Source organism: Syzygium oleosum, unplaced genomic scaffold (assembly GCF_021117445.2).
Source record: "Syzygium oleosum isolate NSW1041296 unplaced genomic scaffold, Sole_v2.1 Sole_v2.13, whole genome shotgun sequence".
Classification (NCBI taxonomy): Eukaryota; Viridiplantae; Streptophyta; class Magnoliopsida; order Myrtales; family Myrtaceae; genus Syzygium; species Syzygium oleosum.
Genome location: NW_026607497.1, coordinates 10,642,170 through 10,786,044, shown reverse-complemented (window position 1 = coordinate 10,786,044; position 143,875 = coordinate 10,642,170). Strand labels below are relative to the sequence as shown.

General features: G+C 41.4%; 8 protein-coding genes and 4 pseudogenes across 9 annotated transcripts; 5 read left to right on the top strand and 7 right to left on the bottom strand.

Moving 5' to 3' along the window:
* LOC130139808 (uncharacterized) overlaps positions 1 to 1,012 on the top strand; it is a 1,956-nt pseudogene extending 944 nt beyond the window's left edge.
* Positions 1,013 to 1,446: 434 nt separating this feature from the next.
* On the bottom strand, positions 1,447 to 7,691 carry LOC130139807 (DExH-box ATP-dependent RNA helicase DExH9-like; annotated as a pseudogene).
* Positions 7,692 to 16,292: 8,601 nt separating this feature from the next.
* LOC130139806 (uncharacterized) lies at positions 16,293 to 17,048 on the top strand. Its single transcript, XM_056317507.1, has one exon. The coding sequence runs from the start codon at positions 16,293 to 16,295 to the stop codon at positions 17,046 to 17,048; it is 756 nt and encodes a 251-aa protein (XP_056173482.1).
* A 1,059-nt stretch (positions 17,049 to 18,107) lies between these two features.
* LOC130139805 (cysteine--tRNA ligase 2, cytoplasmic-like) lies at positions 18,108 to 23,940 on the bottom strand (annotated as a pseudogene).
* An 8,841-nt stretch (positions 23,941 to 32,781) lies between these two features.
* LOC130139745 (equilibrative nucleotide transporter 3-like) lies at positions 32,782 to 36,212 on the bottom strand. Its single transcript, XM_056317373.1, has 10 exons — positions 35,922 to 36,212; positions 35,792 to 35,843; positions 35,553 to 35,657; positions 34,865 to 35,020; positions 34,592 to 34,735; positions 34,365 to 34,470; positions 33,856 to 34,019; positions 33,606 to 33,760; positions 33,237 to 33,495; positions 32,782 to 33,147 (listed from the first exon to the last, which is right to left on the bottom strand). Exons 1-10 carry the CDS (start codon positions 35,930 to 35,932, stop codon positions 33,037 to 33,039), a joined length of 1,263 nt encoding a protein of 420 aa, XP_056173348.1. The 5' UTR covers positions 35,933 to 36,212; the 3' UTR covers positions 32,782 to 33,036.
* A 9,713-nt stretch (positions 36,213 to 45,925) lies between these two features.
* On the bottom strand, positions 45,926 to 47,437 carry LOC130139756 (uncharacterized). Its single transcript, XM_056317419.1, has 3 exons — positions 47,322 to 47,437; positions 47,073 to 47,228; positions 45,926 to 46,963 (listed from the first exon to the last, which is right to left on the bottom strand). Exons 1-3 carry the CDS (start codon positions 47,428 to 47,430, stop codon positions 46,818 to 46,820), a joined length of 411 nt encoding a protein of 136 aa, XP_056173394.1. The 5' UTR covers positions 47,431 to 47,437; the 3' UTR covers positions 45,926 to 46,817.
* A 1,051-nt stretch (positions 47,438 to 48,488) lies between these two features.
* LOC130134397 (leucine-rich repeat receptor-like serine/threonine-protein kinase BAM1) lies at positions 48,489 to 53,075 on the bottom strand. The gene is made up of 2 exons (XM_030613727.2): positions 49,835 to 53,075; positions 48,489 to 48,999 (listed from the first exon to the last, which is right to left on the bottom strand). The coding sequence occupies exons 1-2, from the start codon at positions 52,407 to 52,409 to the stop codon at positions 48,605 to 48,607; spliced, it is 2,970 nt and encodes a 989-aa protein (XP_030469587.2). The 5' UTR covers positions 52,410 to 53,075; the 3' UTR covers positions 48,489 to 48,604.
* Positions 53,076 to 57,885: 4,810 nt separating this feature from the next.
* On the top strand, positions 57,886 to 59,912 carry LOC130139722 (uncharacterized). 2 transcript variants are annotated; one of them, XM_056317325.1, is made up of 3 exons: positions 57,886 to 58,243; positions 58,832 to 59,298; positions 59,666 to 59,912. In XM_056317325.1, exons 2-3 carry the CDS (start codon positions 58,987 to 58,989, stop codon positions 59,807 to 59,809), a joined length of 456 nt encoding a protein of 151 aa, XP_056173300.1. In that variant the 5' UTR covers positions 57,886 to 58,243; positions 58,832 to 58,986; the 3' UTR covers positions 59,810 to 59,912. The 2 variants fall into 2 exon arrangements, with proteins under 2 accessions (XP_056173300.1, XP_056173299.1); XM_056317324.1 differs by having other exon boundaries at positions 57,887 to 58,243; positions 58,862 to 59,298.
* An 81-nt stretch (positions 59,913 to 59,993) lies between these two features.
* Positions 59,994 to 105,252, bottom strand: LOC130139804 (leucine-rich repeat receptor-like serine/threonine-protein kinase BAM3; annotated as a pseudogene).
* An 11,242-nt stretch (positions 105,253 to 116,494) lies between these two features.
* On the top strand, positions 116,495 to 118,137 carry LOC130139749 (uncharacterized). The gene is made up of 2 exons (XM_056317385.1): positions 116,495 to 116,825; positions 116,916 to 118,137. The coding sequence occupies exons 1-2, from the start codon at positions 116,648 to 116,650 to the stop codon at positions 117,806 to 117,808; spliced, it is 1,071 nt and encodes a 356-aa protein (XP_056173360.1). The 5' UTR covers positions 116,495 to 116,647; the 3' UTR covers positions 117,809 to 118,137.
* A 2,753-nt stretch (positions 118,138 to 120,890) lies between these two features.
* LOC115687995 (heat shock 70 kDa protein 6, chloroplastic) lies at positions 120,891 to 125,505 on the bottom strand. Its single transcript, XM_030613730.2, has 8 exons — positions 124,644 to 125,505; positions 123,450 to 123,702; positions 123,237 to 123,316; positions 122,986 to 123,128; positions 122,784 to 122,882; positions 122,271 to 122,460; positions 121,770 to 122,168; positions 120,891 to 121,654 (listed from the first exon to the last, which is right to left on the bottom strand). Exons 1-8 carry the CDS (start codon positions 125,199 to 125,201, stop codon positions 121,259 to 121,261), a joined length of 2,118 nt encoding a protein of 705 aa, XP_030469590.2. The 5' UTR covers positions 125,202 to 125,505; the 3' UTR covers positions 120,891 to 121,258.
* A 2,337-nt stretch (positions 125,506 to 127,842) lies between these two features.
* Positions 127,843 to 130,973, top strand: LOC130139591 (uncharacterized). Its single transcript, XM_056316846.1, has 3 exons — positions 127,843 to 128,237; positions 128,593 to 130,108; positions 130,581 to 130,973. The coding sequence occupies exons 1-3, from the start codon at positions 127,902 to 127,904 to the stop codon at positions 130,811 to 130,813; spliced, it is 2,085 nt and encodes a 694-aa protein (XP_056172821.1). The 5' UTR covers positions 127,843 to 127,901; the 3' UTR covers positions 130,814 to 130,973.
* Positions 130,974 to 143,875: the final 12,902 nt, after the last annotated feature.

Here is a 143,875-nt window from a genome sequence, read left to right as displayed (position 1 = left end):
AGTACATTGATAAATTATCAAAAGGTTTTGGACTAAATTTGCTAACTTGAAGAGTTTAAGACTGAACTAACTGCCGTATAATAGATTTGGGACTTTTTGGATAATTTTCCCGATCTTAATGTGTTGTTTGAGACACTAGTTTATTTGTGTATTAGAATTATTCATCAATGGGAAGAATTAATGGATCTTTACTCATTAGGTACCTTTGATGAATCCTTTCAGCTCGAGCCACTACACTAGGTAGAAGAACGTGAGATATGTTCTAACGACATGAAGTCCAATTCACCTGAATATAGCAGAAAGGTCGTTATGTTAGGACTGATGGAACCTCCGAAGTTCACACGATGGTGGAGTTGCACAGAAACTTGATAAAAAGATCGGTTGATTGAGTTACCCGAGAATTCTCAGTGTCCCGAACTCTTGGTATCGTTTCTAAATTGAAATTTGCAAGCTCAGAACCATTAGACCATCTTTCTTTGATTGCTTGCCTGCTCTTGCAATCCTGAATTTACCTCGAAATCCTGAATTTATTTCAAACTCGGATCAAGTCCTTGCCAGAGCCTATTCAAATTAAGCCATCTAAAAAGACTATTCTTAAATCATTGTGAGCTATTAAGGGTGTTATCTCCAAAATTGGAGAACTTCAAAGGAAGTTGCGAAGCAAACAAAGTTCACTTGCTGAGACATTATCTTTTCGTCCACGCAGAAATTGTGGCACAAAATCGGAGAAAGCGAATGCATTGATTCCTCAAAGCACTCTTTCGACCTCATCTTAATTAGAAGGGTTAAATATTGATGTAAATGCAGAGGATGAAACGTGGAGACTATTGTGGAAGCTATTGTTGACGATATTTGTGGCTTTAGGCTGGATACACTTAAATTGTTATCAGCACCAGAAAAACTGAAAGACAACTTACAAAGTGCAAGCTGCAAAAAAATACTACGTAGAAACAGAAACACCCACTGCATATGCGTGCTTATATCTCATCTTCCTCAAAACTATCTCGTTTAGGGTAGTCCCCAACCTATAATCCACATAATGATGAGAAAATTCAAGTTAAAGGACAGTTACAGTTCACCCGTGCAAAGGCAACAGAACCCAACTCTGGTTAACAAGGCCACTTTCTTTTGGAATTTTCTCAAGCATTTCTACCAATCGCTAAAGGAAGAAAACTGGACACTTGGAAGTTGTTGCATCGCACATAAAATACATGTCTCAAAGCGTGAACAATAAATTCGAATGCAACGAATATATTTCAAGAGAGATGTGCAGACATCCATAGGAAATGATGCCTCACTTTTCGCAATTTTTCCAGTTTCACAATTGGCTAATAATTTACACCTAGTAGTAGCAGTAACGCTATGTTTCATGTATCAGATAAGATAACACCATTGAACTATAGTAGTCGCTGCACCTTTACTTTGTCTGGTCTGACCATTGCACCATCAAGTGAAGGACACTTGAAGTAGCGTGTCCCTTTTACCCTACAACGAAATGTCCAGTAAGAATATAAATGCGCAAGGCCAGCCACGGGGAAAAGAACTTACTCATGTTAGTACAAGCAGATGACAGCAGGCACTCACGAAAAAAGTAGATATAACTTTTGCACACACCCAATGTACTTTTACTGAAAATTTCTGTAACCAATCACGTTTACCACTATTTATTTAATGAAGAAGAACCATTGATACCTTGCATTCAAGCAGTACTATGGCAACCCTCCGAGCCGTATCTTGCTTACGAAAAAAGCAAGTCAAGTTCTTCCCTTGCCTTTGTAGCATCCTGAAGTTTCTTCCACCATACAAAACAAGAGAGTAGGGACACCGTTTCTTCCACCTTCACATCCTCTAGAAAACCGTTAAACATTAGCTCTGTCAGGATCAACTCATCTGCACTACTGATCTCGCAGGGAACCTTCCCCTTCAACTCAACTACGTCATCACTTGTTATATATCTACAGTAAGTACAGTCAAGCATTAAATGCTGTAGTAGAGTTTCTGAAGGTGGAAACTAAGTTGAATAAAATCTCAGTAATATTCAATATTGGAAAAGGGCACTGCTAATACAACCAAACACAAATACATAGAGCATTCACACCACCGATCTTTTTCTTCCATTTTCCCACCCCAAACCCAGTCCCCTATAGACAGCTTTACTTAGCATTCTGCTGAATTTCACACCCAGGATTAAGAAAGAAGCTGGTCTCCACTTCATAACAAAGATCCAGCAATGACATAAAGAACTTTGATAGGTACCCATAAATCATCATAAACCAGAAGGCCAACAATGACTGCAAAAACAAACACATGCGCCTATAGGAGATGAGCTGCAAAAAAATAAAAAACAATCGAAGATAAATTTGACATGAATTCAGGAAATAATGGTAGCAATACCATAGGAGAACACCATTGCCCACATCCTGCATTAATCGTGTTTGAGAAGATGGGGGATGGTCTGCTTAAAGTCAAGCTGGCTTTCTGTTCAAGTTATATGATCAATGAAAAGATACTCCGGAAAGTCCTCATGTGCTACGTACAAAGTATGCTCACAGTCATGTCACCAGAGCAATCGCTTGCACATCCGGCTAAATTATGCCAGCAACACCTCTCCACATGTAATGATTCTCAAAGCATCGCATATGGGTACATACGATAAGCAAAATTAAATTTTGAATTAAAGTGTATTGTAAGCAACCTGAAAGCAACAAATTGAAGGCAAACAAACAGAAGAAAGAAAAAGGTTACGTAAACTATCATGAAAGTTTGTCAAGCTCATTTAGAGCCGCTTTTTTAAGGATATGATGGGACCAATAATTAGATGCAACTCAGAATAGAAAATGATTTTCCTTCCTAAATGACTAGGATCCATATAAAATAACTTTTAAGCTTCTAAAGATACTGGACGCCATCACAAAGAGCCAGAAAGACATTTTTACGAAAGGAAAAAAATCAAAACGGCAGCGATGGTAAAAGAATACAAACCCCAGTCTAGGAAGAACCCGCTTTTGCGCTTTAAGTTCACCTTTGAATGCCAATACAGAGGACGAAAGCATGGCTTTCTTAATTGAGCTAATCTTGGCTGTCAGCTCTCGCTTCCTGTTTAACACTCTGAGCTTCTCTTCAATAAGTGGAAACTTTGCAATCTCATGCTTGTCAAATAGGCTTCTAGGGCCTCTATCCTCCAAACCGCCTTTCTATACTGGTCACTCTGGACCTGAAAAAGACAAAGCAAATGCAACATGAAACAAAACAAATAAATGATAAGTAAGCTAATTTGGCAGTGTAAGCTGTCCTTGCAGATGTATATGGCATCTTATGACATAATGAAAGCAACACAACCTCAAGGATGATGACCACAGTAATATTATGATGCATATCATATCCGTCGGGTTCTAAATAACTGCTTTTAGTTGCCTATATATAAAAGGTAGGACTATCTATATCCTATATGGAAAACTGCCAGCAAATAAGGTAAGGGCAGTCATAACCCGTAGACAACCGTACAAGATATAAAGCCCCAAGAAAAAGACACCCACATATGCCAGCACAAACCAAGTCAAAAAAAGGAGTTTCAGGATTCCTCTTCATACAGACCGTGGCAACAAGTTAACTTAAAGAGGGGAAGGAAAGGGCAAGGTCTCCTTAAGAGGAGACGAGAAAGCAGATATTGAGATATGGCAGTTTCTCGTTGGCATTCACTAAAGTAGTATTTGGGATTTTTCTGGTAGTATGGCACAAGTGTCAGGCAAAGAAGACAGCAATCTGCAGATGTTAAAGCCAACATAGATCTCATGTCATGCGATTGTTTTTCTGTACAAGGTCTGCACACCCTACTTTTGTTGACCTACCCAAAATATAGAAGCAAACAGGTTACTAAAGATTTATACCATCATGTCTTCTTCAGGATCTAACAGCGGCATCCCCCTCCTCTGCAAATCTTGAAAGAACTTCTTCAAAGTGTTTTCCTGGACTTCCAATGGCAAAAGATCTTTTGGTATGATCAAACGAACACTACTTAGACGATTAATCTGTTGGTTATGGACATGAAAATGAGCTAACAACAGACATTGCTTGAGAATGGAATGTCAGCTAACAAGATCTCCACAGGCAAAAGGCAATTACAAAAGCAAATCATCATGAGCACCAACAAGCAAAATGAAAACTGAGAGAACAAAATATGGATGCAGATAAGGGCAATGCCTGGGAAAGAGGGACAAAAACAACAGCCGGTTCTCAGGCTCTTTCAGTGGGACAGCATTTATCGAATTTTTGCAACTCCATCTCGGCTCACGACACAACTTGTCAGAATGTCAACTTTATAGTTTGAATCTTCTGGTTTTGTGCTTCCACTATCTGGATAATGCATAACAAATACATAGTGAGATATCTGCAGAAGAAAGCAACACTTTCACAAAAATCCTGTGTTACTCACCCTCTGAAGCGCTTTTCACCCTCTCGAAATTGATTATAACCCCCAGGTCATCTGGTCCTCCGTCGAGAAAGATGAGCCATTTTTATCACTGGTAGTGCACTCAATACTCACCAGTCGACCGGGCTGCAAGAAGGGCAAGCTATACTTTGGAGAGAGCATAATGTCACAGACATCTTTCTTCAAACTCCCGTATTGCTGTAACAGATCATAATAACATTTGAATCCCTCTCTTCTTCAACGTCCTTTCCTTGTTTCTGCAAATACAACATCCCTTCAGCTTCATGCCGCTTTGCATTATCAACTTATCCATATACAAATTGAGATCCAATAATCATTTCAAAAGCAGTCAAGCTTTTCAAAAGAAAAGCTGAGATCATGGGAAAAAACCGTAAATAAACTAAATCCATAAACAAGCAAGAACACAAGCTTTTCAAAAGAAAAGCTGAGATCAATAGCAGAATGTGCACTATATGATTAAAGTTCAAGCTATTTTAAAAAGTTTGTGATAGGTCAGTGCCTAGATAACACCAAATTAGCAGTAGCATTCACATTAAATGGTAGAAACAACCAATTACTTGGACTCCGGTACAGTTTTTATGAATAATAACAGTGTCGTCAAACAAATTGCTCTAGTACATCAGTCCCCAGAATGGTTCCTTCTGCTTGTAGTATCGATTATCAGTTTCAATGCACCTCTCTCTACACTCACTCATGTATCAAGACTTAACTGATCTAGTCTTTGATCCTTGAAAACAGAGTCAAACATTGGGAAAATGCTACTATCAGAACTTCTTGCTATTCTAAACTTAAACATTTGGAAGTAGCACCACATGAAGGAGTTTCCTTTTCCTTTTTCTGATTCTCAGCATGACCTACGAATACTAATGAGGACTAATTCATTCCTTTTTCTCGTTACCAAGATAAACTTTCAGGTTTGGGATCAACTATAACCAGCTACCATGCAAATGTACGAATGGTCCCATGAACAAGGACGTCAAGCATTAAGACCGTCAAATTTCAGACTGATTAGTAAGCAGAACGAACTCGCCAATTCTGACGCTATGTCAATCAAAGATCAACCAAATGAGACATCCATCCTTACCCCCACATGAAAAATAAAACGTATCAGTCCGAAAATTGTTAATATAGGCTGAGCATAACGTGCTACCCACAATTAAATTGAACTAATACGTCCATATAGAGCATAGGTTCCCAAATGACAGTACCACAAGCAAACACCCTAGGGATACTCAACAAATAATAAGAAACATATATACCGAGGCATACTTTACACTAAAAACTCGCCTGAAGATCAGGAATGGCACGGTCTGCTTGAAACTGATAAAATGAATTTTGAAGCAAATTCTCGGTGGGTCACCATCCTCACAATGCATTTGATTTAAAGGGTATTGTAACTTAAATGACACACACTGAAGCACGAGCGAAACATGCGTCAACAGAGATCTCCAGCAGGCGCCAAAAAGACAAGCTTCTGACACCAGGTTAAAAAAAGTACTTGCAGAAACAAATCCTTTCGGTTAAACGCGGCATTATCAGATTGAAAATATCACAGGCACAATAGCCAAACTCTATTCAATGGGAATGAGAGAGCATGTAATAAACAGAATGTGCAATCAATTTTGGAAATAACAATCTACTAGTCATTAGCCACGCGATAGAAAAACACTGAAGCATGAGGGATTTCTGAAACTATTTATACAAACTGTTACATTTACGTTAGCAAACGAGAGTTCCAACACCAAAACTCACGGCAGAATTAAATATACCTGTTCAGACTGTCAGCACTTCCTTTAAGCATCATCTTTGCAGTGGAAGGTTCCAACTTTTCATCTACCAAACGAATGCCGATCCCACCTTTGTCAATACCTCGACGACCAGCTCGGCCGCTCATTTGAATGCGTTCTCCACTACAAGTCCATCTAAACTTATCCCCATCAAACTTTCGAACATTTGTGAACACGACGGTCCTTGCGGGCATATTCAAACCAATGCTAAAGGTCTCGGTGGCAAATGAACACTACAGGGAGCAAAAAAGAAATTAGATATTGAGTGGCTCAGCCACCATAGAGCTTTTTAAAATGAATACCAGGTGTGAATAGATAACAAATTGATATGAAATGAGAAGCCATCTAAGGAGCAGAAAACCAGCTGCACGCAAAGAGCATAAAGTGGAGAGGCAGGTCGAGGTTCATTCATCTTCTTGGCGGGACGGACGCCCACTTGTTTGGGCTTCGGCGTGATAAGCAGCAGGTTCTTGCGGTTCGCGTCATCCGTCGCGGTATCGGAGGAATCGAATCGGGTGATCTGCTCGCGCGCCGATGACGACGGCCGAGTGCCAAGGTGGTGGAGAGGGGCTGGGCGGCTGGCTTCGGGGGGCTTCTTGGAGGAGGTGTTGCTCGAAGATATCTTTATTTCGCATTCGCGTCAACTTCTGGGGAATTGACCAAGTCCAAAGTCACGAAGGAAGGCAGTACCCGAGCTCCTTCCACAGCCTCTTGCCTTCGAAGATCACATATTTCTTTTTAGCCACTCGCAATCGCGCACTTGCAATCTTCTTGGTATTGTCTAAAACAAGCATCAATTTGGATGGAATAATATTAATCAATGATGAACGTTTATCTAACCACCAGTGATTTTAATTGCCAAGATGACTTGATGGGATTAAGTTCGCCGTACCATTTTCCAATCATCTCCGATTCATCATTTAATGTAAGCTCTTAGTTGGCAAAAAGCAGTTACTTAATTGGTGATCCAAATCACCCAATTGCACAAAATTTGATAACTAATGGATATCTTTCAAGGGAGGGAACATCCAAGTGTATCCACTTGAGCTGAAACATCTCGACTCTGTCAACCCATCAAGCTGCATGTACTTCAATTGATTGAAAAGCCGCTCCATGCCCCCTCCTTACCTCCCTCGTCACAAGTGACATTTGTCAACATTTTACAATTTCTTATCCTCAATTACGTGAGTTCTACCAAATTTTTAGCCACTGTCGATGTGAACGTATTTAATGTGAAACATCTAGAATCTTTGGATGTTGAAAGTATCTTGAAAAGTGTAATATTGCGTTTAGCGATAACCCATCTCAACGTGACACACTCTGGGTCATCAAATGTTGAAATTATATTGAAAAGGGGTGATAGATCCCAGGGACAACCACTTCACCTTCCAGTGCTCCGACATGAAGCTCGTGATGAAGAAGCTTGAAGGGATGAACATCGAGTACGTGACCATAGTCGTTGAAGAAGGCAACATCAAAGTCGATCGGTTGTTCTTCCGTGACCCGGATGGTTACGTGATCGAGATTTGCAACTGCGACAACTTGCCGGTTTTTCCCTTGTCCTCTTGCCCTCTCGAACTCCCCAAAACCAGCCGAGACCCATCACCATCCATATAGTATGGCAAGTATGAGAATCGGAGTTTGGACATACAAAGTGCCATAGAAGTTGCGGAATTAGACGGACAACTTGGTGAAGAATATGTTCGACATCTCAATATGAGCCAAATCTAGGATTCGATGTCAAAGCGAATTTTGCCGAGAAATTCGAAGCACCCTTTTGTGTATAGAATTTGCCAAGTCATGCTCTCTCTCAATGCAGGTTGCAAAATGAGTGTAAAGATTCGGCACCAGGACTAAAGTTTCTTGCCTATACCAGTTTATGGTTAGTGACCAAAAACAAAAATACCAGTTTATGGTTTAAAAAATGTACATTTTATGTAAAATCGATGAAAATCTAATCGTGCTTGAATGACAAAATAGGTGGAACCCAAGAGAAAAAAATGACTTGTCAAAACCCGATGATTTAGCATATCTAGTCGATTGGGCTGGCTCGATCTTAGCAAGCCCCATGCCCACGATTATTTCAATTTGATAAGAAATTACAAAAGTTCTTACGGTTGTAATTACCCAAATGGCTTTGCCTTGAAGCCGGCAATTAGCAGAAAACTTTTGTTTTAAATACTTATAACATCGATTGAATCTGTATCAAGGAAACTTCTTGAATGAGAGGGGTAGATTTCACGTCGGGTCTAGAATTTCTTGCCTAGACCAATTCATGATTAAGAAATACATAATTTATGTACGATCGATCAAAGTCTAATCAAATTTAAACAAACCTAATTAAACACATGGAACCTAAGATAAGAATAACGTGTTAAACCCTGTAATTATGCAAATTCAGTCAATCGCGCTAGCTCAATCATAGCGGGCCACCATGCCCATGATTGTTTCAAGAATCGACTTCATAAGCATCCCGACATACCCGTACATCTTTTTCAAACGTTCATGTGAATGTAATCACCAATAATTGCAGCTCTATATTATAAATGAAATCATGTGCAACGCAGCTGCTAACTCTCATCTATTGAAATGGCTTTGGTCAACATATCCAACTTATCTCCAAAGGTCGTCAATAGTTTATATGGAGAATGAAAATTGACGAAAGCAAATTCATAGAAAAACATTAAATATCTTCAAGATCTGATTTTTTATTTGTGGTCGAATTTCGAGATCTGATTCGTCGCCCCCACCACTTATCACAAAAATGACAAAGGAGGACTTCCCTCTTTATCACGTGGCGTTCTTGATAAGCACCGGTGGCTCGTCGGTCCTCTCTCCTAGACCTTACCAGACAAAATTTTGCCGTGAAGTTGAAATCGGGCTCAAAAATGAAAGTAAACACAGATTTTGACCGTTCAAATTTCCATTGGAAGAGGAAATTTTGTTATATATTATCTTTATTTACTTGAACTCGCGAGAGTTTTAAAATATATTTATTTTATATTCAGTTTAATATTTTTTTGGGTCGAAAAAATATTATATTCATTGCTCAAAAGAATACATGAGAAGTACAGTGACTTTCATGACAAAAAAAATAGAAGTAGAGCAAATTCCAGAATACAACAAAACAAAACCAAATCCAAAAAACAATAAGGATCAACAGGGCAAAGTTAAGCATATACTCACTCTTTAAAACGAATCTGTCAAGCAAAATAATCGGCGGCCGATCACTGAATCTCGAATCATCATCAGTGATGAGCACACGCCGGAAAGTCCTTCGCCAATAACTACGGCGTTGCCTATTGGCGGTGCACGCCTAAGTTTGGCTTCCTCTACACCATCGCCGGATGGATACAACCAAAACGGGTTGAAAAAATGCAGATCCAATTTTTGGAAGAGCAAATTTTCTTGGTTCAGAGAGAAGCCAAAGCTCTTGGGATCATCAATGTAACTAGGGGCAGAAGACCTGTATATAGATAGAGCATGGGGGTATCGAATCCCCGAAGACATTATTAAAATCCCAAATCTAAATCGGGAGAGAAAGCTCTCAGATCTAAAACTAAATTAGGAGAATTCAAACTCTCAGATCGAGAATTAGACCGGGAGAAGATAACTCCCAGAGTTAGATTGGGAGAGAAGAAAAAACAAGAAAAAAACAAAAAAAAAAACCTAAATAAAATCAACGGGAGGGGAGGGTGAGACTAGCTCAAACCCTACCCCATGGCAGAAGCTTGAAGAGGACGATGGAGAGACAAGAGAGAGAAAAAAAATTTCGGCTTCTTATTCAGTTTAATGCAACACCCATTTTTCGTTGCATTATTTTTGCAAGTCCTTAACAGATGCTCGGGGCCGCCCATTGCAATCATCCGAAAATTCTTGCATTGCAAAAATCATAAACTATACCCACCGCAATGCAAATATCCTTTTTTTTTTAAGGAAAATTACCAAATCGATCATAAATTTATTGTATGGATATTAGGTCAGTTCTTAACTCTTCAATTTTGCCGATTTAATACTAGATCTTTGCGCAAGATTTCTAATGTAGTCTTTCCGGCCAATTTTTGCCGGAAATCGCCATTTAGCGTGGCACAACGCAACATCGGCAATTCTTTGTGAAAATTGACCGAAAGGACCGCATTGAAATCTCGCATAAAGTTCTAGTATTAAATCGGCAAAATCGAAAAGTTTACAACCAAACTAGCATTTAGATAATATGTTTACGTCTAACTGGACAATTCCCTCCCCCCCCCCCTTGCTTCACCGAAACCCCAAATTTGTACCAACACGACAAAAATTAAGGAATTTCTTGATCATGCTGTTTTGAGGGTTTAGGTGATGGATAAATTCGGATATTGATGTTACGGTGGGCATGATCTAGAGTCTTTTACGGTATTTTTCGAAAAATGAGGAAAAAATAAAAGCCGTTTGAAGTGGAGCTCTATTATGAACAACGTATGGACAGTAGAGGTGTCAAAATAGGTCTTAAACCCATATATGACCCATTTAAAAATAAACGGGTCATATATGTGTCACTTTAATTTTAAAAAGTCAACTTTAAATGGGTTTTAAACTTTAAAGCTTAAAGATAAATGGGTTGAGCTTGGAACCCATTTCCAACCGACCCACTAGACTCATCCACACACTCTCTCCCTCTTTATAAAAATGTTTAACAAAAATTGAAATTTAATTATTTTTATTTTTTTCTCTTTTTCTTTTTTCTTTTCTTTTCTTTCTTTTTCTTTTTTTTTATTTCAGCTGGTGGTCGGCCACGACGACCGACCACTGGGGCGGGACGACCTCGCCAGAGGTCGGCGAAGCTCGAGCTCGCCGGCCTCGGGCGAGGCTCGAGCCTCGCCGATCTGGCGAGACTTGAGCTCGCCGGCCTCAAGCGAGCTCGACCTCGCCAGATCTGGCGATGTGAAGCCTCGCCCGAGGCTGGCCTCCAGCGATCTGGTAAGGCTCGGCTAGCCGGAATCGGGCGAGCTGGAGCCTCGCTTGAGGCCGGCGAGGCGTCGGCCTCACCAGATCGGCGACAACGAGCTTCGCTGGCCTCTGGCAAGCTCGTCCTCGCCTGTGGTCGGTCACCGGCCACGGCGGCCAGCGATCGGCCAAAAATAAAAGAAAAAAAAAACAAAAAAAACAATTAAAAATTTGATTTAAAAAATAAAAAAATATATTAATATTATTAAAATGAATGCACAAAGTAAAATCAAATCAGATTTTATATACCAAATATCGAAAAATATTTTCTAGTTTATTTTCAGGTTTCAGCCAAACATCAGAAATTTTTTTATTTTCTTGGATAATGACTTTATGAAAAATATTTTCTAAAAATGTCGCATTTTTTGCGAAACAAGCAGAACCTCAATTTTAAAAAAAATTATAAGAAACAAGTATTCCTAGATTAGGTTAAATATAAAAGTGTTTTAGTAATATGGGTCGGGTCGGGTCGGGTCGGGTATGGGTCGGGATATTTATACTACGAATAAATGGGTCATAAACGGATTAATGGGTCAATTATGATCCGACCCGATCCATCCGTTTAACAGGTCTAGTGAACAGACAAGGGACGAAGAGTGATCATTATGCCATGTCGGAGTACACTTCTTACCACACTCCCCCCTTTTTCGCTTTATTTTTTTCGACAGAAATAAAAATATTCAGGACTCGGCGGTTTTATTTAATTTAATTTATCCGTACAAGAGTAAAAAGTTTCCAAATTTCAAAACCAATTTTCATTTGGTCCCATCTCAATCGCGCACTTCTCCCGCGCGAGGGAGAGTACCCGAAAAAATTGTACTTTCACCTGCCCTGACCTTGGACCTACCTCTGCTTTTTCTTTGCGGTTGATGGGACAGATGTGGGGGCCCGCGGCCGAGGGGGGTAGAGCCACGTGGCGTCCCCACGCCCCACCCAGTGTTCAGTATGAACGGTCGTGATGGAGGCTGCTCCCGAACCTTGTCGTCGCCCCCATCACTCGAGTTTTTTTTGCCTCGGGAACCTTCGACCCGTCTTCTAATAAGCATAGATTTGGTTCCGTCGTTTATGTTCCTTGTGTTGTTTTCTCAATAAGGTTCTCGAATTTCTTTTTCTCAATTGGCAAGGTTCAACTTTGCTCCCTCTATACTTTTATTCAATTTCACTTGTATAGACCTTCTTTTTTTTGAAAAAAATTACCCAATCAGTACTAAATTCATTATATGGATGTCGATTCGATCCCAAACATTTCAATTTTGCTCAATTAGTCCTACACCTTCCCGCGAAATTCTAATATAATTATTCCAATCAATTTTTGTCAGAAATCGACGGTTCAATCATCACCGGCCATCTTCCGTGGCACGCCGCCCAAATTTGTACTTATTAAGGATGAACTTGCCACCGTAAGATCCAACCCAAGTCCGTCTAACACGATCACCTCTGCCTCGGGCACCAACCCATGCCTTTTAGCGTTGCCTTGCCTTATCCCGAACCTCCGCTTTTTACTCGCGCGAATTGACTGGCCAGATGCGACAGACATATGAGAAACTAGTATTCATTAGTTTGGTTCGATTTCGACATATACAAAAAGGAGGATAAAAACGGAGGGATGTGTGTACGAGCGTGGCCAGACAAATCAACGGCCGAGAATAGAGAGGAAGAGAGCAAAAACATGTGTGTATTCATTAGTCCGCCCAAGGATCACCTCCGCCTCGGGGCACCGCGGCGACTTCCGGATATCTTTCCATGTGACCGCGACAAAATGCTCTATAAATAAATTGTTTTTTTTTTTTTATATGAGCCAGCGATTATTGCTTTTTATTATTATTTTAATTTTTTTTCCGAATATATTTTCGCATTGGGCTGTCGCGTGATGGAGGCGTGTCTCCGATGTTGACTCGGTCCTATCCTGGGTAGGGGTGAGCATGGTCCGGGTGGGCGGTTCCCACCTCGGAATCATGGACCGCCTGCTAAGGACGAGTTCCAAAAAATCGAAACCAGGAACCGCCCGTCGGTTCCATTGGACTGCCCGGGAACTCGACCGCCCATTTAGTCCGGTTCTCGGGCGGTCCAATAGAACCGGTCGAGAAGGAGACAGGGAGGTTTGAGAGGTCTAATAACAAATGAAAAGCTGGGCAGGGTTGCATTTGTAATGGATTTTGCAGTTCGAGCTCTGAGTTGGGACCTCTCTTCGGCATGCGGCTTCTTGCTCGTGCCTTCTCTTCGGCCTTTCGCTGTTCCTTGCTTCTACCGTATGCCATCATTTTCTTTTGCTTGGGTTTTATTTATAGATGAACCGAGTCTGCTCCTTTTTCCCCCTCTTTTTGGTCAACGATTAATGAAGTCCGTTACTGTTGGTTACACTAGAATTATAGTTTTTTCATCTAATCATACCAGAAATACGGTTTGGAGTTTAAAAAATAAATAAATAAAAATAATCGGTCTGACCGGTCCGGTCCGGTCCGGTCCGGTTCCTCCCTTGGAACCGAAAATCGGACCGTCCGAACATCAATTCCGAGCCGGTCCGATCTAGCTCCGGGCGGTTCGGGCGATTTTCGATTTCTTTGCACGCCCCTGATGCTGGGTGCATCCCACGGATCTAATAAGGTACATTGCCCCTGCTTATCACTTATCGAAAGAAGGCCACGTGACAAGGAGAGGGAAGCCCTCTTTTTGTCTTCTTTTGTTGTGATAAGTAATGCCGCTACCTATCACTTAATCCCGAGCGATGGGAAGAAGTCCTTTTCAATGTGTCTTTATATTGAATGGGAAAAACAAAAGAAGAAAGAAGAAAAAACACAGGACCACATGTGGAATTTTTTTCTTGAACGACAACTACCGACACTCGTTAATTATCTAATCAAGGAAAATTTTGTAATTTTTAATGGGATATATATTTTTACAGTAACGTGTGCCCACTGCGTTATATACTTAATTTGGATCTTTATTTGTGATTAATTTGGCTGCTCTTAACCTTTCTTAAGAAAATGGTTCTATTTCAGGTTTAAAAAATAAAAAAATAAAAAAAAATCAAAAATACCATTTGGGCACCTAAAAAAAAATCAAATTTCACTCAAAGTAGGTGGCTAGAGGCATTTTAAGTCATTCTGTGAAGTTTTAAAATTTTTTATTTTTGATTTTTTTTCACCTCCAAAAATTAAAATTTCACTCAAAGTGGGTGCACTGGTATTCAAGCCATTCTGTGAAGTTTTGAAATTTTGAGTTTTTGAATTTTTTAAGCACCTTAAAAATTTAAATTTCACTCAAACTGGGTGGCCACATGTATTCTAAACTATTCTGTGAAGTTTTGAAATTTTTGATTTTTTGATTTTTTTTTGGCACCTAAAAAAATTTAAATTTCACTAAAAGTTGATGGCCACATGTATTTTAAGTTATTCTATGAAGTTTTTTATTTTTTATTTTTTAATTTTTTTTTGAAAAAATTCAACAAATTTCCTATTTTCCCGAAATCTGAATTTTTTTTTATTTTTTGGAAATTGTGATGAATTTTTCTAGAAATTTTCAATTTTTTTGGATTTGTTGAATTTTTTTGATCATTTTTTAAAACTAAATACGAAAAATATACGTATCATCTAATTATAAATCAATTTACACATTTCATCTGTAAAATTGAGTTTTCTGCTAATGAGTTTCAATTTCGATGTAAAGTGTTTGATAAATCACTTTATTGGCTAAATAAAAAAAAGAAACTATCTTTAATTAATTATTATAGTCAATCTAACTAACAAGTTAATATATTTTATTTTCAAAATTTAAAGACGCGATATACTCTTAATGACCCTCGTAATCGATGAACATCTCATTTGATATACCCTTAATACAACTGCCAAACAAGACCCCTAAAAACTTTCCGATTTCCACAGATAATATAAATGTCTCAGCAATTTTGCATGCGTGGCTTGGACATTGCAAGCACACATAGGTGGGTCCCCTCGTCCAAAGTTCCTGCAAAATTGTCCTTTAATTTCAGACGCAATTTGAGAAACAATGTCAAGAAAATGTGAAATACTACTACTACTAATAATAAGATATATACTCATTTGGGATAAATTTTTTTCTATTTATAGTAAAGACTTATTACTTAGACGTTTTCTCTAAGTTCTAAAAATAAATCAGTTGTACAATTCAGTATTTGATGTTGAATATTTTTGAAAATTTCCAAATATTTTGGTGATAAATAAAAGTCAAGATGTCATAAATGGACCAATTGTACGCCGTAGTATTTGATATTTCAACATTTTCAAAACTTTCGAGTATTTTGTGACGACGTTTGACAAAGTTTTATTGTAACAAAGTGCAACAATGAAATTTTTTTAATATTACAGTTATGACAGTATACGAAGAATTTTCAATTTTATGGTGTAAGTGCAAAACTTTCTAAAATGTGAATATCTTTATTTACAATATGTAAATTTCTAACGTTTGACTACGTGATATTAATTTTTTTAATTTTGGACCAATATTGACCGTCTAAAATTGCATGGACTTAGGACTTTTTACTAGCAAGGCCAAACAAAAATACGGGTTATTTCAAATTTTCGATACGGAGGAAATTGTGTCCACAGTTACACCGTATTAAATCTCGGTTGATTTTGTAGAGAACCCATGACATTCGAAAATCGACATTTTAGGTCCCTAAGTTTGTTGTACTTATACGATGCACATAATGCAATAAGTCCGAATTTTATTTGGCAACACCAGAAGTAAAAACAAATTACAATCCCGCAACCATGTCTACAAATAAATCATCACCGCCACGTATTTGCAACATAATTGCTACGAACAGACCCCCATTTTTTTTATTAAAAAAAAAGTAGCTTTGAATTTTCGCACAGATTAAAGGATAATAATAGAGGTTGAAAATTGGTTTTACGACTTTTTTCCAGTAATTTAGGGCTGATAAGAGGAAACGGGACCGTTGCGGTTAAAAAAGGCACCGTTATTCTTAACGGTGCCGTAACTGCCGTGGGATTTATCTCCTTGTCCAATCAACGTCTCTCGCTTTCTTCACAGTTCACACTCCCTGAAGCCCTAAGCTAGCGAGAATCCTCCTCCCCATGGCGTCTCCACCGCCGCGTCCCGCCCCAGCGAAGGCGCCCGCCGGCCGCTCCGGTCCTCAGCCTCCGCCGCGTCCCGCCCCAGCGACGGCGGCCGCCGCCAGCCAACCCGGTCCTCAGCCTCCGCCGAGGGGACGTCGGCCGTTTTACAAGAAGGTTTTCCTGATGGTTTTCTTGGGGATCTGTTTCATACTGGTTTTGGGTTCCATCTTCTTGTTTTGCGTTGTCCCGCCCAGTTATCCGGCGTTGAAGGTGGCCGGCCTGACCTTGTCCAACCTCACAGTCGCCGCACCCACCGGCGCCACTTGGAATGCAGCCCTCTTGGCGGAAGGATCATGGATCTTCGGGAGGCTCTTCTTCACCGAAGTGGAATGCTTCCTCTACTATCACTGGGACGCGGCGCAACGGTTGGCGGTGGCACCGGCGAAGCCCTTCATGCTGCGGAGAACCGACAGGACCGTGATCAAGGTGAGGATGACGATGGGGAGGCCCGAGGAGGCGGCGGTGGCCGAGGACATGGACCGAGAGCGGAGGTCGGTAGGGACGGTGGTCGTTGGGCTGGGGCTGAGGATGCGGGGCGCGTACGCGTATGCCTCGTGGGCGAAGAAGAAGGACATTGGCCACATCGAAGTGCGTTGCGACGACCTCAGGATCGCCTTTGCGAACTCCACGACTGAGGGAAGCTTGGTCACGGGCGCTGATATAGCAACCGAAGATCACCCTGCGGTCGACAATCTTCCCTCGTGTTCCTACTGACTGAATCCATCCATCCGCGACCCCTACTGCTGCTTAGGAGCTTGCTAGGTTCTTGGCCATAATGGTCTTTTTTCTTCTTTAGTGATCCATGATTTAGTGATCATTTCTACTTAGTCTATTGTCAAATGAATGTAGCGTCGGAGCTTATGTGGAATTGTTGTGCACATGGTTGATGAACAGTTAGAATTATAATGCAATGCATAGTGTATTTGTGAAGCAGCAGATATAGGAAGGTTAAAAAATCAAGATGAAATTGCTCGACGTTTCTACTTATCCTCTAAGTGTGTGTGGCCGACGCTTTGTTAAATGCGTAACTCAGATTAACAAAGATTGCGATTCAACAATTGTGATGCGAATAATTTCGAACACATCCACAAATTGGAGCACCTCGAAAACTCATAGCCAACCAGTACTATGTACTATACTGTCAAGAAGAAACTCTCGCTCCTCACACAAGCTAACAATCACTGGTTCACTAGATTTAGACGGCTCTTTTTCCAGGCCACCGTCCACAAAATTCAGATCCAACAACATGCTGTTAGACAAGTTTGCAGACAAGTTTTGCCAATGGCATGCACAAAGCAAGCAGTAGGTCTCTCCGTGTCACTTGGCAGGTTTAGAATGTAAGTAAGTCATGATTAATCCCATTTACCAAAAGTTTAGAAACCAAACTTTGTACCCTTCTCACCATCTGGACTTCATACTCATCTTATTTAGTTGAATAAGAAGTCTTCATCACCTGAAAGCTTATATGAGGCAGGTCAACTAAGGTTGATTTAATAGTTTTTGGGGTAGTCATGTATATTTTAGCAATTTTTGTGCATGTACATTACCAAGACATACAAACATCAAAGCGTGCAAAATGTCAAAGAACGAGTCTTACATATTTGGAGCAACATCAGCCATCAGATGAGCAGTACCAAAATGACAAAATGAAGCCAACATAGTATCCACTAACAACAATGGAATGAAGAAATCAGATTTCACGGGTAATATACATATTTAATGTTACTCCAAAAGACTACAAAAAATGCGAAGAACATCTTCCCGTAAAGCTCCTCAAGTTGAAACAACAGTAGCTAAAAGAAAAGATTCAAGCACTGGCCCCAAGAATACGTCCAAAACAACCTGAAACATCACTATCGCTGATGAGTTCACTGGTAAGTTTTGGACTTCAGCTTCCGCCTTTCGGAAAAAAGGAACACACGGTCTCCAAATAGTTTCCGTTCCAACATCCATGAGCGCAATCCCCCTTTGCAGTTAAGTCGGCCCTGATTCGATCACTTTTTGCAAAATCCTTCTGCCTTCTGGCTAAAATTCTTTCCTCAATCAGACGCGATATTTGCTCTTCTGTCAAGTCAGCCCGTATCAATGCCTTGCCTTTCAACTGCTGCAGAATCTACATTGAAGAAATTTCACATTTAAATCGAATTTGATCCAAGAAAAACTCAATAAGTATTCATAAGAACTTGCATCACCTCAGAATAAGTGAAAGGGGGCAGCAAACCCAGAATATCTAGAACACCCTTTACTTCTTTCTCTATCTCAGTAAGGGATTGAATTATTGCTGCTTGCCGTTGCTTCTGTTGCTTCTTCTGAAGTGCATTAGAGAACCAACCAATTTTAAAAGTTAGAGAAAGTAAAGCACAAAAGATACACAACAGAGAGAAGGTTTGAAAAGGTGCAGCTTCTTTTATGGAAAAGAAACAGTACAACTAATTACCTTAAGGGTGTTCGCTTTATTGTTTATGAACTTCAAGGCATCCTGAAAAGCACCTGTCAGCACATGTGAAGTGTTCAAGTCATCGGTCATTTTGTCGTGAAAATCCTTCCGCAAGCCTTTGATGCATTTCTCGGCATCAGGAAGAACCCGGACCGTTTTGCCTTTTGGTTCTGTACCCTCACTGGGAGTTGCCTCTCTGAAGGACGACAGAGTATCTTACCAGTCTTGTAATGTCTAACATCGAGAAGACATCCCAAGTTGATTTTCTATAATTTTATATCAGATGGCAGACCATGCTTGCGCGCATGTCACTCATACATATACATCCAACATAATCAAGAAAGAGCAATTCAGAGTGACCCAGACTAGTGGCTGCTGGCAACTAGAACTAGGCCAAAACCGTCCAAACAATTCATACAGGTAATTACAGAGACAATAGGAATGGTTTCTTTTCTAACAGCATCAAATCCCTAGCATTTCCAATTAGTTAAATCAAGCAAGCCCACCCTTCTACTAGTTCCACATGAGTCTGAGACCAAGTATGAGCAAGCAGCCAGAAAGATGAGAAGTGATTCGCAGTTAACCAAACATGATTTATACCTGATATACATAATAAACAGCCTCCGATGCACCCTCCAACTGTAAGACTGAATAGTTGAGAGGAGATCTATAGTGTGCACTTATCAAGAAGTGTCTCAAAGCCAGTGGATGGTAGCGCTCTGTAATCTATAGTTATACAAATTGAGGAATTTTAGACACCAGGAATGATGAGAGCTCAAGATAAATGTTAACACATCAAGAAAGAAAGCGGAACAAATTTGCAAATACTACCTGACGGATCGTAAAAAAGTTACCCAGTGATTTTGACATTTTCTCATCGTTGTTGGTCACATGGCCATTATGCATCCAATAACTCACACAGCTCTCCTGGCATGCAGCTTGACTCTGGGCGATTTCATTCTCGTGATGGGGGAAGATCAAGTCAATTCCACCACCATGGATATCAAATTTAAAAGACAGATAATGAGCACTCATTGCACTGCATTCTATATGCCACCCTGGTCTGCCAAGACCCCACGGGCTCTCCCAGCTTGGCTCGCCAGGCTTTGCAGCCTACAATAACCGTTTACCGTCAGAGTTACATACCCAGATAAAATAAGAATTCACTGGTAGTACAATGCAATGCACACCTTCCATAATGCGAAATCAGCAGGATTGCGCTTTCTAGAGTCCACCGCAACACGTTCGCCTGCTCTGTGATTTTCTAGCTTCTGCCCCGACAAGCAGCCATAATTTGAGATCTTATCCACAGCAAAGAACACATCTCCATCCACCACATAAGCACAATCATTATTAATTATCTGCAAACAGCCATAAGGAATTTCATTAGTTAAAACTCTCTCTCATGATCCTAGCGGCTTTTAAAATGTGAGGTGCCGAAGATGCTACATGTAAAACTAGAACTTTACAATAAATAAATAAATATAAAAGAGACATAGGCAGACATTTTCATCTGGCTGTCACCTCTAAATACCTTATTACATGGGAATATACAGTCAAAAATTAAATGTATGAAAGTCAGTTGTTTCCTCTTCTAATTTATATAAAAAATTAGTCCATAAAAAATGGTCCTTAAGCTTCTAATTTGGATTATTATTATAGGTTTCCAGCATATCGGTGACTCAAATTACCAAATCAGTGAAAGTATCTAGTTTTGAATATTCTTGTGAAATCATTCTCTTTAGGAAATGTATGAACTCAACTTCTTTTTTTCTTGGAAGTACTTAACTTCAAATTGTTCCTCTTTATACGTGCATCCTTTCCATGTGGAAAATAATAACATTTTAGAGAAAATTAAACTTATGCATATTGGTTACATCTCTGCATATTCATGATTCAATTTACCTAATAACAGCGAGAACATCTAATACAGTATCGAATAGCTCTGAAATCCTTGTCTTAGCCAACATCAACCAAATACCACTATTCTAACTTCAAATTCATCTCTCCTCAAATTTACATACGTTCATATAAAGGAACATTTCTTCAAACTCAAGCCATACCTTAAGATACATGTGAGTAAATGAAAGATGGTAACATTTGTTCTATGACAAATGGGAGAAGAAATTACCGAATCAAACGTGAACAATTAAACTTCAGAATTCTTCAGCGACATCATTTTTTCTCAGCAATAGCAGCTAAATTGGTAACACAATTATATAAAGAATTATTTCATATAACCTTACCTTCTGAAGTTCACCACAGAAACCAGAAAGTAAGGACATTTGCACTACAATATCAGAGAAATTATGAGGGAAATATAGAAAGGGTGTAAACTACATACTGTAGCAACAGCAGCTCCTTTCTACATACTCTAGCCTATGTTTATTCTTGCGCTTATTGAACCCCTCTAAAATTAAAGCAGCAGATCTAGAGTTGAAACTAGAAACCTGGGTTATCATGTCCTTAATCTGTTCCATGTGATCAGAAACCCGTGGTTGGTGGGTAGGGAGGAGGCACTGCAGATTGGCCATGTCAATTAAATACTCTTGGCAAAAGCGGTTACTTAAATCCAAGGGATTCTCCCCGATCTCATTTGCCCGACGAATAATCTGCAGATATCCACATGTTAGCAATGTCCGACTAACTGATTCGGAAACACCAAGAACAATCCAGGTATCCTCAGCATCCACACAAAATGATGGAATCTCTAAAAAAACGCATGAAAATTACGAAAGTCTAACTTTAACCATAAAATGCCAGAATTTCATGATAACCACAGAATTAAGTAATAACTTGAACACTACACTTCAGTGAAACGGAAATGCTTCTCTCCAACATAAAAGAGCGCTACTTCCATTATTGGAAACTGCCAGAGTTAAGTTGATGAAACAACATTCTTCTAAAGCTACTTTCAGCGACTAACACTTCAACAGGTGGCCACTCGTCAAACTTAAGAGAAGTAAATCCCCTTTACTTGTAAAATGGTGAAACGTTATGCAAGCGTTAGTAATGAAATTTTGACTAAAAATCTGAAGGATCATACTTACTTGCCGATAGCACGACACATATTCCTTCAAAATGTGCATAGCTCGTATCACAAGATTTTAAAAGTATAAGAAATAAAGAAATGAATTCAGCTAGTTATCCAGTGTACCTAATCAGGTGGAGTTTCCTCGCAGTTTCTCATCGTTAAATTTCCAATGTTCATATAGCAGTTCACGAAATCAAAGTCACCTCGGAATTTAGAGTAGATCATAAAATCTAATAACAGCATTTGATGATGCACCGAACAGTTGTGTAATGTATAAGTTGCTAGTAAAATGAAGGAAAGAAAGAGAGAATCAAATGGCAACCACTACAACAAGCCATAGTTCTACTGAGTTGAAAAGCATCCAAACCAATTAATTCTATATGACGTAATAATTACTTAACTCTCATGTCCATGTGTAGAAATGTCAAAATACCAATTTTTCCGGGTTGAAAACTGCATTTCCACACCATGAAAATTTTAAAATAATTTTTAAATGGCTGATCACGATTTTCCCCTCACGCCTACTCTATTTGATACTTGACTTGTTCGACAGGTAATTCTCCGAAGTTGGTCATATACCGATATTGATATATTAAAAGTTGGATACTTTCACAGACCACGTTGTTCCTTTACATTGAACAGATCTGTCACTTTACACAATACGCAGGATATAATGTCCTCGATGAGAACCAAATCAAACTCTCAATTCTCCACAAGAACAATGTACAACTCTGATTTTCCTGTGCAAAGCTAGGCAAGTAAAGCAGACAAAACTTTAGAATATATAGATGATCCTTTGATCTTCTGATAATAGCCTCTATCTTCTCATCACATAATAATTCCTATGGCAACCAGTCAATTAGCTCCCTCACTTTTCAAATGAAATGTCGGTAGTCCAGAAGAAGATTTATATGCATGCTTATGAGAATTACTTCAAAAATTCATGTCTGCATATTTTTTTTCACGTCAAAAAACATCGACAGAAAGACAAATAAAGTTAAGCATGATCACAATACCATATCACAAGATCACGCATGAAGAATCTAATTCAACCAAAAACACAATGTACATCCATGAAAGAGTTTACTTCTGATATTTATATGGGCCAACATTCAGACCTTGTCATCAACATCTGTAAAATTGCGTACATAGGTGACTTCATAGTCCAAGTGTAGGAGATATCTGCAAGAAATCATTTCAAACAATAGAAAGTTAATATTCACCAAAACCCTGCAAGAGACAGCATGTTATGCTACAAAAGTAAACCTGCTAGGTCATGAGTTCAGTCAACAATTCTTCATTTCAACGAGGGGAATCGACCAAGCATGACCTCCACCTGTACACAACTAATCTGATGTACGAGGTGGAGTTTACTTCAGATATAAAGAAACCTCCGTTCTATTTCATCTTCTCCACAATCCTCAATAAGGCAACCAGTAAAGGAGAATAATCCGCCACTACTCCTGTATATTCATTCACTCAACCCTTTCCCCATACCCAAACAAAGTGAGCTTTCCAACAGCATACTATCCTCGTGCTATCGAGCATGTCAATTAAGCTTAAGCATGAACCAAAATGCGACAGCTAAAGTGATCGTTCGGCATTTATGAGTGAAACCTCTCCCCTTACTAAACTAGGATATATGATAAACCTACATTAAATCTTTGAATCAAGATCTTCACTAAATAAACCCCACAAAAGGGTTAAACATACCGGCAAAGACCCATTACACATAAATCTCTGCCCGTGAATTTCTCTTTTATGATACCCCCATCTTCTTGCTCCTTTAGTCGAAAAAATTCCACAACAAGCAAACTTCAATCAATTCCACGAGAGACCCAAATGGCAAGAGATGGCTACCAATCCAATAAATTGTGCGACATCATGAACCCTACACCACAATCGACAGCCGCCAAATCGGAGAGACCGGCGGTTTACCTGTAGAGGACGTCGAAGGCGACGGCGGCGCGGGCGTGGCCGAGGTGGCTGAAATCGAAGGACGTGAAGCCGCACACATACATGCCCACCTTGCCCTCCATCGCCGGCCTGAACACCTCCTTCTGCTGCGTCATCGAGTTGTACACCCTAAGCTCCTTCCTGTCGGTCATCGCTGAGCTCACCTCTCCTCGATCTCTCACTTGAAGCTCTTGTCGAGGGCGGTCACCCGGTCCTCAGCCTCTGCCTCACTCCCTTTCAGGCGCGCGAGGGGCAGCCTTAATGTGCGTCGTCGGCGACGGCGAGGAACCGCCTCTTGACGAACGCTGGAGTAGAAACGAGCGGAGAAGTAAAATCTGAGAGCAAAAAAGGAATTCAAAATTTGAAAGCGTGTTTGCCGGAAAGAGAGGCGCTGGAGAGGAAATAACAGGGGTGAGCCGTTCTAGGTTCATCACAGGTTTCGCCTGGAACCTAAAAGGTTAACCCAGCTATCGGAACGTGGAACCTACCCTATCATAAGTTTCACTATCGATTTCAGGTTCCAATAGGTTTTTTTTTTTTTCATTTTTAGTTAAGCTAAATGAAAATGAACAAGAATCATAATCCACAATTGCATATGTCCAAACATTTCTTAAGGCGATCTGAAAGTAATATTCCAAAGCTAGAAGGTTGCAAAGAAATCATTAAAAAATAATTGGGAACAAACCTAATTGAAGTTCTCCTCTTCCTTGAACATCAAACGAATCTGATAACCCCGGAAGCACATTTATTGCAAGATTTGTTATTGCTTCAGCCATAAACCGGTCCCCAATTCTTCAACCAGTCAACTAAGAAAAAGCAGAATCATCTAGTTAACGTTAAAAAATGCAAGAGAGAAGGGTGTAAAATCTGGATACTCAACATCTGGCCCATAACTTAGAGAGTCTTGAAGAGGCAATCATCATAATATAACTATATACAAGAAAATGAGACGACAAAGTCCTCAAAGGGGAAAAGAAGCATCTACAGCCTCACCTTCCACATCACAAAGAAACATGTATGACAGTTCACACAAAGAACAAGATATAAAGCATCTTTTTTTAAAAAGCAGCTTAACTTCTCTAATCAACCCAGGTAGTACTTAACATTGTGGCAATCTCTGCATGACAACGTGTCGTATTAGAGTTAGGCCCCGTTTGGTTCAGCATTTGGGAAAAGCCTTTGGTCAAATGCAAAGGTCTTTAGCCTAAAAGACTTTGGAAAAATGCTAGACTGTTTGGTAAACTATATAACTGAAAAGGGCTTTGGGGAAATACTAGACTGTTTGGTAAACATATATTTGCAAAGCTCTTTGGTATGACCAAATTAAGTTTTTTTAATTTTTAAATTTTAAAAATTGAAAAAAAGAAACAATGATCGTAACTTTTATATTTTCGCGTTGAGAGCAATGTAAAAGATACATATTAACATTTATAGAAAAAAAAATCACATCCTACAAATTCGATCGTAGCTTGCACACAACTATTATGATATCTCATCTCATACAAATTTGATTAGAAGAGAGTTTAGTCTGCTTCCTAACAGTCAACTTGTGCTTCTTGTAATAGCTAGGGAAGGAACGTAATGTGCGGGCGCTCGCTGTGTCTCTATTTAACCAGTATAAATTGTCTCATTGCTACTTAGTGCTACTTCTTTCCTATGAAATGGTGAATCACACCCCACGGACACAACGTTTTTGTAGTTTTACATGGAAATTCAAGGCTACCAAAAACGTTGCAAGACATTATTGTACGTTGCTCTGTCACTATTTAACCACCTAGTGTGGATTTTTTTGGGACGATTGGGTTGTGGCCGTGTAATTTGATTCATTCAGGAAGGCAAAATTAATTTGCAAACGAAACCAGGGAGTCATTTTCTTTGTTCTTACACAAAAACCCCTACAAACAATACCGTGGCTATCTTACACGAAAACCCCTGCAAAAATCTTTCACTGCTGGAGGAATTTGACTAGAAGAAAGTCCTTTCATTACAAGACTAACGACCGGAATACATAATGAACATGTATTCCGCATTACAAAATACATGACCCTGAAGCAAATTTTTCATGTCTCAATCTCAAGCATGTATCATTTCCAGTTCATCAAGTTCATATATCTCCAGTGCAAGAAAAAGTTAATATTTCTCCAAGGTTCCACAGGGCCTGTATAAATTTGGTCACCTCATACCATACTCAGTTCTATATGCAACAGGGTACCTCATGCGGTGAAATTTAATGTGGAGCTTGCAGCATATGTTTCACTCTACATGAGGTGAAATTTAATGTGGAGCATGGTTCTCTATCTTCCACAACTACTCATGCACCATAAACCCACTGAAAAAGACGAACTTCCCCAGAATTTGCGTTAGTTTTGGGGTCATCCTTTCTTACCAATACAGGGAATACCAAGCAAAGCACATAAGCAATTGAACATATAGAACCGATTTGAGCAAAGCGAATTAGCAACAATACGTCTGAATCTGATAACAACACACTCTCAATCCGTCGCTCAACAACTTCATTAAGAACAACAACAGTAGGCAACGGAATCAAAATCAAGCTTTTACAAGTTATGCTCAACACGAAGTTATCCAAAAATCGGAGAAACTACCATACCTTTAGGGAAGAGAGGCGAGCGGCGAAGAGTGGCGAGCGGCGTCGCGAGCGGGGAAGAGAGGCGAGCGGTGTCGAGAGCGTGGAAGAAAGGCTAGCGGTGACGTGGCGAGCGGCGTGAGGGAAGAGAGGCAGCGACGAAGCGGCGAGCGGCGTGAGCGAAGAGAGGTGGGTGGCGTCACAGCGAAGATGATCTGTGGAGAGTGAGAAGAGACGTGAAAGAGAAGAGTGGTCTTGAGGGTTTGTTTTAGGGAAAATTAAAAAAAGGGACCCGAAGTGAAACACTTTATTTCAAACAGGGACTTGAAGTAGCTGTTGAGTCTCAAACAAGGGTCTGAGCCCTCTAACCGGCCAAATGTTCACCGACCGGCGAGCAAGTGAATTTTCCGGCGAACGAAACAAGGGCACTTTTGTCCAAAAAGAAATCAGAATTTAAAGTTACCGTCCCTAAAAATAAAAAATCTGTTCTTCCCGTCTTCTTCGTAACCTTAGGAGACAACCCTAATCCTCCTCCGCCATATGCACGACCTCGTTCACCACCGTTGCCGGGTCTGTCCAGGCACTTCTTGACCGGCGTCGGATTCACCGCCGGATCTGTCCAAGTAGTTGCCGGCGAAGAGGTCGCCGAAGTGCGACCGGCTCTCCTTCAGTTTCCTCAGCACCTTCGTGCACGAGACCCTCAATTCCCTCACCAGCCTTTTCCGAGTCTTCAAGGATGTGCAGATGGCCGACGCAGAGACCTTCGCTTTTCAGGCGGAGATCAACCAGCTCCTGAGCTTGATCATCAACACTTTCTACAGCAACAAGGAGATTTTCCTTAGCGAACTTATCAGCAATTCATCTTATGTACGTCTCTCTGCTTATTCCTTTTTATTTGCCAATATGTGTCTGTGATTGTACGTGTGCCCTGCATCGCATTGAGCAGTGAATGGGACACCTGGTGCGGAATGAATTTCAGCAACCCACAGACAAAAGCGGAATTCCCATTCTATCAGAGGGGAGATGCGAGACAAGAAAGAAGCCACACGCACCGTAAATCATCGACCAACTACCAGCGCCGGTCGTACGCATTGAGACCTCTGGTGCGAGCTTGGTATTGCCTGGAAAAGATAATAAACAAAAAAAACGAAACAAGATAGCACATGAGAAGTGCATGAGCACGAGGACGAAAACCCAACATCGGAGGAGGCAGAAAGTAGTAGGAAAACATACTGCTTCCTCTCTTCTCTGTCGAATGTCTGCGACTTGAGAGAGCCAAAAGACGACCATCTTGGTTCTTCTTCCTCGGTCGCTCCGAATCTCGTTCATTCATCGCAAGAAGAACAAAAGAATATCTGCGAATGTCGAATATCTCCGAGGATCGAAACATACGATCTGCCTCATCAACGCCTTACACCTTCTTCGTCATCTTGAACGGAAGATTGGGATACGACGATCCTCTGCTCCTCACTTGAAGATGAGGGACCAATTTATCCAATCTTTCTTGTTTTTTGGGGGCTGATTTGAGAATAAGAGAGGTGCCTCTTCTAAATTTTAGACCCCATATAGATTTTCACACCCCCACCCCCCCCCCCCCAATTTAGCCCTTGAAGAGAAGGTTTTCAAGGCACAAAAAGTTACTAAAAAATTGTCACGTTTAGCGTTTTTTGTCACTTCAATTAGACGGGCTTAACAGAATTATTACCCATTTACACGGAATAAAAAAAATTTATAACTTAATTATCAGATTTATAAATTTGAAGAGCTTAATTGCACTTTAATTACAATTTTTAGGACTCCATAGGATAGAAGAAACGATTTATCAATAATTATTGCCGTTTTCTTATACCTTTTTATCCGTTGACCGACGCTATATGTGCACTCTGATGAAATATTTGGTACAATATTGCAACGCCCGGGCGTACATTAGAAAGATAAATTCCTTACGAGCGGATAAAAGTTCCATATAATTGAGGGAAGTTTTCAATATAGCCCCTAGAGCTTTTGGCCCCTTGTGATCAAATTGACGTTGATCGGTCCACATATCTTTGGACCGACAATTGACGTTCCTCATGGTGTTCGTTCAGGAGCTCATCCTTGGAGAGTTCATACATGACTCTGCTCTTCCCATCTCTGCTAAAGTTGCATAGACTATGAATGATTCTAAATGGTGTTCTCCTGGGGTTTGATCTGATGATTTGGTGAATGTATTGGCTGCCATTTGATGGCACTCTTTGACCACATTCTGATCTGGAGGACGGAGTTCTGTGTACAGCTTCTGTTACTTTGGCCATTGCAATTGCCTGACTCAGTTCGAAAAAAAAGGGATTAAGGTGGATTAGTGCAGAGAAATATGGTATACTCTCAATGTTCGGAGATCTGTCCAAAAAGTAAAAGAAACGAAGACTGGATCTTGTTACTCATAATGTTGAGAGCTCACATAATTAGTGCAGAGTAATATGGTTTACTCTCAATGTTCGGAGATCTGTCCGAAAAGCAAAAGAAACGAAGACTTGATCTTGTTACTCGTAATGTTGAGAGCTCACACACTTGGTTATACAAAAATCCCACATTCACACTCTAAATTAGATGAACATATACTTTCTTTTTAGCTCGTGAAGTTCTTGGCAAAGGCTGCTGAAGAAGAAGTAGAGCAAGAAGAGGAGGTGGAGTGATCTTGAGGCTGTTGACGAGGGAACTCCGAGAGCATTTGAACCACCTCCCTCATCGTGGGACGCTCGGTGCTGTTCTCTTGGACGCACAGCATGGCGACGATTCAAATCTGTCAGCTCGAGCGAAACCACGCATACCCTCGAGCATCTAATCCCGGACCATAAACCAACTGAGCTTGAGTTTGAAGAACTCCCAAGTGCTTAAAGCCGGTTCGGGGGACTGGAATCCTTGCTTCAGCAAGAGTAGGACATCAACATCGCTTACAGAAGAAGATGATCCAGGAATTATAGTGCACGGGAGTGCAATTCCTAGAACAAGGAATTGGACCCTCATTGTTTCTCAAAGAAAATGTTGCTTTCAAACATAGGTCACAAGTGTTTAGACAAAGTGCTTGTATGTTGCTGGGCTTGAGGAGAAGCTTCAGATGGGTGTGTGATCAAAGCATAAAAAAATTGACCTTTATCGGGTGTGTAATCCCCCTTTTTTTTTGCTTTCCCCATGCCAACTTAAATATAATTCTTTATAGTTAATTAAAGTTATCAATCTTATTGCCAATTCTTTATGGCGTTATGGGAATTGAAAAATAGTCGAACCATGGTGAAATCTTATTGGACAAATGTGAATTCTCTGCTCCACATAGCCAGGGATGCCAATCGAGACGCGCAATTGGATTGACTCTCTTTGCCCGAATTGGCTTGGTAGGCCTCCCCAGTCTCTTTGGTCTTGTTATGTTTCGACTTTGAACCCTCGTTTGATTTATGTTTCGATTATTAATGAAAGTTATGCCTTTTATGACAAAAAAAAAGTGTCGCAACCATTAATACAAAAATCATTTATATACCTTGCCAGTTGATAATTGATTAATACACCAATAAAATTACAGGGCAGAGGATCTCCATTCTCATTGGACATGTCAATGAAGTCTTTTTATCTTGTGCTTGAAAGTTGAAATCACCCTCTAATCAACAACCATCAAAGTCGTGTTACATAACAATCCGAGTAAAATAAATTAGTAGCATTGCCTTTTGTTCCATGGACGAAAGGACTTGCACATTTGGAAAGAACTAAAGGACTCAATTGCACACGTCAAGAAAATTAGAGGACTCAACCAAGAAAGAGACCGAAAAACCCAATTGCCTGTACACCAGAAATCATACGACCATTGCTTAGCACAACTGGACAACGTAACTTAACTTAGGATACTGACCATAAAAGTGTTGACCGTTGATCTTTTATGTATTTTGCAGACATTAACTTTTCCACGTTTTAATTAATGCAAGGAATATTAGCAAATTATGCAAATACATCAAGGTCGATCTCTAATTTCTAATGCATCACATCCTAGTTATCCTCAGGGAGGCCAACCGTCCTTTGATAATTAACTGTACGGTCGAGCTATTTTATTTTTTTTTCGAAAACGAATTTTATTCAAAGAAAAGAGTTAAACATCAAAGCCCACATATTGAGATTCATGATTAAGCAAATGCAAAAGAGCTGTGGATGTGTGTAGCTGGGGTGCGCACACACTCTTCACCTCAAATACAATGGCAAAGCATATTCATAGGTTCTATTCCTTTTTCCACACCACCCCCCGCTTGATTATAAATACTCAATATCTTCCCAAGCTTTGTGCATAGAAGCCATTGCACTTAACTGCACTACAAACTATTCTGTGCACTTTCGCTCTTGAACCACAAAAGATTAGCTATCCCCATCAGTCCGTGAGATCTGCTTTGTCTTTTTAAACCTGTTCAATTATGACCTATAACTCATATTTGCATTTCTTAGTTTGTTATCCCGTTCATTCACATGCTTTGCCTTTTGTGAGTCCTCACTTGTGGTCTGGAACCAAGTTTAGGCAGCAGAAGTGCAAGAGGGACATTCGAATTTGGGAGGACCTCTGTGGTGAGGCCGAAAGGGAAACAACAGGGCGCAATCTATGTTTTCTCGAGTGGCTAACGTTAGTTTTATTGATGTGATTGCTCAATTGTACTACATGATTCTTCGTTCTCTGAGAATTATTTTGGCTAGTGTAAGGGCTTCACCGCTCTTCCTGAGAAAAAAAGTATAATCATTTCGTTTGAGTCATGTTTAATGCTCAGTTTTTTACTGTTTCAAGTGACTTGAGAAATCTCACATCAAATTTGCAAGCTCAATTCAAGCATCTCAAGGTCGCTTTGGGTCACGCATTCTCTTCTAGGTATGTTGAAATATGCTTCGTAATGATGGCACGAGAAGTGTTTGATAGAATTATTCGCACTTGGTGGACTTTTGCCTCCATAAACTAGAAAAAACAAAAGGGTACTTGACAAACTCAATTTCTTGGGAATTTGCATGTTTTGTCCTTTTGGGGTGCCGGTGGTCCATGCTAAAGTTTTTCACTCACTTCCTCTTCCCCATGTAAGCATGGAATATCATCTATTATTTATGAGCTTACGCAACCTAGTCTTCACACATACAGATAGTATTGCAGCACCAATAAGTGAAGGAAAATATCGATTGACAGGAAATGGACTAGCAAACATTACACGTAGTTACTTTATTTTTTTGAACAAAAATCATCTGAGACACGACGGATTGCTTTCCAAACGATCAATAACATAAAGCAAACAATCACAAATCTGACAGATGCATTTCGTCAAACAAATGGCGAGCATCTCGGAAAATGATTTTATACGCAATATTAATGCAACGTTTCAATCCAGATGCTTCTAGAAAAGGTTTAATTCATATCAGTGAAAAGTAGTTTCAATCCCGATCACTTTCCAAGCAAATAGCGACGTCGACTTCAAACTCAACTTTCATTTAGTGAAATAAGCAATGCAGAGTGTTTCGAACCTTACGCTCATATATCATACAAACAGTTTACAGGTAAAAATTCACACAACCAGCGAACACAAACTTCAAACACATGAACATGCTCAGGCATTTCAACAAACATATGGCAGGCAACTCAGTTTAGTGATCGAGACGGCAGAGCGAAGCAGCGATTGAAAACCATACGACCACAATATCAGCAAAGGAGGGTCAAATCGACAATAGATCCTCAATTGGTGACTATTTTCACGTAAAACACAACTAGAGTTCTCGGCCTCAGTCTCGCGTACATAAGTAACGGAAACAGAGCATAACCAATAATACCCTGAAGAAAAGCAGCAACAACAGACCTTGTTGAACGGACGATCAAATCGGAGGGAGAAGTCATCGGAGACAATGACGATGGGAATGAAAGATAACCAGAGTCCTGGTTTCCTTGCAGCAGTCGGAAGATTAGGAGCTTCAAGTCAGGAGTCGGAGTCCGAGGCCGATCGAGCTTCAGCCGCTGCTGATTTTTCTCAACTAAAGGTAAGGTGTGTTTGGCTGCGAAGTAACAGCGATATGTACAAACTTTTTTTCCTTACTTTCGACCATGAAATACATCGCTAATCAAATGAACTGAGCTAGAGGCGGGCCAAAACCAGAGTGGGAGGCACAAAGATGGGAGCATGTTGCACTTTGACAAATAAGCTAGAAGTCAAGCTTTTTCTGTGCATGATCGATTCATCTGAGCTGTAGGAGAACTAGGAAGGCTGAAAAGGCGGTCATACATATCGCATCCAATTGAAGAGTGTTCTAGGCGACTTGTACTAAAGTTCAAAGCAGCTATAAGATTTGAAATATACCCCAAGTGAGGCTTTTCAAAGATAAATACTATATAATGACAAAAAAAGAAGAAGATAAATACTTCAATGTAGTGAAGCTATAGGGTTTTCCTCCCAGAGGTTTGAGTGTGAAAGTACAAGCAGCATTGTCGCCGTAACGAAACATTTACTATAATTGATAAATTCAAATAAAATACCATTGCATTCTACTTGCAAAATTAATGGGCATTTATATATAGAGAAAGGGAAATGTGACTTGTACTTAGCCTAACAACTGAATGTGTCCTTTTCAATATATGTGAATCGAAAGAACCTCAAGTGAGATCATTTCCTTCCCTAACGAAAGTCATCCTCATGAAAGTGATGACAGCTCTCTAAAACTTGCCATTGCCTATCATCCACAACCAGCCTAGAGCAACTCCCGTAAATGTCCCACCCAAGAGAAACAACACAAGCAAGTTGCCCAAGGTATTTTGCTCCGGTCCCTGAAAAAAGAGCTCGACCCATTTTGAATTGTAAGAAGAAATTGTGCTAAAATGAACACAACTCAAAAGAGATAAAGTTCGGGTCAAACCTTGTAGCCCTTGGGTGCTACTGTCATAACAGAGACAGTAAGATAACCATGGGTCAAGCCCAAGAAAGAAACGAGCATTATCATCCACCCCTGATCACCATACTTTGCTGTGAAATAGAATGCAGGGACAAAAAGGAAACGGGCAAGAGTCGCTAACATGAGGCCCTTTCGGGACTCTAACTTGAGCCAACTGATAAGGGGAATGTACTGAGCTATGAAATCCCATACATTGTAAATAGCAATCAAAACTAGTGAGTACCTGAAACGGAAGTGATGAAGCAAGATTCTAGTGAGTACACAAACCTTTGCAGAGGGCGACATTCATTATGAGAAGTGTTAGAGAAATCGGCCTCTGTTACTAGTACTCACCATGATCTCAATTGGTGTGTTCCCGTGTTCTCATAGAGAAAGCCCGGGAAGATTGTCAATGTCAAAACATGTGTAAGATATAGACCAATGGCATAATCTATATTTTGAAACAACAATTGTTTGTTGCTCAATCGATCATCTTTAGAGCCTTCATCCTGCCAAAATTTCAAAATTTTCAAGGTTTCAGATACATTGAAAGGAACACAAATTTTACAACTACAACAGAGAAAGTTTCACCGCTATGATGCACCTGTCTTTGAATTCCAGCTGCAGCAAGGTCAGCCGACACAGATTTACACCCTTCCGAGGCCGCCTTGGAGCGGCAGGATTTCACAACTGGAATCTTAGCGAACCAAGTAGCATACAGAATGATGCATATAAACTCAAAGAACGTAGAGATTGCCAGAAACAACACTGAAAAATAAATTGAAGATTGATGAGAAGAATTCTGCATATTGCTTTCACTTGACAAAGCTGATTATTGCACCATGAGTTTCCTCTGTGTATAGTCAAGGCACAACATAGGAAAGTGGGTTTTACCTACTTATTGATAATTCCTTAAAAAATGAGATAAACCATGGTATGACATAAAGCCTAAGTCCTTAAGGATTACATGCTATAAGCACGTGATCACAGATGCTATCAAGTCAAACTAGACTTGCTCGAGTGTTAAAATTCCACAAACAACAAGACTTCTACATGACGGGATGAATTTACAAATTGATAAAGATTTTCTAGTGACGACAAAGAATTACATACTAGCTCCCTTGCGAAGACCGTCATGAGTCTTGTCAAAGGCTGCCTTTGTCATCAACCTCAAAGCAGATGTTAGTGCTCCTGATGCAGCTGAACCAGCGAAATACGACTGCATAAATGAAAATCCTCCATAATTTGTGGTAGAAAGACCAAGATCCAACTTGAAAAGATGTATCTTTAAGGGAATAATTTGCAGAAAGAATGCAATAAAACAGTAGGAGATTGCCCACCTGCATGAATTGAGGACACATGAAAGACAGATCGCCGACCATACCACCCTGAACTTGAGCATTGGCCACTCCAAAACAGGCAACAAGCACACATATACCGAAATAAAGCCCAATTCCCCCTTTCCCTGACGTGGCTAAGTCCAACTATCATGTATGAAATCCAGCAATGGAGTTAATGTAAGATACCAGAATTCATGGAAAATAACTTGAATTAGATAATTGCACAAGTAGGATCACCATGAATAGAAAGATTTATGCCTTCGGACAACTTACAACTATGAGAAAGAGTGTACTTAGAGTGAAAAGAGCGTATCCAACTATATTCCTCTTTCTTGTGTCAACTCTGGATTCATGGTACACTAAGATAGCCATCGTCCCAATTGCGAATGGTTGATAAACAACTGTAAGCACTCTCGAAGGATGATAATGCTTCAGCCAACACAAAACATGTAGTTAGAATAGCGCAATCAACCTATGACTTCATATTACACTAAGCAAATTACAAAACGAAATAATTAGCAGAAGAGATATCAAAAAGACAAGTAAATAGTTTGCTAGTCCTAAAATAGCACTTGTAAGATGATTGTGTTAATTACCCATCCGGATGTCACCCAGCATAGTGATGGTTATATCAACCATATAGCAACAAACTCTTATTGCTACGACTCAAGGGATCAAGAAGATGAACCTTGGCCATGATGACAATGGTGAAATCACGATACAACAAATCAACTTGATTAGCAAAATTCTCTAGACACACCTGTTTTGTAGTCAGACAGTGTTGAATAAACAATTATAGAACTACAATTCTCGGAACTCAAACAGAGTCAAGACTCTTCCAAATCAAATCAGACAGCTAAAGAGAACAAAAAGTTCAATAAATATAGATCACAAAACAGAGCGATCGGGGTATTAACTTTAAAAGAACGTGGGAAGTTGGGAATAATCCGCAATTGATTACCGGGAACACTTTATAGTAATAATCTCCAATGGTCAGAATACTGTTCCAAGCCACAAGAGACCCAAGTCCAAGCACCCAACAGAACACCATTGCCTTAAACTTCCCCTGAAAAACAATTTGGTACATTGACTCCAACATGTCATCAAACAGGCGGAGGGCATCGATCAAGATAATACCCATGTACCAGTTTTCCTAATAAAACTGTAAAACAAGACAAACGAGCGCACGGAGACACAGACCTCAAGTCGAACTGGAAGCCCCGTTTCAGCAGCATTGATCATTGTTGCTTCCCTGCAAAACTCACCAAAGAAAACAAACTCAGCCCACAGAAAAGTTACTTTTGAGTCTGGTCAATCAAAAGCTGTATACCTAAGAGACATTGAACGGTGATCACTTGGGGAGCGACGTGCTTACACCGAACAGCAACTTAGACAAAAGGAAGAATCTGTCTCTTTTTTCTGTACGAAGAAGAGCGCGCAGAGAAACTAAAGACGGCTGGGAGGAATTCAAGGAGGATTCTTTGCCTTTTTGAGGTGACGGAATTTGAAGTGCGTCGAGATAATCTTCTCTATTTTTGAAAGACCTTATTCAATCAATAGAGTCTCCAAGAGTGTCTAAAAGTTCACTTCCCTGTGAATAATGTTAATCTTTTAGGCTTAAAACAAGAATTTGATAATGAAAGCCACAACTCAACCCACCCTCACTTCCCTTCATCTAATCCGCAAAAGGAGGCCATTAGGAATATAATTGTAACGAACTCACCACGTAGACCTAACATGTTATTTCTAATTCAAAAATATGAGTATGTGATCTATTTTGAAATTTCGAACTCGAATTCTGTAAAATTGGAAAGATTAGGATATAAAAAGCATGAGACATTTTATAAATAAACATCGAACTATCTTATCCACTTTAAATAATGACACTATCGATTAGTTAGGATTAAATCATATGTTTATCTGAAGAATGTATATGAATTTTCACGAAACCTTTTGAAAGAAAATTCAAGATTAAAATTCTCTTTCAGCTTTTCTTTTCATACAATAAAGATATCCCTTTTGGAGTTTCCTTCAAGTCAATCTCTCAAGTCTTTGAAGATGTGCATATCTTCCTCTTAAGAAGAAAAATCTTCACAAGCATTCGACACTTCGTGTATCGTGTAGGAGAGAGTGATGTGGTGCGCATATTGTTGGAATTGCGCCCAGGTCAATAATCGAATGTCGAGGATTATCGACTTTCGTTCTGGTGTCGACATGAGCTCGGGACCCAAGACGATATGCACGTCGCTCGGTGCTCTCGGTCCGAAGTAACAGCGAGATGGAGAGATTTCGACCGGGCAAAACCAAGCAAGAAAGCAAGCTTTGCCGTGGAAGGAAGGAACTGGAGTGTCACATCTGAAGGGCGGAGGCAGTGATATGGAAGCAGTGACAACGATGACGGCATAATACTCCAAAATGCATCATTGCCTTAGCGTCGCTGCGGAGCCACATCATTTGGGTGATGTGGCATTGGCCAATAAAACATTGTCATAGTCCCACAAAGTTTACCCCAAAATATGGACAAGGTAATCTTTGACTTCCCAAATAAATTGAATCAAATTTGCGCTTGGTAATGCAAGGTCCCTACCTAATGACTCAAAGCCTCGCAAGCTTAATTCGAGTAGCTATGATGGTTCTCTAACTTTCTTTCGGGCCGAAGTGCCTTGTAACTTAGACTATTTATTGTATTGACCCCACTTCTTTGTATGTTAACAAATATATGATAAAGGGTTGTCTTGAAAGCCTTACAGGCCTCTACAATACTTACTAGTCTAGAGAACGCGACCCCTCGAAAAAGTCACAGTCGATGCCGAGAGAGTTTGGAAAAACGAATGGCATGGTGAATTAAGTTTGTATTCTTATTAGAATGCTACATCTTAATAAATATGATCAAAAGAAAAGCTTTTGAAGTTTTTTCCCTTTTAGAGGGAAAAGTGCCAAAAAAGTCCTAAACCTTTTGCATTAGTGCCAATTTAGTCCTAAACCTTTTTTTGGTGTCAATTCAGTCATAAACCTTTTGCATTGGTGCCAATTTAGTCCTAAACCTTTTTTTGGTGCCAATTAAGTCCTAAACCTTTTAAATTGGTGTCAATTCAGTCTTAAACCTTTTGTTTTTGTGCCAATTTAGTCCTTCCGGCCAATTTTGACAAGAATTTGCCGACGTGGATGCCTGCCGGCCGGCGGCCGGTCACCGGCGCCGACGTGGACAACTTTAATAATATTTTAATATTTTTTTGAATTATTATTTTTTTTCCTTTTTTTCTTTTTTTTCCACTTTTTTTTTTGTTCTCTCTCTCCTTCCTCTGGTCGGTCGCCGGTCCGGCGACATGCTAAAGGCCAGAGGCCGGTGAGCTCGACCTTGCCGGCCATTGGCGAGGGCAAGCCTCGCCTTGGTCGAGAAATTCCGGTCAAAATTGGTCGGAAGGACAAAATTGGCACAAAAACAAAAGGTTTAGGACTGAATTGGCACCAATTTAAAAGGTTCAGGACTTAATTGGCACCAAAAAAAGGTTTAGGACTAAATTGGCACCAATGCAAAAGGTTTAGGACTGAATTGGCACAAAAAAAAGGTTTAGGACTAAATTGGTACTAATGCAAAAGGTTTAGGATTTTTTTGGCACTTTTCTCCTTTTTAGACGAAGCTGAGAGAAAATAATAAAGGAAGGATGGGCCCCCTTTTATTGGGTCTAAGTGACAGCCCAATGGTCTTACCAAATGGGCTAATAGAAAAAAAAATGGGCAGATGACCGAACTGGCTGGTTTTAAGGTCTGGTCCGCCTTTTTATTGAGTAATTTGGTTTTTAGCTAGTCTTTCTTTCTTTCTTTTTTAAGAAAAAAAATTGAATTGTCGACAAAATTTCATGTGTCAACACTCCTGGGTCTAAATTGGAACAATAAGTTCCTTATGTGTGGATAAAGTTGGATATTATTGGGGAAAATTTTCAATATAGCCCCCTCAACTTTCGATTCTGTGTTAGCCGAGCCCTTATACTTTTGATTCTTTTGAGTAGGTGTCATGTATTTTAGGATTTTATCAATTATAAAATTGCTGACACTATATGTGCACCACGATGAGACCTTTGATACTATCTTGCAACTCTTGGGTCTAAATTAGAAAAATAAATTCCTTACGAGGGAATAAAAATTTCGATCTGATTGAGGAAATTTTTCAATATAACCCCTAAACTTTTGGTTCCGTGTTGGCCGAGCCCTTTCATTTTTTATTTTTCGAGTAGGTGTCGTATGCTTTAGGAATTTGTTCCAAAACTTCCAATATTCTCTTAGACAAGTTTGTAAACAAAGTTTTGTCAATGGCATGCACAAAGCAAGCAATAGGTCTCTCGGTATGACTTGGCTTGTTCAGAATGTAAGCAAGTCATGATTAATCCCATTTACCAGAAGTTTAGAAACCAGATTTTGTACCCTTCTCACCATCTGGACTTCATGCTCTTATTTTACATGCTCCCTCATTTTTATTCTGTCCCTAAGCTCCTTTCTATTTTGCCTAGCCTCCTCGCATCCCTCGTTATTTGGAAAGTATTCATCATGAAATAAGCTACTATCAGACTCGCTCTCACTTTAATTCACATGTTTTTAGTTCATGGAGGTCGCTAGAGTAATCTTGAGATGCAAGTTCACTACTTTCCCTCCGACCCGCTTCTCTATTCCTCCTTGTAAACAAATTTGTTATTGCACGTTTGGTTTGATCACAGTAATGGTTAAGGTTATGATGTAATAGCTATTACGATTGTAACGTAACTAAGCTATAATACCTATTGCGCTGTTTGAAAGAGAGAGAGAACAAATGTTTACTTTTTTCCCATGATTACTTGTTCAAACCAACTACTTCAGCCAAACCAACGTCCTTTCCTTACCATTGTGCTGGAAATTTCACGTGCAATGTTCTTGAATGCTACAAACATGCATTTTTCTCGGACATATCAGTTCAGTTCTTTTGGAGAAAGCAATAAAGGGAATGTCTCCTCAACCATCCGAAAGCAAACATCTCTTAACTGTATGTCAAAAAAGGAGACTTCGCTTCAAATGCCGCCGACGTGGGAACAACATGGACGTTAAAATAGAATATCCTCGTAATCTTCGACTTCACATCAAGCACAGATCACGGCACCGGAAACAAACTGAAGTCGGTTTAAACTACGAGCCAAATCCCAAGAAGCAATCCGCGATCAAAAGAAAGTATTGGTCTTGCATGAGGCCCGGCGTGGAGAATTCAGAATTTTCCCGGAAACCGTCGCGATCTTCCAGGTTTGGACGGCTCCTCCCATCGTAAGCGCTGGAATTTCTGCTGCTTTGAAGTGCATTGCCATTGCCGGTTGCAAGACGAAGGAAAAGCTCAACGCAAAGAAGACCGACTGAAAACCACCATTTGCTTTGTTTTTGCGTGCTTGAAAGTAATCCCTACCCCCCCTCCAAAAAAAAAAAAGAGGGCGTGATCTAAATTCTAGTTTGACAAGAGGAAGGGGGAAAGTTAAAGAAAAATTTGAGAAAATTTCCGTATTTATATAAAATTTTTTTTGGAAGGTTTGAATTTAGGAAAAAAATATTTCGAGATTTGAATTTTTTTAGGAGGCTAGGAAAAATTAGATTACAATTATAAAACATGTGATCGAGAGATTAGAGAATTATAATTCACACATTTGCTCACAAAATCAATATTTGCAAAATAAGTGTTCAAGGGTATTTAAAATCCTTTAAAAGTAGAAGATTTTTTTCCCCACTTTGTATAATACTATAAATCATGACTAACACCAGAGAATCTAATGCATGTGGCATTGCATAGGCAAATTCAAGTGAAAGAGGCCGCACTATGACGGAAATAGCAGCTCTACTCTCAATGACAATCACGGGTGCGTAATGCAAATTGACTTTGGTATTCTACGAGCTGAAACTGTGAAATGTTTACCACATTTTCAGTTCCAAATTATGGTATGTTAGGAAAATATCGATAACTCTTTTAGAGAATATTTAGCTGCTATTTCATCAAGGAGTTTGACTGATCATAAGGACAAGAAGTTTGTCAGATGATAGAAAAACAATTCAAATAAAGTATTCTAAAAAGAAAGACGCGAGTTAGAAGACTGATATAAATTGAAGATACAATAGATTGGGCAAAAGTACACCAGAAGTGCCACAACTTGTGTACGGCAATCACTTTGGTGCCATAACTTTTTTTTTGATCAATTTGATGCCAAGTCGGAGGAAAAGAGATCACTTAAGTGCCAATTTGGCCGGAAATCCGACGTGGCATTTTTTATTAATTTTTTACGCCGACGTGGCTCGCCGGAGGATGAGTCGGCGTTCTGAGTCAAGCATTTTTATTTTAAATAATTTTTTTCAGCGTGTACGATCAGCATTTTTTATTTTAAATAAATGTTTTCCTTTTTTTTTCCTTTTTTTTCCTTTTTCCTTTCTTTTTTTTTCTTTTCTCCCTTCGCCGGCCGGTTGTCGGTGGCCGGCCCGGCCACCGGCGAAGCCCGGGAAGGGCTGGGCCAGGGCGGCCTTGCCCATGGCCGGCGAGGGGCGGCCTCGCCTGTCACCGGTGAGGGTCACCTTGCCCAGATCTGGCGAGGCCGCCCCTCGCCCATGGCCAGCGAGGCCGCCCCTCGCCAGTCGCCGGCGAGGGTCGCCTTACCCAGATCTGGCGAGGCCGCTCCTCGCCCATGGCCGGCAAGGGACGGCCTCGCCTATCGCCGGCGAGGGTCACCTCGCCAAGATCTGGCGAGCCCGGGAAGGGCTGGGCCAGGGCGGCCTTGCCCATAGCCGGCGAGGCGGCCTCGCCACCGGCGAGGGTCACCTCGCCCGGATCTGGCGAGGCCGCCTCGCCCATGGCCGGCGAGGCCGCCCTCGCGCCGCCTCGCCCGGATCTCGCAAGGCCGCCTCGCCCATGGCCGGCGAGGGACGGCCTCGCCCGTCGCCGGCGAGGGTCGCCTCGCCCAGATCTGGCGAGGCCGCCCCTCGCCAGCCATGGGCAAGGCCGCCCTCTCCCAGCCCTTCCCGGGCTTCGCCGGTGGCTGACCCGGCCACCGGCAACCGGCCGGCGAGGGGAGAAAAGAAAAAAAAAAGAAAGGAAAAAGGAAAGAAAAGGAAAAAAAAAGGAAAAAAATTATTTAAAATAAAAAATGCTGACTGTACACGCTGGAAAAAAATTATTTAAAATAAAAAATGCTGACTGTACATGCTGACTCATCCTCCGGCGAGCCACGTCGGCGTAAAAAATTAATAAAAAATGCCACGTCGGATTTCCGGCCAAATTGGCACTTAAGTGATCTCTTTTCCTCCGACTTGGCACCAAAGTGATCCGAAAAAAAGTTATGGCACCAAAGTGATCGCCGTACATAAGTTATGGCACTTCTAGTGTACTTTGGCCCAATAGATTGATATAGTGGAATAGTATCATAAATACTATAGTGATAACGACATTTTCCTTAGAACTCTGATTTATTTGTAGAGCCTCACCTTCAAAAAAGAACCTAAAAGTGAAGGCTACTAGACCAAACATGCTGACGATAACATGTGTGTTACATTTAGATCTACAAAAGACTAGAGTCCTATAATTTGTAGCCACGCAGGCATCATAATGTAGGCTCATATGGTATTATGCGCACAATCACATCTGTGGCGCGTGTGCTTGGGAGACGTGTCTTCACTTCATATGCTTGAAAAACGACGTGGAAACCTTAACTTCGCCCTTAACATCGAGCTCCGATGATATGCTTAAATCAGATGCATTGACCTCCAGACTACACGGATCACAATGTCAAGAGACTCCACAGGCAAGTAGCAACATCAATGAGAATCATAATCGTCAACATCACACAATAGGTTGGAACTTGCATTTTGGCATATCATATGCCCAATTGTGAACAGGAGAAGACTAACGAGATGCCATTTCAAAGTTCAGTTTACAGGCGTTTGCTCCTGCAGCAACAAACGAATGATGGAGCTGATGACTTCATTGCTAGCAAACGTATCCTGAAAAACATGGAACTGCATCAGCACGATGTGTATTACCATGTGCAGTAATAAAGAAGTAGAGATCAGAAGGATACTCTACAATCTGCATCTATGCACATCTAACGAAACTATATGGTAGATTCTGAGCACAAAATATGCATATGCTTGCAACTAATTCTTGCAATTCATGTGAAAAAAATGTATGATGCTCTTATGTCCGTATCTTCAGTGAAACGTCTTTAGCTTTAAAGAAAGCAATAAAGGTCATTTCTTCCGACTTTTGGTGCAATAGACCAAAAACGAGTGTTGTCCACATTTTGCTATGGACTTCATTGCACAGGTTTCTTGTGCAATGATTTAACTGTGTAACGGCCAATCTAAATACATCTTATGAATAGTAAAGTGGTCGATGCTATACAAGGCAAATGTGGTCCACTTTGTCACGGTCAGCATCAGGATAAGCTTCCAAATTCAGACAAAACTCATTTTGAATCAAAGGCCTGTTCTATCGAGGCTATCTCCTATGATGAACTAAAGAAGTTGCGAAAGTTGATGCATCAGTATGGTCTTGGCCTACAACTTCACACTGAACTCTTGCCTTTAAGAATAATGATGTGCTTATCAGATTGTTGAGGAAAAGGACAAAGCAATGAGGAAAAAGGAATAAGCCATAATTTCATCTTTGGCATTATTGCCCCAAGAAAAGAGAGGTTTGTGGCAAAGGACGGAATTACTTTTATCAATTGTACTTTTAAGTAATGTGGTATCAGATTGCTTACTTTTTCAGACGATACCTCATTATTTATTTTGGAACTCACTAAATCTTGTTTGAGCATGCTTTGAAACATGAGAATTTTGAATAGACTTAGAAGCATAAGTGAACATTCCACACAGATAAATTCATTCAAAGGCAGTGCAAGTAATGACTTAGAAAGTGGTGACTTAAATTGAAATTACGTCTCCAGTTCAAAGTAATCTCGAATTGGAGGCCACACCGACCACTCTTTCATAGCCTTATTCGATCTACATGAATGTATTGATTTATGTGCATTTAGGCCTATTTGATAATATTGAGGAATCAATGCTAAGAACTTAAGAACTCATCTTTAAGTGTTAATAATCTTTAAGTGTTAAAATAGAAAGAAAGAGTTGTTTGGCAATCACTAGATATCTATAATTTCTTTCCAAATATAGATTTGCGACCATGATTGGAAGGTCCTAACCATATAGTTGACAAGATTATAATTATCACCAATTACATCTTCTACTAAATGAATTAGGTGACCCCCTTTTTTTACGTATTAGATAAGTCAAATTCTAGCTTAATTGAATCTTTTAAGTCTAAACTAATTAGAGTTATCTAACAAGCTGAATAGCATTAATTGCTGAATCTTTAATTTTCAGCACAAGGGCTATCAGCCGGTTGACAAGTCAAAAGTTTGAATATCATGTGTTCTTGAAAATAATAATAATAAATGCCACTAATTTGGTATGTGGTTTCTTAAATAAGGTTTTGTATTGATTAATCAGGGAGTAGGTACTGTTTTATAGTTTTGCTCAGTAGTCGTTCGATGGCCCGTCTGCCTTGATAAACGCATCCATAAGTCTAATCTAATGGACAAGGTCTCTTATGTACTTTACTTGTATGTATTCCTTTGTTATCTTATCTATTAACTAATGTTTGAGCATTTAAAAAAATAATTTTATAATAGCTATTACACCAGGTGAGAAGGTTCACCACTTGAACCGATTCGTCGGTGCTTTTCGGCCGGAAAAGCGCCAATCGCTCGGTTCAGGGAGCCGCAACTCACGTCTTTCGCTCTCTCTCTCCTTCTCGCGATCGTCCTCTCTTTTCTCTCTCTCTTTGTGGCATTTCACCAAGCACCTTCTATTCATAATGATCAGTTTTTTTTCTTTTTGTTCATTGATTTCCCACCAAATTCTTGTTACAACCGACCTCCAAATCGGTTATGATGAATAACCGATGATGGCTGGAGATTCTCCATCTGTTAAATCGGTATTTCGCACGTGTTTGTGGTGGGATTAAGGCCGGTGAAGTCGTGGGCATGAGCTGAATTTTCTGGGTTTGTAATGCTTTGGGTAAGTCGGGTAAGGAAGAAGACCGACCCGGGTCGGGTCGGGCTGACCCGGTCGACTCGGCAAACCTGGGTTGGTCTAAATTCGCAAATTAAGCTCAATTTTGACCCAATTTTCAAAATTAAATCCCAAAATTGAATTCCTTACCGCATTTTGAACCCAAATATGTAATTTTCCCCAATTTTTGACAAAATCATGTCCTAGATTTTTAACTTTTTGTAATCGGGTTATTGGAGTTTTGTTCAATTCGATGTCCTAATGACCTGATTAGGAAAAATTGATGCCAAAATTGAATTACCCACATCTGATTAACCCTAAAAATGATGATCTCATGGTTCGACAATTTCATATTGGGCACGATTTCCAATTTGGACTCAAAATGTCTAATTTTTAATTGAATTTTGGGGTTTTCTGATTTCTTTGACAAATTGTGCAATTGGACCGACCATTATGTAATTCAAGGTCCCAGAATCATTTGTTGTGAAGACACTATGACTTAAAAATGACTAGAAAAGATTTAATTGCATTTTTGGTTCAATTCGGGTTTGATTTTACCCAATTTTGGGAAAAGCACATACCCGATTGAAATTTTTCAAAATTGATGATGCATTAATGAAATTGGATTTAAAATAAGACTAATGACTATTTTTATGGAATTTTATGATTCCATTTGCTATTTTTATTGACTTTCTCACTTATTTTGACTAAAAGAAATTAAAGGAAAATGCAGGAAAATGCTAAAAAAATTATTTTTGGTTTAGAAGTAGGTTTCTAGGCTTGGCCAAGATTCATAGTCCTAATTTTGAGATTTTTGAAAATATAAAAAAAATGAGCTAAAAATCATGTGTCAATAATAAAGAGCGTTGAAATCGATAAATGCATACACTGAAGTGCAAGAGAAGAAATGTCAAAGATAGTTGAAAAGACCATACATATGAACCGAGCAAACTCCCAATTAATAGCTCATGATTCATAGCAAACTGTTAAGGGATACCGAATGGAAGAACCAGTAGCAGTTCAAAACATCGCTTCATTCAATCTAACCTACATAGCATAACAACATCATACAAGACTTGCACAAATGATACCATAAGCTTGTGAACATCAGTATGCATCAAATCCCCAAAAAAAAAAGGAAAGAAAGGAGAAAAACGGTTTACTTATACAGTAAAAGTCATCGACAATGGTACGTTCTATGTAGCCTCTGATTCACTGATGAGGAAAACGAAATTTAAGAACCATGAGTCATGGATGGAACGCCTGCCAACATTGATGCATTTCGCTTTGATCATATGCCCTCTCTCTTAAGTTATAGTCCTCAATAAAGGTATAATTAGTGCTTCAAAACGAAATAAGCATAACTAGCGCCCTCTGGCTCAAAATAGAAATATTGCATATACAAATTGCTGTAAAACGTATAGGGACACAAGATGAAAATATCCGTAGCCTTATCGTAAAGTATCTTGATCAGTTTTTACTGGCAAATTAGCTTGTGCCGATCTTTCTTTGCCGTAGAAAGTAACTGCAAAACCCGTAAGATGGTAAGCTGGGACTTTGCCTACGAAGAAATAGCAAGCATACCTCCACAAATTGGATTGCTCGAATATGGCGAACACCCGTATCACCATAAGAATTAACATTGCTGAAAATAAGAACCTAAGATGAACTCTACCCAAAAGAATTAATATGTGAGGATAAGTGTAGACACCTTCTCCTTCACAAAAAAGGACCATTCTTCATCCATTTTACTGTTGGACACCATGAACCTACAAATAAGGAGCTCGATATTTGCACTCTTTGTTGACATCCAACTTCAGCAGACAACTAAGTACCACTCAACTAAATCCTCACAAATAATTATCGTAGATAATAAGGATAGAAGGCCAGTCGGAATTCCATCGACATCGAAGACGAGGCTACGAGGATGACTGTAGTAGCCCCCATCCTTCTAATTGGAGGGGACTGTTCATCATCTTATTCATATAGGACCACGGGGATACCACACATCAATAGCTCTCAATGTGCATCGTTTCATGTAGTCCCAACTCCAGAGGAAAGCATACGGCTAACCCAATCCCACCACGAACTGAAACTTGAGCTGTAACTAGCTTAGTACACAGAGAACTTCCGCGGACACGACATTACCCAGCAAATTTCAGCAACCCACAGACAAAAGCGGAATTCCCATTCTATCAGAGGGGAGATGCGAGACAAGAAAGAAGCCACACGCACCGTAAATCATCAACCAACTTCCTGTGCCGGTCGTACGCATTGAGACCTCTGGTGCGAGCTTGGTATTGCCTGGAAAAGATAATAAAGAAAAACGAAACGAGATAGCACATAAGAAGTGCATGAGCACGAGGACGAAAACCCAACGTTGGAGGAGGCAGAAAGTAGTGGGAGATCATACTGCTTCCTCTCTTCCCTGTCGAATATCTGCGACTTGAGAGAGCCCAAATACGACCATCTTGGTTCTTCTTCCTCGGTCGCTCCGAATCTCGCTCATTCATCGCAAGAGGAACAAGAAAATATCTGCGAATCTCGAATATGTGCGACTTGAGGTACTCTATGTACCTCAAGATGAGCAGGATGGTTCAGCTTCTTCAATTCTTTCAGAACCGCAAGCCAATCGGCTTTAACCGGGCTTCATCATCCTCACCCCAAGCAGCCAAAACATCCGACAAGCTCGCCCTCCGAGGATCGAAACATACGATCTGCCTCATCAACGCCCCACGCCTCCTTGTCATCTTGAAAGGAAGATTGGACATGGCGATCCTCTGCTCCTCACTTGAAGATGAGGGACCAATTTATCCAATCTTTCTTGTTTTTGGGGGCTGATTTGAGAATTAAAGAGGAGCCTCTTCTAAATTTTAGACCCCATATAGATTTTTTCCCCCAATTTAGCCCTTGAAGAGTATTTTTAAGGCATAAAGAAAATACTAGAAAATGCAACGTTGCTTGTCACTCAAATTAGACGGGCTTAACAGAATTACCCATTTGCACGAAATTAAAAAAAAAGCCATCACTTAAGTTTGAAGAGCTCGATTGCACTTTAATTACAATTTTTAGGACTTTGCAGGATAGAACAAACGATTTTATTAATAATTATTGCCGTTATCTTATACCTTTTATAGATTGACCAACGCTATATGCACACTATGATGAAATATTTGGTATAATCTTGCAATGCCCGGGTGTAAATTAGAAAGATAAATTCCTTATGAGTGGATAAAAGTTCCATATGATTGAGGGAAGTTTTCGATATAGTCCCTAGAGCTTTTGGCCCCTTGTGATCAAAGTGACGATGGTCGGTCCACATATCTTTGGACCGACAATTGACATTCCTCATGGTGTTCGTTTAGGAGCTCATCCTCGGAGATTTTATCCATGACTCTGCTCTTCCCATCTCTGCTAAAATTGCATAGATGATGAATGATTCTAAATGGTGTTCTCCTGGGGTTCGATCTGATGACTTGGTGTATGTGTTGGCTGCCATTTGATGGCACTCTTTGACCACATTCTGATTTGGAGGACAATGTCTATGTGTAGCTTCTGTCACTTTGGTCATTGCAATTGCCAGACTCAGTTCGAAAGAGGGGATTAAGGTGGATTAGTGCAGAGTAATATGGTTTGCTCTGAATGTTCCTAGATCTGCTCTGATCTCTGATCTCTGATCTCTTCTTTGTTTTCTTCTTTTGGTCGAAAGAAAATCTCTTCTTTGTTTACTTTGCGAGTGATGCGATGAGTCTTGAGCGCACCTTTTGCTTTGCCTGTGGTTTCTCTTGACAGCTGCGGAAAGAAAAAGCGCTTTAGCTTATATTAAAGAAACGAAGACTTGATCTTGTTACTCATAATGTTGTTACTCATAATGTTGAGAGCTCACACACTTGGTCATACAAAAATCCCACATTCACACTCTAAATTAGATGAACAGATTCTTTTTTAGCTCTTGAAGTTCTTGGCAAAGGCCGAAGAAGAAGAAGTAGAGGAAGAGGAGGAGGTGGAGTGATCTTGCGGCGGGTGACGAGGGAACTCCGATAGCATTTGAACCACCTCCCTCATCGTGGGACGCTCGGTGCTGTTCTCTTGGACACACAGCATGGCGACGAAGAAGACGTGCACAGCCTCGTCCTTCGGCACGAGGCTCAGCCGTGGGTCCACCACGCGGGTTGCCTCCTCTCTCCGCCAGTTGGCGGTGGCTATCTTCGTCCACTGGACGATGTCCACCCCGTCCCCGAAGTCGCCCACGGGCCGCCGCCCCGTCAGGAGCTCTAGGAGCACGACCCCGAAGCTGTACACGTCGCTCTTCTCGTCCACCCGCAAGGTGTATGCATACTCTGCGATAAGAACGGATTTTTCGGTTATGAAATACGTTCAGTCAGTGACCTTGAAACATTGGTGGGGATGATTTTAATGTTATTTTGTGTTGTGCTGTGTTTTCTTCGAAGCTTTCAACGCTACGAATGATAATAATCATGTCAAATAGGCACGTTGTCAAAGTTCCACTCCATTTGGGTGGGTCTAAGTAGATGGAAAACGGCCACCTTGGATAAGCTTTTTGCTAGTCTTGCCGAAGTGAATCAACATGAATTGGCACGCATTGATGTTTCTTCATCTTTTGTCGTGAACTGTATGATTATAGTTAAAGAAACCACACCCCACATAGCAATAAAGCAAAAGGGAGTCAATTAATTCACGACAAAAGCCAAAAAAAAGGGAAAAATAAAGAAGAGAAAAGCAAAAGGAGCCAAAATCATAAATTATTGTTCTTTTTTAAAGGATTGAGTTGGATTGCGCAATGCGCATGTCTGTTTGCTTTCACTGCACTCAATGCTCTGTTTAACGTTAATGATACATCAGGTACCTAAGTTGACGCACTTAGATTCCGATTTACATGAATTTGACTGGACCATGGATCCCGCTCTAAGTACTACCATTGACTAAAGATTTTGAGTGACTGTGTTGTTGAGTGACAATTTCCATTTCCTCTCTTCTTCGGGTCAAACATACCAGAAATGTTGCGTAGATTTCAGAACTCAAGACTTTAACTATGCAGAGACTTTGGGTCAGAGAATTGTTCTGATAGTGTCAATGTGGTTGATCCGTAAAAATGAATACTCTAGTGAATTGCCAATCAACGAATGATAATGAAAGATTTTAAGCGTGGCATACCAGGGGCAATGTAGCCGTAGGACCCCGCAATCGCTGACATGCACTCCGACCCTCCACTGTCCGCCAAGAACTTGGCCAGCCCGAAATCGGCGACATGCGCCTCATAGCTGGAGTTCAGCAGGATGTTGTTCGACTTCACGTCTCGGTGAAGGATCAGTGGGCAGCAGTCATGGTGCAGGTAGCACAAGCCTTTTGCGGCTTCGACCGCGATCTTGTACCTCAAGCTCCATCCTAGGAACGCGCCTTTCTTCCCGTGCAGCGTCTCACCTAGGCTCCCATTTTTCATGTACTCGTAGACGAGGAGATTGGTTTCTTTGTTCGAGCAGAATGCCAGGAGCCTCACGATGTTCCTATGCCGGATGTTGCCGAGCGTTTGGATTTCTGCTCGGAAGCCACGGTCATGGCTAGTCGTGCCAAATCCTAGGAGTTTCTTGACGGCGATCTCAGTGCCGTTTGGCATTTTTCCGTGGTAGACGATCCCGGCTCCACCTCTCCCTATCTCATTGCCGTCTTTGACGCATTCCAGGACGTCTTGCACCGAGAACTCGAGCTTCTGAAATGTTGTCATCTTCCACGAACCGGCGCCAGCCTTTCTTTTAAAAGACCTGGCTTTGATTATGGCCACCGTGGTGAAAGCTAGGGAGCATATCAATAGGCCGACCGCGAACATTAACTTGAAATTGAAATGACTTCTGGCGGATGTGCTTGTGAATGTGGTGAGATTGCATCTGATGTCTAGGATAGAACCACAAAGCCCTGGATTGCCCACGAAGGAAGAGGCGTTGAACAAGGCAAATTGCCCAGATTCAGGTATTTTACCCGAGAAATAGTTGAAAGAGAAGTCTGCAATCGTGAGGCTCTGCATTGTACCAATCTTTTTGGGTATGCTCTGGTTTAAGTGGTTCCTAGAGATGTTCAGGTAACTGAGGATAGGAATCTTGGAAATCGTGAGCGGGATCGGACCAGAGAGGTTGTTCTGGCTGATGTCTAGGTACGTGAGATGGTAACAGTTCCCGATATCCGGTGGAATCTCGCCTGACAAGAAATTCTGCCTCAGGTCGAGCTTAACCACCTGCCTCAAGCCCCCTATAAAAGCCGGGAGCGGACCTGAAAATTGATTCCCACTGATGAGTACGATTTGGAGGTTAGAAAAGTTCGAGAGTGAAGACGGAAGAGGACCCGAAAGGAGATTGTTCGATAAATTGAGCTCGTTTAACATCTCAGGCTTCGACGACCTGTCGCCATTCTCTGGCAAAACTCCTGACAGGTAGTTGTTCTGCAATTCCATGAGTTTGAGCCGAGGCAAGTAAATGAAGCCATTCGGAATGCTTCCATTCAAGTAGTTCTGCCCCAATCTCACCTTAACTAGGCTAGAGCATGAGCCTAGAGCTTCCGGGATCGGCCCAAAGAGGAAATTGTCAAACAGGATTAAGATCCTGAGCCGGTTATGTGAGCACAAATCTCGAGGGATCGTGCCAGTGAGCTTGTTGGTGGACAAATCGAGATCCTGAAGCTTCCCATTCCTGCCAAGATTCTCAGGAATCACACCAGTGAAGTTGTTTGTCCATAGGCTTAGAGTTTCCAGGTTCGGAAGGTCCGCAAGGAACTCAGGAATCGACCCATGTAGCTTGTTCAAGAAGAGGTTAACAAGTTTCAGCTTCCGGAGACTCGCAACCTCCGATGGTATCTCTCCGGTGAGTGAATTGAAAGAGAGATCAAGATTCACCAAGCTTGTCAAGTTGCCAACTTGCTTCGGGATCAGACCCGAGAGAAGATTGAATTGTAGATACAATGTGTATAGCTTCTTCAAATTCCCCAACTCAGGTGGTAACATGCCGTCCAATTCACACGAGGAAAGATCCATGTGAACAAGATTTATCAGATTGCCAAATTCTCTAGGAATGCCCCCTTCAAAGACATTGTAGTAGCCCAAGTAAATCTCTCTGAGCTCTGTCAAATTTCCCAACTCGCTCGGTATTTTTCCATTCAGCCCATTCCCCGCGAGTGACAAGTACTCCAGAACCACTAATTCCCCGTAACTTTCTGGGATTTTTCCCTGAAAGTAGTTGCCTCCGAGGCTCAGATACCTGATTTTCTTCAAGTCAAGAACACCCGTTGGCAATAAACCCGTGAAGTTGTTATTATATGCATCGAACACTTTCAAATTCGCAATACTAGAGAAGTTCCAGTCCAAGTTCCCACTGAACTGGTTGTTGGAGATGTTCAGGAACTTCAAACTAGTCAAGTTGGCGATCTCGATCGTGCCACTGAAATTGTTCCCAGCGAGCGAGAGCTCGACAAGGCTATTGAACCTTGAAACAAGAGGAGAGACGGAGCCGCCCAAATTCAAATCCGTCAGCTCGAGCGAAACCACGCGCCCCCTCGAGCATCTAATCCCGGACCACAAGCAAACTGAGCTCGAGTTTGAAGAACTCCAAGTGCTTAAAGCTGGTTCAGGGGATTCAAATCCTTGCTTCAGCGAGAGTAGGACATCAACATCGCTAACAGAAGAAGATGAACCAGGAATTATAGTGCACAGGAGTGCAATTCCTAGAACAAGGAATTGGACCCTCATTGTTTCTCAAAGAAAATGTTGCTTTCAAACTTAGATCACAAGTGTTTAGACAAAGTGCATGTATGTTGCTGGGTTTGAGGAGAAGGATATGGGAATGACATGATACTGAGTAGCTTCAGATGGGTGTGTGATCAAAGCATAGAAAAACTGACCTTTATTGGATCAAGTGGCTCTCTCTATCTCTCTTACTTTGGCTTCTCTATCTATCCAGCTTCTTTAGACAGAGGTTGAAGGAAGCAAATGCAGCAGAAATGAAAAGAATACCAAAAGCGGAGCTGCTGGCTAAATTGAAGGTGAAACGAGAGAGAACATACAGTGAGGTAATTGATTGGGCATGAAAAAAGAAAAAGGCAGGTTGGACATCATAAATTTAAAGTAGAGAGAGAGAGAGACAGTGAGAGGGAGAGATTACAGCATTGCCGTTTTAGCTTTTGCTAAAGGGGGTATCTTTATTCCTTTGAGTTGGATGAGGGACAATGGACTTTGCAACTTTGATGCACCTGACACTTTTATTTCCCAACGACCCTTTAAAGCATTCAATCCCATGCCAATGACACTGGGGAAGTCCCAGTCCCGGAGCAAGAAGATGCTTTCACTGATGGCAACCTACACTAGATAATGCCATGCTTTCCTTTTTCCTTCAATTTTCAGTGATTCAAACAAGGGAGTTGATTTTGGAAAACAAAATAAATATATAGAAAAGTGATAAAGGGTTATTTTTAGAAGAGGATTTGTCCAAGCTTAAGCCAAGGTACAATTAATAAATCAAATTTGAGGACCCAGTTGCAAGAACCATACAAGTTAAGTATAAAATGTAGCTTTATCCCTATCTATTAGCTAGTATGAGGATTACAGCAAGAGCCATGGCTGAAAATAAGTACTTACTCAACATATAAACTTACTTTTTTGACCAAAAAGAAACATATAACTTACTTTAGTTAAGAAAATCATTTTAATTATGAATGAAAATAATTATAGATCAGACAGACTAAAATTGATAAAAGTTGAAAGAAAAATGAGAGAAGGGAGATGTTTTGTGCATTTGCTTATGATTAAGTCATTTGTTGCACAATTACTGTCTCTTGCATCATCAATACTTAATCATGATTCATGAAAATGTCTGGAGCTTTAACTTGGTGATTCGAAGAAAATTGAACGGCAACTTCAGCAATAGCAATGAAGAAAAGGATAGAACTTTATATACCATCGATGTGTCACTAACTGTTCTCAAATGTGTATACGAAGAAAATCATTTCACTTTTACTAAAATAAAGTCCTGAACACGTGTCACATTGTAACACACTACTTGTCAGAAAATCAACATATAAATAATAATGATAATCTATTATAATTATAATCATTGTTAGTCCAAAAATTTGTTTTTGCTGCGGGTCACATGGAAATGTAGCAAACAGCGTGCATGGAGAACCATGATTTCACATGGAGTAGAATTGGGACACCCATCATCATTCATGATTCATCCTCCATATCATAGCACCATGAATCATTGCCGGCGATATGTGTATACAAGAAGTGCACGTAGGAATCAATCATATGTACGCAACTACGCACGAACAGACTAGGCATTGTCTGTCAAGTGATGATGAAATTTGACTCTAAGCAAGTCATATCACATTCTAAACCTCCGACAGAGGAGACCGGGTGCTGACACATTTTACTTTTCAAGCGATCAATCGGGTCAACTTGACTTTTTAGGTCGGGTCTGATATCCACCAAATTTAGTCCACATCCTTCTATCATAAGCAGGTCATTCACGTTAAACCGATGATAACCAACTCTTTGGTATCTCCCTAATCCTTGTAAATATCTCCGAACATAAGTCAAGCTTACTCACGTTTATGTCATAAACGTATATTTGTGTGTTTCGACGTATCTACACAATGGAATAATCTTGCAAAATAGAATGCTCTTCTAACCTTCCCTGGCCCCAAAAATTCTCGAATGACATGGAGATCCGTTGCCTCCAACCAGAGTGATCTAACTAGCAATTACAAGATGATCATTATATTAGTACGGGAGAATCTCACCTATTGTTGTTGTGTTAGGGAAGGACACTTAAAAAGAAGGGTTTTCCTTCACCGGACAGGACAAGACAATGCTTCTAACTTTTTTCAATTTTTATGTCTTTATCCTTATAAACAATTCTTTCTAGCTTTAGTAAAAGAAAGAAGTGGTCTCAAAGGCAGTGCTGGGAAAAAGAAAAAGCAGGGCACACATGTATCTTTGCTTTTGATCCTCCACTTCAATTCCAATCCTGAGAAAAAGCTCAAGGGAAACAACTCCATGCGTGAGCCTGTCGTTCTTGGAGAAAAGTGCTGGGTATTGAAGTTCTTTATAAGATTCATTTTTCTCATAAGCAGTTATTTGCGCATAGTACCCGTAGTTAGCACTATAGCTTGTTTCCAATATTCAGAGGCCAGATCGAACCAAGCCTCCGCAATTTTCAGAATCTCATTGCCGAGTGGCCTATTATCCCTGATCTAACAACGCAATTCAAACAAAAATGGAATTATGATTCTGGGATCTTGGGTAGAGTGGGGCGATATTTCAATAGGTAAATTATGTAAAGAGTGATATACATATTGCTTATTCTAGCAAGACCATCTGTTAGAGCCATTGTTAACCATTAGTATCCAACTTGTTATTTGAGGTGCAAAACAATCGATGAACAAGTGAAAACCGTCTTGTCCAAACTCATTTTGGTTATCATAGTAAACTAATTTCGAGTAACCGTGATGGGCCCCGTCAAAAGTCACCTTCTTCGAGACTACTTCATTCATCATGATTGATTCATTCCCCCGTATTGGTTACGAAATAAGATCATACGACTCAATGAAGATCATCTATAAATTCTTGTCTCTTGGGTAGCTATGCGTGATTTATGCAGACAAGAGATCACCAATCATGGGCATTCCACACATTGGGCCAATCGACCCATGTTTTAGTGGGCTGGTCCATTTCTACTTTTTGGGGTCAAAAAGCCCATTTGAGTTAATTAAGATTAAGAAGCATAAAAGCTATTTCGCACTATAGTAATTTTTAGAGTCCAGTAAAATATCCGAGTCCGATAAGGAAGAGGTTAGATTCTTTTTCGGCCATAAGAGAAAACTGTCCCATTTCAATAATTTATCAAATACCAAAATAGAAATATGGGCCATGGGCCTCCGGCCCATCTCTTCGTAGGGTGGAATATGGAAAATTGGTTTTTATTTCACATTTTATATTCGTATTTCTTAATATTATTATTTGAAGGGGTACATTTTCTTTCACGCAAATAGGCGGAAACTTTCCTCCCTTTAGTTTGAGGGTTGCAAATTATAAATATCATCATATGCAAACTTGAATACAATTAAAAGTGGGTGATGTCCATATTTGTAACCCACCAATCAAAAATATGATTGGATAAAAATATGACCCTTACTTAGAACATGTAAATCTAGCTACATGTTGAGGTAAAAAATTGTGTGCAGTTTCAATTGCAAACAATCCAAAATGAAGTCTACCTCTCTAGTCAAATCAAAGGCATACCATCCACTCTAAAATTAGAGAATTCACAAAGTATTACTTTTTCGGAGACTCCCTTGGAATTACTTCACAGTGTTCTTGGCACAATGACCCAAGGGGCTTGTGTCAAGTAAAGAGTGGAACATGAAACCTCGCTCTAGTTGAGGTGCCATATCTCGATTAGTTTACCTCGACCAATCCTTTTGGTTACCATGTGCATTATCTATTACCGATTAACCTCGAAAGCAGTTTCAACTTCAAATTTTATTAAAAAAATTCCATAAAAATTAATGAGTATTATCAAAAGAAGAATTATGATCCTACACTATGTTATAAGGGACCAGACCAGATTCTAAATATGTCCGGAAGACAAAAAGTTGATTACTTAATCTTTTTCACTTTCTAAAGTGGAAGTCTGATAGTTATTTTGTTACCCAAATTAAGTTCATTGTGCAAAACAAACACAATGTTCAACCCTTTTTCTTTTTCCTTTAAAGCGTTACTTTTTTCACTTTTTCTTGTCAGAGACAACAGGCGTACCCTTCTGCTGGTTTTATTAACTAAGCTTCTAGCAATTCAAGGACCTGCGCATGCCTAATCAAACCTAATAAATTCACTTGAAATTATAAGTACATGAGTAATAATAGGTCAACTAGTGTTCATAGAAGAGTCAAATAATCTCATAACCTAGGACCAACCATCCTTTCATCCAAAGTCAAATAATCCATCCGACACGTATGGCAAAACAAACCCCAATCTTGTAGCCACCCTCTCTAAACCAAATTTCATAACGACAAACATCACTTGATAAGCGATGATTTAAGTGATATTACCTTGAAATAGTTTAATTCCTTGAGCAATGAGCCTTTACCTAAGTCTCAGACAAGAACAAAAATTTGGGGAACAATAATTGTGCGAAAGAAATTACAAAAATAGGTAAATGATTGTGTGATCGTACACAAACTCACCTATACACCTTCTTTTATAATGTCTTTTTTCACGTGCCCATTTTCTTTCTTGCAACTAATCATATCATTTCTGATAGTGCATAGCTGGAAAAAAAGAAAGAAATAAAAAGTACCCAACATTGATTCTCTCTCCCCCACAAAATAGCGACCAAAATAGATAAATAAATAAATCTGTAAATTCATAATTTACCATAATAGATTATTAGTTATGACTGTGGCCTTCTATAGAGGTCCATGATTAATAAATATATTAATGCCACTATTTTATCCTTAATTAAACACATGTTTATGTACATTACAGAGAGCCTTTAAATATTTAGTTTAGCTTGAAGCTGAATGCTATTTGGCCATATTAGCTTTTCCTTTCTATTTTCCTCCTCTCTTTTTCTTTTTTTTGGCCTTTTGATGCAGTGGAGAGAGAGTAGATAATTGGGCAATGTTTGATTCTGCCACATATCTTATGATGATACCCTAGAGATTATGCCGGATTTGGATTCGATAGCCATTAATGGCCCTAACCAGCCCTACAATCCAAAGAAGATTATAATAAGGAAGTTTCACAGCATGGTGATGATGATTCATTTCAGCTCATAATGAACTGTAACTATGCTTATTCACCATCACACAAACCACCCATTAATCCCTAATGATACATTAATCATACTTTAATTTTTCTGTAACTACATAATCAGTAAGGTGTCTGCAAAAATAGGTTGAATTTAAGTGAGTTAATGACCTTAATTAGTCCTAAGGATCATGCAGCTTTTGCTTTATTGTCATTTCGGTTGAGAACTGGTGGGGATCATGTGGTCTGAATGCTATGAAGTGATAGTTTAGTTGACCCAATAATGTACTAATTGAATTGTCTTTATAATAAAGGACAATATGTATTATATCAAACGTAGGATCATTCGTGTTTAAGGATTTTCAGACAAGAAGGTCCTCGGCCCAAAAAAAAATAAGAAAAAGAAGGAAGAAGAAAGAAGTAGAAAAGGTAAAGTGGTTCATGACTTGGGGCATAAAAAATTAATTTGAAAATTCATATTTGACATAAAAAACATAAAAAGAGGGAAAGTGCCTCGCTGGGGATTATAATGAGACTTTGTCTTTACATTTTGTGTGTGGTGTAAAGCTACATGGGCTGAGTCTGCATTTCCTAATAAATTGCAGCCATAGTTGTGTTTGCCCCTCTTTTGTTTTATTTATATTGTTCTCTTTTTCCCTGACATGAAATGACAAACAATTCCTCCTCCTCATCCTCCTCCTCTTCTTTTTCTTCTTCTTCTTCTTCTTCTTCTGAGAAATGAAACTCTAAGGCCCAAGAGCTTTCACAGAGATGAGGTTAGCTGATCATGTCTACTCTTATTGTTTGAGTCGGTTGCTAGTTCTGAGATTTTCAGCTGACCAGGAGCAATGTGCAGTAATTGTCGTATAATTTCAGATTAGTTTGTTCAGTTTTGCTTTGGGATTGGTTTTGTCTCAGATGTAATCAGTTGTCATTATCAGTATTTTTCAGAATGAGAGGTGACAGATGTTGCAGAATTTGATTCTGTTCTTAAAATGGAAGTTTTTGAGATTGAAGCATGAACAATGTGCAAGAATCTGTCTTGTAATTCCAGATTAGCTTGTTCATGTTTGCTTTGTTTGGATTTCTCTCATCTCAGATCATAATCAATTGTCATGGTTAGTATATTTCAGAATTAGAGGTGAAAGATAGCAGATGTCAACATCTAGTTGATGATCAAGTTTTCAGTAAGCAATTGAGTTTGATGCTATACACTAGCTAAAAACAAAAATGAGTTTGATGTTGAGCTTATGAATCCCCACATAGACTCTGGCAATTTTTATTGCTATGTAACATGTATGTCTAGACAGTGTACTTCGCATGAATCTAAGTCATACGGTCATCAATTATCTTATGCCTTGCAGTGTTAACAAGTATCCACATTGGTCATTTAGATGTCGTCTGGTGTGTTCCGGTTTATGATCATCAGCATTGGTGGAATGCCTAAGTTCCATCAAGACATAAATTTTTGAAGAAGAAGACCCATAAGAAGAAAAAAGGAAAAGAAAACCTGCTGGCGATGAATGGGTTCGTCCCGGAAAGATCAACGCCCTGGAACGTGTACGCAGGCCCCCACTCTAGCACTTCGTCGCCAGGGGAACTCGACACCGAAGCTCCGTGGAAGAGCCTCGGAGCATCCATCAATGCGATCTCTTTCGGCTTCGTGGCCACGGCCATTCTGGTTGCGATGTTTCTCATCATGGCCATCTTCGAGCATCTTTTCAGACCAACAACTCCCTCTCCCTCTTCATCATCTCAAGAGCATCAGGCGGCTGAGGTTTCACTGGAAGCAGGACAACCTCGGAAGCTTGTGAACCAAGACCAGCACATGGTAAGTCTGTCTTATTCACTCATATACCATTGTCCTCAGTTGTTCTGTGGGGGCCAAGTCACTAGTTAACGTGGGTTCTTCAAATGCTGCCATATTTCTTCAGATAAATTTTCAAGAATGATAAATTATTTTTGTGCAGTCAATGCGATGGAGAGGGCTAGCTTGATTGTTTTCTAGATACATAAATTTGACTGCTACTAGGATTCATACAAGACATCTAACTATGGACTAGTCTTTTGGACTATCATGTCAAGCTTAATTCTTGTTTGTCTTCTTGCTGTCTTAACATTTCATTAAACTGAAAAATGACCCTCCAATTTTCTTCTTCTGATCTTCTCCTGTGATTCTTTTCCACTTCAACTTGCAGGTGACTACATCCAATGCTTCAGACTACACAGTATTGATGCCTGGAGAGTTTCACCCCACCCACATTGCCCAACCTGCTCCTTTATCCTGTCCAAGAGAAGGCATTTTTTGGCCTTCCCATGAAATTAATTTTGTTTGCCCTTAATTAGTACTCTCATTCTCTCTTGTATCTATCTTCGGGGAAATCTTTTTTTAACCTCTTTCTCAACAAATTATTCGCGAAATTATCATCCCGTGATTGAGCATTGCATCCTGTGGTTTATGTTAATGAGCGGGACGGGCACTTGTTGAGCGTGATTCAGATGCATGTTTTTAGCTCTCCAGAACTGTTACAGAAATGCACTCCAAACAAGTCTCAGGATCAATTCATGTAGTGCATTCCCGTTTCGGAGATCTGATAACCCCAATCCAACTGCAACAGTGTTTCCACAGAGTAATAACATTAAAAAAAAGTGACTCCGAAACGGTATTTAAACAACAGATCAAGATTATTAACCAAGACATAAAAGCAATGATTGGACATGCATATATTAAATCATGTCCATTTACATACCTATGATGAAATATTTGGTACAATCTTGCAAGTCCTGGCTATAAATCAGAAAAATAAATTTCTTATGAGTGGATAAAAGTTTCATATAATCGAGGGAAGTTTTCAATATAACCCCCGAGTTTTTGGCCCCTTGTTATCCAATTGATGATGGTCATTCCACATATTTTTGGACTGACAATTGACATCCCTCATGGTGTTCTTTTAGAAGCTCATCCTCGAAGAGTTTATACATGACTCTGCTCTTCCCATCTCTGCTAAAGTTGCAGAGATTATAACTGATTCTACATGGTCTTTTCCTGGGGTTTGATCTGACGATTTGATGATTATATTGGCTCTCATTTGATGGCACTCTTCTGGAGGGCAAAGTTCTATGTACAGCTTCTGTTTCTGGTACATGGACCATTGCTATTGCCGGACTTTCGAAATAAGAACACTAAGGTGGATTGGTGCAGTCTAATATGGTTTGCTCTTCCCAGATCTGCTCTGATCTCTTGGATGGCCATTCTTGAATAGACTTCCCACTTTTGACAGGCTTTAGAGATGGTTGCCTGCTCCTACTTCTCGTCTGTGTACTTTGCGATTAATGTGACGTGTCTTGAGCACACCTTTTCTTTGGCTGTGGTTTCTCTTGACAGCAGCGGAAAGAGTGTTAAGCTTATATTCTATCGATAGAACTCCTGCAGACTGGGATTATGATAAATCTGTTCGAAAAATTAAAGAAACATAGACTTGATTTTGTTACTCATAGTCATAGTGTTGAGAGCTCGCACACTGTGTTATATAAAATCCCACGTTCACACTATAAATTAGATGAACAGATCTTCCTTTTTAGCTCGTGAAGTTCTTGGCAAAGGCTGAAGAAGTACAAGAAGAAGGAAGAGGAGGAGGTGATGGGGAAAATTGTCAAACAAGTCCTAAATCACTTTTGCCAATTTAGTTTTTAACCTTTCAGTTTTGCCAATTGAATCCTAAACATTTTGACAATTTGCCAATATAGTCTATCCGGCTAATTTTGGCTTAAAATTACTGACGTGAATGCTGGCTGTCCTACGTGGCACGGTCTGAGTTGACATGGAAAATTTGTTTTTCATTTTTAATTTTTTATATTTTGATTATCTTTTTTCTTTTCTTTTCTTTTTCATTTTTTCTCCGCGGGTCGCTAGGCCTCGGTGATGGCCACACTAGCCAAAGGCAACGACTGGCGAGAGTCACCCTTGTTGGGATCTAGCAAGGGGCGACCTCGCCAAAGGCCGGCGAAGGTCGACCTTGCCAGCTTCGGGCAAAGGGCAACCTCACCAACCTCTAACAAGGCTTGACCTCACCGGATTTGGCGAGGGCAAGCCTCGCTAGATCCTGACGAGGGCAACCTTCGTCGGTCATTGCTTTTGGCTAGTCGCTGACATTGCTAAGGGCCAACGACTGGTTGAGAAAAAATGAAAAAAAAGAGAGTAAAGAAAAAAAGACATTAAAAATATAAAAACTTAATAGAAAAATGAAAAAATATTTTTAAAAAATTGTTCACCTCAGCGCCGACCGTGTCACATAAAACGATTCGCATCCATGTGGGCAATTTTCCACCCAAAATTAGTCGAATGGACTACACTAGCAAATCGTGAAAATGCTTAAAATTCAATTGGTAAAATTAAAAAATTTAGGACTGAATTGGTAAAAGAAAAATAGGTTTAGGATTTTTTGGATAATTTTTCCAGGTAGAATGATCTGGAGGCGGGTGACGAGGGCACTCCGAGAGCATTTGAACCACCTCCCTCGTCGTGGGACGCTTGGTGCTGTTCTCTTGAACACACAGCATGGCGACAAAGAACATGTGCGCGGCCTCGTACTTCGGCACTCCTCTCTTCGCTAGTTGGTTGTGGCAATCTTCGTCCACTGGATGATGTCCCCACTGTCCCCAAAGCCGCCCACGAGCCGACGCCCCGTCAAGAGCTCCAGGAGCACGACCCCGAAGTTGTACACGAAGCTCTTCTCGTCCACCCGTAAGGTGTAGGTGTACTCCACGATAAGAATGGATTTTTTGTTGTAAAATATGCTCAATTAGTGATCTCGAGACCTTCGCTAGGACGATTTTAATGCTATTATATGAAGTGCTTTATTTTCTCCGAAGCTTTCGACGCCACGAATGATGATAATAATGTCAAATATGGAAATAGGCACGTTGTCAAAGTTCCACTCCATTTGAGTGGATCTAAGAAGATAGAAAACGGCCATTCTGGATAAGCTTTTGCTAGTTTTGTCAAAGTGAATCAACATGAACTCTAGTTTTGTAAAACTGAATCAACCTGAATTGGCACTCATTTATGTTTCCTGATCTTTGGTCCCGAAAAGCATGATTGTAGTTAAAGAAATCACTCTCCACATAGCATCAAAGCAAAAGGGGGCCAATTAATTCAGGACAAAAGCAAAAAAGAAGAAGGGGAAATCGGGAAGAATAGAAAAGCAAAAGGAGCCAAAATCATACATAATTATTTTTGTTTTTTTACCCAAAAAAATTAAGAAAAGGGCAAAAACGAGACAGTTGGGTAGTGTGTAGGGTCAGAAATGAATCCAAGAAAATATCCATCTTTACGTAATTTTCAGAGAATTTAGTTGACCCACTTAGGGTGCGAATGGTAACCATTCTGCTCCAAAAATTAAATTCTTGCCAGAAATTGATTTCTGGAGGAGAAATCTGTTTGGTAAAACATGACTAATTCTGCTCCAGAAATTGATTTCTGGAACAGAAATCTGTTTTGATTTGTTGATTTATTTTGCACCTAAAAAAATTTAAATTTTACTTAAAGTGGATGGCCACAGGTATTATAAGCCATTCTGTAAAGTTTTGAAATTTTTTATTTTTAAAATTTTTTTTGGGCACCTAAAAAGATTTAAATTTCACTCAAAGTGGGTGGCCATAAGTATTCTAAGCCATTTTGTGAAGTTTTGAATTTTTTTTTTATTTTTTTATTTTTTTATTATTTTTTGGGCACCTCAAAAAATTTAAATTTCACTCAAAGTGGGTGGCCACAGGTATTTTAAGCCATTTTGTGAAGTTTTGAAAATTTTTATTTTATTATTATTTTTCTTTTTTTTTTGGGCACCTCAAAAAATTTAAATTTCACTCAAAGTGGGTGGCCACGAGTATTTTAAGCTATTTTGTGAAGTTTTGAAATTTTTGATTTTTTTTTATTTTTTTTTAAAAAATTCACCAAATTTAATATTTTCCCGAAATCTGACTTTTTTTTTCATTTTCTGGAAATTTTTATGATTTTTTCTAGAATTTTTCAATTTTTATGCATTTTCTAAAAACAAAAATTTATGAGAAAATAGGGAGAATGCATTCCGGAATCAAGAAGCTACAAAAAGTAGCTTCTCTTTTTCTTGCAAAAAAACTCATTCTGGAATAAAAAATGCATTCCGGAATCAAGAATGCATTCTGAAATAAAGTATTTTTAACAAACGCATTTTTATTCCAGAATGCAAAAATCGCTCCAGAATGCATTCCGGAAATTTTTTAACAAACGCCATTCTGTTCCGGAATGCATTCCATGCGCATCCTTAGATTCCAATTTATTAGAATTTGACTGGACCATGGACCCTACTGTAAGTACCAAGTCCCATTGAGTAAAGATTTTGAGGGATTGTGTTCTTGTGTGACATTTTCAATTTCCTTTTTTCTTGGGGTCAAATACACCAGAAATGTTGCATAGAATTCAGAACTTGAGAATTGAACTACGTAGAGAGTTGGGATCAGAGAAATGTTCTGATAGCCTCATATTTGGTTAATGAGTAATTGTGAATAATCTTGTGAATTACTAATCAATGAATGATAATAAAGAATTTAAGTGTGTCGTACTAGGGGCAATGTAACCGTAGGACCCTGCGATCGCCGACATGCACTCTGACCCTCTAACGTGTGCCAAGAACTTGGCCAACCCAAAGTCGGCGACGTGTGCCTTGCAGCTCGAGTTTAGCAGAATGTTGTTCGACCTCACCTCTTGGTGAAGGATCATCAGGCAACAGTCGTCGTGCAGCTAGCACAAGCCTTTGGCGGCTTCGACCGCGATCTTGTACCTCAAGTACCATCCAAGGAGCGCACCTTTCTTCCCATGCAGCGTCTCACCTAGGCTCCTGTTTTTCATGTACTCGTAGACGAGGAGATTGGCTTCTTTGTTCGAGCAGAATGCAAGGAGCCTCACGATGTTCCTTCTCTCGGGTGTCAAGGTTTTCTTGAGTGGATGGAATTTCGTGGTAAACTTAAGTAGTATTACTCGAGTGATCAAAAAGAGAAATGCTACCCTCCTGTTCATATGACAGAAATGTTTGTCACATCATAAGGTAAATTATACATGTCTCAGTATACATTTTTGGAGTCATTTAAAAAAGCGAAAATTTTAATTAACCCAAAGTGGGTGTATTTTTTCAAACGAGGACCCCAAGTGGACAATGTGTCAATGAAGGACCCAAAGTGCCCAAACCAGTCTCAAATAAGGACCTTGGCTTGCCGGCCGGCCAAATGTTCGTCGGCCGGCAAGCATGAGACATTTCTGGCACCGGAATAGGGGCAATTTTGTCTTTTTCTTTTCTTTTTCTTTTTTCCTCTTCCCCCTTATGGCCACCACTAGCGACGTCCGTCGGCCTCAGGTGAGGGCCGCCTTCTCCGATGTCGAGCGACGGCCGCTCTCGCCTGGGTGGGCGAGGGTGGCCCTTGCCGGCTGTCACGACCTACCCGAACCGGCCCCGCCGCCTATGTGGTTAGGCTAATGGACTGCTAAGTCTAAACCTAGCTCGAGCTCTCCCAAGCCCATACTAATTCGCGACCTAAGTTTAAGTTATTAACATGCAAATCAGTTTCATTTAGGAGTTGCCAGTAACCAGTTTTCGGTGGGTCGATTAGACACCCAAGCAAAGCACGGGAGAAATTCTTTACTTCTACGAACCAGAGATTCAATGGGTACGGAGACTTGGTTACACTAATTGACCAACTAGTGCCCTTTCGGTACCTAATCTTGCTCAATTCACCACCTAACGTGTTCACACTAATCGGGAGTCTCAAAATTCCATTCCTAACTAAGCTACGGGAAGCAGTAATTAATATCTAAACCTAACATGTATAATTGACCACATGCAAAATTAAATCAAACGCGCGATTCGAAGTGTGTGAACCGATCAACATGCAATAAAAAATGACACTAATCATGCAACAAGGGCAAGAAAAGCCAATTCCAAAGCCTGAATAAAATTTTTTTAATTTTCGAAAAATAATTTTTTTTAAAATTTTTTTTATATTAAGATAATAATAAAAATATTATGAAACAGACCGGGTCGGATCTCCACATCCGACCTGGATAATTTTTTTGAAAATTTTTTTTAAAATTTTTTTAAATATTAAAATAATAAGTAATATAAAAAATAAATATAAAAATCGGATCCGGGTCGGATCTCCACATCCGACCCGGATCGAGACTGACCCGGGCGCGCCGGCCCGGGTCCATGACCGAACCGGGCTCAAATCAACCGTTCCAAGATCGAAGCTTGGTTTGGGCATTTCGTTGAGCATTTGGTGTGCATTAAACTGCCCCAAATGGCTTCCTCGAGCCATATTCGTGGCCTTCAATCTCACTCCGTGTGTAATATCAAGTGGAACCAAAGTATCAAGGTTATATTATCACGTGCAAAGAACAAGATTAGCTAGAAATCACAACCTAAAACGCACAAAAACCAAGTTGGAATCGGCCTCCAATATGTGGGTTCGGGCTGCTTTTGCAAATCTGGGTTTAAACCCAGGTCAAGCAAACCTGTTGCATGCCCAGGTTTAAGCCCCGACACTCATCACGTGAAAGATCTATGGGAAACATCACTTCATCCGAAAGAATATACGTAACATCTACTTTTAAATGAGACAAACATCATGGAGAATGATCAAGTGAACACGTCGAAACAACCTCTCCAAGAAGCATACACGCGTGGTTCATAATGACTAGCCATGAATCAATGTGGGTTAGCTTGGCTTTTTACTCAAGTTGCAAGCGATCTCATGGTTCACACGGGGCTTCAAAGACCAAACCAAGTGGATCTCAGCATAATTTGTGCACCCATATAACATTCATCAAGCTCACGAAGGTAGAAAACGCATGCAAAGAGGAGTAGCAAGTCAAACATATAGGGCTCATGAAGGGGCTCCAACACTGAAGAAAAATTCCAGCCTCAGAAGTCAGTTCTCTGGGCTGGTTTTCTCTTGATTTTTCATGACTAAAGCATGTTCAAAATTGAACAAAAATACATGTAGGATACTCACCTTGCTTCCTAGCTTCTCTTTGAAGTATCCCTTGGCCGAGGGAACCAAAAACTTGTCTTCCAAGGGCGCGGGGAAATAGGCTTCTTCAAACTGGAATATGAGATCTGCAAAGAAAGAACTGACAACGAAGGTTTTTGTTGGTCTCCAAAACCAGAATCAACGACCTCTTTTTCTGACTAATTTGACACCAAACCAAACTATATGTATTCTAGTTTAATTTCCAAGTCAAGGGTATCCTCATATATTCCTCATGTCTCTCAAAAACTCCCACTTTCCCTCACCAGTAACCGTCTGACTTCAACACTTAAAATTTCTGGGTCTCTCTTGACCCGAGAATGGGCTGCTTTTCGAGGGGAATTTGGGTGGCGTCCCGACATCCATTTGGGACGTGTGACCTATGGTTGGAAAGATCTTTGAATTTAGTTCCACTCTCTAGTTTAAGGTTTTGGATAATTTTGGCTCGGAGTTCACGAAAATCTCCCTTTTCTCTCCAAAAGCCAGTCTGGAACTTTTTTGGGTTGATTCTGTTTGAGTTGCGTCTGAGGATGAGTTTTTTTGGAACGACCGTCCACCCCCTCCTCTTGTCTCATCCCTTTCTTTTTATCCCGCAAAAGAACGTGCTTCAGAGATCCTATCCACCGAATCCAACCAGATTTTTAGCCCGTGATTGCCCACTTACCAAGCCTGCAAACCGAGTCTCTTCACCAACTCTCGACTCCAAAATCATCATACTTTGCAGCTGTTGAGTGAGCAGGTTTGACTGAGATTATCACGTGCCTTCAGCAGCCTATCCCCGGCAAATTTTTGTCCACTTGCACTCCTAATGATGGTCTCACTCCTCGGCCAGAGTTCACGCTGATCGGCTGGCTGAGTAGGATATGGTGGGGCCACAAAGTTGGCTACTCAGCAGCCTCGAATTGAGACCAAATCGTGGACCGGTTTTTGGAAGTTGATTTAAGTGCTTTAATCCATTAATTTGGTCGGAATTTTTGATCAGTTTGAAATTTGAAGTATATTAGTTTAAGATGATAATCATAATTTGCAATTTTCCATGCCCAATTTTGCAGGAAAGTCCCTCAAAATTAGCCATTTTCTTGCCCGAAAATGCCCGATTTGAGCCAATTTAGTCCTTTTGGCTTGATCTGATCAATTTTACCTTGCCCATTTTCAATTTCAAGCTTGATTAGGGGTAAAAATGATGATTTAAGGGCTTGGGGGCAAATTTTACAAATTTTGCGATTTGGTCCCCCAACTTTTGGCAATTGCATTTTGGCCCCAACTTGCTGGTTCATTTGCAATTTGATCCCTCAGATCTCGGCTAGCTACACTCGAATCCTTAGCCCTTGCTCTTCCATTTTTTTAAGTAGAATAATTCGAAAATATTTTTGTGGAAAAACAAGTTCCAATTTTTCGAAAATGATTTTTGGGCAAAAAAAAATTAGGTGTCAACACCGGCGTCGGGCGAGGGTGGCCCTTGCCTGGGCTGGGAAGGTCGTTCCTCACCAAGGGCAACCTATGCCCTCGCCAGATCCGGCGAGGCCAAGGGTGGCCCTCGTCGGATCTGGCAAGGGCGAGGGCGAGGGAGACCCTCGCCAGACACCGGCGAGGCCGAGGGTGGCCCTAGCCGCAACCCTCGCCAGCCCAGGTGAGGGCGGCCCTCGCCGGATCTGGTGAGGGCGAGGGCGGCGGGCGACCCTCGCCCGCCCAGGCGAGGGCAACCCTTGCCCGATGTCGACGAGGGCGGCCGTCGCCCGACGCCGGTGAAAGTGGCCCTCGCCTGAGGCCACCGGCGGTGGCCACAAGGGGAAGAGAGAAAAAGAAAGAAGCAAAAAGAAAAAAAAAGAAAGAAAAAGAAAAGAAAAGGACAAAATTGCCCCTATTTCGGAGTCGGAAATGTCTCACACTCGTCGGCTGGTGAGCCGAGGTCCTTATTTGAGACTGGTTTGGGCACTTTGGGTCCTTCATTGACACATTGTCCACTTGGGGTCATCTTTTGAAAACACCCACTTTGAGTTCTTAATTGAAATTTTCCCTTTAAAAAAATTAAGATATCATTAATGTGACCTCAAAAGAAATTGTGAATATTGGACGGTTTTATCATCACCCAGCCCCTATTGCGAAGTAGACAATCAGAAAGTAAACATAATCGCATTAAGAGAACCAAGAAAAAAATGTGAAACTCCAATCATAAATGCATGCATGTGGAAGGGAAAGTAAAGAAAATAAGGAAAGAAAAAGAACACGAGGACAGAAAAATCACGTAAGTTTGCATGGTAATCAACCTCCATATGCGTGTCCAAGAATGAGCTTTGATATAGCAATTCCTTAATCGAAATTCTTAGGGTTAATAACGCAAACAATCTCTGAATTTTGGCCCAATGTGCAATGTGGCTTATAAACTTTTAATTTGTTCAATGTGGTCCTTAGACTGTTGGTACATGTTCAATTTAGTCGACTATATAAAAGTTTATGAACATGAAGAAAAAGTTTATGAATCACATTAAACAAATTAAAAGTTCAGGGACGACATTACACATATAATTAAAGTTAGAGAACTACATTGAACAAATCAAAAGTTCAACGACAATAAGAATTTGAGAAAACAACACAATGGTCCCTAAACATTGGCCTCTATATCTCAAATTCTTATATTAAAGTCAGTGGATGGCAATAGCAAAAGGGTGAAAATACAGTCCACAAAATTTCATTTCATGTTTTCATTGAGGTAGAGATTTGGTAGGTAAGTTCTTAATTTTTATATCTTTTATTTTTATTTTTTGGTATTACAGTTGATAGGTGATCTTTAAGACTAATTTTGTTTTTAAATATCTTTATCAAGTTGGAAAATAGATACTTGCCATTGTTCTCATTGTCAATTTTCAAACTAAAATTAAAAGTTTGATTTTACATTTGACCATCAACAAAAATTCTTCAATGATAATATATCGATGAACATTGATGTAGACAAAATTACAAAGACTTGGAAGTGATGATTTGCTTTTACAAATAAATTTGAAAATGATAATTATTATTTAGCACTCTCAACGCTTGAGTCTTGTGTAATCAGTATGGGTAAAATAAAAAAATATATATGTACCATCTAATTATAAATTAACTTACATATTTTCACAATAAAATTGAGTTTTCTACTAATGAGTTTGAATTTCCACGTAAAGTGTTTGATAAATCACTTATTGGCTAAATAAAAAAGAAACTATCTTAAATTAAGTATTGTAGTGAATCTAACTAACTAACAAATTAATGTACTTTATATTCATAATCAATCAACATCTCATTTGATATACCCTTACTACGGCAGCCAAACAAGATCTCTGGAAAATTTCACATTTTCACAAAAATGTAAATGTCTAAGCAATTTTGCATTTATGGCTTGGACATTGCAAGCATAAATAGGTAGGTTCACTTGACTTAACCAAAGTGCAATTTAGGCCGTTCACAATAAACACTGTTATGGAGCTAAATAGGCCGTCGAAAAGGGCCCTTCCATAGGATTAATACATCAACTTTCTTAAATATTTTTAATTTCCTATAGCGAGATATTTAAGACTATCTTTGATAATATGACTCAAATATATGCCTAATCTACCATTGATATCTAATTATTGGATCGTCCACTTACTGGTAAAGAATTAATTGATCTTAAAATAAAAATCAGTCAAATCAAGTATATTTTGCTTATTTCAAGTGTGAAATGATACGAATAAGACTTGTTCATTTGACCTCCTTTTTTTTGTGGCTTTTTTGAGCGTAACTTTTTACTTGCTTTAGAGTGATATAATATGGAAAATGCTTAGGTGACTGCACCATTACATTCCCAAGGAAACCAGCAGACTTTTTTGTCCAATTATCTTGGGAGACAATTCCCATAAACAACAAAATTTTAATAAAAGTAAGTTTAAAAGAAAACCTAATATTATTAATGACCAAAATTCAGATAATCACAAATATGGAAATGATGTCTTTTTGCAAACAATAGGCTAACTTGGGTTTCCTGTTTATCTTAACGAATATAAAAAATTTGAAAAAAATCCAATATAAATATGTATATAATTTACATATTGGATGTTTAATTTTATTTATTTATGGAATCTTAAATCTTATTTATTTTTATTTCGGTCACTATCTAAATTTTGCAGTCAATTACCCCCACAGTTTTATTTATTTTAGTCATTACCTAAATTTTGCAGTTAATAACCCCCACGGTTTTCTTTTATAATGTTGTTAGGTTTATTTTTTTAAAGGGTTAATACAACGAAAAACCCTAAACTGGTACACTTGTGACAAATTTACCCAAAACTAATTTTTTGACCGTGAAAATCCCCAAACTAGTACACCCGTGGCAAATTTACCCAAAACTAATTTTTTAACCTCAAAAAACTCCAAACTAGTACATATGTAACAAATTTACCCTAAACTGGTACATCTATGACAAATTTACCCTCTGTTAACTTCCATCAAGTCCACATGGAAATCCATGGGGTTAATACCACGAAAAACCCCAAATCGGCCACTGACGGAGGGTAAATTTGTTACAAGATTATCAATTTGAGGTAAATTTGTCACATGTGTACCAGTTTGAAGTTTTTTGTGGTAAAAAAATTAGTTTGAGGTAAATTTGTCATGGGTGTACCAGTTTGGGGTTTTTCGTGGTTAAAAAATTAGTTTAGGGTAAATTTGTCACATGTGTACCAGTTTAGGATTTTTCATGGTCAAAAAATTAGTTTGGGATAAATTTATCACAAATGTACCAGTTTGGGGTTTTTCGTGGTCAAAAAATTAATTTGGGGTAAATTGTCACAAAAGTACCAATTTAGGGTTTTTCGTGCTATTAACCCTTTTTTAAAATATCGCACACATGCAAAAGCAATTATTTTCTACGGCAAATCAGTATCCGGTTACCTGTCATAAACAAAATAAAATTAACGGTTAAAGTTGCACTGTCACTTAGCAAAAGTAACGAGATTGTTACGCAAGCAAAGTCCTTTTTTTTATTATATATATATATCTAATATACATATATTGGTTGGGGTTTCTTATATAGTTAAAGCCATTAATCACTTTCATCCAAAACCCTAGAAACTTTCTTCCTCTTTCCCATGGCATCTCCTCCTCCGCATTCCGACTCGAAAATAGCAGTCATGGGCTACCCCGCTCCTCACCTCCTTTGAGGGGACATCAGCCGGGTGAACACGCATCCGACTTTCCACACCGTCCCCACCCACCTCAATCGCACACCCTTTTTCCAATTCGTAGCCACAAAGCAGAATGTCTGACGGATGGATGCTGGACGCATCGGACATGTGGAATCTTTGTGTCACGTTGACTGCCGTGTTGATATGTTTTATAGTGTCACTAGTTTTTGCCATCTTCCTTTGCATCCTCATTGGACCTGATTACCCAATATTGAAAGTCGTCGGGCTGACTATGTCCAATCTCACAGTCACCGCATCCACCGAGGCTACTTGGATTAACTGCCCTCTTGGTGGAGAAATCGGATATTCACGGAAACTTGTTGTTCCGTGAAGTCGAGTGCTTCCTCTATTACCATTGAGACACAACGCAACCCTTGGCATTAGCATCAACGGAGCCATTTGTGCTGTGGGCTACCGACAAGATGTGATAAAGGCAAAGATGATGATAGAGAGGCTCAAGGAGGCGGTGGTTGAGGACATGGATTGAGAGCGGAGGTCAATTGGGACAGTGGCCGTCGAGTTGGGCCTGACAATGTGGGGCATGCACGTGCTTGGGACATGGTGGAAGAAGGGCTATGGTCGCATTGAAACTTATTGCGAGAACTTGAGGGTTGCGAATTCTATAGAGTAAGGAAGCTTAGTGACCAGTGATAATTTATTCACCAACGATAATCCTCCGTCCAATAATCTTCCGTCGTGCGTTTATAATGATGTTATTTGAATCAATCCACAACCCCACACTACGGAGCTGCTATTGATATTAAGGTTTATGAGCCCGCCTTGAGCTCTTTTTAGCCATAATGGTCCTTTACTTTTTCATCCATTATTTAGTGATCTATGATTTTTTTTTTTGCTTCTATTTTTTTTATAGGATTCCAAATTATTGCTAGTGACTATGCTTCCCTCCCCCTTAGAATTCACAAAATCAACCCTCAAGTTGTCGCAGTGAGTTTTAACGCGGTCGTAGCCCTTCTTCCACCATGACCCAAGCATGTACTTGCCCCGCATCTTCAAGCCAAAATCGATGACCATTGTCCTATGGACCTTCGCTCTCAATCCATGTCCTCAACCATTACCTGCTCGAGCCTCTCCATCGTTATCTTCACCTTTATCACAGTCGTGTTCTCAGCCTGCGGCATGAATAACTCCACTGACACTAATGCAAAGGGTTGCGTTGACTCCCAGTAGTAGTAGACGAAGCACTCAACCCCATGGAACAAGTTAACGTAAATATCTAGTTTTTTTTTTTTTATCAAGAGGGCGGCTTTTTAAGTAGCCCCGGTGGACGTAGTGACTATGAGATTGAACACAGTCAACTTGGCGACTTTCAATGTGGGGTAATAAGGCCCAATGAGGAGGCAAAGGAATATGGTGAAAACTAATAACACTATGAAACAGATCAACACAATAGTCAGCGCAACACAAAGAATCCATGCATTCGATGTGTCCAAAATCCATCTGTTGGACATTCTGCATCGTGGTTGTGGATTAAAAATGGGGTCGTGCGACTGAGTCGGGTGGGGATGGTAAGGAAAGTTGGATGCGTATTCACTCTGCTGATGTCCACTTGGCAAAGGCCGAGGAGTAGGAGCAGTCCATGATTGTTGTTTTCTAGTCGAAATGCGTGGGAGGAGATGACATGGAAAGAGGCAGAGGGTTTTCTAGGGTTTTGGATGAAAATGAAAATTGGCTTTAACTGTATAACATACATTGGCCAAATAATGTATATTAAATATATAAAAAATGGAATTTGTTTGCATAACAGTACTGTTGCTTTCACTGAGCGACAGTGCAACTTGAACCAGTTATTTTATTTTATATATGACGAGCAACCAGATACTTATTTGTTGTTGAAAATAATTTCTTTTGCATGTGTGCAATTTTTAAAGAAATAAACCCAACAACATTATTCAGAAAAAGAAACATGGGGTAATTAAATGCAAAATTTAGATGGTGAAATATTGATTCCAAATAAAATAAATAAAATTTAAGAGTCCATAAATAAAGAAAATTAAATTTTCAATATGCAAATTATATACATATTTATATTGGAATTTTTTCAAAAGAAAATTATTCGTTAAGACACGCAGGAAACTTACTTAGGTTTCGTTCGTTTCGCGAAAAATAAGTGATTTGAAAAATATTTTCCAAAAAATTAATTGGATACACCATTATGATATAACACGACGGGAATAGTCAATTCTAATCTAATAATACGAGAAGGCTAGCCTTCGTATTTCATCCTTATAATTATCAAAATTTTAATAGTTTTTTTCTTTAGATTTTTTCAATTTTTTAATTATGAAATTACAGTGATTAACCCATCTGCTTGCCTGCAAACAAATTTAACCAAATAGTATATATATATATGTTTCCTCACAATGTATTTTAATTATTTATATTGAGAGTTTTCAATTCTTTATATATGTGGGTATATAAGAGTGAAATGAAAATAGGAGGTGTTAGTCATAAGAAGAACTCTCATTTATACATATTCATAGAGCTCTCTAGACATTGAGGTTTAGAGGTAATGTCGAGTTGGAACCAACGATCCCCATTCGCCGGATCTCCATTCGACATGGATTCTCCCAAACCCTTACTTAACGTCACCCCTTACTTCACGTGACGTTGAGATATTCAATTTCGATTAACCCTAAGGCTGCGTTTGGTCATCCGAATTTTTATCCAGGATCGGATTGGATAGGATACGATATGAAATACAAAGGATTTGATATATCCTATCTATTATTTAGTAAATCGCACTAATAAAGCCGGTATTTTAACATATTACCATATACATTATTTGCTATGAACGTTATATCAGTGTAAATGAACTTAAAAATTATACAAACGGAGCTAATAAAAATTTCTCATGACACTCTTGCCTATTTCATTTTTATTTATTTTTTATTATTTTCCCTCTCTTTTTTAATTATTTTCGTTTTTATTTCTTCCCCTTCCATCATTCTCTAATAAAATTTTATTAAATAGTAAACTATACAAATATGCCTAAAATATGTAATACATATAAATACTAAATGTGTATATATATAATTTATATCATAAGATAGAAAGAAATTTAAATATATAAATAAAAATAAGAATAAATAAAAACGAATTTATTGCTGTTTTTTTGTTATTTAGAATTTTTTATATTAAAATTGAAATATTATTTATATTCAAATATTATTTTAATTTTATTAATTTAACAAGTTTGTTATTCGAGAAAGATAACTTTTATATTATGGATATTAAAAATTCTATCACCTTTATCCCACCTCCCCCATGGAATAATTTTATACGTGTTATATCCCTCATATATCCGACTTTATTATATCTTGAGCAGCCACCAAACACGGAATAGGATAATTTATCCTATCTTGAATTTTATCCCGACTACCAAACGTAGCCCAAGAGAATTTTATATAAAAAGTTGTCACTAACCTATTGGGGTTGGCTAGAAACCAAGTGAGCTATAAGAATATACGTCACTCTATACGCAACTAGAGATTTAAGATTAGGGACTTGATTATATTAGTTATCTAAATAATGCATTTTCTACACCTAAACTTAATCATTTGTCAATTAAGTGTCACATGCAGTTTTCTTATTCAATAATGAGTCCTAAAGTTATAGTCCGCTGTCGCGACCGAACTCCCGAGCCCTTTTTTAAACGACATGCAAAAAGGGAGGGGCTCGCCTGGTACGTGCTAAGTCTAGGTTCGGGACTTAACTCGGGCTCTCCCAAGCCCATACCATATCGCGACTTAGGGTTTAAGTTTTTAACATGCAAGTGGTTTATATCGAGGAGTCGCCACTAATCGATTTGGGGTGGGTCGATTAGAAACCCAAATAGGGTGATGGGAGAATCACCCTATTCCTACGAACCAGAGATTAAATGAGTTCGGGGACTTGGTTACACTAGTTGGATAACTAATGCCCTTTCGGTACCATTTTACCCTATTCATTTCTGAAAACATTTGTCAGGCAATTTGGATTGATTTTAGGACCTTTCTCCTAATATGTGAGGTGATCAAGCGAGTGCATAATCAGGAACGATTAGCAGTCAGGAACACAACAATGCATGCAGCCTAAGGTTCTAACCTTAACTAAGTCAGATGACATTCAAAAACACAACGCTCATGCAATTGTATTAAAAACATGCATAACAATACAGCGATAATAAACATAACATGCAAAATATTACCGCGCAATCTCAAGTTTGTCTAATTTAAACAAGACAAAAATATGCATAATAATATCACATTAGATTAAACATTTAGAATATATCAATCAAATTTTTAAAATTTTTTTTTTTTTCGAAAAAAAAAATAAAAAAAAATTAATAATAATAATAATAATACAAAAGAAAAGAAAAAGAAAAAAAGAAAAAAAAATAATAATTTTTTTTAAAATTTTTTTTAAAATAAAATAAAATAATAATATAATATTAACACCGGGTCAGGCGGATCCGGCCTCGAACCGACCGGGTCAACGGATCCGACCCGTCCGTTGACCCGGTCGGATCGGTCAATTCGATCGGCCTGAACCGACCCGAGTCAACGGATCCGACCCGGTCGTTGACCCGGCCTGAACTATGATCCGGGTCGGTCGAACCGACCCGAAGTCAACTGGATCCGACCCGGCGTTGATTGGTCGGATCTGTTGATTCGGCCGAATCCGACCCGAACAAACAGATCCGCGGGGAGTGGCGCGGCGAGGCCAAAATTGGCCGTCCGCCGTGCCGACCCAGCCGGGCCGCCGCCCTAGTCGCCCGACCAGGACCGCCTCGGCCGTGCCACTCACCCGAACCGCCATCGGACCACCGTTCGCCGGCCGGCGATGGAACAAAACCGGCGTGGTTGAGGCATTTCGTCGAACGCTTGGCGGGCGCGTGGAAAAAACGGGGGATTCCGACCTCCTCCGGCGATCCGGTCGGCTCGGCGGCTTGGGTTTGCTTCGGACGGTGAGCGAGGGACCGGGACCGACGCCAGGTATGGGCCGGGATTCGAGCGAAACGGCCGGCGCGAGTCCCGGCCAAACCGAGGCAAAAACAGGGGAAAACAGGGGGCCTTCTCGGCCGAGGGGGCTCACCTGGCCGACGGCGCTGTCTGGATGGCCTCCGGCAGTCCGGCGGCGTCGACGACCGCCGCCGGTTCTTCTTTAGCTCCGGCGTGGCCTCGGTTTCCTTTCTCTCTCTCTATTCTCTCTCGTGTTCTCTCTCTCGGTCTCTCTCGTGTTTCGCCGACCGGGGCTCTCTCTCTCTCACCGTGTCACCGCTGCCGGCGGCTCGGCGGCGAGGATGGATGATCGAGGCGCGGTGCGAGCACGGCGGTCGCCGGAAGAGCTCTCGGTCTCTCCGTCTCTGTTTTTTCTGGAAAGTGGCCGACCGGGACTCTCTCTCTCTCTCTGGCTTTTATAGGCGGCGACGACGCGTCTCTCTGCCTCTCTGCGTCGGCGTGACGACGGCCTGCACCGGCCTACGCCACGCCACGACTTTCGTGGCCATTGCAGGCCGGTGCAGAGCAGAGCAGGGGGGGTCGGTGCCGAGAGGGTGCAGAGAACCGAGAGGGAGGAGGGGATAAGGGAGAGAGGAATGGGGAGGACGGGATCGCCATTAATGCGATCCCATCGGTGTGCTCATCCGGCTCTCTTCTCGCCGTGCATAAATGACGGCGAGAAGCGGCGTCACGCGTGCTGGCCACGCCTCCGTCGCGAGCAGGGAGAACAAGGTGGCGAGAGAAGCGACCGGCGCAGGGAAGAGAAGGAAAGGAAGGCTGGGCCGGGCAAGCCCGGCCGCGGGGGGAGAAAAAAAAGAAAAGGAAGTGGGCTGGGCCCGCGCGAAAGGAAAAAAAAAGAAAAAGGAAAAGGGGCCGGGCCCGGAAAAAAAAAAAAAAAAAAAAAGAAATGGGCCGGGTCGGCCCGACCCGACTCCGGCCCGACTCGATTTTTTTTTTTTTTTTTAAATTTTTGTTTAAAATTTAAGAAAATATGCTCTAATAGGCCCTATTAATTCACATATGCCTAATGTCTATATGCAATGCATTTAAATAGAAATATTTTTTTGTTTTAGGAATTAAAGAAAATTAATTCCTAAATTTTGTGTAATTAATTTTGGACAAATCAAAAATAGGTGTCAACACCGCCTCTCTGAAGGTGAGCTCGCAGAGATTGAGCTCAGCAGAGGTTACGTTCAAAGATAAAACGGCACCTAAATTTGGCCCATGCATGCTCAATGAATGTTATTTTTGGCGAGACCAGAGTCCCATTTTTATGATGCGATATAAGATGATGCATGCTAAAGCAAATAAAAACATACCTGGGGCTACTTACCTTGCCGAAGGGTAGAGTAATTCCAGATGGTTGATATTGTGTGTCGAGGACTCGAACCTGTCTTCGGTCGCCTTGACGAAAAAATGGTTTGTCTAGGACCCGAACCTATCTTCGGTCGCCTTGACGGGGATTGTTTTTGTCTGTCTAGGACTCGAACCTTTCTTCGGTCGCCTTGACTGACTGGATTTTGTTTTGATAAAGTACCTGGGGGTCCTCGCCCGAGGATTTGATGGTTTGCCTGGTGGGTCCTCGCCAGCAGGTCTTGAAAAGGCTCAAACGATGAGCACCTGGGGGTCCTCGCCCGAGGATTTGTTGGTTTGCCTCGTGGGTCCTCGCCAAGAGGTCTTGAAAAGCTCAAACGATGAGCACCTGGGGGTCTCGCCCGAGGATTTGTTGGTTTGCCCGGTGGGTCCTCGCCAAGCGGGTCTTGAAAAGCTCAAACGATGAGCACACCGGGGTCCTCGCCCGAGGATTTGATGTGAACATGGGGGGCCCCATGCTCGCGAGGGTGAACAACGGGGTCAATCCGATGTTCGCTCAGAGGGTGAACAACGGGTCAATCCGATGTTCGTGAGGGTGAACAAAAGGGGTCAATCCGATGTTCAATTGGTGAACAACGGTCAATCCGATAGCCGGTTGGTGAACAACTGGGTCACTCCGATGTTCGAGAGGGTGAACAACGGGTCAATCCGATGTTCAATTGGTGAACAACGGATCACTCCGATGTTCGAGGGTGAACAACGAGGTCACTCCGATGTTCAGAGGATGAACAACGGGGTCAATCCGATGTTCAAAGGGTACCATAACAATCGTAGGTACATGGATTTTTAGAATCAGGCATGGGTAAAATGTACTTACCTGGGCACGTTCCTGCCTCTTAAGGGCGTGTCTCCTGTCAGACGAGTTTTTCTTTGTACAAAGACATACGTATTCATCGGAGAAATAAACAACTGAGGCTATTCTTGAATATCGTATGAAATATCTTGACCAGCAAGTCAAGATGCTTTTCTTTTTCAAAGGAACACCCAATTTACCTTCTGGGTAGTTTGAAAAGAATTCTGATAAAATACCTGGGATTTCTTACCCGGAGGTTTGATGTATCATCTGCTGAATACCCGACCTTTTCGTGGCATCTCTTTGTGATGATAATGAGGGCTTCTCCACGCCCGAATTTTCGTGTTCTATCACCGGGGATTAGAACTCTAAGGCGCAAAAGCATGCTTGTGTCAATTCCACTTGGGAACGGAAGAAATTTTTGTGACATCTTTGGAGACGCTCCAAAGGTCATATGTTCTTTGAGTCTTTGAAAATATTTTACCTGTCAAAGAGAGTTAGCGCAAACATGCATGCATTCATCAAGGATAGACAAGCTATGCTATTCCAGAATGCGCATTTGAAAGTTCATGCATGATAATTTTGCCATGCTCATCACCAAACATCCACCGAGGGTAAATCAAGACAATTTTCGCTTGGGAGGTGGACTTCTCAAGATGTTGAACGAGGGATTCTCAGTCAGAAAGGACTTTCCACTCGCTCTCGTTGAAAAGGGCTATTTGTCCCGTCCATTAATGCGGGAACATCGAAAACTCTCAATCGACCGTTATCACATCCGCAAGTGGTCTCGAGTTTTCTCGCAAGCGATGCACGACGCTAATCTCGAGAGGTCTTCTTCAGGGTCGTAATGTAGGCTTGGTCAATGGCTTAATGAAGGTGACTGTTCAAGTCAATGCCATGAAAGAAAATATTCTGCAATCAACTCCGGGTTTACAAGTCAAGAACCCTGCAAAACGAGATAGAAATAATCTTGCTCGCACTTCCTCGAGCGTTGTTTATAAACATTTGAAATTCCACGTTAATTCAAGTGTCCTAGTCAGAAGAGACTTCCTGAGGGACGTAACGTGGGCTCGGTTCACAGGTTGAGAAACGAAAGGATCGTTAGGCTCAAAAATGTGTGTAAGGGGGAGAGTTGGTGATCATCTTGGCATTGTCACCTGTCTTTTTCTTCATCATCAGGACTCTTTTGGAAAACTCCCTGGGTAATCCCTTGTTTTAGCTTCTTTGACAACTTTTTCTTGAGAAGCTTCTGCGTCCAGCATTTTCCTGGATACCATTCTATCTCTGTGACAGATCTTTGTCAAGACAGAGTTCCTAAAGTAGGAATTTGTATCGAAGAAGAACTCAAGTTTAACCCTTTGGGGTCGTCTTTTTCATCGTTTTTCTTCTTCTCCTTTTTCTTTTCTTTGATTTTTTATTCATGGGCATTGGCCTTGCTTTTACCAGGCACACTCGCTTTTTCATGCCCCTAGTTTTCAAAGATTTTATTGTCGCTTCTTTGGTATTGTCGGGACTAACCTAAACAAGCTTGAGCGAGAATAATGTTATTAGGCTCTTGGAGTCTTCATCTTGATTCGGTACTTTGGACCCGATGCTCAAGCCGTGGTGACTTTTGCCTTGCCCCGGTGTAGGGGATGATCACCAACCGGGTTGGTACGAAATGAAATCGCCGGCTCAATTGGGCTAGCAAGGGATATGAGTGTATGGGATAGAAGAAGAACCGCTCTTCGTCATCCTAGGGCACTTAAATTATTGTGAGAGTTCATCTGCAATAAAAACACTCAAAGATTAATGCAAATGAGAGCAAGAAAATTTCTATTCATCTTTTCACCTTGTGTGAGCTGTTGCAGCTGATGATCATAGAAAATTTTAGATATTACAAACTCCTCATCCTTCTTGTCTTGCTCATCACTGTTATCAATAAGATATTGGCATTTTGGACAGGCTTTAGTTTGCTGCTCCTCTCTTGACAAAGCCCTCTTAGCCTCGACTGTCCGGCCATCGATGGTGTGCTTGTCTTGGAAGACTCTTTCGAGGACCACCGGATCCGTGAAAACGACGAGGCCGAAGCCACGGGGGCGGTGACCGAAAAGGAGGGACGCTCTTCTTGCTCCCTTTGAATTTGAATCCTCCCAGAGATGCTGATTTACCTCAAGCTGCCCCAATGTGGGGTGGTTCTTGACAGGGGTAATTTAAAAAGAACCTTCAAGTGTATGGGCTCAAATGGTCAAGCAAAGGATTAATGGTAGTGTATGGGGCAGAGAAATGAACTGCCTCTCGTCATTTTGGCTACCGTACCTTATGCGAGAAATCCCTTTACCTTGTAGACATGAAACATTTTCGCTCATCTTGCAAGGATTTGGTACGTGAGAATGTGTATAGACTAAGGATTGCCTCTCATCATCCTGAGACACCTCGTTCAATACATCGGAGCAGTTCGATACCATACGTCGAATTGTCCAGATTTTCACAGGGAATTGGTGAATTAAACAGGTAAAATTACCATGCGAAATTCTTTCCAAAAGACATGCAATGCACTTGAGGGAAGGTTAAGCATTTATTTGCTTTAACATGTTTCCTCCTTCTTTTGATTCTTTCAACTCTTAGAGTTTTAAGGGAAAGAAATACTTACCTACGCTGTAGCAGCGACGAGGTAAACCTGTAAAGCAATAAGAAAGACCGTGTCAATGAACGGCTCTTTGAGGGAATAGGAATTGGGAACGATACAACATTACCCTTCGTGATTCCCCTCATTTAAGATTAAATTGACAACTCCTTGAGTTTTCTCGGATGTTGATAATTCCCTTCTGACAAAAACAGGAGTTTATGTTAGAAATGAGATGATTGAGGGTAAATTGAGAACGATACAAATTACCCTTCTTCCATTTTGCCTTCAAAGCTAGCAGAGTCTTTTCTCCTCTTTACTTTGTTCAGCCTTCTCTGACTCAGTCTGCTCTTCCATACTCTTGGTCTCGAAGCTTGAATGAAATCCTCTATAATTAGGGGTGCTCCCGAATAGAGGGTTCTACTTGTCGACGGATGCTTGTCAATGCGGCTCCGTGACGTCGGGAGTTTCTCGGGAATCATATGATTCCTGACATACACAGATATGTGCAATTGCTTGCATGGGGAACTTCGCAGCAAAGCTAATCTCTACTTTAAAGGTCTTTGACGAACATGGGCATGACTACCATCGAGACTTCTGTGGTTGTCAGGATCTGCCTTGACACCATTTTGTCATATGCAAAGTCCTTTCCAGCTACTTGTACCATGAGTGTTCTTTACTCAATTTTGTCCTATGTAAAAGGAAAAGATATGTCATTTCTATGCTAAAGTGGATGAACTTTAGGAACGAAATACACCCTTTTTGATGGACTGGGAGATCGCATGCCCCCTAGTCTACTCTTCTAATTAAGCACTTCTTCGTCATGTTTCATTCGAGAGGTCCCGACATTGGTGCTCTATCCGATTCGCTAGCACATCAGAGTCTAGCATGTTCCCCAGTTCATTATCTGCAAAAGAAAAGGGATGGAATGTCATTTCCAAAATTTGTTAAGGAATAAGACATACCTTTTCTTTCAAAAAGGGTAATCTTTTCTTGATCTGCCCCCGACTTTTGTACAAAATGATGTTCCGCTCATCATGGGGTCAAGGAATGGTCAGCATTCTCTTTGACTTTCTGGGGTTGATATCACCCACTGGTAGTAGTGAGATTTGCCCCATGTTTCATTGAAGGTGGGATGATCTTCGCTCGGACTGCCCCTATCAGATGAGTTGGTCCGCTAGCATCATCAAGGTCTGGTGTGCTCTTCAGCTTGTGTCATTTTCAAATGTCCCCTTCGTAATAACAAATCAAAAAGGAGTATGCTCTGACACACGAAGTGAGCGAGTTAGAAAAACAAACAGGGCTAAGAGCATGCACGCTTTTCCACCACCGTTCTTTTTTGGCCTTTTTGAAAAATGATAAAACGTTTGTTTTATTTTCAAAAGCTTAGAAACGAGGAAACATGAGGAAGCCCGGGCCTCAGAACACTTTCCTTTACGTGGCTGGATATCATCAACGGGCCGGTTTGGAATACTTCCTCAGGCCCTCAAAACAAAACATTTGTAATTCTTTTGAATAGTTCAGGCGAATTACATTTGTTGGAATGGAAATTGCAATACTAAAATTCCAAGCATAATTACAAATTCAGAAAACTGGGAATCTTAGAAAACAACTGGGACTTTAGAAAGCAAGAAAAGCTCCTACATAGGAGGATTCAAACTATTAAATATGCCTCTATTCTAAAGGAGGAAAATTGAGTCTACAGTTTACTCAATGACGATATCCGTGCCTCCTGCTTGATTGGGTGGTGCGTTGCGGAATGAAAACATCTTTGCATCCAGCAATTTCTGGACCTTATTTTTCAAAACAACGCAGTCATTGACGGAATGTCCCATTTCGCCCAAATGATAGTCACATGCCTCGGAGGGATCGTAGTTGGGGAAACGCTCAGGATTTTCACGCTTTGGCTCTTTAGCAAGCAACCTCTTTTCCAGGAGAATAGGCAGGATCTGAGACATAGGCAAAGGGAGTGGCGTGAACTGCTTTTTGTTATTTCGCCTTTGGGGCGGCTTGCGGCCTGAGGCCGGTTGCTGTCCACTGCTCATTTGAATCATTGGGGAAGGACGAACGGCTTGGGTGTATGCAACATCCGCATCTGTCAGAGGTTCTTTCTCCTTCTTCATGCCGAGTTTCTTGCTTGTGGAAGTGGGGTCTGTAAACCACCCCTCACGCAATCCCATTTCGATTCGTTCACCCACAGGAACAAGACGATTAAGGGATTCAGCAGTGGCACCAACCAAGCGGTCTCGTATTCATATGGAAGAGACTTTATGAACAATTTCACTTGTTCATGGTCGCTGAGTTATGGGGTAACCCGGGCGGCCAAGTTTCTCCATCCGGTGGCATACTCTTTGAAGGACTCAATCTTCTTCTTCTCGCGCGTTCTAGATCGTCACGAGTAAAGGTGACGTCGAGGTTGAATTGATAATGCTTGAGGAATGCATCAGCGGCATCATCCCAAGACTTAAAAGTATCAACATCCTTCGACATATACCATGTCAGGGCTGGCCCCGTCAAACTCGCTTGAAAGGTCTGAATCATGAGGGGTTCATTGTCAACGTACTGGGTCATCCGCACATGATACATGTGCAAATGATGTCTGGGGCATGAGGTACCGTCATACTTCTCGAATTCGGCATCTTGAATTTTTCTCGGTACTTTGACCCGTTTGTATATAGACAGTCAAGTGGGACAAAGATTTTGCGGGCCTTGTAGTCAAGCTTTCAAAGATCTCTTCGACCTTTGCAAGGCGTTTGTCCCTGTTCGTCATTGGTACACTCTTCAAGTTCAGCTTCTTGACAGCAAGGGGAAGCGGATCGTCCTCCAGCAGGGGCATTTTACTGTCACTGGCAGAGGCTTTGTCTTTTCCAGTAGACGGTGGTGGTAACACCACTTCAACTGCTGCAGGCGTAGGTGTGAGCTTGCCATGAATGGATTCCACCTGCTTTGTGAGATTTTGGATCGCATTGATGACCATTTTCATCTCATCTTCCATGTTATTGAGGCGGACATTTTCTTCGGCCATTTTTTTGTAACTACCTGCGAAAACGCGTATATGAATGAGTATAATGCCCAATAAAGAATCATTCTATGACTTAGTCATATTATTATTGCATATTTTCTTTATTTGCAAAGAAAAAATAAGCAAAAAGGGTTTTTATTAATATTAACATTACAGGCGGCGTCCCCGGGGTTCGAACCCCGGTCGCCTCGGACCATGACGCTACATCCCCGGATACCACTGGGCCGAAGGCCGCGATGGTGTCATCAAGGGGCAAAAAATTTTATTTAAAACATAAAAAACGGCCCGAGTTATATTAACATTTGTACAACCCATAAATATTTTTACAGGAGATAACCAAAATCCCTGAACATAATTACTAGGAAATATAAAAGACAGAGGCTTTTAACAAAAGGGTGCCCTTCCTGGATACTCATTTTATAAACGATGGGGAAACCACGGTCTCTCGGAGGCGCTTATTTTTACGGACAAGCTCCGCAATAAGCGTATCCCTGGTATATAGACTGCAATCAACAGGTGGCCTAACATTAACAAATCAAATAAATAAGTAGGCTGAATAATAAAAATGAGAAATGACAGAATATATACCTTTCCTTGAACCATGGCAATCACAATAACATGCACATGAGGAGTGAGGTTCGATTTCTATCTAGACTGGCTCAGCAAAATGAAATTAAAAGGGTGCCTGACCGTCGCAGTCTCGCGTTGGTGTCAAGTCCTTTTAACCTCGGCCAAATCGAAAGGAATATCTTATAGTCACGCGAATAGCGGCTAAAGATACTTCTTTACAATTTTTAGAAATAAATTTCGGGGAAAAGAAAGGCAACCTCTACATCGCGGGCTCGCGTTCGAGGTCGTATCTTTCTTAACACCATCCTAACATGCCCTATCGCGGCCCGTGTCCGGCGGCGTGGTTGTGTGTGTGCAACGGTGTAGTGCTAAATCATTAAAGCATGCACAACAAATTATAAATAATCAATTCGAACTCGCAAGACAAATAACACCTTAATGTCGGGTTCATACCCTGAGTCCTTCTGCCAAACAAAAATCAATTTGAACAGGAAAAAATTTTTTTGGCCTAAGTCCACTTTAAAAAAAACAAGTCCCCAGCGGAGTCGCCAGTCTGTCGCGACCGAACTCCCGAGCCCTTTTTTAAACGACATGCAAAAAGGGAGGGGCTCGCCTGGTACGTGCTAAGTCTAGGTTCGGGACTTAACTCGGGCTCTCCCAAGCCCATACCATATCGCGACTTAGGGTTTAAGTTTTTAACATGCAAGTGGTTTATATCGAGGAGTCGCCACTAATCGATTTGGGGTGGGTCGATTAGAAACCCAAATAGGGTGATGGGAGAATCACCCTATTCCTACGAACCAGAGATTAAATGAGTTCGGGGACTTGGTTACACTAGTTGGATAACTAATGCCCTTTCGGTACCATTTTACCCTATTCATTTCTGAAAACATTTGTCAGGCAATTTGGATTGATTTTAGGACCTTTCTCCTAATATGTGAGGTGATCAAGCGAGTGCATAATCAGGAACGATTAGCAGTCAGGAACACAACAATGCATGCAGCCTAAGGTTCTAACCTTAACTAAGTCAGATGACATTCAAAAACACAACGCTCATGCAATTGTATTAAAAACATGCATAACAATACAGCGATAATAAACATAACATGCAAAATATTACCGCGCAAATCTCAAGTTTGTCTAATTTAAACAAGACAAAAATATGCATAATAATATCACATTAGATTAAACATTTAGAATATATCAATCAAATTTTTAAAATTTTTTTTTTTTTCGAAAAAAAAAATAAAAAAAAATTAATAATAATAATAATAATACAAAAGAAAAGAAAAAGAAAAAAAGAAAAAAAAATAATAATTTTTGTTTAAAATTTTTTTTAAAAATTTTTAAATTTTTTTTTTTTTAAAAATTTTTTTTTTTAAAAATAAAATAAAATAAAAATATAATATTAACCGGGTCAGGCGGATCCGGGTCGGATCGGTCAATTCGGATCGGGTCGGTCGGAACCGACCCGAGTCAACGGATCCGACCCGGGCGTTGACCCAGGTCGGATCTGTTGATTCGGGTCGAATCCGACCCGAACAAACAGATCCGCGGAAGGGGCGCGGCGAGGCCAAAATTGGCCGTCCGCCGGCCGACCCAGGCCGTTGCCGCCCCAAGTCGCTCGACCAGGACCGCCTCTGGCCGTGCCACTCACCTGAACCGCCGTCGGACCACCGTTCGCCGGCCGGCGATGGAACAAAAACCGGCGTGGTTGAGGCATTTCGTCGAACGCTTGGCGGGCGCGTGAAAAACGGGGATTCCGACCTCCTCCTCGGCGATCCCGGCTCCGCTCCACGGCTTGGGTTTGCTTGAGACGGTGAGCAGGGACCGGGACCGACGTCGGTATGGGCCGGGATTCGAGCGAAACGGCCGGCGCGAGTCCCGGCCAAACCGAGGCAAAAAACAGGGGAAAACAGGGGAGCTTCTCGGCCGAGGGGGGCTCACCGGTCGACGGCGCGTCTGGATGGCCTCCGGCAGGTCTGGCGGCGTCGACGACCGCTGCTGGTTCTTCTTTAGCTCCGGCGTGGCCTCGGTTTCCTCTCTCTCTCTATTCTCTCTGTGTTCTCTCTCTCGGTCTCTCTCTGTGTTTCGCCGACCGGGGGCTCTCTCTCTCTCTCACTGTGTCACTGCCGTCGGCTCGGCGGCGGGGATGGATGACTGAGGCGCGGTGCGAGCACGGCGGTCGCCGGAAGAGCTCTCGGTCTCTCTGTCTTGCTCAGTCTCTCCGTCTCTGTTTTTTTTCTGGAAAGTGGCCGACCCGGACTCTCTCTCTCTCTCTGGCTTTTATAGGCGGCGACGACGCGTCTCTCTGCCTCTCTGCGTCGGCGTGACGACGGCCTGCACCGGCCTACGCCACGCCACGACTTTCGTGGCCATTGCAGGCCGGTGCAGAGCAGAGCAGGGGGGGTCGGTGCCGAGAGGGTGCAGAGAACCGAGAGGGAGGAGGGGATAAGGGAGAGAGGAAATGGGGAGGACGGGACTGGCCATTAATGCCAGTCCCGTCGGCGTGCTCATCCGGCTCTCCTCTCGGCCGACAAATGACGGCGAGAAGCGCGCGCCGCCGCGCGTCACGCTTCCGTCATGAAAGGGGGAGAACAATATGGCGAGAGAGCGACCGGCGCAGGGGGAAGAGAAGGAAAGGAGGCCGGGCCCTGGGCCGGGCCCAACATGGGGGAGAGAGAAAAAAAGAAAAGGAAGTGGTCAGTCCGCGCGAAAGGAAAAAAAGAAAAAGGAAAAGGGGCCGGGCCCGGGGAAAAAAAAAAAAGAAAAAGAAAAAAAGAAATGGGCCGGGTCGGCCCAGCTCCGACCCGGCCCGACTCGATTTTTTTTTTTTTTTTTTAAATTTTTATTTAAAATTTAAGAAAATATGCTCTAATAGGCCCTATTAATTCACATATGCCTAATGTCTATATGCAATGCATTTAAATAGAAATATTTTTTTGTTTTAGGAATTAAAGAAAATTAATTCCTAAATTTTGTGTAATTAATTTTGGACAAATCAAAAATAGGTGTCAACATCCGCTAAGTAACCATGCACCATTTTTATATTTTTTATGATCCTAAAATGTAACCTAACCATTCAATTAAAACAGACAAATTGCAATTCAAGAAATATATATAATAGAAAAGAATCACAATCAGTTCACTCAAAGATAGTAATGAATGATCGAGTATAGAATGAAGTGCAGTGAAGTAACCCGATCCGAGTCGGGCAAAGAAAATAACATTACATTATTATTAAGCCCTAGGACTGCAACCGCCATGAGTTCAAATTGAGTTAAAATTCTTTTTTTTTTTTCCTAAAGGATCAACCTTCTAAGACTAAACTAAATCAAAGGTGTCCACTAAAACCCTAAACCATGTGTACACTAACTAAATGAAACTGAGCTAATTTTAATACTAAAATCTAACTAGAAAAATCAAGGCCTATTTTTCAACCGTTTTCTAATTTTCTTTATTTTCAATTTTATTTATTTGTTTTTAGAAATGAGTACTCGGGCTGGGCCCTTGGGCCAGATCCTAATATAGTGCCGCAACTGGTCTCAAACCTTAAATTAAATGAAGTTAAGCCCAAACTTTCTAAGACTGTTCAAGCCCAAAATTCATTGAACCTAATTAAGCCAATCTTCAATGACGACTCTACATCTATTTACCAATATAAAACCCATCCTCTTATATTCCCTTTTTTTTAATTGTTTTATCCTTCTATTATTATTATTATTATTCATTTGTCTCTTCCTTTCGTTTTTTTATCAATAACCCAGAAACCTTCAAGATTATTGCACAATTCATAGTTTCAACAACAATTCATATCAGACTGGAAGGCGCACACTCCATCATTGACCACCACCAATCTCCGGAACATGATTATCAACCACCCCTGTTTGTCGTTGGATAATCACCAAATTATCGCACAATTTATCATTGACCACCACCAATCTCCGGAACATGACTATCAACCACCCCCAATTATCGTCGGATAATCACCAGATTCGTCCCGATCAATAAAAGAAAAATCACTGGATTCGTCGGTCACCAGCATCATCCACCGGTCTCAATTTTCCAGTAATTCAACGATGACGTTCATAAAACTCAAGATGTTTATAGGGACATACCAGTGCAGACAAGATGGGAGCTCAGCAATCGGGCCGTAGTTATCGAATCGTTTCCTCGCGGATGCGCACCCCAGAACCACCACCGCGGTAATCAAAATCCAGAAATAAACGAAAAGAACATGTCAGTTGCAGTTTATAGATAAAATCTCAGAAAATCATATTTGATGACTAATGAATCGACCGATTGGATACAAACGACACTGGACTGTCTTCAGATTGAACAAGAAACAGCTATTATCTAACAACATCTCATCAACGCAGATTCAGGCCAAATCATTATATCGGTCAGATATCATGCGAACAATACCATGACGTTAGTTTTTTTTTGCTTTAGATCAAAGATGAACCGAGATAACTAAGTTTTCAGATCACACCTGTTTAATGTGCAAAACCAAGGCCACGAACGTTGATTAAATCAACCATGTCGGCTTCGAGGGATCGCCGACAAATGGAATGCAACGATGGTGATGAGTGTGCTATACGAGATTTGACACTCAGGTCGGAATTTTCGGACTCGAAGCAAGGTTCGAGTCGCCATCTTGGTTCTGCTGTTTTTCTTCAGTGAAAGGACGCCGGCGAATGGAGAAAGATGGAGATCGACGCCAAAGTTCGACAACGGTGGATCGAAGAAAGATGAAGAAAATTTTCTCGAACTCCCTTTCTTTCTGGAGCTGTTTTCTCGTTTCCTTTTCTTACTTCTATGTAACTGTGACGTTCCCAAAAAAACACTGATTCTCCCTTTCTCGATTCTCTGTTGAGATTTCGTAGATTTGAATCGGCCTCGGCAAAATATATCGGATAAGGACCGAATTAAACTCCCCCCTCTTTTTTTACATTTTATTTTTCAAAAATGTATGCTCAACTAATCGACAAAATTCAGGTGTTAGCAGTAATTTTTGAGTAATAGTATGAGGCTAAATACTGTGGGTTTCGGGTGTAAGTTATAGGGTTGGGAAACTAGTAAACGCGGGTGATTGTAACTTTGTTAACAATTTGCTAGTTTTCCCGTGCCTATAGGTTTCAACATTCGGACCGAGCCACGTAAATTTCTTGCATCCTTTATCGTTCCTCATTTTATTTCTCCGCCGATTTCTATAGCTCTCATTTAATTGTGGAGTTATGATCTGCTTCCGCTGCGTTGCCAAATCACAGTGGGATGAAACGAGCAGCGATGTTGCCGAAGCATTTAGAAAGAATGAATAATTGTGAATTTTTTCTTAGGGTTAATACCATGAAAAACCCTAAACTGGTATACCTGTGACAATTTTACCCCGAACTATTTTTTTGACCACAAAAAACCCCAAACTGGTACACCTATAATAAATATACCTCGAACTATTTTTTTGACCACCGAAAACCCCAAACTGGTACACATGTGACAATTTTACGATGGACTAATTTTTTAATATTATTTTTTATTTTTTCGAATTATTTTTTTATTTTTCTTCATCTTCAACCTCTGGCCGGTCGCCGGTCCGACGATCGACCAGAGGAGGAAGCCAGCGAGGTCGGCCATGCCAGCTACTAGCGAGGCTCGACCTCGCCGGCGTCGGGCGAGGCCAACCTTGCTGTTGTAGGGCGAGGCCAACCTCACCCAACGCCGGCGAGGTCGAGCCTCGCTAGTGGCAGGTAGGGTAGAGCCCTCGCTGGCAACTGGCGAGGTCAGCCTCGCCCTGCAACCGCGAGGTCGAGCCTCGCCAGATCTGGTGAAGGCTCGGCCCTGTCAACCGCTGGCAAGGCTCGAACTCAGCGGCCGGCGGGGCCGAGCCCTTGCCAGATTTGGCAAGGCTCGACCTCCCCGTTGCAGGGCAAGGCCGACCTCGCCAGTTACCGGCGAGGGATTAGCCCCGCCAGCCGCTGGCGAGGCTCTACCTCGCCGGCATTGGGCGAGGCCGACCTCGGCCGACCTCGCCGGCTTCCGCCTTTGGCCGGTCGCTGGACCGGTGGCCGGCCAGAGGTTGAAGATGAAGAAAAAGAAAAGAAAAGAAAAAAAATAAAAAATATATAAAAAAATTCAAAAACATAAAAAAATAATATTCAAAAATTAGTTCAGGGTAAAATTGTCATATGTGTACCAGTTTAGGGTTTTCGGTGGTCAAAAAAATAGTTCGGGGTATATTTATCACGGGTATACCAGTTTGGGGTTTTTTGTGGTAAAAAAAATAGTTCGGGGTAAAATTATCACAGGTGTACCAGTTTAGAGTTTTTCGTGGTATGAACCCTTTTTCTTAATGATGTGTGGAACCATTTTAAACTCTAGGACGTGGGAATTCGAATTCCTGATAGAGCTGGACTTAAGGTGGTCCTAACAACACGTTTCTCCTAAGTATGTTCTCCATTGGATTGTGAAGAGATTCAAATTCAACCTTTAGATAAAGAAGAAGCGTGGAAATTATTCGTGGAGGAAGAGGATGTCGATGTCGATGCTGAGGTGGATTTCGGAAGTCCAATTCCCTTTGCCATATTGGATACGAGTTTTTTAAGTGTAAATAAACAATTTTTATTTTGATTGTGCAAACTGCAAAGATATTGTTTTGATCAATGAGAAGTCAATCAGGCAATTTATCTTGTGGGAAGTATCAATTTATAGTTTTTATTCCATTTCGTTAGAGTTTTTTTATCCCCAACTCTCTCCTAAATGGGCACTCGTTTCCTACACATGAATGGAGGAGGAAAAATGCCTCCACATATATCAACCAACAGTTACCTTTTCTATATGAAATTTTACTATATATATGTGTATAAGTTTATTAGTTACTGACTGCACAGGGAAATTTCTAATTACGTGTATGTTATGTTTTTGGTCAAAAGTAGCAATGCTATGTTTCAACCTATTTTGCTGTATTGGAAGTCATTGTCCATATGGCAATTGGTTTTTTGGTCAAAAGTAGCATTACTAGGTTTAAACCTATTTTGCAGTATTGGAAGTAATTGTCAATATGGCAATTGGCAAGTTACTTTTCCCCTTGAATTAAGAACTTATCGTACATTGCTTACTTTTCCAGACCCAGGAACCCAGAGACTTCACGTAGGACACGGACCCGTTACGAGATCCATGTTTCTTGGGGTTAGGATTTCATTCCCAACTACCACGGTGTCAAGTCGGGTGTCAAAGTCGTGAACCTAGCCACAGGGTCATAGCTCCCCCACTTAGGATTTCAGGTTCAACCGCCGAGGTCCAAGTCATGGCCCTAAGTCTCGAGTCATGGCACTTAGGTCCCAGGTACAGAGGTCGTGATCCTAGGTCTGTACTCAGTTCCCTCGTCCAAGTTCTATGTTCTTGTGTGTGGGCGCCAAGGTCCGCGACTTAGCTTGTGGGCTGCGATTCAGACTCTCGAGGTCCTGGTGCTTGTCCCAGGGTCTTGGATCCGACCACAAGGATGCTAGGTCCACCCTTTAAGGTTTGAGACGTGGTTGTCCAGGTCGTGGTCTGTGGTTTGGGTGCTAGGGTCTACGTTCTAAGGAAATCAATGAAGTGGCTTGATAAATGGGAGATTAATTCTCGGAAGGAAAATCAAGCTTTTTTGAAAAACAGATGCTAACATGGAGGCTCCAGAATGCTCAAAATTCACCTCTGAATAACCTTTGTTCATCCACCTACCAGAAGCTGAGACTCCTTAGCATGATTACTATCTCGTTAATTACTAGGTAATTAGCAGCATCCTCATGCATGTGAATTTTTTTCGTTTCTGAAATATAGGTATTTGTATTTTAGCAAAAATAATTAGTTAAGTTCCATCTCTTTTAATATGATTTCCCTTTTTTTTAAAGAAAAAAAGAGGCGAAATTCTTGATCACATTATGTAAAGCGTAGAAGCTCGGTGACAGTACAAAATCTTAATTATTGTCATTATATGACATAGTGATATTTTATACGTAATCGAAAATATTATTGTAATATTGAGTGGAGAGCGCAAGGATAGTTCTCCTTGCAAGGAGAATGATCAACATTCCGATGTCGCTGAGCATTTGGATTTCTGCTTGGATTAGTCGTGCCAAATCCTCCTAGGAGTTTCTTGACGGCAATCTTGGTGCCATCTGGCATTTTCCCGTGGTAAACGATCCCGGCTCTACGTCTCCCAATCTCATTGCCGTCTTTGGCGCACCGCAGGACGTCTTGGACTGAGAACTCGAGCTTCTGAAACGTCTGTCATCTTCCACGAGCTGGTGCCGGTTTTTCTTTTAAATAACGTGGCTTTGATTATGGCCACCGTGGTGAAAGCTAGGGAGCATATCACTAGGCCGACCGCGAACATTAACTTGAAATTGAAATGACTTCTGGAGGATGTGCTTGCGAATGTGGTGGGATTGCATCTGATGTCTAGGGGAGAACCACAAAGCCCTGGATTACCCACGAAGGAAGAGGCGTTGAACAAGGCAAAGATTTACCAAGCTTGTCAAGTTGCCAACTTGCTTCGGGATCAAGCCCGAGAAAAGATTGAATTGTAGATACAATGTGTGTAGCTTCTTTAAATTCCCCAACTCGGGTGGTACTGCGCCGTCCAATCCACATGTGGAATGACCCATGTGAAATTTTTTTATCAGATTCCCAAAATCTCCAGGAAGGCCACCTTCGAAGACATTGTAGTAGCCCAAGTACATCTCTTTGAGCTCTGTCAAATTTCCCAACTTGCTCGGTATTTTTCCGTTCAGCCCATTCCCCGCGAGCGATAAGTACTCCATAGCCGGTAATTCCCCTTAACTTTCTGGGATTTTTGTTAGTGGTCTGCTCTAAGAATCAATCAAGGTTGATACTCTAATATTAGTTGTGGATTAGGTTGTGTCGGAAAACCGATCTTCACTATACTTAGGTAGTCATAATGTCTTGCTAGAGACCGCTTATGACTTGTGGGCCAAAAGGGTTTTGTGCACACTGCTAATGTGTAGTGAACCTACAGGGTCGCACACAATCGCGAACGGACTTCATATTTTCTGTGCGCCTTGATCTACTTCAGAAGTAGATTTATTCTCCTATTTAAATTATCTACGCGGTCATGCGCGTTATGAGATAACGTTACATGTACGATTGGAGGTGGATAGTTTGGGCGGGCCCAAATAGCCCGGCCCATTAGGGTTTCTAATGAGGCTATATATATAGATAGTGAGAGAGTCTCACGTCAGATGACGCACGCCTCCGTGCCTCCATAAAATACGAAAACCCTAGAGAGAGTGTCTCCAGGAGAAACTCTACGATAGAGAATCGTTCTCTATTCGGCGTTCAAGAAAAGGAACTTCAAGATCTTTCGCTAGCACGTGGATCGTTGGAGAATTCCGTTCGCGTGTGTGGATACCGGTAGAGGCGCAACACTTGGGGCGCTTATCCCGACACAATCCGGTGCCGATTTATCTTCGATATGCAAAGGTACGCGTCGAAATTCCCTTTCGATTTCAATATACACATGGATCCTGTCTGGGGTTCTATATTCCGTTGCGTTGGTTTTCGTTGATGAACCCTACAGTTCCCTTGAAAGTAGTTGCCTCCAAGGCTCAAGTACCTGATCTTCTTCAAGTCAAGAACAACCATTGGCAATAAACCCGTGAAGTTGTTACTATTCATTGAACACTTCCAAATTTGCGACACTAGAGTAGTTCTAGTCCAAGCTCCCAATGAACTGGTTGTTGAAGACGCTCAGGAACTTCAAACTAGTCAAGTTGGCGATCTTGATCGTGCCACTGAAATTGTTCCCAGTGAGCGACTCCGCTCTTATGTCTGGCTAAGAATAGGATTACTCCAATTTTATCTCCTTTTGCTCAATCTAGACATTACCAAATATGTGTAGAAGAATATTTTTCTCTATATTGAATCATTCTGTACAGCATTACAATTTTCTTATATACAATACAGGGAATAACCCTACCATCTCAATAAATCAGGAAAAAACTTTAATAAAGGAAAAACAAAAAACTCCCTAATTTGTAGAAAATACAGCTCACGCCAACACTCCCCCTCAAGTGGGCGAGAAGATGTCTTCGATACCCATCTTGACGAGTGAGCTCTGAAACGCTCTACTTGACACAGCTTTGGTCAAAATGTCGGCCAATTGATTTTCAGATTTGACAAAAGGCAACTGAATTATTTTAGCATCCAAATTCTCCTTGACAAAGTGTCTATCAACTTCAACATATTTGGTTCGATCATGCTGAACCGGGTTGTGAGAGATAGCTATAGCGGCTTTATTATCACAAAACAACTTCATCCTAGACTCTGGTGGATACCAAAGTTCGGACAACAGCTTTTTAAGCCATAATAACTCACACATCCCCTTCGCTACTCCTTTGAATTCTACCTCGGCACTGGACAAGGCTACAACTTTTTGCTTCTTGCTCCTCCACGTGACCAAGTTACCTCCTGCTAACCTGACGTCAACCTGACGTCAACCTTCTATCTGATGCGGAGTTCCCTACCCAGTCCGCATCCATATATCCTTCCACTGCAAGGTGGCCATTCTTTGCAAACATCATCCCTCTCCCTGGAGCCGATTTTAAATATCGAAGGATACTATATACTGCACTCATATGTTCTTCACTAGGAGCATGGATAAATTGACTCACAACACTTACTGCATAAGCAATGTCTAGGCGAGTGTGAGACTAATAAATTAATCTTTCTACTAACCTTTGATACCTCTCCTTATTAGTCGGCACTTGATCATGATACTCCCCAAGTTTATGATTCTGCACTATAGGAGTATTAGCGGGCTTATAGTCCAACATTCCCACTTTAGCCAACAAATCAAGTACTTATTTTCTCTGTGACAAGAAAATTCCTTCCTTAGACCTAGCTACCTCAATACCCAAGAAATATTTGAGTCCGCCCACGTTCTTCATCTCAAACTCTTCCGCCAACTTATCTTGAAGCCTCGAAATTTCTTCAGTATCATCTCCTGTGATGATCATATCATCAACATATATGATCGGGCAAGCCACCTTACCTTGGCTTTGCTTCAAAAATAAAGTGTGATCTGAATTGCTCTAAGAATAACCGTACTTTCTCATGGCTGAGCTGAACCGACCAAACCAAGCACGAGGTGACTGCTTCAAACCATATAACGACCTCTTCAGTCTACAAACAACATTTGGCTTACCAACACACCCATATCTAGGTGGAACCTCTATATAAATCTCTTCCTCCAAATCTCCATGAAGAAATGCATTCTTCACATCAAACTGATGCAATGGTCAATCTAGATTTGCGGCAAGTGACAACAAAACCTGCACAGTATTCAATTTTGTAACTAGAGAGAAAGACTCCTGATAGTCCACACCATAAGTTTGTGTGTATCCTTTTGCGACCTATCGAGCCTTGTACCTCTCAATGTTATCATTTACCTTGTGTTTAATGGTGAACACCCACCTACATCCCACGGCTTTCTTCCCTTCTGGCAACTCTACAAGTCTCCAAGTCTGATTTTTTTCTAATGCTTCCATCTCTTCCTTCGTAGCTTGGACCCATTTTGGATCCTTCAAGGCCTCTCCCACCCCATTCGGAATTCGAACAACTGATACATTTGACACAAAAGCCTTACAAAATTCCGACAGCCTTCTTGTTGACACAAAATCGGCAATGGGATATTTAGACCTTCATTCCTCAACATCTGGTGAGTACCGACTAGGAGGCTTGCCCCGGTTATGCCTGTCAGGGAGTTTATATCTAACAACCAAATCAAAATCATCAGAAACCTCAAGATCAGGAAGAGTGCTTACCTCAAGATCATTCTCAGGAGAATGGTCGTGTATTGAAGAATGGGCAATTTGCGAAGGAACAGACTGATCTTGCTCATTAGGTGTAGATATAGGCTGCTGGTCATCCTCACTTTCAGCTGAAAAACGATCACCCTCCCTCTCATCATCTGCCATCGCACCTTTCCCATCATTGCCTGCCATTGAACCATGGCCTAGATCCTCATCAAATTGCACCATTGAAACTTTTCGTGAGCAGGTTAATGGTCCAGCCCCACCCAGTCGCACCCCGAACTCTACCCCGGACTCCACATGTCCTCCTGATTTCGCACCCTCCATGCCAATGTCCCACCAATTTTCCTTTCACTATAATTCTCCTCCTGAAAGGAACAATGGGGTGGAGAAAAATAGGACTCAGACTCCAGAAAAGTCACATCCATGGTAACATGTGTCTTCTTGGTCGTCAAATCGTAGCAGCGATACCCCTTTTGGTGAGTCCCGTAACCAATAAATACACACCACACAGCACACGGGTCAAGTTTTGTACGTTGGTTCTTGTGAAGATGCACAAAAGCCACACACCCAAACACTTTAGGGGGTATTGTCAAGACTGAAGGAAGAAGCACAAACTGGGACAGAGCTTGTAATGGAGTTTGAAATTGCAACACATGAGAGGGCATATGATTCATCAAGTGAACGGCTATGACCACCGCTGCATCCCAGAACCTTTTTGGAACATTGCCGCCGACTAGAAGAGCTCTCGTCGTCTCTAGAATGTGGCGGTTCTTTCGTTCGGCTACACCGTTCTGTTGAGGGGTTTGAGTGCAAGAGGTCTCATGAATAACACCATGTTCCTTAAAATAAGAGGTAAGGTGTTGATTGATATATTCCCCAACATTGTCCGTGAAGAGAATCTGAATACGAGCTTCAAATTGGGTGGCAACCATTTTATGAAACATACGGAATATGTTAGGAACCTCATCTTTATGCTTCATCAGATACAACTATGTCATACATGTGCAGTCATCAGCAAAGGTTGTAAACCATCTCATTCCAGACATTGCAGTAATTGGAGATGCACCCTACACATCAGAATGAACCCAACAAAAAGGCTTGCTACTTTTGTTAGAGCTCAAAGGAAAAGAAACACGATGACTTTTTGCTATAATGCATGTTTCACATTGAAAAGCAGAATCCGATAAACCACGAAATAACTCAGGAAACAAATACTTCAAATATCTAAATGATGGGTGCGCCAATCGACGGTGCCACAACCAAACATCCTTCTCCTTACTAACAGACCGACTAGGAGTGCGATAGGCATAGCTAGAGTTGAGATCATCCACAATGTATAGCCCCTCCTTCTTAGTACCATGCCCAATAATAGTATGAGGCTAAATACTGTGGGTTTCGGGTGTAAGTTATAGGGCTGGGAAACACTTAAATGCGGGTGATTGTAACTCTGTTAACAATTTACTAGTTTTCCCGTGCATATAGGTTTCAACATTCGGACCAAGCCACGTAAATTTCTTGCATCCTTTATTGTTCCTCATTTTATTTCTCCGCCGATTTCTGTAGCTCTCATTTAATTGTGGAGTTGTGATCTGCTTCCGCTGCGTTGCCAAATCACAGTGGGATGAAACGAGCAGCGATGTTGCCGGAGCATTTAGAAAGAAAGAATAATTGTGTATTTTTTCTTAGGGTTAATACCATGAAAAACCCTAAACTGGTATACTTGTGATAATTTTACCCCGAACTATTTTTTTGACCACAAAAAATCCCAAACTGGTACACCTGTAATAAATTTACTTCGAACTATTTTTTGACTATCGAAAACTTAAACCGGTACATTCGATTCCGACAATTTTAGCCACGAACTAATTTTTAATATTATTTTTTTATTTTTTCGAATTATTTTTTTATTTTTTATTTTTCTTCATCTTCAACCTCTGACCGGTCGCCGGTCCGGCGATAGGCCAGAGGAGGAAGCCAGCGAGGTCGGCCATGCCGGCCGCTGGCGAGGCTCGACCTTGCCGGCGTTGGGCGAGGCCAACCTTGCCGTTGTAGGGCGAGGCCAACCTCACCTAATGCCGGCGAGGTCGAGCCTCGCTGGGCAAGAGGGCCGAGCCCCGTCATTGGTAACCGGGCGAGGTCGCTCGCGCCTCGCAATCGCGAGGTCGAGCCTCGCCAGATCTGGCGAAGGCTCGGCCCCGTCGACCGCTGGCAAGGCTCGACCTCAACGGCCGGTGGGGCCGAGCCCTCGCCAGATCTGGCAAGGCTCGACCTCCCCATTGCAGGGCAAGGCCGACCTCGCCAGTTGCCGGCGAGGGATTAGCCCCGCTAGCCGCTGGCGAGGCTCGACCTCGCCGGCGTTGGCGAGGGCCGACCTCGGCCGATCTCGCCGGCTGCTTGGCCTTTGGCCGGACCTGGGCGACTGACCGGCCGAGGTTGAAGATGAAGAAAAAGAAAAGAAAAGAAAAGAAAAATAAAAATAGATAAAAAAAATTCGAAAACATAAAAAAATAATATTCAAAAATTAGTTCGGGGTAAAATTGTCATATGCGTACCAGTTTAGGATTTTCGGTGGTCAAAAAAATAGTTCGGGGTATATTTGTCACGGGTATACCAATTTGGGATTTTTTGTGGTAAAAAAAATAGTTCGGGGTAAAATTATCACAGGTGTATCAGTTTAGAGTTTTTTGTTGTATTAACCCTTTTTTTTAATGATGTGTGGAAGCATTTTAAACTCTAGGACGTGGGAATTCGAATTCCTGATAGAGCTGGACTTAAGGTGGTCCTAACAACACGTTTCTCCTAAGTATGTTCTCCATTGGATTGTGAAGAGATTCAAATTCAGCCTTTAGATAAAGAAGAAGCGTGGAAATTATTCGTGGAGGAAGAGGATGTCAATGTCGATGCTGAGGTGGATTTCGGAAGTCCAATTGCCTTTGCCATATTGGATACGAGTTTTTTAAGTGTAAATAAACAATTTTTATTTTGATTGTGCAAACTGCAAAGATATTGTTTTGATCAATGAGAAGTCAATCAGGCAATTTATCTTGTGGGAAGTATCAATTTATAGTTTTTATTCCATTTCGTTAGAGTTTTTTTATCCCCAACTCTCTCCTAAATGGGCACTCGTTTCCTACACATGAATGGAGGAGAAAAAATGCCTCCACATATATCAACCAACAGTTACCTTTTCTATATGAAATTTTACTATATATATGTGTATAAGTTTATTAGTTACTGACTACACAGGGAAATTTCTAGTTACTAACCAATAAATACACGCCGCACCGCACATGGGTCAAGTTTTGTACGTTGGTTCTTATGAAGATGCACAAAAGCCACACACCCAAACACTTTAGGGGGTATTGTCAAGACTAAAGGAAGAAGCACAAACTGGGATAGAGCTTGTAATGGAGTTTGAAATTGCAACACACGAGAGGGCATACGATTCATCAAGTGAACGGCTGTGACCACCACTGCATCCTAGAACCTTTTTGGAACATTGCCGCCGACTAGAAGAGCTCTCGTCATCTCTAGAATGTGGCGGTTCTTTTGTTCGGCCACACCGTTCTGTTGGCGGGTTTGACTGCAAGAGGTCTCATGGATAACACCATGTTCCTTAAAATAAGAGGTAAGGTGTTGATTGATATATTCCCCACCATTGTCCGTGCGGAGAATCTGAATACGAGCTTCAAATTGGGTGGCAACCATTTTATGAAACATACGGAATATGTTAGGAACCTCATCTTTATGCTTCATCGATACAACCATGTCATATGTGTGCAAATATCAACAAAGGTTATAAACCATCTCATTCCAGACATTGTAGTAATTGGAGATGCATCCCACACATCAGAATGAACCAAACAAAAAGGCTTGCTACTTTTATTAGAGCTCAAAGGAAAAGAAACACGATGACTTTTTGCTACAATGCATGTTTCACATTGAAAAGCAGAATCCGATAAACCACAAAATAACTCAGGAAACAAATGCTTCAAATATCTGAATGATGGGTGCCCCAATCGATGGTGCCACAACCAAACATCCTTCTCCTTACTAAGAGACCAACCAAGAGTGTGATAGGCATAGCTAGAGTTGAGATCATCCACAATGTATAGCCCCTCCTTCTTAGTACCACGCCCAATAATCTCCTTCGTGAGAATGTCCTGAAACAAACAGAAGTCTGGGTACATAAGAACACGGCAATTCAACTCATCAGTAATTTGTCCAATAGACAATAAACTGTTGGACAAAGAGGGCACAAATAATGTATTAGATAGAGAAAGAGATGGCGTGAGAGGCACACTCTCAGCCCTGATGACCGGATGGCAATGTCCATTAGCATTATACACACTGTCTCGCCGCGGTGAGGTACGGTTCACTAGATCATTGGGGTCAGGCGTCATGTGACCGGTAGCGCCTGAGTCGATAATCTAGCCATTGTTTCCACCATGACGAGTAGTGACAAAAACAGAACCATAATTACCTTCAGGAGGAAGGGTGGACGAATTAGCTGAAGGTACCATCGGGACCAGGGAAAGAGACGAACTCCTAGTCACCAAGGATGCCTGCCCTACACTCTTGCCCAATTCTGCTTTAGATTTCTTCTTCTTTGCTTGAAAATCGTTCCACCAATCCAGGAATCCATGCAGCTTAAAACAAGTGTCCCTAGTGTGTTTGGAATTGCCACAGTGAGAACAGCCGCCGGGCACCTGAGACTTGGCCTTGATAGTAGATCGAGAGCACCCACCTCTACCTACCGAATTGCCTGCCATCAACTGCAGAGACGGGTCTCCTCGACTACCCCGTGAGACCATTGCTGTACCCGTAGGAGAGCCATCGGCATTGGTCAGCATCACGGTTTGGCGCACATCTTCTCTACGGACGCGTGCGTAGGCTTTCCTAACTGTGGGGAAAGGCTGCATCTACAAGACATTTGCACAAACCTTGTCGAAACGATCATCAAGTCCATCCAGAAAAAGGTAAACCTTATCCTCTTGAACAACATTATTGTAGTGCTCAATATCTGCATGACACACCATAGGATTAGGTCTGCGGAAATCAATTTCACACCAGAGTCCTTGAAGATCATTATAGCATTTTTCGATTGGTCCTCTAGCTTGCTTGAGTCGTGATACCTGGCGCTTTAAATCATACACTTGGGAAGTATCGGTGCCATCAAAGAAAGTGGTAGCTACGGAATCCCACACAGCTTTAACGGTAAGGAATATGATAAAATTGCCAATCAACGCCAGATCCATGGGGTTGATAAGCCATCCTTTCACAGTCGAGTCTTCTGTTTTCCACCTTCGAAAGCTAGGATCTGTAGGCAGTGGCTGAGGGAGGTCTCCGTTGATATATCCCAGTTTGTCTTTACCAAAGAATGTACATCTCGACAACCTGAGACCATAATCCATAGTTAGCTCCATCCAATTTAATTGCAATCTGAGATGAAGCCAAATCATTATGCGGTGTTGATGATGGAGGAGGAGGGTGCGTCTGGTTCTAAGTGAGAATCTGAGTTAATCTGGCAGTCAGATTCTCAAAAAAAGCTTCCGTGGTTGAATTCCCCCTTTGATTTTGATGAGAATCTAAGTGAGAATCTGAGTTAATCTAGTAGTCAGGTTCTCCAAAAAAGCTTCCGTAGTCGAATTCCCCCTTTGGTTCTGATGGGGAATCACTATTCTGGTAGGGTTTTGATCTTTATTCTCCAAAAAGGCATCCGTGGTCGAATTCCCCCCTTGGTTCTGATGGGGAATCACTGTTCCGGTAGGGTTCTGATCCTCCATGGATCCACAATCAATCGTGACAAAGATGAAGAAGATCGGGTAGGATGCACGCCGGACAGCGCAATAGAGAAAGTGAGCCAACAAAAAAAATGCGACACAAGGAGCGAATCCTAGGCTCTGATACCATGTAGAAGAATATTTTTCTCTATATTGAATCATTCTGCACAGTATTACGATTTTCTTATGTACAATACAGGGAATAACCCTAGCATCTCAATAAATCAGGAAAAAACTGTAATAAAGGAAAAATAAAAAAACTCCCTAATTTGTAGAAAATACAGCTCACGCCAACAATATGTACTTTCTATTGAAAAAATTGACTAGCTGGCATTACAAGTTCTCGGGTCATGATTGGGTTTTGCTATTGCGTCATTAGAAAACACCGTACTTTGTTAATTATGATATAAAATCTATGTATATTAAGTTTGTGTCAATTCGTGTCACTTTCAGATTTGTCATATAATCACGTATAAACATGTTAATTCGTGTAGGAAGTTGCCAGCTCTTTCAAGGCAGCAAAATGCGAAAACCACTCGAAGGTAGTATCCAGAATTTAATAGGGATGCTTTAGGTTTTCTATGATAATAGAAGTGGGTATGGCAAACTTCCTTCTTAAGTGCAAACTATCGATCACAACAGTTGATCGGAAGTTTTCACTTTCCAGGAACAATGAGAGGTACAATATTCTTCACATCTTATAAATGCCCATTTGCAATTTTCCTGTCGTGCAGAGAGAGTTTCTAATCTGGCATGTCATCTCTGTGTTTCTATTGCTTAAACTCTATTGATTCCCTAATCCCAATATTTCCATCTTCATATATAGCAATTCATTGGAGTTTTTTACTCTGTTTAGTTTCTCCCCTAATACTAACAATCCTTCCTCAGAAAAATTGCACAGCATTAAGAGCTAGATCGTTTTAAGTCGTATCTTTTACTGGATAATGTGATTCATGGCACCCCGACTGTTAAGTGTCTCGGAAGCAATGAATTGAGATTACTAACCACTTTATCAACAATTGAGTATAATCAGCTCAACTTCAGACTCCACCAAACCAAAAAAGAAAATGAAGAACCAGAAGAAGTTTCCCGGTCCTCCAAGATACTGAACTATCAGAAGTGGCAAAGAAGCCAATAGGACAAACGTTGAAGGTGGCAGCTGCATAAGGCTGTGGCGATGGGAGATGCAAAATGGTGACTTAGTTGTTTCAGAAGAAAATAGTGGGATTCAGGCTATTCAAGTTTAGTGCTGGTTTAAGTGGTTCCTAAAGATGTTCAAGTAATTGGAGAGGTTGTTCTGGCTGATGTCTAAATAAGTAAGATGCTAACAGTTCCTGATATCCGGTGGCATCTCGCCTGACAAGAAATTCTGCCTCAGGTCGAGATTAACCACCTGCCTTAAGTCCCCTACAAAAGCCAGGAGTGGACCTGAAAGTTGATTCCCACTAATGAGTAGGATTTGAAGGCTAGACAAGTTGAGAACGAAGATGGAAGAACCCTTTGCAATTCTCTAGCAAAACTCCTGACAGGTAGTTCTACAATTCCATGAGTTTGAGCTGAGGCAAGTAAATGAAGCCATTCGGAATGCTTCCATTTAAGTAGTTCTGCCCCAACCTCACCTTAACTAGGCTATAGCATGAGCCTAGAGCTTCTGGGATAGGCCCAAAGAGGAAATTGTTGAACAGGATCAAGATCCTGAGCCGGTTCAGTGAGCACAAATCTCGAGCGATCGTTCCAGGGAGCTTGTTGGTGGACAAATCAAGATCCTGAAGCTTCCCATTCCTGCCGAGATCCTCAGGAATCACACCAGTGACGTTGTTTGACCATAGGTCTAGAGTTTCCAAACTCGGGAGGTCTGCAAGGAACTCAGGAGTCGACTCGTATAGCTTGTTTAAGAGGCGGTTGACAAGTTTCAGCTTCTGGAATCTCGTGACCTCTGATGGTATATCTCCAGTGAGTAGACTGACAGAGAGCTTGACAAGGCCATTGAGCCTAGAAACAAGGAGAGAGAACTGCCCAGATTCAAATCCGTCAGCTTGAGCAAAACCACGCATCCCCTCGAGCATCTAATCCTGGACCATAAACAAACCGAGCTAGAGTTTGAAGAACTCCAGGTGCTTAAAGCCGGTTTGGGGGACTCAAATCCTTGCTTCAGCGAGAGCAGGACATCAACATCGCTAACAGAAGAAGATGAACCAGGAATTACAGTGCACAGAAGTACAATTCATCGAACAATGAAATGGACCCTCATTGTTTCTAAAAGAATATATTGCTTTCAAACAAAGATCAAAAGTTTTTAGATAAAGTCATTGAATAGTGCTGGGTTTGAGGAGAAGGATATGGGAATGACATGATACTAAGTAGCTTCAGATGGGTGTGCGATCAAAGCATAAAAAAACTGATCTTTATTGGATCAAGTGGCCTCTCTATCTATCTTTCTTTGGCTTCTCTATCTCTCAAGCTTCTTTAGACAGAGGTTGAAGGAAGCAAATGCAGAAGAAATGAAAAGAATACTAAAAAGTGGAGCTGCTAGCTAAACTGAAGGTGAAACGAGAGAGAACATGGAGTGAGATAATTGATTGGGCATGAAAAAAGAGACATGCAGGCTGGACATCACGAATTTAAAGTAGAGAGATAGATAGAGAGAGAGAGAGAGAGAGAGAGAGAGAGAGAGAGAGAGAGAGAGAGAGAGAGAGAGACAGCATTGCCATTTTAGCATTTGTTAAAGGGGGTGGCTTTATTCCTTTGAATTGGATGAGGGACAAATGACTTTGCAACTTTGATGCATTGCCATGATAAAGGGTTGTTTTTTAAAGAGGATTTGTCCAAGCGTAATCCAAGGTTCAATTAATTAATCAAATTTCATTTTGAGGCAATGAACTAAGGGATCAAATTTGAGGACCCAGTTGCAAGAACTACACAAGTTTAAGTATTAAACGTAGCTTTATCCCTATCTATTCGCTAGTATAAGGATTACAATAACCTTAATGGTTGCAAAAAAAAAAAAAACTGAATCGACATATAACTTACTTTGCTCAAGAAAATCATTTCAAATACGAATAAAAAAAAATTATAGACTTGGACGTAAACTAAAATTGATACAAAGTTGGAAGAAAAACTAGGGAAGAGAGATGTTTCGAGCATTTGCTTATGATGAAGTCATTTGTTGCACAACTACTGTCTCTTGCCTCATCAATACTTAATCAAGGTTCGAGAAAATGTTTAGGGCTTTAACTTGGTGATTTGAAGAAAATTGAATGACAAACTTCATCAATTGCAATGAAGAAAAGTCAAGAATTTTATATACTATCAATGAGTCACTAACTATTCATAGATACGATACGAAGAAAATCATTTCACTTTACAAAAATAAAATCTAGAACACATGTCACAATATAAACAATACTCATCAGAAATTCAAAATATAAATAATAATGATAATTTGTTATAAATTACTATTATCGTTACTCCAAACTCTTTTTAATTCGGGTCGCATCGAAATGTGGCAAACATCATACATAAGAACCATGATTTTACATGTAGTGGAATTGGGATATCCATCATCATTCATAATTTAGCACCATCCATCATTGGAAGCTACATATGTGTACAGGAAGTGCAGATAGGAATCAATTATAAGTACGCACGAACACAATAGGCATTGTCTGTCAAGTGATGAATTTGACTCTAAGCAAGACATCACATTCTAAATCTCCCATTGAGGAGACTCTGTGCTGAACCATTTTACTTTTCAAGCGGTCAATCGGGTCAACTTGACTTTTTTTGTCGGGTTTGATATCCACCAAATTTAGTCCACATTTTACTTTTCAAGCGGTCAACGAATCAACTTGACATATTTAGTCGGGATCGATATCCACCAAATTTAGTTCACCTCCTTCGATCATAAGCAGGTCATTCACATTGGGACTAGGAAATGCTTCCTTGTGTTACGATCTCAAGTTATTCAATCAAGTAAAATATAAATCATAGGTCTCACCTTATATATATATATTTTTTTTTTTGGTAACCCAGGGAACCCCCGCACGGCCGACAGCCGGGGAGTAAACCCTGGGGGCGACACGTGCTAAATAGCCACCACACACGTGCTACTTGGTTTCTCACGCTGCGGCGCCCGGATTCGAACACTCAACCTGCTTGAGGTGAAAAGCGCCTCACCTTATATTTTACTTCACTTTCGAGCTTGAATTTTGAGATGACGCGTATTATTTTTGTAGTGGCTCGACTTAGATTGACAATAACCAACTCTTTGGTATCTCCCTAATCTTTGTAAAAATCTCCAAACAGAAGTCAAGCTTATCCAAGTTTATGTTTTAAACATATATTAGTGTAATGCGATGTATCTAAACAATGAAACAATCTCGCAAAATAGAATTTCTCACCTTTCTTGGCCCCCAAATTCTCGAATGACTTGAGATCGATTGCCTCCCACCACAGTGATTTAACTAGTAATTAAGAGAGGATCATTATAGGTCTCAAAGGTAGTGCTGGAAAAAAACAGAGTTCCATGTATCTTTCTTTGCTTTTGACCATCCACTTGCAATTCCAATACTGAGAAAAGCTCAAGGGAAACGAACTCCATGCATGATGCCTGTCGTTCATGGAGAAAAGTGCTTGGTATTGAAGTTCTTTATGAGATTATTTTTCTCAAAAATAGTTATTTGCACATATCCTCTTGGCAATTCTGCGCTTCAATATCATTACTTGGAGTAAGCACTATAACTTGTTTCCAATACTCGTGACTTGATTAAACCAAGCCTCCACAATTTCAAAATCTCCTTGTCAAATGGCTTGCCATCCCCGATCGGACTCCCCAATTTAAACAAAAAATTGAATTATGATGCTGGAATCTTGGATAGAGGTGGGCGATGTTTTAGTAGGTAAATTACATCAATACCAATTTCCACACCAATTAGTAGAAAAGTGATCTCCTTATTGCTTATCCTGGCAAAACCGCCCATAAGAGTTATTGTCAGCCATTGGTATGAAACTTGTTATTTGAGGCGTGGAACAATCAATAGTTGATCGCTGATCTTTATTGTTTTGGCGATATTGAAAATTATCTTGTCTAAACTCACACTTCAAGTAACTATGATGGGCCCTATCGAAAGGTGCTTGTTTCGAGATTACTTTGTTTATCGTGATTGATTCGTTTTGCCGTATTAAGACGACATAATTTTGCGATCACCCAAAGATCATCCGGAACTTCTTGCCTTTTTGATTGACATGCGTGCTTTATGCAGAGAGGAGATCACCAATCATGGGCATTCCACACGTTGGGTCAATCGGGCAATGTTTTAGTGGGCTAGGCTATTTCTGCTTTTTTGGGTCAAAAAGCCCATTTGAATTGCATAGGATTAAGAAGCATAAAAGCTATCTCGCATTATATAAATTTCTTAAGCCCAGTGAAAATATTTCGAGTCCAAGAAGGAAGTTGTTAGATTCTTTTTTGGCCATAAGAGAAAAGTGTCGCATTTTAATTGTTTATCAAATAAAAAAAAATAGTAATATGGAGGATTGTTCTTCATATCACACTTTATATTCGTATTTCTTAATATTATTTATTCGAAGGAGTGTATATTCTTCCATCACGGGTTGGAGGAAACTTTCCTCCGGTCATGCCTTCAATTTGAGGGTTGCAAGTAATGACTATCATCGTATACAGACTAGACTAAAATTAAAAGTGGGCGATAATTATATTTGTGACCCACCAATCAGGGATATGATTGGATGAAGATATGACCTTTATTTAGAACATCTAAATCTAGCTACATGTTGAGGAAAAAATTGAGTGCAATTTTAATCCCAAATAATTTAGAATAAGTCTGCCTCTCCAATCAAATCAAAAGTAGACCATCAAAATTACAGAATTCACAAGGAATTACTTCCTTGGAGATTCCCTAAGAATTACTTCACCGTGTTCTTGGCACAATGACCCAAGAGGCTTGTGCCAAGTAAAAAGCAAAACATGAAACCTCGCTCTAATTGAGGTGCCATGCCTCGGTTCAATCATTTTACCTCAACTAATCCTTTGGGTTACCCTATGCCGATCTTTTACGTTGCATGGCTGACGCCAATGTGGATAATTTTTTTAAAAAATTTTTGAAATTTTTTCGTCATTTTCTCTTTCTTTTTTCTTTCCTTTCTCTTTTTCGTTCTTCCTTATTCCCTAAGCCAATTGCTGGGCCTTGACAATGGCCCCTACCCTCGCCGGATCTATTTAGAGATACGCATGTTTAATGTTTGTATATGGTAAAGCAAACTCAAAAGCAACTTTCAATCTTGATCATTTCTCAAAAATTCCAACAAAACCTAGGTTTCCTAGAGGATGATAATAGTTGTGATTCTTTGATGAAAATGCATGCAGGAGTATTTTTGCTAGACCTACGTGGGAAATACGAAGGGGGATGTTGTGTCAAGCCCAACCACAAACGAGTGGGACATATATTGGGCTTTTGGACTTAGATTGGGCTGCCGATTATGGGCTTGGCCTAAAGAATATTTCAGGACGTGAAATCAAAACGAGTGCACGGGCGAGCACAAAAATGAGAATCGAAACAAAGACTCTGAAAATTATTTTGATGCTAGTATTTTTCTCTCTTACAGATCACATGTTATAGGGTATTGTTCTTAATAACTTGGTTGCTCAAAATCAAACCTATCCAAACTCTTAAATAGAGCCCCAAGAGAGATGCCAAGAAAAGAATGCACCCAAGAAAGTTGCACGTCTTACCTAACCAACAAACTCTAGCATATCGGGCTAGAGTTTATCCGCTATTTATCATTATGTTATGTTTTACATATGGTTGTATTCAGAGAAGATAATATCGAGTCTACATCTATTTTTTTTTCAGCAGTCTTTTATGCACATATCGAGCGAGGCAGTCCCATCGCATTTTGCAGAGTGATGGTCCACTATTGACCACGTAACAATTGCCCTGGGAATTGGATAACTCGCTTTCCAGTCCGGGGAAGTTGTGGTCATTCAAGACATTATATAGCTTCCAAAAGGTTATTAAGTATTAGGTTACACTTGATCAAACGAAAAACCTCAATGATCATGGCCAATCCACCTACAAACTAATGCAATATTATTATAATTAAAATCTATCAAAATTAGCAATTTGTGATTTGTAATTACGATCGTGCGCATTGTCAAAAATGTGTCTCATTTTATATCACCGATAAAACATTTCAAGGCATAATATGTGACATCATCATTTAATGACATGAACGGTAATTTGTGAAATCGGTTTATCTCATTTTATATCTTTTGAAACTAATAGCTATGTCGCTGTCTTGCCCTTCAAAATAATTCTCCATATTCTATTGCTACGTTTTCTTAAACTCGTGATACGATCATACCTATACAAATACTAAGTTATTTGAGTTAATCTAAATTAGTCCATTCCCACGAGCATAAAATGCCTACAACCTTTTACTAATTTATCTTAGTTAGATACTGCAACGAAGTGGATCTGCGATGCCGACCCTATTTCAAACTCGAAATAGTCCTAAGTGAAAGCCGAGCCTATCCCAAATCCGAGTTGTGTTTCCAAATAGCAATGTCAAAGACATCCTACTTTAATATGCGGGGAGTCTGAAACTTAATTACTTTTATATTTTCTCTGTCCATTTTGAATAAATAAATATTAACTCAAAAGTAAATTATTACATATATTTGAGAATTTTCTCTCAGACTCTTTCCCAAAATTTGTTTTATGTCCCTTTAGCTCAGCAGCACTCTTCCATGATAATCATAACATTATTTTCGGGGTAAGTACAGCGCAAGTGCCATAACTTTTGTACGGAGAACACTTAAGTGCCATAACTTTTTTTTGGCTCACTTGAGTGCCATAACTTTAAAAAAAAAATCACTTAAGTGCCACTTACGAGCTGGTCGTGAGGGCATGAAACCGCGGCTTTTCCGTCCGAATAATGACCTTCCCGGTGAGGCGAGCACCACCAGCTTGAAGAGGGGGTGTTGGTGAATCATTCCATGGCCTCCATTCGTCTTGAAATTTCCGTTTTCGCCTCCATTGACGAAGGTAAAAATGCTTCGTAGTCACACATTTATCGAGCCGATTTGTGTGACTACGAAACATTTTTACCTTCGTCAACGAAGGCTAAAACGGAAATTTCGAGACGAACGGAGGCCATAGAATGATTCACCAACACCCCCTCTTCAAGCTGGCGGTGCTCGCCTCTCCGGGAAGGTCACCGTTTGGCTGGAAGAGCCGCGGTTTCCGGCCCTCACGACCAACCCCTTTGACAAGCTAGTCGTGAGGGCCGGAAACTGCGGCTTTTCCGGCCGAACAATGACCTTCCCGGTGAGCGAGCACCACCAGCTTGAAGAGGGGTGTCGGTGAATCATTCCATGGCCTCCGTTCATCTCAAAATTTCCGTTTTAGCCTCCGATGACGAAGGTAAAAATGCTTCGTAGTCACACATTTATTGAGCCGATTTGTGTGACTACGAAGCATTTTTACCTTTGTCAACTGAGGCTAAAACGGAAATTTCGAGACGAACGGAGGCCATGGAATGATTCACCGACACCCCTTCTTCAAGCTGGTGGCGCTTGCCTCACCGGGAAGGTCACTGTTTGGCTTGAAAAACCGCGGTTTCGGGCCCTCACGACCAACCCCTCTGACAAGTTAGTCGTGAGGGCTTGAAACCGTGGCTTTTTCGGCCGAACAATGACCTTCCCGGTGAGGTGAGCACCACCAGCTTGAAGAGGGGGTGTTGGTGAATCATTCCATGGCCTCCGTTCGTCTCGAAATTTCCGTTTTAGCCTTCGTTGACGAAAGTAAAAATGCTTCGTAGTCATACATTTATCGAGCCGATTTGTGTGACTACGAAGCATTTTTACCTTCGTCAACGGAAGCTAAAACGGAAATTTGGAGACGAACGGAGGCCATGGAATGATTCACCGACACCCTCTCTTCAAGCTGGTGGTGCTCGACTCGCCGGAAAGGTTACCGTTCGGCCGGAAAAATCGCGATTTTGAGCCCTCACGACCAGCTCGTAAGTGGCACTTAAGTGATTTTTTTTTTGGAAGTTATGGCACTCAAGTGAGCCAAAAAAAAGTTATAGCACTTAAGTGTCCTCCGTACAAAAGTTATGGCACTTGCGCTGTACTTATCCCCATTATTTTCCATAAATGGGGTCAACCCCATCTTTTAATTAATGTTTGCTCCAGCATGACAGCTGGTTTTGCTACAAGCTCTCAAAAAGACGACCCTGTCAGACTTTTTCCCAAAGAAATGCCGATTAAGGAAATGATTTGCAATAGTAATTAGGAAAAAGAAGAACTATACCAGCTCAAATTGACCAATGCCAAACTGGTACAAGAAGAAATAGAAGAGGGACACAACAGATGGAGATGAAGCACATGGAAGAATACCTGTTTTTCTTAGTAATATTCAGGCCTACAATGGACAACTAGTAGGGCTTGGAAAGGTTCTTCGTCCTTTATCTCTTACTTTGGTTGTGTCCCGAGTGCTCTTCTTCGCCCAAGTTCTCTTCTTCCCCTCTGCAGGTTGCTCTCTTTGTTCGAGTCCTCCGCTTCGTCACAAAGTCGAAAATTGGCAAAAGCATCGACATTTGCCATCGACGGAGCTGCAAGGTTTCTGGGCGTGCGCGCGCCGAAGACTTGGTGCAGAGGTTAGTTCTCACCTGCAATATCTGTCTATAAGCTTAAATGGGTCACATTTGCCAAATCTTCCTTCTCTCAAATGGAAGACTGGTTTCCTTTTCCCCGAGAGATGGTGTACTTGGAGTTGTAGGGAAACGACTGTTTATTGACTGGATTGTTGGTAAGCCTTTTAGCTAGTGAAATGAAGTGTGGTTAATCATTTTGCATCACCTTGACAATGGAAGAAAGAACAGGTTTCATTCTAAAAAATCTGGTCGCGTATGCTATTGGAGAGTGGAAATTCCCACTCGACAAGCTGTTTCAGAATGGCTGGTTGGTTGTTCGTGCGTCTCCCTGTCATGTTTTGGGCTCTCTACTCGTCTGTTTTGATGTCACCGTGTAGACCAAGTTAAATGTAGTTTGGAAAGTGCAGACCTTCCATTGTTCATTTTTTCCTTAATCATGGGCTAAATTTTTGAAGAAGAAGAACAAGAAGACCCGTAAGGAGATAAAAGGGGGAAGAAAACCGGCCGGGAGCAAGATGAGTGGTTATAAGTGCTACTATTCATCTTGCTCAGAAATCTATTTAATCATCATAACTATCTGCTAGATCTAAATGAGTAATTAGGTTGCAATATACTCGTAATTTAGCTCCATTGACTATTTAGATGCTTTTTCATAGAATAAGATTACGTGTTATGATTTTCCCTTGTGTTATGCGCTTCTGTCAAGAGTATTTCTAGCTTAGATGATGAAGCGGTCTCCATAGGCTGGATGGTGTTTACCATCAATTTAACATGAGCACCGCTGTTAGAACGATTGTATCATATTTCCAAAAGTTGAGACATGTGACCGAACCCCGATGATACGCTTGTGCTATTATTTCCTGTGGCCTGTGGGTGGACTATATACAAACTATTAAGATAAATGTAGAATAGTCCTGTTTATCTTGAAATTGCGATACATTGAAAAAGACGCCCAATATCGTGTGTACATCTATTCATCTTAACATCCTAATTCTTTCCTTGTTTCAGAGAGAGCGTCGTCGTCAGGAACGCGAAGCTGCTCTAGCTAAGAATTCTGGTGCCGCATCAACATGGAATCAACTGGATGCCATGTCTCCCATACTGGAGATCTGTTCTTTTTATCTTGACCTATCCATACAAGATGTTCACATCATTACCAGGAGTTCTGATCGAAATCACTGAACATGCTCTCTTTACAAGCCACCGGTTGATTACCGTTTCTTCCTGATTGAATGTGCAATTGCAGCTGTACATATAATTGTTGAATTCTATTGACATTTCACTATGGTAGGTTCTACCGATTCGATCGAACTGATTCTCCTGATAATGCTAGTGCAGTCGATTTCTTTTACTCCATACGGGAGCTTTTGCAGAGCTGTTTTTCAACAAATCTATTACTTTCTATCTCGAGTTGCCTTCTGTAGTATCTTTTTGTGGGCTGAACTTAACAAGCTTCCAAATGGGGCAAAATTCGTAATACCACGGGTCCGAGTGTGTCCTTTGCCAAGATAGGAACCTTCTCCAGTGCATAATAAAGTCGAAACACACGACTCAACTGGTTTGACATTAGGCTGTTCATGAGGATTGGCTCTTCTGGCGGCAAAAGCTTGAGGAGTTCTCTGGAAGTAAGACTCGAATCTTGAACCGCGGGTGCTGACATGGAGTGCAAGGAAAGCAAAGGTACATGTGCCCCTGGAACGTGAGTATGCTCCTTTGGTAGGGCAAGTAGCGCTAGCAGTTGCACGAATGTTGCACGCATGTTGCACGAATGTTGCACATGTGTTGCACGTATATCTCCCTTTGATTATACATTATCTTGATTGAGATATTATCTTAGAATAGTAATCTAATAAAACTTATAAATAGGCTAATGTATTCTTCGTTAATATAAACATCACAATATACACAAAATTTCACATTTCTCTCTTTCACATCTCTTCATTATTAATAATAGCTACGAATTAATATCTAAGAATTACTAAATGAGAAAAGTAAATATTAAGTATACGGAGGATATGAATTATGGACTATCAATCTTTTTAATGTTTTATGATCATGTACACCACTATTAAGCTTTTTTATGTACACATTGAAAAACAAGTTAGTCTCTCATTTCGAAAAAGAAATTTTACTTGGCTCTTAAGGGACCTGCAAAATTATCAGGAAATGAATCTGATGGAAGCAGTTCTTCTGCTGGAACGGCGCAGGCAGATACGAAAAACAAAATAGACGATAGAATTCATAAAAATTTAAAGGATGAGATGGCTGAGAGTCGGGAAAATGTGAAAGTAGAGATTTGGGAGTCGGGCCGGGCCTGCACGGGTTACGGTGACACCCCTAGGTGGTTACACCGACCTCGACTTGAATGCTCCTAAGTGCCAGCCAGAACCGTGCGGAAGCATGTAAACGATTAAGTATGTGATCGCATATGCCTGTCTGGCCGTGAACATTCCGTATTTGCTTTATGTCATTGCGTTCTTCCTCTGGCTTCTCTTCCGAGAACGTCATGCGGCCTGGGATTCGCCGGAAGCAGGACAGCCTCGGAATCCTGCGAACCAAGGTCAGCACCACGTGGTAAGCCTCATCTTAATTCTAGTTTGCCTTTCTTCTTGCTATCTTAACATCTCATTGAACTGAGAAAAACGACCCTCCGGTTTTCTCCTTCTGATCTCCTCTTGTGGTTCTTTTTCGACTTCGGCTTGCGCAGGTGACCCTATCATTGATGCCCGGAGAGCGTTACCCGACCCACATTGCCCAGCCGGCACCTTTGGCCCGTCCAAGGGAAGGCATCACTTGGCCTGCCCATGAAGTATAGTATGGGTTGCCCTTCTTAATTAGTGCACTCTCCATCTCTCTTGTATATATCCTTAATGAGCGGGCACGGGTACTTATTTAGCGTGATTTAGAAGGAAGTTTACTTGCAAACATTTAGGTCTTCAGAAATGTAAGCTTTTCCCTAAGCCATCATCGTGGCCGATTTGTCGCTTTCATATATATAATATATATTAGTTTCCTTATTTCAATTTGAAAACATCTTCGCCGTATAAACATGACACGTCTTTAAAGTTATTCTTGTTTTCACATGAAAAACGGTTCTTATACCAGACAACCCGCGAAATTAGTTTCGAATCATGAGAAAAGTTTACATGCCTTTGGAATTCGATATGGGTGAATATCTCTTAAAGACTTTTTGTTTGATTCTGAATAGAGGTCGTACACCAATTGCGATAAGATAGGCGAAACCAACTTAAAAGGAGCAGTAATAACTCACTCTTAACTTCATGGTTTTTGAGCATGATATGATATGAGCACCTCAATCAAATGATACTCAGTAATATCTTATGAGTTGCAATGCATATTTCAGCAAAAATTGATAAAATAATGATTATATGAATATTTACGTACACAAATGCTATAGTTCATTTATAGGAAAAAAATGTGCTTGAAATGCCTGAGCAGGGAAGCTCTCCGTATTCATTGAGGAGGGTCGTGAACAACTTGGACTTGTTCTCGAAAGTGAGTTGAAAGTGAGTTTTTTCTCGACCCAATAAATCCCATCATTATTATTTAGGTTTCGCTCTGTTACATTCATTTTAACCTACATTTCAAATCTTATCACAATTCAAACATGACTGAACTCACTATATATGAGTTAAAAGTATGGATCCACGACCCGTTTTTGCCACCTTTACTTTCATAAAATTTACTAACGAAAGTTTGAATCTTGAAATTAATTTCTTGGGTTCGCTTTGTAATACACAAAGATTTGCTCTAGCTCTGCTACTACTAGAAAATTGTTGCCAAACAATGGCGCAGCCAAAAACTTAATGGGGAATTTATACGAGTGGATCATCTTATGGATAATATCTAATTATCTAAATACCTAATTGAAGTTTACGGAGCTATCATTCCATATCGTTTTTCAAGCTTTATCCCCCTAAAAAAAAACCGATTATTCTGGGCCGTTGTTTGTTTAGATTTGGATTTTGGATGGGGTGGATATTCGAAGGCTAGAGAAGAATCGGTTTGTGTGGTAACTGATGATGAAAATCCAAAAAACGAATTTTTCGGCGAAGAATTCGCAGATTACGAAATGAATTAACTATTAACAACCTGTGGTTATCCGATAATCACCCTCCCTATTTTCAGCATTTTCTCCCGTAAACACTAATTAACGTAAAAAGAAAACAAAAGATTAGGAAGAACTAGGTCGATGTGCATCGCCTTGTTTTCTGTTCTTGCCCTGTGAAATTGAACGAAACTTCCATATCAAGAACGTTGAAGGATATGGGAGATGAAGGCAGTGATGGCGGAGGCGGCAGCGATGTGTCGTCGCCGAACAACAAGGTCAAGTTTCTGTGCAGCCACGGCGGGAAGATTCTGCCGAGACCCGGCGATGGACACCTCAAGTACGTGGGTGGCGAGACACGCGTTATCTCCATCTCTCGCGACGCCGCTTTCTCCGGTGCCTTTCGGTTTTCCCTGTAACAATTTAACGTTGGATTTGTTCGTGTTATGTGAAATTCTGAGCACGTTTGCTGTTTTGTTGTGACAGATTTAATGAAGAAACTGACTACCCAGATCGGTGCGGACATGGTCCTCAAGTATCAGGTAGCACTGGAGGATCTCGACGCGCTGGTGTCGGTGAGATCGGACGAAGATCTCAAGCACATGCTCGATGAGTACGACCGTCACGAGAGCAGCGGAAACCCGAGGCTCCGCGCCTTCCTGTTCCCCGCCAATCCGACCGTGATCGAGAACCAGATGGCTTCCGTGGAGCCGCAAGCGATGGAGCAGCGCTACATCGACGCCATCAACGGCATCGTCCGGACCGTGCCTAATGTGAAGATCACCCCTCTTCGGGTGAACCATACCGGGTTCAGCATATCCTCAGCCTGCTCATCGCCGAAATCGCTGTCTCCGGACAGCGGCCGCTCAATCGACGCCACGGCCCATGAGACCATCACGTTGAACGGATTCCACCATGGGAAGCGGCTCCCGATGAGCAAGGTCCGTAGCTCACCTAGCCTGTGCAGCCTCGGTAACAATGCCCCGCCGAATAACAACCTCGGCAACCACCAATGCGTTCACCAGCACCACCATTATCACTACCCGAACTATTACAAGCAGCAACACCATCCCGGCTACTACCAGGCCGCGAGACCGCCTCAGGATCCCCACAAAGGGATGGGCAGCGAGCGGCTACACCCGACTTTGTCGATGGGAAGGGCCGAGATTGGTAGGAGCTATCTGGGTCAGGGATTGAACCCGCATTACGGGTCACAAAGGCATCACGGGGCCAGCAGGGGAGGTTACAACCACTGCGGTTACTACGATGAGTGCACCGGTTACGCGAGCGCGAGGTTCGAGCGGGCGGATAGCCTTCCGGCTAGTCCGAGAAGGGCCTATTGGGATGGATCCTACTATAAAGGGGACCTGCCGCATTGACGACGTGACTGGGATCACCTGATTTGCAGATGGTATGACTGAAAATACTGTACAGCAAACTTTGGATTTTCGCTCTCCTGTATTTGTACATGAATTCAAGATCTAATATAGCATTTCAAACTATGCATACTTGAAGTTTCTGTGGAGACCTTTCACGGTTTTCTGGCCATTGGGACCTAGTTGATGAAGGGCTGGCTTGGTTTTAATGGCCCAGCTAAATCATCTCATAGATGTGTGGCCTCATTTTGACCAGACAAACCTATGTATTTATACTTTCTAATCTTGTAAAGTCTTGCTTTTAGTTGGTTGTTTAAATGGAATGTTGGGATTACTCCTAAACATTGTCTGGAGAAATTGAAAGCTGGGTAGAGACAACTCCTAGATGGCAATAAGCTAGAACTAAGGTTCTTTACTTGCAGTCTGATTCTTTATTAGTAGTGCAAATGGAATATAATCACTTTTCTAATCATTTCCCCTGTTTTCAATTTATCTAATCAAATTTAGAGATGAGCAACCAAGCCAATTTAACCCTGAAATTGGCCCGACACGGGGACCGGTTTGGTCCCTGGTTCATGGATCAAGTTGGGGCACGCCTAGCGACTAACTAACGATTAACTTTTGCGATATAGAATAATATTTTTTTTAAATGACATTACATCATCATGATTCGATAAGTATATAGATAAAATTGAAGCATATCTTTTCGAGGTAGGACGTGATCGATCATAATTCTTAAGATGAGAAAAAGACGATCAAGACAAAAATGAATTTTTAATGAATTTAAATATAAAACAACATAAAATTCTAAATATGTGAATTTAAAGGAAATATGTTAGATTGTGAGGAATAAAATAAAAGTAGACTAAATTTAAAGATACTCTGTAGCTTCAATAAAATATGACTAAGCCCATAAGTGCAAAAAGAATGGAAGGAACGTAATTGGTGCCTTTAAACTCAAAAAGATTTTAAAAGATAATTATATAGTAAAATAGAAATACATAATTGTTACATAATATGTATGCCTTACACAGTTCCTTTTTTCTGATATTAATAAAACCAATTTAATGCTCAAAAGTCACTGGTATAGTTTTCATTAAAAATTATAGCACTGTAAATAAACTTGCAATATATATCTCGCATGACATTTAGTTCACTATTTCCTAAGGAGAACCAACTCTAGCTTGCAGCACTAAAGTAGCTCAATGTTGCAACCATGATTGATTGTACGTGCAAAATAATAAAAGAGAAGAGATTGTAAGGAAAGCTGGCTTAGAATTTCAAGATGAATAAGAAGTAAAGAGTTAAAAAGACTAAATTACGTTGCAAACAGATTGTTTGTTCGACAACAGTGTTGCCATCTGAATGTATTATATAGATCATGATTGTTCGGCGTTGATGGATCCTAGATAGTGGTCTGCCAAAGGGAAGTTTCAATCAAGATGATATGGGAAAACTATCAAATAAGTTCAAAATCTATTCCATTAGTGCCACTTTAGTCCTAAACATTTCAATTTGGCTAATTTAGTCATAAAATTTTTAATAATTTATGATTGTAGTGTATCCGGTCAATTTTGGCCCGAAATTAATTAAGTGAATGCTAACCATTCTACGTGGCACAGCCGATACTGACGTGAAATTTTTTTTAATTTATTTTAAAAAAATTCTTTTTCTCTTTTTTTGGAGTTAAGGGATGGTAGGGGCCGTCGGCCATCAACCGAGGCCCGACAACCCCCATTGGGCACTAGGCAAGGGCCTATGAGCTCTCATGGGTAGCTAGCGAGGATCGCAACCCTCGCCCAATGGTCAGCGAGGGCTGCAAGCCCTCTCCCAACCATGGCGACGGCTCGCGGTCCTTACCTAGTTGTGAGCGAGAACCGTGAGCCGGCGCTAACATGAATATTTTTAATAATATTTTAATATTATTTTAAATTTTTTCTTTTCTTTTTTTTCCTTTCCTTTCTTTTTTTTTCCCAACTCCTAATTGTGGGCTGGCTACCATCGATGGCTGAACCTCGTCAAGTCAACCACTGGCGAGGGCCTCACCGCCTCACCGGCCGACAGTTAGGAGTTGGGAAAAAAAAAACAGAAAGGAGAAGAAAGATTAATTAAATAATTCAAAAAAATTTAAAATATTATATAAAAATGTCTACGTGCCCATGTAGAACGAGCGACATCCATCTCAACAATTTTCAATCAAAATTCACCGGAAGGACTGAAAAGATTTAGAACTTAATTTTGCAAAAAAAAAAACTTTAAGACTTAATCGACACAATTACTACTTTTTTGATAATTTTTCCCGTAAATTACACATTTTCCGCTTCTCTAGGACATCGAGTCCTTGGATTAGTATATATCGATATATGTAAAACAGAGATTCAGGGCAACTGCTCCAGCGTCAACACGTGGTGCGTCCCTTGTCGTTGAGTGCTCTCGATCTTTGTCCGTCCTTTCCACGTGTCTTGACTTTTGACCTTGAATTTCTCCACGTGTACAAATGAAGGCACGTGCTTACATTTCATTTGTGTGATCTATATTTTATTGTATTTAACTCTACGTCCTCAAATATATTATATTTTTCATTTATTATGACCGATTATAATCACTAATAATCGGAATTTTTTTAAAACAACTTGTAATAAATATTATTTGTCAACGGTTAGACTAATAAAAGCTTCTGTCGAATATGATTTTGTCCACGGTCGGACAAAATGGAACATTATTATCTAAGAAATATTGCTATGCATAACTATTCAAATGCATATTCAAAAAATCCATATTCAAATAACTGGAAATTGCTTACGTCGAATACAATTTATTATGGTTGTGTCGTTATGCAATATACGAGTACATTAGATGGATCTACTCAACTCCTCTATATAGCACTAAGCTCACTAAAAATTATAAGATAACTCCCATTGAGGTGTGACATCGCTCTAATGTATGCAACCTTAACAATTTCTCAGGTGCATATTCCAGGGATTTTTTATGATATACAAATAGTGAAAAGGAAATGGGAAAAAAAATTCATATTTATCGAAATATGTTTTTTCGGTAAATAAAAAATGAATAATATTAGATCCAATTGTCAAGGTGAAAATCTCTTTAAGTTGATAAGCCATTAGTTCAGACAAATCACATTGTAATTATGCTACCCTGCTGTTACAGAGACCTATTATGTGACACATAACATAAGCTGGATCCGCACTATGTTTTCATGAGCACAAAATCTCTACATCTCACTTGCCCAAAAGATCTCCCTATATCATGCAGATCATTTAGTCAGTAGAAACCAAGAAAAGAAACTTGCATCTTCTATCTTCCTGTACACATATATACTCACTCTCCTACCCAAATGTTTAAGCAACTGTAGAATTTCGACGGGCGATGATCAGTTACTCGACTTCAAGGAGCAGCTGGAGAAACCGCCGCGCACCAACCTCTGTTCTCTCACTAGCTGTCGGTGAAATCTGCGTCGATGACATCTCCATCTGGGCCCGTTTCGCTGGAGGAGTCCGAAGGCCCGGCTCCGGCACCTGGTGCCGGACCTGCACCAGTGGCACCAGGTTGGCTATACAGGGACTGACCAAGCTGCATCACCTCCTGGTTAAGTGCGGCCATGGAGTCCTTGATGGCTTGGGTCGAACCACCTGATATCGCATCCTTGAGCTCCTTCAATTTGGCCTCCACCTTCTCTTTCACAGGGCCAGGGACCTTATCGCCCAGCTCCTTGAGCTGCTTTTCGGTCTGGTACACCACGGAGTCTGCCTGGTTCTTTGTGTCTATGGCGTCCCTCTTCTCTTTGTCCTCCTTCGCAAACTTCTCCGCTTCCTTCACCATCTTTTCCACCTGCCACGATCAACCAGAACATCCACATCATCTGTGAAATCAAACTAGACGAAATGGAATAAGACTGACATAACTTCATGTCTGATTTTATTAGTCGATTTATGGAAATGACTACCTCATCACTCGGCAGAGTGCTGGCACCAGTAATAGTAATGTCTTGCTTCTTTCCAGTTCCTTTATCCACGGCAGTAACAGAGAGGATTCCATTGGCATCGATATCAAACTTGACCTCGATTTGAGGGACACCTCGAGGAGCCGGCGGGATACCGTCAAGGCGGAAGCTGCCGAGAGATTTGTTATCCCTAACAAACTCCCTCTCTCCTTGGAGGACATTAATCTCAACACTAGTTTGACCATCAGCCGCAGTAGAGAAAACTTCTGATTTAGAAGTCGGGAGAGTTGTATTCCTTGGAATGATCTTGGTCATGACGCCGCCCAGTGTCTCCAGACCAAGAGATAGTGGTGTCACATCTAAAAGAACAATGTTGCTAACATCTCCAGCCAAAACACCAGCCTGTGATTAAAGAAGTAACCGAGGAATTTGTCGGTTCAAAATGAGTACGAACAGCCATTGATTATTGAATATACACAGAATTCTTTGAAGATATGTAACAACCTGAACAGCAGCTCCAAGTGCAACAACTTCGTCGGGGTTGACGGTGACATTGGGTTCCTTCCCAGTCAACTTCCGAACAAGCTCCTGAACGGCTGGAATACGTGTTGAACCTCCAACAAGGATAACCTCATCCAGATCCTTGAAATTGAGTTTCGCATCTCTTAAAGCAGTTTCCACTGGTGTTTTAAGCCTGCACAGGGAGCATAAATTCTATCAACAAACTGACGACATAACAATCACCTATTGCGAACAAAATTACCTAACTACATAGTTAAAAAATAGAGGCCATGAAGCATCGGGGTGGACGAGAACAAACACAGATGCAGTTCTTCCTCTCAGACACCTATTCTTTTATAGGTAAAGAAAAGAGTAGCATAGGGCACCACGGGCTTGCAAACCCATATACAGAGGGCTTAGAACCAAAACAGCTCACTTATAAGACCAATCACCTGCAATGGCGATCAAAGCATTTACAACAAGACATAGCTTTTACTTACAAGACAAATCATCTACCTGTCAAGTAAGTTCGAACACAACTCCTCAAATTTGGCCCTTGTCAGTGTCTTTTCAATGTGCTTTGGTCCATCTGCAGTGGCAGTAATAAACGGCAAGCTGGACAAACAAAGATTGTCATCAGTGACAAGAATGAGAGAGAGAGAGAGAGAGAGAGAGAGAGCCGGGGGTGGTTATGCATTCCTCCCGGTCATGGTAATACCTGATGTTCGTCTGGGTTAAAGATGACAGTTCGATTTTAGCTTTCTCGGCAGCCTCAGTCAACCTTTGAAGGGCTTGCTTGTCCTTCAAAAGATCTATACCTTCATCTCTCTTGAAGTCTGCAGCTATCCAATCCACAATTCTCTGCATGATTAAAGTACGCAAATATTCAGAACTAATATAATTTACAAAAAGGAAGTTGTGTAAGGGGACCAGTGACAGTCAAAAAATAGCAAGAAAGCTCATCCATACCTTGTCAAAGTCATCGCCACCCAAATGTGTGTCTCCAGATGTTGAAAGCACTTCGAAGACTCCATCTCCAACCTCAAGAACTACATGGCAAGTAGAATCATAAAGTTCATATGAAATCACACTGCAAATGACAGCAAACAACAATCAAAGCAGTTTCACCCAGCTGTTGGAATGAACAAAGACATTCCTGATGTTATAACACTATCAGTGTACCTGAGACATCAAAAGTTCCACCGCCAAGGTCGAACACCAGAATGGTCTCATTGCTTTTCTTTTCAAATCCATATGCCAGCGATGCAGCAGTAGGTTCATTAATAATGCGGAGCACTTCTAACCCAGCAATACGTCCAGCATCCTTTGTTGCAGTCCTTTGCGAGTCGTTGAAGTAAGCAGGAACAGTGACCACTGCTTTAGTTACTTTGTCATTCAGGAACTTTGAAGCATCATCCACCAGCTTTCTCAGCACCTACATCCAATGTGTTATGAAGTTACAATTCAGTGTCTAGACCGTATACTCAAGCCAACAATCAATCAGCACATTAAGCAAAAAAGAAACCAGTTTCCAGTATCACAACAATCAAACGACGTCAACACAATAAACATGATTTGAGTCATGTATCAACACTTTGAAGTTTGAGTGTATAACCCATGCTCATGACCTTCACAATACATTATACTTAGCAGCTAAGATCACACAAGACCATCGACAAAACAAAGAATATTTTTGCATCCAGGAACTCATTAATCTACCCTGTACTCTTAAGCGGACAACTCTCCTTTTTAAAGACCTTAACAAGCTAATCGCGTGCAATTTGTCCTGCGGTCCAATCCATGAAAAAAGAGACCCACACTGGCTAAGCATACAACTCCAATTGTAAATGTTCTAAACTCTGTTTTAACTGAGAATTTATTCCATGAACAAGCAATCAAGTTCAGTTTCCCCTGACCCCTGACCCACAATCGAGAAGAACATACAAGCTTTTCACGGTAAATGAAACTGTCCTGTTTCCGCGGTCTTCAACTATCCTCTAATTACAAATTGAATTACCATACACTGCAGCAACAAAACCACAAGCCCTCGATCTTCCTTCACACAATTCTTATATCTCAGAGAATTTTTATCAAGCCTGCCCATGACTAACCAACGACTAGTGTGTTGAAACGACACGAATTAATTAAGAACTACTTGACGAACCTGAACCTAACATGAGTCAACACGTGAATTTTAATAAAAACATGCGCCAAAACATTTCGTTAATGAAATGAATGATACAAGTGATCAACACAAATATGATGGCAGGACACTAATTATTTACAGCCAGATCAACAACATATCCTCCAATTTGCAGCTATTCAAAAAAAAAAAAAAAACAAAAGAACTAATAAAAAGACTACAATGGACTATACCTGAGCAGAAATCTCCTCAGCAGCGAACTGCTTACCAATAGCAGGGCACTCGAACTTGACATTCCCATTCTCGTCCCTTACCACCTTATACGAAACCTGCTTGGCCTCCTCATCCACCTCGGACATCTTCCTCCCGATGAACCTCTTCACCGAGAAGAAGGTGTTCTCCGGGTTCACCACGGCCTGCCGCTTCGCTATCTGCCCGACGAGCCGGTCACCGCTCTTCGTGTACGCGACGACGGAGGGCGTGGTCCTCTGCCCCTCGGCGTTGGTCACGATGGTGGGCTTCCCTCCCTCCATCGCCGCCACCGCCGAGTTCGTCGTCCCCAAATCGATGCCCACCACTTTCTCGCTCACCACTCTCACCGGTCCCACGCTGCTCCTCCTCCTTGTAATCGGACCTCTGGCGCTGAGCTTCAAGAACGAGAGCTTCCTTGAACCGAGCGCCTCTCCAAAAAACAACGAACTTGATCGGCGATTCGGTCTCTTGGGAGTTCTTGAAGACGACCCAGTTCGAGCTAGACCCAGACTGTGGATTTGAGCCGCGCAGGACGCCATTTCTGCGGTTGACCACGCAACCCAAAACGGCAAGACCTCAAACAAAGCAACCAAAAATGATGTTTTTCTCTGTTCTTTCTCCTCTCTCCTTTGAATTTGCAGGGACCAAACGGGCACTGATCCAATTCAATACGAGACTTCTTTTTCTTGGGCAGGGGTTTGAATTTGCAGTTTCGAGTTCGGCGTGAGCAGCTACGAGGACGAAGGGAGAGCGTAATATAGAGAGAAGTGTCGGAACGTGGGAGAATTCGAGAACGATCTCGGTCGACCGGGGCGTGATGGGCACTGTTGGAAAGGTCGAGGTGCTTCTGAAATTTGGCTGCTTTCTATACTGTCGCCCCAAAATTTTCTTCAATTTATCGGTGCATAGAATTTGCCAATGTTTTCCAAAGAGCATATGAGCAATGCCATTCGACCTAAAAAAAAAATAATGAGCGATGCCAAGTATAGTCTAATCGTTTTTTTATTCTTTTTTGCTCAGCAAAAGAAAATGCCAAGCAAATTTAGTAAATATTTATTTTTTGCTTAGTAAATATATGGTAATCTCCATGTGACTAACTTACTAGCTTATTATTCGGGCAGATGCTCCAAAACTTTAAGAGAATTATTACTATTCGTCTTTAATATAACTTGGAGGTGCGAGCATAGAGACTCAACTATTTGAAGATTCATGAAACACATAATATACGAGTCTTAAAAATTGATTAAGTCTCACCTTTGAACTCGTGTCTACCTTAGCATGCAGCTTGCATGCACTTGGTGCAGTTCGAACAAATGATTTATGCTAGAAATATCTTGACATCTCATCGAACCGCGCCAGCATTTTTGTTATGATTACCCTGTGCGGAAAATTTAACAATAAAGCAATCTTCTCGACAGTGGCCTCAATGGGATTGATTGAATGGTCAATTATTTTATTTAGTTGGGACTTATATCATTATTTTCCGCTCAATTGACTCTTGGATGTCGTGTATCTTACCTTATTGTGGATGTCTCATTCAAGGAATGTGAATAGGATGGTTCGCATTAATCAAATGAAAAGTTCGATGCTCCGAATTTAGAAAAAAATACAAACTTTAGAAAGTAAATAAGTCTATTGTCATATGATTAAGGACAAGACGAAGGTCGTTTGTCTTCTTCACATTAGTAAATTACCCGACAGAAAGAGAACTTCTTGTATCATATAATAGACATAATTAGCGCATGCCAAACTTATCCAATAGTCATGTTATAGATTTCAATAGTGTACAAACCATATTTTGGTAGCTACAGTTCACAATACACATTTCCATCTTCTCTCTTTCTGTAAATCCAAGTTGCTCAATCGAAAGACTTCACAGAGCGTATTAAGATCATGATCGGGAGGTGGGCCCCACAGGTGGCAATAATGCGGCATCGAGCCATGGGCGTGTTCCTAATTCACTACGGGTGAAACTCGACATTGGGGGGCTCAGCGCCGATACGGTTATGCTGACATGGCTAATGGGCGCGGAGCAATTCGTGAACGCTAAGATGCCGATGGACGAATCGGGCGTGGTAATCAGAGTAGGCGAGGGAGTTGGAGAAGATACCGGTGGCAGCGGAGTTGGCCCGGGCTTCGGCCGAGTCATTGAGTGGCGATCTACCTTAAAAGGTCCGAGCCAAGGAGATAGAGCGGTGCGGCTTGGAACGCAATCAAAGGAGGGGGAGCTCGGATAAAGATTTGAGTGACTTTCGTGAGGTGCGCAGACGAGCAAAGGACGAGCAAAATCCATACTCATCATCTTCACGTTCTATGTAGTATATAGCGAAGCCACGAACAGCGTCTTAGGAACCGCAAGCGACTCGGACTCCACAAAATATAAGATGTCTTATATGAATTGCTCAAGGCTAATCAAGTTCTTACGAATTCGCATTAATAAGTACACTGAAAATCCTAAAACTTGTAACGAAAGTATAATTAAATTCTAAAACTTACAAAAAGAATAATTAAATCTTAAAACTTATCAAATCGATGTAATCGAATCCTTTCATTAACTTCATTTATCTTTGCTGACGAAAAAATGCTGACCTAATTTCTTCTTCTTTTTTCCTCTCTTTGCTACGCAACGATGTCACGGCTAAAAATATGTAGCATAAGGCTAAACCAATGTTTATTTGGTCCAAATTTGATTTTTTTAGTCCTAATTTTATATAAATTAAATTTAAAATTTGCAAAATTTAGAAAAAAGGCGAGAAAGCCTGTCGCCTTGTTTTTCCCTTTTTTTTTGTTTATTCAAAAGTTTGCTTATTTTTTAATATAATTTCAATAAAAATTAAATTTGAACCACAACGACGTCGTTTTAGTCATGTGATCGCCACGTAAGATAAAGAGAAAATAATATAAAAAAGTTACGTCGGTATTTCCCGTTAATAAAGTTGAACAAAATTAATGAATAGACTCGATCGCACTAATCTAACGGGTTTTAAGACTTAATTACATATTTTTATAACTTTTTATAATTTAATGACATTTTCGCAAGAAAGTTTAGCACTTCGATGCAATTATCCTTATCATATTTTTGCCAACTCGTGACCTCGTAAAATTAGCGAGAAAGCCTAAGGAAAAATCGAAGGGAAAAAGTTTATGCTGGTTTTCTCAAATCCTCCTTGTTCAAATCCTCTCTCGGTTTCTCAAATCCTCCTTCCCGGGCGACCCCGCCTTCCCTCGCAATTCTAACCATGGCGAGCCCCGCCACCTCCACCCCAACCTCGCCGTCGAGCAAGCGGTCGAAGAGAGCCCCGGGCGGCGGCGGCGACGACGAGCGGCGGCCTCCGACGGAGGAGGGCGGCGGCGACGGCGTGCGCTGCGGGATCTGCCTGACGGAGGGGGGAAGAGCCGTCCGGGGTCGAATCGACAGCTGCGACCACCACTTCTGCTTCGTGTGCATCATGGAATGGGCCAAGGTGGAGTCCAAGTGCCCCATGTGCAAGCGCAGGTTCTCCACCATCCTCAGGCCTCCGAAAGACGGCGTCTTTGCCGCCGAGAGGATCGTGAACGTCCCGCCTCGCGACCAGGTCCGTTCTGATTGTTTTCGAATTCGGGTAGATTGCGTTTTGGGTTTAGACGACTGGGTCCTCTTTCTTTCCCGGGCTTGATCAGCAAAAATTCATCGATTGTGATCGGGCTCTTTATGGCAGAGTAATTGGTTTTGCTTGGTCCCTTTGATCGAAATTGGTTAATAGGATTCTTCGGTTGAAGGGTTTGAGATGAATGTGCTTAATTTAATTTAATTTGGTGATTTTTGCCTTCCACTCTGCTTGAGCATATGGCCGTGGACATTATTTCCACCGAGTAATCTAGAGAAAGCAGCATTGAACCCAAAAAAAAATTAAGTGAAAGAAGCAATTTGCTGTCTGTGTTCGTTTGCAGGTTTATGATCCCCATGGAATCAGACCTTTTGATCCTTATACGGAAACTCGGTGTGGTGTCTGTCGTGGCACGCAAGATGAATGGTGTCTGCTGCTTTGCGAACTCTGCGATTCTGCTTTTCATACTTATTGTGTGGGCTTGGGTGTCACTGTACCCCAAGGGGATTGGTTTTGCCATGACTGCGCTTTTATGAGGGATGAGCATGCGAGGACTGATGAAGGAGAGAGCTGCGTTGGACATGTTTGGATGCTATCGACTGAGCTACCAGTTTCGATATTCGATATCGTAAGAGATAGCAGGGCATCTAACATCGCGCGGCCCACAACCACAGTGTCATCACCTTTAGACCTGAGTGCTGCTGTATCTGAAAGGGGAGATGATATTGTTCAGGAAACGTCCCAAGAAGGCGAAAGAAGGGATCCCAATGTTGCAGAGAGAGCAACAGAATATTCCGGTGCGAGAACTCTACAACGATGTCGTGATGTGCATCTTCGTATAAAGGCATTTCGTGAGAATTGGGATGCGCTGCGAGGTGGGTCATTGAGCTTTCATTCAGGAAATGTGGAGTCTCTGCACAGTGAGAGTAGTGAGCGAGACCATCATAATTCAGGGCATAACAGATTAGGTCAACCATCCTCAAGTCATCAACCATTGAAAGACGAAGATTCTATGTTAGATTTTGCTTCCCACCACGAAGATAAGTACGATATCACCAAAGCATGGAAGATGATGGATAGAGCCAAGTCTAGACAGCAAGCTCGTGATTTAACAAGTAGTGTCTGCCATGTAGCAAACAAATTTGTCAGGAAAGGAAATACTCCAAAAGTAGCCAGTCTTAATATTAATCACTTAGCATTGAGGAATCGAGTAAATAAAAGTCGCTATACTGAATGTGCAGCAGCTTTGCAGCATAAGGTCGGTCATGTTGGTGATAAATCGTCTCAGCATAAGTCTCCAGTCACTGGAAGGCAGAAACAGAAAAGATGTCCAGGATTGCCTCCTTCCCCATTGGACCAAGCTAGCTTGCAAAGGCATGAGTATCACACAAATAAATCTGTCAGAACATCAAGCAGCATTACCTACCAAGAAGACAATTGTCGTTCTTTGACATCTTCTGCTGGTTCTGTGTCGGGATCCTCTAAGCCCAGATCTCCAGTAATTGAAAGACAGAAACAGAAAAGATGTCCGGGATTTCCTCCTTCCATAATGGACCATGCTAGTTTGCAAAGGCATGAGTGTCACACAAATAAATCTGTCAGAACGTCATGCAGCGTCACTTACCAAGAAGACAATTGGCCATCTTTGACATCTTCTGCTGGTTCTGCGTCGGTATCCTCTAACTGTTTTTCTGCCACACTTGGGGCAAGCGTTGCTTCATCACAGAATTCCCAGGGTAAAGGAATGCTGGAAGAGCCTCGAGTAGCTGGCCACTCTAGAAGAGATGACAGTGCAAAAAGTGAAATCCAATCTCTTGTGAAGTTCAATTTGAAGATGCTTAGCTGCAATAAACAACTGGGTGTGTTCGATAAGCAACCTTCTACTTATTGATGGATTGCAGTTAGTGATAGATCTGATAAAACGAACATCGCTAGGTCGTAATCTTGATTGACTTTCTTTGGGGATCGTATAGATGTATCATGCTTCCTGGTGACAGATTTATGTTTTGCTTCCGTAAGGTTCCCTTGAATGCTTTTACGGACTTTTGTGTGACCGATTGCATGTTCTGTTTCAGTTCGTATATCTTGCTTTGCCTGAACGTGTTAGGAAATATCACCGACAAAACAGCATGTGTTATGCGATAGGTGTAGAACCTGTTTCAGTTGAACTGACCGTTATGGGTATCATTCTGCTGTTGTCTAATTGCTCGGATCTTACCATCTTAACTTACTCCAACCATCTCATTTTTTCAATTTTTGAAGACTCAGTTATTGTACCCTCTTCATTCTTGTCTTGTAATTGTAGTTTCTCATTCATTGTCGCTCCTACAGGAGTCGATGCATTCAAAGAAATCGCCAGAGCGGCAACCCACACCATACTGGCCGCGTGTGGCTTGGAGTGGCCCAAGTCTGTCATCCCCAGCTCCGTGTGTTGTCACACCGACGATGTTCAGAGGCTCCACAAGTCTACTCTCATGCCTAATTCCTGCAGAGAGTGCTTCTATGCCTACGTGAAGACCATCGTCGACACCCTTCTGCTCGAGAAGCTAAGTAAAGCTAATTAAAGTACATTTTTTCCCCATTACTTCTGCTGCATCCACATTTATAGGAATCGCCATTCCTTTTAAAGGGAGAATTTGTGGACTCCTTAGTTTCTGCAGAAAAGGGTTATGGAGTCACCATGTTTAGTATATACAAATCTCTGTTGTTGGCTCTCTCTCTCTCTCTGAAAAAAGCTTTAATGTTAAAAGAGAGTAATCATCCATCCAAAGGTAATGACGAAGTTCGCTGCAAAGCAAATGGCATGTGACAGCACCAAAGAGAATGGCATAAAACGTGGGGAATGCATCTAATCTTATCGTCAAATCAAAATGTAGGTCGGTTTGCGGTCCTTGGCAACGAAGGAAAAAAAATGAGATTTGCGTTTTCTTCGCTTTGTCCGAGAACGAAAGCGAAATCAAAATGTAGTTGGGGGTGGGGGAATAATGACGATGTACTTTGTTGATAGTCCCGTCGACATTTGCTGCTGCCGGTTCCTAGTCGCTGCCACTGTTGTGGAGGGGCATGTGTCGGGACGTTGAGGGGGTCGCGATCCGAACGGTTGGACTGGGCTGATGAGTCCGGCGAGGAAGGCACGTTAAAGGAATTAGAAAGTTGTTTTGAGCGAAAGATTAAACGATCGACGTGGTGTGCATGACCAATTAAGATTCGCTTGTGACATGCACCTCAATCGATTTCTTCGCGAAATTCTGAGAGTTTCTTTTGATTCAAAATCGACCCGTTTCTTTTGCATGGTGTTATCATCGTTGTCTTCCTACCAGCACCTGCTCGTACGTCCCCTCACTGGCTTTTTGCCAAACTAGCCTTCTTGTTAATACGGAGTTGCCCCCCTGCCGGTTTTCCGGACATGGCATCCGACGTCCATCTGTAAATAAGCGCTCGAAGAGCCACGACGAAGATCGAAAGAACAAAGAGACTCGAAGGACGCTTTCGGATACACACACGACGGTCGAAAGGTAGTGCTCCGATGTCAACCATGCGTCCGAAACAGTTTGTTACTGACGCTAGAACTCTGACCTCGACCCCCTGCTTCAAAAAATATAAAATGTTTAACAAATAGACGAAGGTGGATTGAATGTAGATACTCATAAAATTCCCTTTGCAATTCTAGAAAGCTTAGTAAACCATAAGACAATCGAATGGATTTCGTCAATAATCACGCCGAGACTGTCTGTTAAGCAATTAACAAAGACACTTAAACGGATAGCAGTATACTAGCTCTTCTGTCGTGTCCAATGGGTCAACCTTTATAAGATACCCACAATGACGTGTTTGGTCATTGTACGAAATCGATACAGCTACCCAAGGGGCTCAAGAGCCATGGAGAATATATTTCATGCTAGGGATGTATCACGTACCAGTGATGTGTGGTGTCGCCGGTCGATCGAAAGCGAAATGTATAAACGCATGTCCTCAAGCAAAATAAGATTCACACCACCTAAGTAACGGCGAACTATATTGGTCAGACCATGTACATCGTCACAATTGTGGTTCCGTTACTTTTTATATAGGGAAAAAACCACCAAAAACCCCAAACTTTGCCATCCGTGACACATTTACCCCGAACTTTTTTTTGTGACACCAAAAACCCCGAACTTTGCTTTTTGTGACACATTTACCCCAATGTATTTAGTCCATGGGCATTTTCGTCTTTTTTTGCTTTTTCTTTTTTTCCTTCCCGGCTGAGTGGCGCCCATCGCCGGATCCGCGGGGGCCTCGCCGCGTCGAGCGAGAGCGGCCCTCGCCGGCGTCGGGCGAGGTTCGCCCTCGCTGGGCGAGCGAGGGCGGCCCTCGCCCGACTCAGCGAGGTCGACCTCGCCGGCGTCGGCGAGGGTCGACTCGCCTGGGCGAGCGAGGGCCGCCTCGCCCGATCCGGGCGAGGTCGACCCTCGGGCGGCGTCGGCGAGGGTCGCCCTCGCCGGCGTCGGGCGAGGGTCGCCTCGCCCGGGCGAGCGAGGGCGGCCCTCGCCCGACGCCGGCGAGGGCGGCCTCGCCCAGACCGGGCGAGGGCGACCCTCGCCGGCGTCGAGCGAGGGTCGCCCTCGCCCGATCCGCAAGGGCCGCCCTTGCTCGGCGCCGCGAGGGTCGACCTCGCCAGGATCGAGCGAGGGCCGCCCTCGCCGCCCGTGCGAGGCGGACCTCGCCGACGCCGGCGAGGGTCGCCCTCGCCCGGGCGAGCGAGGGCGGCCCTCGCCCGACTCGAGCGAGGTCGACCTCGCCGACGCCGGCGAGGGTCGACCTCGCTCGAGTCGGGCGAGGCGCCCTCGCTCGCCAGCGCGAGGGCGAACCTCGCCGACGCGGCGAGGGCCGCCTCGCTCGACGCGGCGAGGGCCCCCTCACGGAAAAAAAAAAAAAAGAAAAAGCAAAAGACGAAAATGCCCATGGACTAAATACATTGGGGTAAATGTGTCACAAAAAGCAAAGTTCGGGGTTTTTGATGTCACAAAAAAAAGTTCGGGGTAAATGTGTCACAGATAGCAAAGTTTGGGGTTTTTGGTGGTTTTTTCCCTTTTATATATTTACCTCGTCTCTGATTCATTAATCCGAAAGTTTCTTTTTTTCCGTACTCTTTCAGCGTCACAAACTTCTTTTATTTTCACAGCAGAAAACGTCAAAACAATACAACACGACCCAACCAAGCTCAAAAGCTCTTTCACTCAAAACGACAAAGACTGAGGCCCCGTTTGGTTTAGCTTTGGGAATGAGCTTTCAACTTCGAAAGCCTCTTCCCAAAATGCTGAACCGTTTGGTTCAGCTTTCGGCCTAGCATTAGCCAAATGCTAGCATTTGGAATGCCGAAAGCCCAAAGCTCGTCCGGACCAGCTTTGGATTTTCGGCATTCCACAAATACTGATCCCAAATTTTTTGTCACCAAACTACTCTCACTTATTTTGACTTATTCCGATTTTGCCCCTCTTGATACTGTTCATCTTCTTCGTGAGGCAGCCGGCGAGGGAGGCCGGCAAGGGCGGTCGACACCGCCTAGGTCGCTCAACTCAGGCGGCCATCGCCTGGGTCGCGCGACCTCAGGCGGCCATCGCCTGGGTCGCGCGACCTCAGGCGGACGTCGCCTGGGTCGCACACGACCCAGGCGGCGCGACCCAGGCACCTGCCGCCTGCGTCGTGCGACCCAGACGACGGCCGCTTGTGTCGGGCGACCCTCGCTGAGGGTCGCCTGGCCTCGGGCGACGACCGCCAGCGGCAAATCTAGCTCGCCAGGGGTCACTCGACCTCGGGCGACGGCCGCCGGCACTAGAGCTAGCTCGCCGGCAGCTGTAGGCCTTCGCCAGCTCCGGCGAAGGGTAGGGTAGGTCTTTTGTTTTTTAATAAAAAAAATAATTTCCAAAGCCCTTTTGCAAAAAAAAAATTACCAAACATTATTTTGGCCAAAGTAGCTTTATAAATGATTTTTTACCAAACGTCACTTGCATTTCCCCAAGGGACTTTAACCTAAAGGTATTTGTATTTTCCCAAGTAGCATTTGGAAAGTTAGACCAAACGGGCCTTGAGACTCTCTCTCCCTCTCCCTCTTCTCTACGCCTGCGCATTTACTAAAACGTATTAAAGAGGATCAAAACGAGCAAATCAGGATCTGTGCGCTGATCATCAGGTGTGTAAGGGTGTCGTTTGGCAACATTTTGTTCTAGAAAATTGATTCTGCTAAAAAATGATTCCTTTTTTATTCCGTGCCCGAAAACAATTTCTAAGCATTTGAAAGCGTTTGGTAACTGCCCAAAATTTATATTCTTGGAATAGAAAAAGAACATAAATGCATTTAGTAACTGCACAAATTTTCTTTTTATTAATAATATTTTGAATTTTTTAATATTGTTTTCTCCTTTTTTTTCTTCCCCTTCCTTGGCCATGGCCAAGTCGCCGGCGCTGGCAACCGGTCACAGGCCAGGGTCGACGAGGGTGGTTCTCAGCCTAGGTGAGGGCCGCCCTTGGCGGCTTGGGTGAGGGTCGCCCTCGCTAGATCCGGTAAGGGCGGCCCTCGCCTAGGCCGCGAGCCACCCTCGCCAGATCTGGCGAAGGTAGCAGCAAACTCGTTGGATCTAGCAAGGGCGGCGGCGAGGGTCGCCCATTCCAGATCCGTCGAGGGTGGCCCTCGCCCTCGCCGGCCACCGACGAGGGCCTCGACGCCTTCGTCGGCCCTAGCCTGTGGCCGGCAACTAGCCACAGGTAGGAAGAAGAAGAAGAAGAGGAAATTTTTATTTTTTCCATTTACGATTCTTGTTCCTAGAATTAAGAAGCTACTTTTTTTTGCTTCTTGATTATGTTTCAAAACTGATTCTGAAAATAAAAGAGTAGAAATAATTACTATTTGGCAAATTGCGAAACGCGCCCTAAGTTGCTTCAATCCCTGTCGATAAACCCCTTCATCTTGATCTCTGCCTTTCTTTATTTAGGAGCCATTACGGGAAATGATGAAGGTCACTGGTAACTGTTGGAAAGTGAAACGTGATTCTAGGCTTCCTGCCCCCTTTGGAAGATGCCCATCATCATCACTTCACTCCTCTAGAAAGTTTCCATAGTGGCTGTTGCCACTGGCCAACATGGTGTGAGAGAAAATATTGGGTGGAACTGTGATTCCACGTTGGCAAAATCCGACTCACTCACTGTGCGACACGTGTCGCCTGGGCCCATATGCGTCAGACAGCCAAATTTCAAAGGTTGAAGCGGGACACTCTCTTTCTTCACTCTTCCTTTCACGCTTTGCTCTCTCTCCCTCCCGACTCAAGCCACCCTTCCAACTCACGATCGGGCTTTCCTTCGACAAACCACGCCACAGCCACCTCCGCCTCGTTCATTGCCTTGGCCGTCGAACGAACCACGCCATCTCTCTCTCGACTAGCTCTGTTCTCTCCGTCTGTCTCTCGTCTCACTCTGTTTTCGCCGTCTTCGCCGTCCGACGAGCCACGCCCGGCTCTGTACCACGTTGCCACCTCCGCCTCTGCCTCGAAAGGTAAATATTTTCTTAGATTTACTCCAAAATGTTTGTAATATTTGCATTTTGGGATATATTTTGAAGGGTTCTCGCCGTCTCCACCGTCCGACGAACCTCACTGGCATAGTTCTACCCAATATTTTCTCCTCTCTCTGTGTGCAGAGAATCTCCAAAGCTCTGATCTTTTTGGTTGAAGTGATCGAGTAGAAGCTCCATTGGTGCTTTGAAAAGACTCCATCGCCTTCTGTCGAGCAACTGGAAGGATCAAGGCGAGGCCGGGTTCGAATGTGGCCCCGCCTTCCAAACCGAAGTGCGGCCTCGGCCGTTCGACGAACCACGCCGTCTCTCTCTCGACTAGTTTTGTTCTCTCCGTCTGTCTCTCGTCTCGCTCTATTTTCGCCGTCTCCGCCGTCCGACGAGCCACGCCTGGCTCTGTACCACATCACCGCCTCCGCCTCGCAAGGTAAATATTTTCTTAGATTTACTCCAAAATGTGTGTAATATTTGCATTTTGGGATATATTTTGAAGGGTTCTCGCCGTCTCTGCGTCCGACGAACCTCACTGGCATAGCTCTACCTAATATTTTCTCCTCTTTCTATGTGCAGAGAATCGTCAAAGCTCCGATCTTTTTGGTTGAAGTGATCGAGTAGAAGCTCCATTGGTGCGCCGGAAAGACTCCATCATCTTATGTCGAGCAACTAGAAGGATCAAGGCGAGGCCGGGTTCGGACGTGGCCCTGCCTTCCAAACCGAAGCGCGTCGTGGATGTGCAGCCACCCATCACCTCCACTGGCTCGCCAGACGTCTCAGGTTACGTCCTGCGCCCGATCCCCTCGGTTTCTCCGAAATTTTTAGTGCTTTTCTTGGGGAAAGATTTCTTCTCTTTTTTGCGAGCCAGTGGCTTTTTGCTTGCAATGTTGCTTCTGGCCACTATTCGTTTGCTTGAGATTATTTACCTAGGAAATGTCAATGGAGGGTATGTGCGTTCTTCATTCAATCTTTCTGACAAAAAGAAGAGCAAAAATTAATCTTTATGTTTGTTTCGTGAGACTAAAGAGTAGGCGATATTGATTGCTTATATCATGCGCTTGATGGCATTTAGCTATTTGTTTCTTCAAGAAAAGGTTATAGGGGAGATAGTGGATTGATTCTATTTCCTTTTTTCCGATGGAATTATTAAGTTGCATGTTTTAATTCTGTTTATTGTGTGGATCTTAGGTTTAACATGATGTTAGCATGTTCTAATTCTATTCAGTTGGTGTTCTGAATTGCGTTCTCATTCTCCAACTCTACAATGATGTGATTTTCCGCATATCTTCGTTGTCGTGGATAGATAATGTCTCGAATGTCCCAAGAAACTGGCTGACGAGCCCTCTTTGCGTTTGCCTTTGCTCGAAAACGTGATCAACCAATTGTATGCTATAAGACTGACGATACAAATGCATGAAATCTTGTAGACGTGGTAGCAAAGCTGATGCAGACAATGTCCTCGAAGAATACGATCCCCGGTATGATGATGCTTAGCCATATGGTGGGTCGGATTCGATCAAAACCTGGAGGGAAACTTGAGATGCGTGAGGTTCGTAATCTGATTTTCTTTCTGTAGCTGTTGATGATTGTGAAGTATTTTCATTTCTCACTAAGTGTAGAAGCGGTATATACCACACCTTCTTGCGAACTAATAATATTGGGGTACGACACAGCTTTGATACAATTCTTGAGTTACCTGTAAGTTGATATCATACTCGAGTAATTCACTCTTTCGACACAAGGTGTCGTGCCATGGAGAGAACAGAGCGAGTCGAGAGAGAGACGACATGGTTTGTCGGACAACCGAGGCAATGGACAAGGCGGAGGCGGAGGCGGCGGCGGCGTGGTTCGTCGGAGGAGAGATCGGTCGTGAGTCGGAAGGGAGGCTTGAGTCGGGAGGGAGAGAGAGCAAAGCGTGAAAGGAAGAGTGAAGAGAGAGTATCCCGCTTCAACCTTTGAAATTTGGCTGTCTGACGCATGTGGGCTCGAGCGACACATGTTGCACACTGAGTGAGTCGGATTTTGCCAGCGTGGAATCACAGTTCCACCCAATATTTTCTCGTGAGAGTGAACCCCAACCAAACCATGCACACGTGGGTCGCGTAACAAAAGAAAATGCAGGTGGTATAACTCGTTAGTATAGAGGTCACGATGCCTTTTCTTGAAAACCCTCGAGGCTCGAGAGATAGCGTGATCGATTAGGGTGATAGAGAGTTTTTGGCTCGGAAAGTAGATGTCGCAATTGTAAATTTTAATTTAGGAAATATGATAAACAAACAACATAAAATGCATCAAACTTTTGTTTAAAGAGTAATTTTATATTAATGAACAAACCAAAAATTTATTATTAATATAAAGCATTGTCATAATTTAATCAATGCTGAAGCCTGATGACATATAAAGCTTTGTTAGAATTTAATCGACGGTAAAGTGTGATGACAAGGGTGGCATAGGTGCTGATTTTTTATATTCACATTTCATTAGTTTTACAATCATAAGTACTAATATAATAATTATATATATAATTATAAGAGAGCCAAACATGATACTTCTTGACTGAAGCTAATATTTACCATCAATTAACGTGTTTTACATTCTCTTGATAGATCTCCAAGCTATTGCTGTCCAGTCAGAGTTTAATCAGGTTTTCCTAGGAAATGGAGATAAGATTTGCTTGACAAAGTGGCTCGTTGGCTACTCGACATATCAAGCTTCTTATTAACAACTTTCCTATCATCTTCAATTCCAAAACCATTATAAAGCACTATGATGTCGACATCAACACCGAGGCACCTGGAAGTAGGGGTGAGCATGGTTCCAAGGTAGAATCTAAAAATCGGGCTGGTAGGAACCTATTCGGTTCCAAGTTTCAAGATATGCGGGTAGGTTTCAGGTTCCAAAAATTGGAAAACCTGTTTTGATGGGTGGATTCCAGGTTGGTGGAACCTGAAACTTGGAACTTAGAACTTGAAATAAGTTTTTATGTTTTTCTTGGTCTATATCTTTACGCGATCCTACGGTATTCCATGGCGTCTAATAATAAGTGTATAATTTGAAACACCAGTTTGAGCTTCCAATTTATGGCTGAGACTTTTACTTTACTAATATTTCATATTTTTCGTATCTAAATATAAATTGTGATCAGTGAATTATAGTAATAAGTGTTGGTCATAAAATGTAATGATTTACTGCAATCGTTCAATTGATAATATATGTGGAACTTGGGTAGATCCTAGAACTGACCTTGGAACCTGTGACGGGATATGTTCCGGATTCCAGGGTATAGGTTCCAGGTTCCAAAAAATGAGAAACCTATTCCAACATGTAGATTCCAAGTTCCAGACGGAAACTGTAGGGTAGGTTCCGCCTGTAACTTGGAACTGCTCATTTCTACCTAGAAGGCACCCACCATCCTGTAAGGCGACCAAAAGCTACTATATCTCAAATCAAGGAGAAGTTATTCTCTTACAACCACATGCAGTTTACTCTATACAAGACTGCATACGGCGAGAGGAACATGTGCAGTGTGAGCTGTTGCCTTGTGGGACGTATGTGAAGAGACAGCAAGTACTCCTCATTCTTATGCACGCTTGTAAGTTGAAGAACTACTTAGCAAGGAACTTGCCGTCGATCCCATGTAATGTATTGTAGGGCATGGATCGAGTGACGAAGGAACCCCGTGAGGCATGTGATCTTGACAAGCTCATGACACATCTTCTCAATGTTGACAATTTTCTCTTGTCGGTGGAGTTGAAGTCACACCCTTGTAGCATAGCGATTGGTGGCAAGCTAGTTGATGGTACTAACAATTGCATCAAATGATGGAGTGATGGTGTTGCGAGATGCGGGATGGTTGACATCGGCACCAAGGAACATCACATGCCCCTTGTCGTCAATGTGCTTGATCAAGTGAATAACTCCATATTGCTGCCCCCAAGCTTGGCATTGATCATGAGGGTGATCATTTGCTTTACTAGATTGCATGGAAAGGCAACACTGAGTGACTAACCAGACTTGAGTCTCACATATCCATTTGAGGTGTTGACAGTCGATGTCCTTCCTAGGTATGACACAAAGAAGGAATTAAGTAGGCTATCTCCTATCTCTACAAGTACTATCACTACATCCTCTAGCAGTTCAATCAATCTAGCCATATTGGAGAACATAAGCTTATTGTGGCATCTTGATAGAAGCGTGGTTCTTCCATCATAATCCCCAAGTCTATGCATTGCTACTTTTGGAGAGCTGATCCAAGTCCGACGTGTTGAAATTGATGATGACTCATCTTTCAATCAAATTCTTATCCACGATTTATCACCATTAGACTCTAATTGCATTTGTCTTCATCAACTTCTATCTTGATCACCTTGCCATTCGGAGTCGCCATTTGCTACTCAACACGTCAGGCTTCTTCTTGTCAACAACTTTCCCATCACCTTCAATCTCGAAACCATCATAAGGCACTGTGATGTGGACATCAAGCTTGAGGCACCTGTAAGACACTCGCCATCCCGTGAGGCTATCAAAAGCTACTCTATCTCAAATCAAGGAGAAGTTTTTCTTTAACAATTACGTGCAATTTCCTCTATCCATCACCGCGTATGGCAAGAAGAACATCTTTAGTGCAACATCGCAGCCTTGCGGGACGTACAACATGATAATATTTTTTGGGTAGATAGTGAGACTCCTCATTCTAATGCACCATTATGCTCATGAACGATCTCAAGATCCATAAGTTAAAGGACTACTCCTACGCAATGCATTGTGGGGCATGAATCTAGTGATAAATGAGAACTCCATGAAGCACGTTATATCGCTCAGCCAGCATTCTATCCTTTCAAGTATCACGAGGAGGACAACCTGAAATGTGCGACGTTCAAGGGGTTCCGACATAGCTTGAAGCTTACCTCCTAAGGACTTCTGCTGTCTCCAAATTACTCAGTCATGGCCTTTCAGAAGAGGATGCCGATCATAGATTTTCTAAAGGAGCACATACGCAGATTCAACATTAGCCAGTTTGTGAGGTACATAAGGGAATTTTAGTGGGGCGTTGAAGGGATGAAGGTCATAATGACCCATTGTAGGATCGAACAAAAGTAGACAATCATGAGGTTGACTAATGAGACCACATGCTCGATATCTTTCAGCTGCAAGAGGTCCAAGGGCAAGATGAAGAAGATCAATCGAGGAACTACTTTTAAGAGAAATACAAAATTGAGATAAAGTACAAGGACGTTCCTTGCTTGTATTTCGGCAAAGACAAACAAGAAGTATTACATGCCAATGGAGTTTTGCCTCTTGTTCGAGGGGCAGAGGTACCAGAACGAGAACTTGGAGAGAGACCACTTTTGTGCTAAGAAACTCTTTCCTTGTTTCCCCACATATAAAAAAGAAGTCCATTTGGGACATGATTAAATCATGCGCACCTTGCGGGTATGTAACACTTGTTCTTTACTCTAATTGCGTATGATCAAAAAATTAATGTGATTATGCGCATAAGGCTTCATCATCATTTTTTAGTGTAGTTAATCTATAATTCGTTTTATGTATACTTTTCTTTTGTTTTCCTTTATAATACCAGTGCATTTGTGTAGTCGACATACATTGTAATCATACTATGTCCATGAATATGTTCAAATAGACAATAGTGGATTCTAAATTCTTTTTAGGTGAAATGATAAAGATAGACAATTGAACAAAAATGGCATTTGATTGACAAAGAAGGTATAAATCAATTTATCAGTATGCAGCAGCCTAATATGAATGTCTTTTATGTCTTTCATATAGTTTTTTTTTATTTAAATGTTTGCACAGGCGTCAGCTCGACATAAACATTTTAAATAAAGAAAATCATATCAAAGATATATGAAAAAAAAACTGTCATTTCAGGCCGATGCTTACTGTTATATACATTTATACCTTTTTTGTCAATCAAATGACACATTTGCTCCATTGTCTATGCCTTTTTTGCGCAACCATTTCACCAAAAAAGAATATAAAACTGCTATAATATTTTGTCTATATGAACATATTCGTTATAGTAGTATAACTGTAATGCATATCACTTATACAACATCACTGGTAAGAAAAATAGAGGCCTAATTATAAATTGACCTCACTAGAAAAAGATAATGAAGCCCCATATGCATAACCACATTAATTTTTTTGATCCACGGGTCAAGTTTTGATAGAAACATGATAGTGATATGCAATTAGAGCAAAGAACAAGTATTACATACCCGCAAGGTCCAGTGTTCGACCTAACCATGTCATGTAAGGGAGGTAAAGAGATTTTCTTCAGCACAAAGGCGGTGTCACTCCAAGTTCTCCGTTTGATTCCTCTGCTCCTCAATTAGCACAAAGAACTCCATCAATACATAATGCTTCTTGCTTGTTCTTGTTGGAATCCAGGCAAGAAATGTCCTTGAACTTGATCTTGATTTTATATTTCTCATATAAGTATTCACTAGGTTGATCTTCTTCATCTTTCCCACGGAGCTTTTGCAGCTAAAAGATATCAGGCATGTAGTCTCGTTGGTCTGCCTCACAACCGTATACTTTTTTTAATCCTGAGGTAGGTCATTGTAACCTTCACCCTCTTCAACACCTGCGTGACTTTCCTCCTGTACCTCGCAAACTTATGGATGTTGAATCCACATATGTACTACCTTGAAAAAATTGATGATCAGCATGCTCTTCCGAAAGGCCATGACCGAGTAATCCGAACGCGACACCCTCGGAGGTCAGCCTTAAGCTGTTGGAACCCCTCAATGTTGCGCACTTTAGGTCGTTGCCTTGTGATACTCGAAAGGATAGAATGCCGGCCAACCGAGATCATGTGCCTCGCAAGGTTCTCCTTCAACACCAGATCTTTGCCTGGCAATCTGTTGCCTGGGATTGACGGCAAGTTCCTCGCCAAGTAGTCCTTCAACTTATGGAGCTTGAGCTCATTCGCAAGTGTGATGGTGCATCAATATGAGAAGTCCTCGATGTCTTTCCCGAAAAACATATTCAAATTGTACGTCTTGCAAGGCAATGGGATCACACTAAAGATGTTTTTCTTGCCATACGCGAACATGAATATAGGGAACTGCATGTGATCATTAGAAAATAACTTTCCTTAATTTGATATAGAGTGGCTTTTGATAGTCTCACGGGATGGCGTGTATTTCACAGGTGCCTTGGGCTTGATGTCTGCATGGCAATGCCTTACGATGGTTTCTAGATTGAAGATAATGGGAAAGTTGTTGACAAGAAACATGACCTGTCAACTAGTAGCCGGCGACTCCGAATGGCAAGGTGATCAAGATAGAAGTTGATGAAGACAAATACAATTGGTGTCTAATGGAAAATCAGTAGTGGCTAGGAAGCTGATCGAAAGATTGGTCATTGTCGATTTTAGCATGTCCGATCGAAATCAACTCAATTGTAAGCCATTCATCCAAAAACAGCCATACATAAACTTGGAGATTCGGATGGAAGAACTACTCTTTTATCAAGATTCCTAGATGAGCATTTCTCCAACATGGCTTGATTGATTGAGCTACTAGAGCATGTCAACAACAGTGTTTGTAGAGTCGGGTACAAAATTCTTTCATTACGTCATGTCTAGGTGGGACAACGGCTACAAGCACCTTAAATGGATATGTGAAACTTGGTTCGGGTGAGTCACACAGTGTTGTCTTTCCATGCAAGCCAATAAAGCAAACAATCGGTATCTAACTCTCAAGATCAATGCCACGCTTGGAGGTAGTAAGGTGCGCCATTCAATCGATTCTAGAACATCAACGGTGAGTATGAAGTAAACTTTAAATGGCTTCAAGGCATTATGAAGTATTGACCATAATCGATTTGGCCATTATGGATAATATATTCAGGTCTCAACCCTCTCGAAGGGAGAAGTAGGTTTAGAGTCAATGTCGGATTGGGGACCAATGGTTCTCAATCGACATAGGTTCTCTCAGACCATTACCTTGTGCAACGTTAAAATTTTCATTTTAGTTCAATTTAGCCTAAGAGAAGTCCATGTGAAGGAGTTACCACTAGTCCATTGAAGCCAGCTAAGAGTCAAGTGAGATACATGTGTATA

Bases quoted from the DNA above. Each gene is read 5' to 3' on its own strand.
- LOC130139806 (XM_056317507.1), top strand. From the start codon at position 16,293: ATGGCGTCTCCACCGCCGCGTCCCGCCCCAGCGAAGGCGCCCGCCGGC.
- LOC130139745 (XM_056317373.1), bottom strand. The intron at 35,658-35,791 runs GTCTGTGTCTCC...ATTGTTTTTCAG, and splicing joins GGCTTCCAGTTCGACTTGAG to GGGAAGTTTAAGGCAATGGT. The intron at 33,496-33,605 runs GTGAGTACTAGT...CTTCCGTTTCAG, and splicing joins ACACACCAATTGAGATCATG to GTACTCACTAGTTTTGATTG.
- LOC130139756 (XM_056317419.1), bottom strand. From the start codon at position 47,430: ATGTCCAATCTTCCTTTCAAGATGACAAGGAGGCGTGGGGCGTTGATG. The intron at 47,229-47,321 runs GTGAGGATGATG...TGAGGTACATAG, and splicing joins GGATGTTTTGGCTGCTTGGG to AGTACCTCAAGTCGCACATA. The intron at 46,964-47,072 runs GTATGATCTCCC...TATCTTTTCCAG, and splicing joins GACAGGGAAGAGAGGAAGCA to GCAATACCAAGCTCGCACCA.
- LOC130134397 (XM_030613727.2), bottom strand. From the start codon at position 52,409: ATGAGGGTCCAATTCCTTGTTCTAGGAATTGCACTCCTGTGCACTATA. The intron at 49,000-49,834 runs GTATGCCACGCT...TTCTTATCGCAG, and splicing joins CTACGGCTACATTGCCCCTG to AGTATGCATACACCTTGCGG.
- LOC130139722 (XM_056317325.1), top strand. From the start codon at position 58,987: ATGAATGGGTTCGTCCCGGAAAGATCAACGCCCTGGAACGTGTACGCA. The intron at 59,299-59,665 runs GTAAGTCTGTCT...TTCAACTTGCAG, and splicing joins TGAACCAAGACCAGCACATG to GTGACTACATCCAATGCTTC.
- LOC130139749 (XM_056317385.1), top strand. From the start codon at position 116,648: ATGGGAGATGAAGGCAGTGATGGCGGAGGCGGCAGCGATGTGTCGTCG. The intron at 116,826-116,915 runs GTGCCTTTCGGT...TTGTTGTGACAG, and splicing joins TCGCGACGCCGCTTTCTCCG to ATTTAATGAAGAAACTGACT.
- LOC115687995 (XM_030613730.2), bottom strand. From the start codon at position 125,201: ATGGCGTCCTGCGCGGCTCAAATCCACAGTCTGGGTCTAGCTCGAACT. The intron at 123,317-123,449 runs GTACACTGATAG...CTTGCCATGTAG, and splicing joins TGGAACTTTTGATGTCTCAG to TTCTTGAGGTTGGAGATGGA. The intron at 121,655-121,769 runs GTAGTCATTTCC...TGATCGTGGCAG, and splicing joins GCACTCTGCCGAGTGATGAG to GTGGAAAAGATGGTGAAGGA.
- LOC130139591 (XM_056316846.1), top strand. From the start codon at position 127,902: ATGGCGAGCCCCGCCACCTCCACCCCAACCTCGCCGTCGAGCAAGCGG. The intron at 128,238-128,592 runs GTCCGTTCTGAT...GTTCGTTTGCAG, and splicing joins ACGTCCCGCCTCGCGACCAG to GTTTATGATCCCCATGGAAT. The intron at 130,109-130,580 runs GTGTGTTCGATA...TCGCTCCTACAG, and splicing joins TAGCTGCAATAAACAACTGG to GAGTCGATGCATTCAAAGAA.